The sequence below is a fragment of the Elephas maximus genome, chromosome 6 (genome assembly GCF_024166365.1).
Source record: "Elephas maximus indicus isolate mEleMax1 chromosome 6, mEleMax1 primary haplotype, whole genome shotgun sequence".
Lineage (NCBI taxonomy): Eukaryota > Metazoa > Chordata > Mammalia > Proboscidea > Elephantidae > Elephas > Elephas maximus.
Genome location: NC_064824.1, coordinates 48,375,896 through 48,520,074, shown reverse-complemented (window position 1 = coordinate 48,520,074; position 144,179 = coordinate 48,375,896). Strand labels below are relative to the sequence as shown.

General features: G+C 39.8%; 2 protein-coding genes across 2 annotated transcripts; both read left to right on the top strand.

Annotated features, from left to right (window-relative positions):
- The first annotated feature begins 44,943 nt into the window (after positions 1 to 44,943).
- On the top strand, positions 44,944 to 87,767 carry NMI (N-myc and STAT interactor). The gene is made up of 10 exons (XM_049888522.1): positions 44,944 to 45,122; positions 52,438 to 52,565; positions 68,647 to 68,894; positions 74,900 to 74,980; positions 75,747 to 75,851; positions 79,032 to 79,194; positions 82,215 to 82,321; positions 82,823 to 83,015; positions 86,059 to 86,165; positions 86,886 to 87,767. Exons 1-10 carry the CDS (start codon positions 44,944 to 44,946, stop codon positions 87,072 to 87,074), a joined length of 1,500 nt encoding a protein of 499 aa, XP_049744479.1. The 3' UTR covers positions 87,075 to 87,767.
- A 2,152-nt stretch (positions 87,768 to 89,919) lies between these two features.
- On the top strand, positions 89,920 to 104,500 carry RBM43 (RNA binding motif protein 43). The gene is made up of 7 exons (XM_049888521.1): positions 89,920 to 90,031; positions 90,088 to 90,360; positions 90,556 to 90,618; positions 94,496 to 94,566; positions 95,931 to 96,141; positions 98,600 to 98,688; positions 99,526 to 104,500. Exons 1-7 carry the CDS (start codon positions 89,920 to 89,922, stop codon positions 100,270 to 100,272), a joined length of 1,566 nt encoding a protein of 521 aa, XP_049744478.1. The 3' UTR covers positions 100,273 to 104,500.
- Positions 104,501 to 144,179: the final 39,679 nt, after the last annotated feature.

The following is a 144,179-nucleotide window of genomic DNA, read 5'->3' as shown; positions in this document are numbered from 1 at the left end:
CAAAAAAAGAAAATAACAGACCTATATCCCTCATGAACATAGATGCAAAAATCCTCAACAAAATTCTAGCCAATAGAATTCAACAACATATCAAAAAAAGAATCCACCACGACCAAGTGGGATTTATACCAGGTATGCAAGGCTGGTTTAATATCAGAAAAACCATCAATGTAATCCACCACATAAATAAAACAAAAAACAAAAACCACATGATCTCATCAATTGATGCAGAAAAGGCATTTGACAAAGTCCAACACCCATTCATGATAAAAACTCTCAGCAAAATAGGAATTGAAGGAAAATTCTTCAACATAATAAAGGGCATCTATACAAAGCCAACAGCCAACATCATTCTAAATGCAGAGAGCCTGAAAGCATTTCCCTTGAGAACGGGAACCAGACAAGGATGCCCTTTATTACCGCTCTTACTCAACATTGTGCTAGAGGTCCTAGCCAGAGCAATTAGGCTAGACAAAGAAATAAATGGCATCCGGAATGGCAAGGAGGAAGTAAATCATCTTTGTTTGCAGACGACATGATCTTATACATAGAAAACCCTAAGCAATCCTCCAGAAAACTACTGAAACTAATAGAAAAGTTTGGCAGAGTCTCAGGTTATAAGATAAACCTACAAAAATCACTTGGATTCCTCTACATCAACAAAAAGAACATCGAAGAGGAAATCACCAAATCAACACCATTCACAGTAGCCCCCAAGAAGATAAAATACTTAGGAATAAATCTTACCAAAGATGTAAAAGACCTATACAAAGAAAACTACAAAGTACTAGTGCAAGAAATTAAAAAGGACCTACATAAGTGGAAAAACATACCTTGTTCATGGATAGGAAGATTTAACATAGTAAAAATGTCTATTCTACCAAAAGCCGTCTATACATACAGTGCACTTCTGATCCAAATTCCAATGACATTTTTTAATGTGATGGAGAAACAAATCACCAACTTCATATGGAAGGGAAAGAAGCCTCGGATAAATAAGTAAAGCATTACAGAAAAAGAAAGTGGGAGGCCTCACTCTACCTGATTTTAGAACCTATTATACAGCCACAGTAGTCAAAACAGCCTGGTACTGGTACAACAACAGGCACATAGACCAATGGAACAGAATTGAGAACCCAGATATAAATCCATCCACATATGAGCAGCTGATATTTGACAAAGGCCCAGTATCAGTTAATTGGGGAAATGATAGTCTTTTTAACAAATGGTGCTGGCATAACTGGATATCCATTTGTCAAAAAATGAAACAGGACCCATACCTCACACCATGCACAAAAACTAACTCCGAGTGTATCAAAGACCTAAACATAAAGACTAAAACGATAAAGATCATGGAAGAAAAAATAGGGACAACGTTAGGAGCGCTAATACGAGGCATAAACAGAATACAAAACATTACCAAAAATGACAAAGAGAAACCAGATAACTGGGAGTTCCTAAAAATAAAACACCTATGCTCATCTAAAGACTTCATCAAAAGAGTAAAAAGACCACCTACAGACTGGGAAAGAATTTTCAGCTATGACATCTCCGACCAGCGCCTGATCTCTAAAATCTATATGATTCTGTTAAAACTCAACTACAAAAATACAAACAACCCAATCAAAAAGTGGGCAAAGGGTATGAACACGCACTTCACTAAAGAAGATATTCAGGCAGCTAACAGATACATGAGAAAATGCTCTTGATCATTAGCCATTAGAGAAATGCAAATTAAAACTACGATGAGATTCCATCTCACTCCAATAAGGCTGGCATTAATCCAAAAAACACAAAATAATAAATGTTGGAGAGGCTGTGGAGAGATTGGAACTCTTATACACTGCTGGTGGGAATGTAAAATGGTACAACCACTTTGGAAATCTGTCTGGCGTTTTCTTAAAAAGTTAGAACTACCATACAACACAGAAATCCCACTCCTCGGAATATACCCTAGAGAAATAAGAGCCTTTACACGAACAGATATATGCACACCCATGTTTGTTGCAGCTCTGTTTACAATAGCAAAAAGCTGGAAGCAACCAAGGTGTCCATCAATGGATGAATGGTTAAATAAATTGTGGTATATTCACACAATGGAATACTACGCATCCATAAAGAACAGTAACGAATCTGTGAAGCATTTCATAACATGGAGGAACCTGGAAGGCATTATGCTGAGTGAAATTAGTCAGAGGCAAAAGGACAAATATTGTATAAGACCACTATTACAAGATCTTGAGAATAGTATAAACTGAGAAGAACACATACTTTTGTGGTTACGAGGAGGGGAGGGAGGGAGGGTGGGAGAGGGTTATTTACTGATTAGTTAGTAGATAAGAACTACTTTAGGTGAAGGGAAGGACAATACTCAATACACAGAAGGTCAGCTCAACTGGACTGGACCAAAAGCAAAGAAGTTTCCGGGATAAAATGAATGCTTCAAAGGTCAGCGGAGCAAGGGCAGGGGTTTGGGGACTATGGCTTAAGGGCACTTCTAAGGCAATTGGCAAAATAATTCTATTATGAAAACATTCTGCATCCCACTTTGAAATGTGGCATCTGGGGTCTTAAATGCTAACAAGTGGCCATCTAAGATGCATCAATTTGTCTCAACCCACCTGGAGCAAAGGAGAATGAAGAACACCAAGGTCACACGATAACTATGAGCCCAAGAGACAGAAAGGGTCACATGAACCAGAGATTTACATCATCCTGAGACCAGAAGAACTAGATGGTGCCCGGCCACAACCGATGACTGCCCTGACAGGGAGCACAACAGAGAACCCCTGAGGGAGCAGGAGATCAGTGGGATGCAGACCCCAAATTCTCATAAAAAGACCATACTTAATGGTCTGACTGTGACTAGAGGAATCCCAGTGGTCATGGTCCCCAAACCTTCTGTTGGCCCAGGACAGGAACCATTCTGGAAGACTGCTCATCAGACACGAAAAGGACTGGACAGTGGGTAGGAGAGAGATGCTGATGAAGAGTGAGCTACTTGTATCAGGTGGACACTTGAGACTGTGTTGGCATCTCCTGTCTGGAGGGGAGATAGGAGGGTAGAGAGGGTTAGAAACTGGCAAAATTGTCATGAAAGGAGAGACTGAAAGGAGGGAGGGGGCTGACTCATTAGGGGGAGAGTAAGTGGGAGTACGGAGTAAGGTGTATATAAGTTTATATGTGACAGACTGACTTGATTTGTAAACTTTCACTTAAAGCTCAATAAAAATTATTAAAAAAAAAAGAAAAAAAAATTTAGACAAAAATCCTGTTGCTGTCTAGTCAATTCCAACTTGCAGTGACCGTATATGACAGAATAGAACTGCCAAATAATGTTTCTATGGAGCAGCTGGTGGATCTGAACTCCCAACCTTTTGGTTACCAGCCATAGCTCTTAACCACTGCCCTACCAGGGCTCCAAAAAATACCTTGAATTGTAGTGATCAATCTTATTTTCAAAGAGCTTCAGATACAGTGTATAATAATCTTGAGATATAAGATCATATAGTCAGTGTCATGGATTGAATTTTGTCCCCCTCAAAATATCTGTCAACTTCACTTGTCCATTGTCTTAGTTATCTAGTGCTGGTATAACAGAAATTCCGCAAGTGAATGGCTTTAACAAAGAGAAACCTATTTTTTCACAGTCTAGTAGACTAAAAATCCAAATTCAGGGCACCAGCTCCAGGGGAAGTCTTTCTCTTTCTCCTCTGGAGGAAGGTCCTTTTCATCATTCTTCCCCTGGACTAGGAGCATCTTCATGCAGGAACCCTGAGCCCAAAGGATGCTCTCTGCTCCCGGTGCTGCTTTTTTGCTGGTATCGTGTCCCCCCTCTCTGCTTGCTTCGTTTTCCTTTTATCTCTTGTAAGATAAAATGTGGTGCAGGCCACACCCCAGGGAAACTCCCTTTACATTGGATCAGGGATGTGACCTTAGTAAGGGTGTTACAATCTCACTGTAATCCCCTTTAACATAATCTTATCTTGCCTCATTAACCATGGGCAAAGATTAAGATTTAAAACACATAGGAAATTACACCCACAAAATGGAGGACAACCACACAATACTGGGAATTGTGGCCTAATCAACTTGACACATATTTTGGGGGAGCACAATTCAATCCATGACAGCCATGATTCCCAGTATTGTGTGATTGTCTACCTTTTTGTCATCTGATGTGATTTTCGTACGTGTTATAAATCCAACCTCAATGATGTTAATGAGGTGGAATTATCATTATCAGCAGTCATGTTAATGAGGCAGGACTCAGTATACAAGATTAGGTTGTGTCTTAAGTCAAACTCTTTTGAGATATAAAAGAGAGAAGTGAACAGTGAGACATGGGAAACTCATACCATCAAGAAACGAGAGCCAAGAGAATAGTGCATCATTTGGACCCAGGCTCCCTGGGCTAAGAATTTCCTGGATTAGGGGAAGATTGATAACAAGATTTCCCCTATAGCCTACAGAAAGGGAGAGCCTTCTCTTGGTGCTGGTACCCTGAATGCAAACTTCTAGCCTTCTAGACTGTGAGAGAATACATTTCTCTTTGTTAAAGCCATCCGCTTGTGGTATTTCTGTTGTAACAGCACTAGATGACTAAAACAGTCAGGATATACCAAGAAAATACCACGACTATCAAATCTCTAAATACTTAAACAGTAATTAAGAAAAAAAAAAAACCTTATTGAATAAATGGTATGAACTCCCTAGTCAAACCATTGTCTTTGATGATGCTAGATTCAAACAAATAAAGTTAGCAACTAAAAAGTAATAAAATTATGACACAATATCAGGTGTTTGTTGTCTAGCATTAGGCAAAAAACATAAGAGAAAATACTAACATATAAAATTTAACCCAGAGATAATCAGGCACTTCTCTTGATTTTGACAACGCGTTCTATGTCATTTTTTAAAAAAATTTTATTGTGCTTTAAGTGAAAGTTTACAAGTCAGTCTCTCATACAAAAATTTATATACACCTTGCTATATACTCCTAATTGCCCTCCCCCTAATGAGACAGCCCGCTCCTTCCCTCCACTATCTCTTTTCGTGTCCATTCCACCAGCTTCTAACCCCTTCTACCCTCTCATCTCTCCTCCAGATAGGAGATGCCAACATAGTCTCAAGTGTCTACTTGATCTAAGAAACTCATTCTTCACCAGCATCTTTTTCTATCCCATTGTCCAGTCCAATCCCTGTCTGAAGAGTTGGCTTTGGGAATGGTTCCTGTCCTGGGTTAACAGAAGGTCTGGGGGCCCTGACTGCAGGGGTCCTTCTAGTCTCAGTCAGACCATTAAGTCTGGTCTTTTTAGGAGAATTTGAGGTCTGCATCCCACTGCCCTCCTACATTCCATGTAATTTAAGACACATTAAATAGGTCTTTTCAGCATTTTTCCTTTATAAAAATTTTGTGTGTGCTTTTCATGGAGTTTCAGAGTTGTCAGGAATTTATTATAGGTCACTAAGAAACAATATTTAAGTTATTTAGCCAAAGATCTTAAAGATAAAAACCTTTTTTTTTTTTAAGCCATGTGGTTTTATTCTAATGAGAATCTTATTCAAATGAGAGGCTGAACCTTTGTCTTTTAGGTGGATTGCACAAAGAATAAACTAACCCTTCAACCCAGTAATCAAAGAACATGTGTTATTTTAACAGCAAGAAACTCAATTCTTTGTTTTATAAGATATTTAATAAGGCTCTAAAAATCTCATAAATTAAACTACTAAATTTTAGCCAGACAGATAAATCTTTTTACCACATCAAAAAAATTCTTTTTAATAAACCTTTTAAATGTTGTCTTTGTTGCACATCTGTTACAGTAAACGTGTTCCTGTCGAGTTGATTCTGACTCACAGCGACTCTGTATACATATCCTTTCTCTGTGGCATAAAAAGCAAAGGTAAATAAACTTAAATTATGATGAATATCTATTAACTCAATTTAATATAGTAAGTTACCTAAAAGGCTTTGGAAATTACCATTGAAATAAAGTTTATTTAAATACTCTGAGGTTTCATTCAACTTCTACTATTTTCCATATTTTCCCCAATCTAATTTTAGCCCTTAAAGATTTTATCACCTGGCTTTGGAAATCACAAAGTCTCTGCTCAGCTGACCAATTCATTGACATGGCTATAACCTTAAGTCTCTGGCTAAGGGGGGAAATATTTCCCCATGTCATCTCCAGTGTGTCTTACTGTGATTTCTATTTTTTGGCTTCTTAGAATTCCTTTACAATAAAGAGAACTTGTTTACAGTTCTTTTATGAACAGGATCCAACCAATTTCTGAAAACTATAGTAAAACGGTATTTTTTCCTTTTTTTTGTCTAGAAAGTTCACCACTTAGTTGGAAAGAGTCTTTGAAAACCTTCCCTGGGACTATATGACTTCAGAGGATGTGGGCCCGGGAGGCCTGATCCTGCCCTGCCTTCCTTCTCTTTTGACTCATGGTATTTATTTACATATGTATAAAACTGGGTTTTTACTGGGAAGTGGGCCTAGGCATTTTGAAAGGCAAAGATAAACTAATTTCTTTCCCTTTTACTGTTCTCTTGGTGAGCAGTTTTACTTTCTCTTTACCATAACTCTTTGGTTACTGCTCTTTAGCAATTTTGTAAATGAATCCATCAACTCTTTTCTAGCCTTTTTTTTTTTTTTCCTCTCTCTAGGCTTGTCCTGTGCCTCCCTTTCCCCATTCTGGAACTGCCAGTTTTACTTTAAGACAAAATTACCCCTTTTCCTTAAATAGAGCACATTTCATAATATCTAGCTTAAGTTACTTAGAAAGTTCTGCTTTTAAGATTGACATAGTACAGAACATAAAAATCTTAGTGCACTTTTCAAATAGACAAATTTATATTAAAATTTTTCAAAGTAGCTACTAAAACCCTATATCATAAGATGGACACAAGACACAGTTTTTCTCAAATAAGAAAAGAACTGAGGTTTTAAGACAGTCTTACAAAAACAAAACAAAACAGAAAACTCCAGCAACTGTCAGTCATAGCCTCCAACCTGATAAAGAAAACAAGACAGAAATTCAGACACAACCAGAAACAAGTTCTCAGAACAAATCAAGACAGAAAGACCACATAAAGTCACATCGTGTGTGTGGCCAGCTCAAAGAACAGGCTCATACAATACAACACAAAACCATAATACAGTGAACTTAGTTACTTAAAGCATATATAGCAATTTTTGGTATGATCAGCTTAATTCAATGGAAAAAACAGGTTCTAGAAAAAACTTACTAACTTGACAGAGCCTCAGATTAACTTGCTAGGCACTCTGGCAAACTTGAGCATCAAACAAATGTTCCCCAAAGAGGTAAGCAAAGGCAACCCAAATGGGAGCTCATTTATTCAAAGTGGAAGGAAAGGAAAATAAATAAAACAGAGCAAGTTGGAACTCGTTTTCCCAAAGTGATCACTGAAATTCCAAATCACTTCTAGTATAGTTAGCTTATAATGTTTTTAAATATGAGCCCCAAGCCAGCGTCCTGGTGAGGGGAGCTGGTAATTCAGACTCATTTATCAAAGATGTTAAGCTCTAAAGTTCAAGCTTTTGGTTTTCTTTCTTTTTTTAACTTAATTCATTCTGTTTGTTAGAGACTTAGTCTTTTATTTTAGAACTAAATATACTAGATCCTCCAAATGGAAAGTACTTTGAAGTAGCTACTGATGATTTTAATTTTAACATTGTGATTCTTTATTGAGACCTGTATCATAAAACAGGTCTAGAGCTACCACATCCCCCTGCAAATTTCATAAAACTGGTCTTGGTCAACATAAAAAGGCAAACAGTAAAATTACAGGGCCATTAAAAAAAAAAAAAAAAACTAAAGGGCTAAAAAGGCATTTCAGCAAGAGTGTAAGGAGAATACTTCCCACTGATTTTAATTCATTTTAGATGCCTTTGCTTCTAATTTACATCTTAAAAAGAATGATCTGGCCAATTCAAAAGTCCCCTGTTTAGGCCATTGTAAAAAATTCTTTCCTTTCCTTAAATCATGTCATTTTCCTAAATGCCAAGCCAAATTAGACCCAAAATTTCTTTACCATACAGGGAAAAAAAAAAAAAAAAATTTTTTTTTATAGGAAGTGAGTGTGCCGGATGGTGGGCCATCAAATTTACATTCTCTTGGTTATTTCCCATTTTAAATTTGGGAAGCAGAAAAGAAAGAAGTTTTAAAACAGAACACTATTTTCCAGATTTTCTCTGAGCCACAAAAAGAAACCTAATGCGGAATGCTACCAGGTTTGGACAATGTTTTGCTTGGACCAGTGTGTGCCTTCATTGTGTGAAAGTTTGCTTCTTGATGGCAGGCAGTCTAGTTTGTCTCATGACCACCTTATCCTATCATGAGAGTCCTTACCATTCTCGATGAGCACTGGTGACCACCCCAATGGCTTTTACTGGTTGACTTCTGCCCCAAATTTGCGGTTTATACTGACCCAGAGCTCTTTAAAAATTGAATTTCCCATTTGATGTTTCAAATGCCTGAATCCAGGCACCAAACTACTAGTTTACCAAAAGAATTACTAGATGTTAGTCTTAACCAAAGAATCAAGCAAAAATCTAAGAAGGATTCTCCTTAATCAAAGAATCGATTTTCAAACGAAATGCCAAACAAGCTTAAAGAAACGTGAGAAAGAATAAAAAAGAATAAGCAAAAGTTTGTTTTCTGAGAGCAATTACTCTGTCCGTGTCAAAGGGATGTGGAGTGAGAAAGCCTGGGGCCCAGAAGATAGGACTTCTCTTTGTTGGCTTCTGCTCTGGAGTCCAGGTCTCCTCAAGGCTGACTGGCTTCGAAAAATACTACCAGACTATACCATTAATTGTTCTAGGGTAAAATCACCAGAAAGTTATGGTAAAGCAAGAAGAAAGATTTTATTTGGCATGTGTTCCAAGGGGCAAAAATGGGAAATGGACAAGCATGCTGTCAGAGCCATGTCTGCCTGAGTCTGAGGAATGTTACAGAATCATTAGTACATATTAACACTACAAACAGATAAAATCATTAAAAGTTTCACCTTTTCACAGATTGGCCCAAAACTGCTAAAGCACCTGGATTCTACACTTTGAATGGTCTTTCTTAACAATCATTGGTACAAGTTTCAGTAATGACAGCCAGGAGGGTCTTCACTGGTCCAACAAATCTTACTATTTAATAAAAGAAAAAGATAAGAGTGTAAAATATGTGGGTCTTTTGTGTGTTATTTAAGTATTTATACCAAGGTTCTCTTAAAGATGTTCCAAGATTGTCCTAGCTATTGTTTTTTTACACCTCAGGGGTCAGTTGATGTGTCCTTGTGAATTCTTTTGAGTCCAGCTCCAGCTGGGTCAGATTCTTTATACTCAAGGACAGGGAATAATGGCTCCAATTTTAACTCCTAAGTCAGGACAAATTATTTCTTAGCTTCCTAAATATTTGCCTCTATTTCAGAGCTGTTGTTTTACTTTCTTTTTTGCCAAATTGATTTTTTTTTATTTAGATGTTGAAAATACACACAGCAAAACATGTGCCAATAGTAAGTTTCTACATGTACATTTCAGTGACATCGACCACATTCTTCAAATTGCACAACCATTCTCATCCTCTTTCTTTGAGTTGTTCCTGCCCCATTAACATAAACTCACTGGCCTCTAAGGTTCCTATCTAATTACAGTATGATGTTTTTGAACGCAACATTCATCTAAATAAAAAAACTAAGAACAAACCAAACCTGTTGCCGTTGAGTCGATTCTGCCTCACAGTGACCCTATAGGGAAGAATAGAACTGTCCCATGGGGTTTCCAAGGAGCAGCTGGTGGATTTGAACAGCCAACCTTCTGGTGAGCAGCTGAACTGTTAACCACTGGCCACCAGGGCTCCATCTAACTAAAATGCAGATGTTTTTTTCTTCTTCACTGCCCATTGCAATGATGACATATAGTCTCTAAACATTATCTCCCACCCACCTCTCTAGCCACATCAAATGTCTCATTATTGCATGCAAATGCCTTACCTTTCCATTCCTCTATGTTTTTGTGTTAGTTATTGTAGAGTCAACTTCGATTCATGGTGACACCATGTGTATCAGAGTAGAACTGTGTTCCGCAGGAGTTTCGAGAACTGATTTTTGTAATAGATTACCAGGCCTTTCTTCTGAGGTGCCTCTTGCATGGACTTGAACTTCCAAACTTTCAGGTATCAGCCAAGCTAACTGAAAAGCAGCTGATTCCTGCTTTTGGTTAGTAATGTGTACTTCAAGAGTAATGTGACTATGTCTGAAGGTCTTACGGCTGCCCGGTGAACTTTCATTACTTCTTCAAAATTCTACCCAAATGCCATCTACTTTGTGAAGTTTTCTTTGCTTTTCTTGAGCAATTAATCCCTTGATTATTTCTTCTTCTGTGTTTCCACAGGATAGAACAGCTATAGAGATAACTCTCGACTATGTGCAACAATGAAAATTACATTTTTACATATCTGTCTCCCCCATCACGTGGGCTGTGATGCCTGTGAGTGTTTTAAAGACTTTTAACACATGATGCCAACTGGCCTTCTAGAAATATTTGTACTAATTTACAAGCTACCATTATTATGAGTACCATTTTGCCTTCAGTCTAACCAAAATGGATAACATAGCTTTTTAAATATTTGCTAATTCAGTAGTCCAAATTTGCTATCTCATTGTCATTTTAATTTATATTCCATTGACTACTTATGAGATGAAACATTTAACAACATACTTTGCATAGTAACTGCTATTTGTGTTTTGAACTAATCATATTTGGAGGCTGATCCAATTCTATTATTTTAGTACAATGTGCTCCACCCACCCCAACCTCTTACTTCTATCCTATTCAGAACTTCTGGGGATTATGATACTTATTTTGCAAAAGACTGCACTGTGGTCATTTATAAGTTATTTTGTGGGAAGACAAAATTAACGTTTCCTGGAAAATATAAGTGTTGAGTCAGTTCTCAATAGTTATCTCTGCCGTCACACTGCTCCTGAATTACACATCACTACTAGTAAGTCCAACAAAAATTTATTCCAAATGACGTGTACTAATAAATCTTGAGAAGGTTTGAAAAGCCCCTGAGAGTCAGTGGAAAGTTGTTTTTTACGCTAATAAAATTTTAAAGTACATTTTATATTTGTGTTGAAGGATCTTAGTAGGAAAAGAGGAGAGGGATTTAGAAAATGGTTAGAAAGCTTGCCAATGTTTGATTTCACGTGACTGATACAATTCCCTGTTAATTACTATAATGGTGATAAACCCATAATAATAATAGCAAAAAATACTGTTTACAAGATGACAGGCATTGTTTCTAATGCTTTACCCATTTTAACAAATTTATTCTTTATAACTTTCTCTACCCTTCCCCACCCTACTTGACTTCCCAAGAGGCTGAGGTTTATGGACAGCATCATTGGGGTCACTTGTCATCTGGCCTTTAGGGATGTACGGCCAATGTGAGGGGGGCAGGAGGAGGGTGAAGTCGAGGTATTTATTTCCTGGCCTCCTTTCTGCCAGGTTGAGGCAGTTGGCTGCATCCTCTACTAAAGGAAATGGCTCCTTTCTTGAGGCCCTCTGAGTACAGTTAACCTCTGGGTGCTGGCATCTCCTTTCCGCCTGAAGGTGATAATAGTGCTCTGCCCAAACCTTTATAGCCAGTCCCTTTATTAAGCCTCCTTGATTACCCCAATGAGGTATACCATCTGTCTCCTGCCAGGATCCTGGCCAATGAACTTGATTGATCGGCTGAGGAGGGAATTCAGTTAAAAAATTATCTTTCACAGCATTTTAATGATGTTGCTTCTTGCTTCTAGTGTTGCACTTGAGAAGTCTGATGATATTTCAATCCTGAATTTTTGTAAGGAATCTGTCTCCCCAGCATCTTGTAAAATCTTCATTTTGTCCTTCATATTGTGAAATTTCACAAAGTTGTGTCTTTTTCAGAGTTTTTTTTTTCATCATTGTTTTGGACTTTTAATCTAAAAGTCATGCCCTTGAATACTGGAGATTTTTCTTGATTACCTTACTAGTGATTTCTTCTCTGTTTTCTAATTTCCCTCTAGCATTCATATTCCTGTATCTTAGGTGTTGGAACTTCTTCTCTTATCCTCTAGTTTTCCTGACCTTTTTCCTGCCTTTTATACTTTTTTTTTTTCATTCACTGATTTACCTAACTTTATCTTCCAAGGTATCTATTTAGTTTTTCAATTCTGCGATCATATTTAATTTTCGAGATCTCTTTTCTGCTCCTTGATGAACCTTTTTAAAAGTAGATATTTATACTAATCATTACTGTCCAGTTGACTCTGATTCACGGCAACCCAACGTGTGCCAGAGTAGGACTGTGCTCCATAAGGTCTTCAGTGGTTGATTTTTCAGAAGTAGAACAGCAGGCCTTTCTTCTGAGGTGCCTCTGAATGGACTTGGACTGCCAACCTTGTGGTCAGCAGCTGATTGAGTTAACATTTGAAGTAACCAGGTACTCCAATATTTATATTTCCTGGATGTAATATTGTTAGTTTTTGAACTTTTGTTCTCTATGCTTAGTCTCTGTTTTCTTCAAGTTTCTTTTGTTCATTTGTTTTCATCACTGTCTTTCATACGAGATGCTTCCTCAATATCTGGCAACCCTTAGGTGTTCGTACATATTTAAGAATTAGAAGTAAAAAAGTGAATGGAAGCCCTGAGTGCATGGGTGAGTCCTATTGGTCTCAATTTTCATTCTAGGGTGACCCGGCTGGGCTGTATTGCTGGGAAACTTTCAGTGTTAGTATTGTTAGGTCTGAACTCTTCAACGGGTCCTATTCCCCAGACAAAAATCCTTTACTGACCAGCTTGAAAGAAATAGCCTGATCACCAAGTTCTGGGGGCTGAGTGGGGCAGGTAGGCTGTCACCACATCATTCACCGCAAGTATTCACTTAATCCTCCGGTTTTTAGTATATCACATCCATTATCTATTGTAACTGATTTTTCTTGGCCCAGAGACCTTCTATTTTACCCTCTTCAAAGGAAAAGGGCCTCCAGGGGAAGAGCAGTGGCCAAGCTGATCAGAATTGGGGAATGAGTCTTGGGGTTATGATGATTCTTCAAGAACTTTCAACCAATCCTCATGTTTTACCACTTCTACAAGTATATGGCACTATGAACATTTTTTCTTCTTCTCTGCATCATAAGCCAGTTCTCAGATTTCTTCACTTCTAGCACTTTTTAACATAGGATTTCACTTCTTGTTCTGCTAAGATAGTTGCTACTCTCACGTCTGCTTTTTAGCTTCCAAAATTTTGTTGCCCTTAAAATGTATCAATATAACATCATTTTGGGGAGATTTCAGGAGAGAAAGGATATTAATCGTTTCTTAAACCTGCCCTTTACACACTTAAATCTGATTATACCTTCCGTGGCTTGAAAGAGTGATTCATAATAGCCAGTTCTTTACCTTCTATGGAGTTCTGGGTGATGTAAAAGGTTAATGCACTCAGTTGCTAATCTATAGGTTGAGTCCATCCAGAGGCACTTTGGGAGAAAGACCTGGTGATCTACTTCCAAAAAATCAGCCATTGAAAACTCTGGAAATACCATATGATCCAGCAATCCCACTCCTAGGAATATAGCCTAGAGAAATAAAAGCCATCACAAGAATAGATATATGTACACCCACATTCATTGTAGCATTGTTCACAACAGCAAAAAGATAGAAACAACCTAGATGCCCATCAACAGATGAATGGATAAACAAACTGTGGTATATATATACACAATGGAGTATTGCTCAACGGTAAATTTAAACAAAGATGAATCTGTGAAACATCTTGTAACATGGATGCATCTGGAGGACATTATGTTGAGTGAAATAAGTCAATCACAAAAGGACAAATATTGTATGAGACCACTACCGTAAAAACTCATGAAAAGGTTTACATACAAAAAGAAACAATGTTTAATGGTTACGAGGGAGGGGAGGGGTGAGGATGGAAAAACACTTAATTGATGATAGATAAGTGATGAACTTGGTAAGGGGTAAGACAGTACACAATACTGGGCAAGCCAGCACAACCTGTATGAGGCAAGGCATCGGTAGCTCTATGGACACCTCCAAACTCCCTGGGGGACTGAATTGCCGGGCTGAGGGCTGTGGGGACCATGGTCTCAGGGAACATCTAGCTCAGCTGGCGTAACAGAGTTTATAAACAAGATGTTCTACGTGCTACTTTGGTGAATAGCGCCCGGGGCCTTAAAAGCCTGTGAGTGGCCACCTAGGATACTCTACCAGTCTCACCCCTTCCGGAGCAAGGAAGAATGAAGAAAACTAAAGACACAAGGGAAAGATTAGTCCAAAGGACTAATGGACCGCATCTACCATGGCCTCCACCAGACTGAGTCTAGTACAATGAGATGGTGCCTGGCTACCACCACTGAATGCTCTGACAGGGATCATAATAGAGGGTCTTGGACAGAGCTGGAGAAAAATGCAGAACAAAATTCTAACTCAAAAAGAAAGACCAGACCTGCTGGCCTGACAAAGACTGCAGAAACCCTGAGAGTATGGCCCTTGGACACCCTTTCAGCTCAATAATGAAGTCACTCCTGAGGTTCACCCTTTAGCCAAAGATTGAACAGGCTGCTAGAACAAAACAAGACTAAAGGGGTACACCAGCCCTGGGTCAGGGACTGGAAGGCAGGAGGGAACAGGAAAGCTGGTAATAGGTAACCCAGGGTTGAGAAAGGAGAGTGTTGACATGTTGTGGGGTTGTTAACCAATGTCATACAACAATGTGTGTAGTAACTGTTTGATGAGAAACTAGTTTGTTCTGTAAACCTTCATCTAAAGTTCAATTAAAAAAAAAAGAAAACTCTATGGAGCACAGTTCTACTCTGACACACATGGAGTCACCATAAATTGGAATGGACTTGAAGGCAACTAGTTTTTTGCCTTTTGTGTGCTCTAAACTGCTCCCTTTGCTAGTATTTGGCTGTTTATTATTTGCTAATGAAAGAAGACCACTACATGATTTGAGTCTGGTAAGATATATTATTCTTGTGTGGAAATGAGTGACCTTGTGATGAAAAGAAAGATCATTCAAGAACTGTGCTCTGAGTATCATGGTTAGAGCACCATACTATCAAGTTAACAATAAGTCCCAATTTGGCCCAGATAATTTTGCCCTCTACCCTGGCCACCATGCAAACTGTGGCATTTCGTTTTAGCACTCTCATCTATCTTTCAAGGAATCCACCAATATAGGTACCCTAGTGGGAAGTACTTACCTTGCCCTTGGCTGATTCAGGGGGCATATGATCTTGGGGGATCCTACTGAACACTCTGTCCTGCATTTTATTGTGCAAACAATGAAAGACAGTGGGAACAGATGGAGGTCAGATTTATCACAGGGCAGCGTCCTTTTCTTCCTATTGGAGCATCATTGTCGGGGTTTCTGCTGCTCGATCAGGTCACACAGCCATCTGTGAAAGTAGTTGTCAAATCTGGCCATTTGGTCTCTCATCAATTTGGTCTGCCCTGATCACCTTCTAATAAATTTCCTTTTTGCTTAGGTAGCCAATGATGTTTCAGTTGTTTGCAAACAAGAGCTCTGTCATGGATTGAATTGTGTCCCCTAAAAATATCTGTCAACTTGGCTAGATCATGATTGCCTTGTACGATTGTCTACCATTTTATCTTCTCACGTGATTTCGCTATATGTTGTAAATCCTATCACTACGATGTAATAAGATGGATTAGTGGCAATTATACTGATGAGGTCCACAAGATTAGGTGGTGTCTTAAGCCAATCTCTTTTGAGATATAAAGAAGAGAAGTGAGCAGAGAGACATGGGGGAACTCACACCACCAAGAAGCAGTGCCAAGAGCAGAGCAGGTCCTTTGGATCTGAGGTTCCTGCTCTGAGGTGCTCGCAGACGAAGAGAAGACTGATGACAAGGACCCTCCTCTACAGCTGACAGGGAGAGAAAGCCTTCCCCTGGAGCTGGCACCCTGAATTTGGACTTCTAGCCTACTGGACTGTGAGAGAATAAACTTCTCTTTGTTAGAGCCATCCACTTGTGGTATTTCTGTTATAGCAGCTGGATCACTAAGACAAGCTCTGACTGATACACATGGCAACCATGGGAAGCCGCTTTGCAAGTGCCATAGGAGAACGTGAGACTAGGATGAGTAGACACAAATCCAACAGGTCTTAAGAAAATAAATTTAAAATGTTGCCTTGTAGGAATGGATTAGCAGCATCCTCTGCCTATGAAAACAATGGCGTGCTTTTACAATTTCTCTTGCTTATAGTCTAAGGGTAGGTCACAGTTCATTTCTGAGCCTCTGAAATCCCGTGTTGTCTTAACAGAGCCAAAGGGAATGAGTCACTAATGAGCAGCAGATTTGCCTTTGTCTAAAGGCCAATGGGATTTATTTAGTAATGTTTGGGAGCAATTCTTAAAAACCAAGACAAATCTAAATAAGTTTGATGAATTAGGTGAAAAATTAAACTGGTTTTCAATCTACCAATATTTTATCATTCCTATGTTGTTGCTGTTTTTTTTTTTTTTTTATGTTGTCGCTGTTGTTGTTGTTAGCCAATATAGAGTCAGCCCCTAACTCACGGCGACCCTATCTGCTGTAGAGTAGAACTGCTCCATAGGGTTTCTCTGGCTGTAATATTTAAGGAAGCACTTCACCAGGTCTTTCTTCCTCAGAGCCACAGGGTGAGTTCAAAATACCAACTTTCTGGTTAGCAGCCCACTGCAAACCGCTTGTGCCATTGAGGCTCCTAACACTCCTATACACTCAGTTCAATTAAATGGGTTCATTTGATTTTTGGCCTTTGTTAATTGAGCTTGACAGCAATCTAATCTACCACACACACACACATGCAAAACATACCTTAAAAATATTAATAGTACTAAAGAAATATATGAAACATGCTTATTGTATAAATAATTCCTAACAATACAGAAACAACATATGAAGTGAAACCTGAAAGGCCTCTCTTGCTATCTTCATCCTTCCCAATCTACCCTCAATTCCATACCCACCCCATATATAACCTCTGTTAACAGTTATATGTGTATGTTCTTCCAGACCTGGACATTCCTTTCTATTCCTAATTATCTGTACACACATTTACAGATTTACATGTTTACTTATGTAAATGTGATTGTGAGATGGCGCAGGACCAGGCAGTATTTTCTTCTGTTGTATATAGGGTCGCTATGTGTCAGATACAACCCAAAGACACCTAACAATGACAATAGCAACAGCAATCTTATTATTATCCACCACCCATCTGTTCAGTTTGTCATACTGTAGTGATTGGTGTGTTGCTGGGATGCTGAAAGCTATGTCACCAGTACTTCAAATACCAGCAGGGTCACCTGTTGTGGACAGGTTTCAGTGGAGCTTCTAGACTAAGACTAGGAAGAAAAGCTTGGTGATATACTTCCAAAACTTAGCCATCGAAAACCTTATGGATCACAACAGAACATTGTTCAATTTGTTTGCTTTTGGGAGGAGGGATCAATCACTACAGGAAGACATCATGTTTGGTGAATTAGAGGGCCAATAAGGATGACTGACCGTCAGTGAGATGAATTGGCACAATAGCACAACAATGGACTCAAACATACTGATGATTAGGATGGCGATGCAGGACCAGGTAACATTTTGTTCTGTTGTACGTAAGGTTGCTGCCAGTAGGAGTCAACTCGACAGCAATGATCTATTTTGTCTTATTATACATGTTACTCTGTGACCTGCTTTTTTCATTTCTCCAATATGTCTTGAAGATATTTTCATGTCAATACATATAGATTTCCTTCATTCTTTTTAAAGACTTCAGAATATTATGTAATATGACTAAATATAATTAATTTGATGAGTCACATATTTATGAACTTAGGTTGTTTGTATTTTTTTACTATTACAAGCAATGCTAACATGGGTATTCTCTGGTATATATTTCTGTATGCACGTAAGTATTCTTGTATGATAAATTATTCCAAAAGTTGAACTTTTAGGTTAAATGGCATACATGTTTAAAGATAGTTTCCTATGGTTTTAATTTGCATTTCCCTGCTTACTGAAGAGTTTGAGAGTCTCTCTTCATATCTTTACTGTGAAATTGCCTGTTCATGTTACTTTCCCACTTGTTTTGGTTATCTAGTGCTGCTAGAACAGGAACACCACAAGCGAATTATTTTAACAAAGAGAAATTTATTTCCTCACAGTCTAGTAGGCTAGAAGTCCAAATTCAGGGTGTCAAATCCAGGGGAAGGTTTTCTCTCTCTGTCGGCTCTGGAGGATAGTGCTTCTCATCAATCTTCGCCTGGACTAGGAGCTTCTCCACACAGGAACCCAAGTCCAAAAGGTGCACTCTGCTCCCAGCTCTGCTTTTTTGATAGTATGAGGCCTCCCGTCTCTCTGCTTGCTTCTGTCTTTTATATCTCAAAAGAGATTGGCTTAAGACAGAATCTAACCTTGTAGATCTCATCAACAAAACTGCTGCTAATCCATCTCATTAATATCATAATAATAGGATTTACAAAGCATAGGAAAAATCACATTAGATGACAAAACGCTGGACAATCACACAATACTGGGAATCATGGCCTAGCCAAATTGGTATATGTTTTGGGGACACAATTCAATCCATGATACAACTTATCTACTGGGTTGATTATCTCTTATTTATTTAATTAATGTATTCATAGTAAAACACTTTCATGATACCCAGTAGGAGTATGTAAATGAATAGCAATTTTCACCTCCTTATCCCCATATCTTAGGCTGAGTTCTCTAGAAAAGCAAAACCAGTAAGTGAATAAATACATAGACGGAGAGATTTATATCAAGGAAACATCCCATGCAATTGTAGAGGCTGGAACATTCCAAGTCTGTGAATCAGGATAGAGGCCTCTCCCAGTTCACACGGCCGCAGAGGCTGGTGAACCCAAGATCGACAGGTTGGAGTTCAGGGCTCCCACTGACAACTGTGAAGGTCAATGAATCCCAAGATCGCCAAGCAAGACTGCAGAACTTCTCCTGATTCATGTAGCTGCAGGGGCTGGTGAACCCAAGATCGGCAGGTCAGGGAGCAGGACTCTTGCTCACAGGCTGTGAAGATTGATGAATCCCAGGATCATCAAGTCCCAAGAACCAGAGGTCAGACAACAAGAGGCAGCTGCACCATCCAGAACAAGCCAAAAACCTTGGCAAGGTGAGCAGGAAGGAAGTAGGTGGCTGAGGGCTGAGACATGAAGGCTGAGGGGGTGGTGAGCCACCACAGGCCCTGCCTGGGCCAGTACCATTCAGCAGATTCCATCATGGGGATGATCATGTATCAAATTTCAACAGGGAATTGATCACAACATTATACAACTGCCAAAACACTGAGAGCCATAGTCCAGCCAAATTGACGCGCAATCTTAACCATCGCAGTCCGCCCCTTGTCAACCTGGCACCTGTACACAACTCCCCAAATCATACATAATCTCTAAATAAAGACAATTACAAAGTCATACTTGGGCCTAAGATGATAAACTAACCCACACAAGTGAAAATGCACTAGCCCCGTTTACATCTTATATTTTATAAGTGAAGAAAACAAAAATATTTGGTGCACACATACAAAGCAGAAATACTCATAATGATTATAGTCCTTGTTTCTGCAACTGGTCATGTGGTCGTAATTGGTGTTTAGAACTACCTTCCAACACCTCAGCTGGTCATAGCTCTTTGCCTGGTGGGGTGACCTAAACCTTCATTCCTGAGGAGTCTGGGCCATTAGTAGTCATGTCATAGTTGGGTTGCTGTAGTTCTCCATTGACTTTAATAACAGGGTGTGGTAGTACTAAGAGATTCCCTACAGGATCCCCTGCATTCCAGATATACTTTTCTTTACCTCCATTATGTAATATCAACCTGATTTCCTCTTGGTACTCAGGATCAATCACACCAGCCAGTATGGTAACTCTCTTCTTTGCCTGTTGATCCAGAAGCATAAGGAGCCCAAAGTGGCCAGGTGGCATTCTTAGATTCCAGTTCAATGTGTCTCCAGGTGGGAGCATTCCTCCCTTTGGAACTAAGACCCCTAGACCTGCAGAGCATAAGGTTGCAGGGACAGGAAGCAAAAAATCTTGTGAGGGCCACTAGGGATAATAGCGAGTGGTGTCACTCCCACTTCCACCCCTTGATTCCTGGACTGATGAATCCTGGCCATGGGAGAAACAGCACCATATATTGGATGCTGGTTTAGAGCATATGCAGGCTCTTGGAGAATGTTGCCCCAACCCTGTAAGGCATTCCACCTAGCTGGCACTGTAATCGTGTCTTTAGGAGGCCATTCCATTGTTCTGTCAGGCCGGCTGCTTCGAGATGATGGGAAACAAGGTAAGACCAGCGAATTCCATGAGCATGGGCCCACTGCCACACTTTATTTGCTGTGAAGTGAATCCCTTGATCAGACACAATGCTGTGTGGAGTACCATGATAGTGGATAAGACATTCAGTAAGTCCACGGATGGTAGTTTTGGCAGAAGTATTGTGTGTAGGGAAGGCAAATCCATACCTAGGGTAAGTGTCTATTCCAGTAAGGAGAAAATGCATTCCTTTCCATGATGGAAGTGGCCCAATGTAATGATTTGTCACCAGGTTGCTGGCTGATCACCTGGAGAGATGGTGCCATTTTGGGGATTCAGCGTTGGTCTCTGCTGCTGGCAGATTGCGCAGTGGCTGTAGCTAAGTCAGCCTTGGTGAGTGGAAGTCCATGTTGCTGGGCCCATGCATAACCTCCATCCCTGCCCCCATGGCCACTTTGTTCATGAGCCCATTGATCAATGACAGGAGTAGCTGGGGAAATAGGATGACCAGTTTCGAAAGAATGCATCATCTTATCCACTTGATTGTTAAAATCATCCTCTGCTGAGGTCACCCTTTGGTGAGCATTCACATGAGACACAAATATCTTCACTTCTTTGGCCCATTCTGAGAGGTCTATCAACATACCTCTTCCCTATAAACCCTGTCACAGGTTTTCCAACCATGTTCCTTCCAAGTCCCTGACAATCCAGCCAAACCATTGGTCACAGCCCATGGATCAGTATACAATTGCACATCTAGCCATTTCTCCTTCCGAACAAAGTGAACAACCAGGTGCACTGCTAGAAGTTCTTCCTATTGGAAGGATTTCCTTCACCACTGTCCTTCAGGGAGGTCTCAGAAAGGAGCTGTAGTGCTGTCGCTGTCCACTTTTTAGTGGTGCCTGCATATTGTGCAGAACCATCTGTAAACTAGGCACAAATTTTCTCTTCTTCAGTCAACTGATCATAAGGAACTCCCCATGAGGCAATAGGTGCAGACTGGAGATGGAAGGTAATGTGACAGGAGTGGAGACCATGGGCATTTATTTGGGCCACTTCCCCATGCAAATTACTTGTACCTTCAGGTCCTGCTCAGGCCTGATCTCAAATATGCCACTTCCATTTAACAATAGAGTGCTGCTGTGCACATCCAAATTTATGACTCTGTGGGCCAGACAACACTCAGTTCTTAACAAGCAGCTCAGGCCACATGGTGACTTAGTGTCCCATGGTTAAGTGTTCAGTCTCTACGGAGGCCCAGTAACAAGCTAAAAGCTGTTTCTCAAAAGGAGGGTAGTTCTCTGCAGAGGATGGCAGGGTTTTGCTCCAAAATCCTAAGGGTCTGCACTGTGATTCATCAATGCGGGCCTGCCAAAGGCTCCAAACAGTATCTCTATCCTCCATGGATGCTTCAAGCACCATTGGATCAGCTGGATCATATGACCCAAGTGGCAGAGCAGCTTGCACAGCATGCTGAACCTGTTGCCGGCCCTTCTCTTGTTCTGGGTCCCACTCAAAACTAGTAACTTTTTGAGTCACTTGATAAATGGGCCAGAGTAGCACACTCAAATGAGGAATATGTTTCCTTCAAAATCCAAAGTAGCCCACTAGGCGTTGTGCCTCCTTTTTAGTTGTGGGAGCAGCCAGATGTAATAACTTATCCTTCACTTTAGAAGGACTATGTCGACATTCCCACACCACTGGACCACTAGAAATTTCACTGAGGTGGAAGGTGCTTGCATTTTTGTGGGATTAATTTCTCTCCCTCTGCCACACAAAGTTTTACCAATAAGTCCAGAGTCATTGATATTGCTTCCTTACTAGGTGCAATCAGTAGAACGTCACCAATGTAATGGACCAGAGTGATGTCTTGTGGAAGAGAAAGGTGATCAAGGTCCCTGGGAACTAAATTATGACATAGGGCTAGACAGTTGATGTAGCCCTGAGACAGGCAAGTGAAGGTGTATTGCTGGCCTTGCCAGCTGAAGGCAAACTGCTTCTGGTGCTCCTTTGAAACAGGTATGGAGAAAAAGGCTTTAGCCAGATCAATAGTTGCATACCAGGTACCAGGAGATGTATTAATTTGCTCAAGTAATGAAACTACATCTGGAACAGCAGCTGCAATTGCAGTCACCACCTGGTTAAGTTTTCAATAATCTGCTTTCATTCTCCAAGATCCATCTGTTTTTTTGCACAGGCCAAATAGACCAGTTGAATGGGGATGTGGTGGGACTAACCACCCCTGCATCTTTCAAGTCCTTGATGGTGGCAGTAATCTCTGCAATTCCTCCAGGAATGTGGTATTGCTTTGGGTTTACTGTTTTCCTAGGTAGGAGCAGTTCTAATGACTTCTGCTTGGCTTTTCCTACCATAATAGCCCTTACTCCACTTGTCAGGAATCCAGTGTGGGGGTTCTGCCAGTTGCTGAGTATAACTATGCATTCTGCAATTGGGGAAACCACTACAGGATGGGTTTGGGGACTCATTGGACCAACTGTAAGATGGACATGAGCCATGATTCCATTAATTGCCTGACCTCCATATGCCCCCACTCTGACTGGTGGGCCACAATGACATTTTGGGTTTCCTGGAATTAGTGTCCGTTCACAGCCAATATCTAGTAATTCCTGAAAAGTCCGATTATTTCCTTTTCCCCAACAAACAGCCACTCTTGTAAAAGGCTGTAGATCCTTTTGGGGAAGGCTGGGAAAGAATTAACAGTATAAATTTTTGGCAGTGTATTGGAGTCCTTCTTCTAGGGGGCCCAGCGTCCCCTTCTTTCAAGGGGTTGTGAGTCTTTAAACTCACTGAAGTCTGGGAATTGACTGAGGGACCACGATTCTCTATTCTGGTGATTCAGGTTAGACTGCTGTTCATCTGACCTACTATTCATCTGTTTGTACAGATCAAGTAAATATTTAGCAGATTTTCTATCTATTTTGCTCCTAGGTTTCAAAGGCAGAAGCCACAGCCTCTGGTGGTTTCTAAGAGTGGAGTTGCCACTCAAATGGACTAGGAGAATGATGAGCCTAAAGCAGAGTTGCTCTTCCAATGGGCCTGGGAGGCGGAGCTTAAGCCAGGGGCCAGGGGCCTCCACTCAGAATCTGGAGAGTGTGGCCAATACCTAGAGTCTGGAGGGCAGGGCCATTGTGGAAATTTTCTCAGAGAACAGAAGATTATTTTCAAGCCTTAAAGGGTAATATAATGTATTCTGCTGACTTGCTTGGTGCCTGTTACCTCTTCTTTTCCTCCAGTTTCTCCCATTTGTAATGGAAATATCTGTTCTGCCATTGTGCCTTTGGAAGCAGATAAATTGTTTTCTAGATTTCACAGATCAAGAGGAATTTTTGGACCTGGAGTTAAAACTTTTGCTATGATATGATGAGGTGAATATGTTTTGCATGTTGCAAGGATGTGACTTTTTGGGGGCCAAAGGGTGGAACGTCATGGATTTAATTACATCTCCCCAAAAATGTGTGAATCAATTTGGCTGGGCCATGATTCCTGGTATTGTATGATTGTCCTCAATTTTGTCACCTGTTGTGATTTTCCTATATGTTGTAAATCCTTCCTCTATGATGTTATTGAGGCGAGATGGGTGGCAGTTGTATTAATGAGGTAGAGTTCAATCTTCCAGATTGGATTGTGCCTTGAGGCGATCTGTTTTGAGATATAAATGAGAGAAGCGAGAAGAAAGACAGATGGACCCACACCACCAGGGAAGCAGTGCCAGGAGCAGAGCATGTCTTTCCACTAGGGATCCCCGCACGGAGAAGTTCCTAGCCTGGGGGAAGATTGATTAGAAGGTTGACAGAGAGAAAAAGCCTTCCCCTGGAGCTGAGGCCCTGAATTTGGCCTTTTAACCTAGTTTTCTGTGAGGAAATAAACTTCTCTTTGTTAAAGCCATCCACTTGTGGTTTCCTGTTACAGCAGCACTAGATGACTAAGACACCTCATTTGTCATAGTTGAAACAATATAAAAGCCTAATAGCTTGCTCAATTTTTAAAATTACAGTGCCAACAAGTCCATCAGTGCTAACCACATGCATTAATCCAACCTGCACTATATATCTCAAATAATTGAAGAAGACAAATAAGTTCTAGTTTAAAAGCATTCTATTCTTCTTTCTTATATGCAGAGCACATTCTCTTATCCTTCTGAGAACACTAACTATAAGTTTAAAAAAAGTATCCTTCTTTTTCTTGCTTTATCCTATGTGTGTGTGTGCGTCCACACACACACGATAAGGCGAGAAACAGATGGATAAAGATTTTTTAATTATTTTACTTTAGAAAATTTGAATAATAGTCATATTAACTGGTCTTCGTTTTAGGTGTGTGGATATTATCCTATCACTGACAGCATTGTAATACAAGATAGATCTTGAAACGTTCTTTTTGATGATGAATACAAGACCTTTCCTCTTCAAGGTGTCATTCCCTGCACAGTGGACTACATGATTATCTGATTCAAAATGGCAAATACCAGTCCATTTCAGCTCACTAATGCCCAGGATATTGATGTTTATGCATTCCATTTCATTTTTGATGATTTCCAATTATCCTAGATTCATACTTCGTACATTTCAGATTCCGATTATTAACGGATGTTTGCAGCTGTTTCTTCTCATTTTGAGTTGCGCCACATCAGTAAATTAAGGTCCTGAAAGCTTTATCCCATCCACGTCATTAAGGTTGACTCTACTTGGAGGAGGCAGCTCTTCCCCAGTTGTCTTCTGAGTGCCTTCCAACCTGGGGGGCTCATCTTCTGGCACTATGTCAGACAGTGTTCTGCTGCTATTCACAAGGTTTTCACTGGCTAATTGTTGTCAGAAGCAGACTGCTGGGCCCTTCTTCCTAGTCTGTCTTAGTTGGAATCTCAGCTGAAACCTGTCCTCCATGGGAGACCCTGCTGGTATCTGAATACCAGTGGCATAGCTTCCAGCATCACAGCAACACCCAAGTCCCCACAGTGTGACAAACTGAGAGACAGCCCTTGAACATTGAGCAGCTAAAGCAAAAGGAAGAGATGATAAAGTAAAAGAACTGAACAGAAGATTTCAAGTGGCAGCTCGAGAAGACAAAGTATTGTATTGACATGTGCAAAGAGCAGGAAATAGAAAACCAAAAGGGAAGAACACGCTTGGTGTTTCTCAAACTGAAAGAACTGAAGAAAGAATTCAAGCCTCGAGTTGCAATAGTGAAGGATTCTATGGGGAAAATATTAAATGACTCAGGAAGCATCAAAAAAAGATGGAAGGAAAACAGAGTCATTATACCAAAAAGAATTAGTCAATATTCAACCATTTGAAGAGGTAGCATATGATCAGGAACTGATGGTATTGAAGGAAGAAGTCCACGATGCATTGAAAGCATTGGTGAAAAACAAGGACCCAGAAATTGATGGAATATCTACTGAGACGTGTCATGGATTGAATTATGTGCCCCCAAAAATGTGTGCATCAACTTGGTTAGGCCATGATTCCCAGTATTGTGTGGTTGTCCTCCATTGTAATTTTACGTTGAGAGGATTAGGGTGGGATTATAACACCACCTTTACTCAGGTCACCTCCCTGATCTCAAGAGATAAAAAGAAAGGGAAGCAAGCAGTCAGTTGGGGACCTCATACTACCAGGAAAACAGCACCAGGAACAGAGCGCATCCTTTGGACACGGGGTCCCTGCGCCTGAGAAACTCCTCCACCAGGGGAAGATTGAGGACAAGGACCTTCTTCCAGAGCCAACAGAGAGAGAGTCTTCCTCTGGACCCGGTGCCCTGAATTTGGACTAGTAATCTACTAGACTGTGAAAAAATAAATTTCTCCTTGTTAAAGCCATCCACTTGTGGTATTTCTGTTATGGTTAAGACAAGATGTTTCAACAAATGGACGCAGGGCTGGAAGTGCTCACTCATCTATGCCAAGAAATGTGACAGACAGCTTCCTGGCCAACTGACTGGAAGAGATCCATATTTATGCCATGCCCAAGAAAGGTGATCTAACCGAATGTGGAAATTATAGAACAAAATCATTAATATCACACGCAAGCAACATTTTGCTGAAGATCATTCAAAAGGAGCTGCAACAGTATATTGACAGGGAACTGCCAGAAATTCAGGCCAGATTCAGAAGAGGATGTGGAACCAGCGATATCATTGCTGATGTCAGATGGATCCTGGCTGAAAGCAGAGAATACCAGAAGGATGTTTACGTGTGTTTAATTGACTATGCAAAGGCATTCGACTGTGTGGGTCACAACAAATTATGGATGACATTACAAAGGATGGGAATTCCAGAACACTTAACTGTGCTCATGAGGAATCTATATGTAGATTCAGACAGAACAAGGGGATACTGAGTGGTTTAAAGTCAGAAAAGGTATGCGTCAGGGTTGTATCCTTTCACTATACCTATTCGATCTATATGCTGAGCAAATAGTCCAAGAAGCTGGACTATATGAAGAACAGGGCATCAGTATCAGAGGAAAACTCATTAACAACCTACGTTATGAAAATGACCCAACCGTACTTGCTGAAAGTGAAGAAGACTTGATCAAAGACCACAGCCTTCGGTATGGATTACACCTCAACATAAAGAAAACAAAAATCATCACCACTGGACCAGTAAGCAACATCAGGATAAACGGGGAAAAGATTGAAGTTGTCAGGGATTTCATTTTACTTGGATCCACAATCAACACCCATGGAAGCAGCAGTCAAGAAATCAAAAGACGCATTGCACTGGGCAAATCTGCTGCAAAGGGCCTCTTCAAAGTGTTGAAGAGCAAAGATGTCACCCTGAAGACTAAGGTGCGCCTGACCCAAGCCATGGTATTTTCAATTGCATCATATGTATGCTAAAGCTGGAAAATGAATAAGGAAGACTGAAGAAGAATTGATGCCTTTGAATTGTGGTGTTGGCAAAGAATATTGAATATACCATGGACTGCTAAAAGAATGGACAAAACTGTCTTGGTAGATACCACAATGCTTCTTAGAAGCAAGGATGGCGAGACTGGGTCTTACATACTTCAGGCATTTTGTCAAGAGGGATCAGTCCCTGGAGAAAGAAATCATGCTTGTTAAAGTACAGGGTCAGAGGAAGAGGAAGACCCTCAATGAAATGGATTGACACAGTGGCTGCAACAATGGGGTCAAGCATAACAACGATTGTAAGGATGGCGCAGGACCAGGCAGTGTTTTGTTCTGTTGTGCATAGGGTTGCTATGAGTCAGAACTGATTCGATGGCACCTAACAACAAGAACTTTAGATAACGGTTTACAGAACAAACTAGCTTCTCATTAACAATTAGTGTATACATTGTTTTGTGACATTGATTACCAACCCCACAACATGTCAACATTCTCCCCTTCTCTATCTTGAGCTCCCTATTACCAGCCTTCTTGTGCTTTCCTACCTTCTAGTACTTGTCCCTGGGCTGGTGTGCCCTTTTAGTCTCATTTTGTTTTATGCGCCTGTATAATCTTTGGCTGAAGGGTGAACCTCAGGAATGACTTCATTACTGAGCTAACAGGGTGTCTGGGAGCCACACTCTCAGGGTTTCTCCAGTCTCTATCAGGTCAGTAAGTCTGATTTTTTTTTTTTGTGAGTTAGAATTTTGTCCTACAATTTTCTCCAGCTCTGTCCAGGACCCTCTATTGTGATTCCTGTCAGAGCAGTCAGTGGTGGTAGCAGGGCACCATCTAGTTGTGTTGGACTCAGTCTGGTGGATGCTGTGGTACTTGTGGTCCATTAGTCCTTTGGACTAAACTTTCTCTTGTGTCTTTAGTTTTCTTCATTCTCTCTTGCTCCAGAGGAAGTGAGACCAGTAGAGTATCTTAGACAGCTGCTCACAAGCTTTTAAGACCCAAGATGCTAGTCAACACAGTAGAATGAAGAGCATTTTCTTTATAAACTCTGTTATGCCAGTTGAGCTAGATGTTCCCCGAGACCGTGGTCTCCACAGCACTCATTGCAATAATTTGGTCCCTCAGGGAGTTTGGATGTGTCAGCGGAGCTTCCATGGCCTTGCCTTGAACAAGCTGTGCTGGCTTCACCAAAGTTACCACTTATCTATTGTCTATTTATTTCTTATGCATCCCAACCCTCCCTCCCTCGTAACCATCAAAAATTGTTTGTTTTTGTGTGTAGACCTTTTCATGAGTTTTTATAGTCATAGTGTCATACAATATTTGTCCTTTTGTGAATTACTTATTTCACTCAGCATAATGCCATACAGATTCATCCATGCTGTGAGATAATTCCCAGACTTATCATTGTTCTTTACCATTGTGTAGTACTCCATCACACATGTATATTTTTGTCTTGTCTTTCATGTAAAAGCCTTTCTAAAATATTGGGTGATCCTTGTGCACATACGCACATGATAAATAAATACAAATAAATTACTGAGATAGCTTTCTCTAGATGGTTTCTTTTTTTTTTTTTTCAGGATTTAAAAATTTCTCAATCCAAAGTTCTATCATCTGATGAATGAATAAACAAAATATGACATATACATAAAAAAAAGTATGAAGTTATTTAACCATAAAAAAGAATAAAGTTTCGATACATGCTACAATATGGATAAACTTTGAAAACATTATGCTAAGTGAAATAAACCAGACACAAAAGATCGCTTATTGTATGATTCCATTTACATGGGAAATCAATTTGAAAGTGAATGGGCCTGTATAGAGTGACAGAAAGTAGGTAAGTAAATGGCTGCTTAGAACTGAGGGGGATGGAGGGATTGGGGATGATAATTGAGTGCTGGTATCTGTTTGAGGTAATGAAAATGTTTTAGAATTGATATGGTGATGCTTGCTCAACTCTGCGAACATACTAAAAACCATTGAATTGTATGTATGTGGGCTGTCAAGCGGTAGCTTTTACAGCAGAAACATTGGTCAAGGATGCGACTGTTTCTATGCAGTATCTTTTGGCCTTTTCTCTTAGGTCAGTTACTTTCTCCAGAAAGGAGTCCTTCAGTTTTTCCCGGGGTACTGGTGGTGGTGATATAAGCCTGGCATTCTGTGATCTGGCAACTGTGGATTGGTGGGTCTCATTGTTCAGAATGCAAACTTTTACTTCATCTCCTTGTCATCAGTGAAGTACCTTAATTCTGTCTATTACACGCCTGGTATCCCTGACTTCAGAAAGCTTCTAGTTCAACCTCCTGGAAGTAATTTGCAGTCCAGTGGGGGGTGGGGGGGGTGGGGGGGGATGGTCAGCTACTTGACTGTGCAGGGGTTGGGCAGGAGATCTAATGGTTGAACTGTTTTTATACAAGCCATCATCAGCCTCATCAGCATCCCACATTCAAAGAGAGCTGGTGGCTCTTCTGTCTGGGCCTTTTCAGAGTTTGGCAGAGTCCTAATCACTACGTTTCCTGGCACCTCCCATCCCCACCCCCAATGCAAACATTTAGTTTCAGCTTCATAAGTTCATTTTATTAAAATCAATTGGCTGCTATTATCTCCTCTCACATTTTCTTTGTGTTTATGAGTTTTTTAGTTAAAAAAAGTCTTTTCCATAATTTCAGAGAGGTTTTTGGGTGACAATGAAAGCAAGCACGTGTTTCATTTAGCCGTGTTTTAACGGAAGCCCTTACTTCTTGTGTTTTAATATAAATATAAACGGTGGGACATTCTGGGAAGAGTGCAGTGTAAACACGCCATCATTCCTACCCTTCCCCACAAATACAGTAAGGAAATGGCACTCAGCTTTGAGGGACTCTGAATCAGGAAGCAGAGGAAAGCAATGGGGAACTGCAGAAAGGGAAAAATCAACAAATCAATAATGAGTTGCACACAGTAGGAAAACTTCTTCTCCCACCATCCTTGCCCCACCCCTCAGTCAGCTGGCTACCGTGAACTGGAGAAGTGGTCCCAGAAAGAGTCTGTTTTTCTGCTCACCACACCCTTGCCTGGACAAAGAGACAGGACTCCAAGCTTCTGCTCTAAAATCAACAAGACAGACCTCCCTGGGGTCCGTTTGGAGTGTGCCAGCACCTCCCACACCCAGAGTCTGTTGGCTTAAGCCTCCTGTGAATTGCTACGGAAGGTCCCCTGCAGTGGAGCCTGCTCTCACAGTCAGTACTCTACCTGACTCTCTGTGTACCCCATAGCTCAGGCCTCTGAAACCAACAGGACAAACCTCTCTGGGGGTCAATTTGGGTTAGTCTGTCCCCACTTCCAGTTGGCCCTGACTGAGGCTGCTGCATGCTAGGAAGAAGGCATCCTGAGTGGAGGCTTCAGCCACAGCAGACATACTACAGGAGGGACCTGAGAGCAATAAGACAGACCTTTCTGGGGGTTCATTCAGAGAGTGACAACCCCTCCCCACCCAGACACTGTAACCTACAAGCCTGCAGTGAATGGCTACTGAAGGCCCCTGGAGAGGAGTCTGCTCCCATAGTCAGTACTCTACCTGCTTCTCTGGGCATCCCATTGCTCAGGCCTCTGAAACCACTAGGATAGACCTCCCTGTGTAGATCAGCTTGTGTCTTTCTGCTTCCTCTCCTGGTCAGTGCTAAGGACTGCTGACTAAGGCTGCTGTTGCTTGGAAGCAGGCATCTTGAGTGGAGGCTACATTCCAGAGCCAACATACTATGGATAGGTTCTGGCAGCAACAAAACAGACCTCCCTGAGGATCCATTCAGAGTGTGACGACTCCTCCCTCAAGAGATAACTGTCAGCTGCTGGACTGGTACAAACTGCTACAGAAGGTTCCTTATGGTGGAGTCAAGAGGTGGGTCACCTAAGTGGAAACTGCTCCTTCAACCACTACAGGGCCACTGGGACTCTGAAACCTACAAGACAGATCTCTTGGAGGTCCTTCTGGGGAGTGCCAACCCCTCCTCACCCCCCGGAAATAGAGGAAAGTCTACCTTTGCTTCCCCTGAATGCCAGTTCACATATAAGCAGCACTCACAGAGCAGGGAAGGAAACCTCGGACAAAACTTGAGGGCAACACTTAGCCCCAAAAGGGGCTAACTGGGTTTGGGTTTTCCAACTAAAGATGTGGTTGCAGAAACAGAAGAGAAAGGAGTAATAACCTGAAAGAGGGGACTGTGCCCTCTGGTCGACAGATTTATTAGTACACAATATCTAATCTGAGTGGCAATACCAGCTGGTGGACAGACAGACCAGTGTGTTCTTTGGTGTGATTGGGAGACACTGAAAGTTGAAAAATGAGATCTGGAATTTTCAAATCCCAATTAAACCAGAGATGGAGAAGGAACTGTCACAGAGAGGGAGTGGAAATGGTAAGCAAAGGTTGAAGGCTCTGCCCACCTAAGAGTTTCTTGCAGAAATTAGTGTGGGCAAAAACGTCAAATATTGGGGAAAACTGAGAAAGTTAACACTCTTGAAAATTCCAATGCCCCAACAAAAAAATCACAGGACACACAAAGAACAGGGAAACAATGGCCCATTCAAATCAGCATTATAAGGGAGCAAAGGTGCATCTAGGAATGACCAGATAATAAAAAAAATGGAAGACTATAATACAACAACATGAAACAAAATTAAAGAATGAAAGGAAAAAGTAGACAGCTAAAAGAAATAATGCAAGAGCAAAGTGAGGATCTAAAAAAAAAAAAAGAGAGATATTGCAACTGAAAGGGACAGTAATAGAAATGAGAAACATAATGGAAGGATTTACTAGCAGATTTAATCAGGCAGAAGAAAGAACCAGCAAATTAGAGGATAAGACAGTTAAAATTGCAGATGCTGAAGAGCAAAAAGAATGAAGGTTCAGGAAAGCTGAGCACAGTTTAATGGAATTATGAGACAAGAGATCTAATATACACATCATGGGAATTCCATAAAGAGATGAGAGAGAGAAAGGGACAGAAAGAATATTTGAAGAAATAATGGCAGAAAATTCCCCCAATCCAACAAAGGACCTGAATCTACAAACTCGAGGAGCTCAAAGAAGCCCAATCATGATAAACCCAAAGAGATCTACACTAAGACACATCATAGTTAAGCTCTCAAAAATTAAACATAAAGAGAGAATCTGGAAAGTAGTGAGAGAGAAGCAAACAGTCACATACAAATGATTCCCAATGCGATTAAGTGCCAATTTCTCCTAAGAAACATTAGAGGCCAGAAGGTAGTGGAATGATATATTTAAAGTGCTGAAAGAAAAAAAACAAAAACAAACAAACAAACAACCTGTCAACCAAGAATTCTATACCCAGTGAAACTATCCTTCAAGAACAAGGGTGAGATTAAAACATCCCCAGACAAACAGAAGCTGAGAGAGTTCATATCCACCAGACTGGACCTATAAAAAATACAAATAGGAGCTCTGCAGGTGGAAAGGAAAAGACATTAGAAAGTAATTCAACATAAAGAGAAAGATCCCTAATAAAGGAAAGGTATGCATCCCTGATAATTCTAAATGTTTTGTCCTTCATGTTTTCAATAAATATATAAAAGGCAAGGATAAAATTATGTTACAAGGAACATAAAATACAAAGACATAATTAGTGGTAACAACAACAAAAGGGGGGGAGAGAAATGGTATAGATATAGAATTTCATTTTTTTTTTTTTTTTTACTAAAGTTTAGTTGGTACCAACTTACCCTAGAACGTTATAAGTACAAGCTCTTAAATGTAATATTCAAGGTAACCACTAAAAGAATGTATATAAAAATACACAAAAGGATAGAAGGGAATCAAAAAGGCTCAGTACAATAAACCAACAAAACACGAAAGCAAGCAGTACTAAAGGACAAAGACAAAGAAGGTGTAAGACACACACACACAAAAAAAGACAGAAGTAAGTCAGAGAAATCAGAATTAGGATGCATGTAAATGGACTAAATGCTCCAATCAAAAGTCAGAGAGTGGCAGAATGGATTAAAAAAACGATCAAACTATATGCTGTTTACAAGAGACACACCTTAAACCCAAGGACACAAATAGGTTGAAAGTGAAAGATGGAAAAAAAATATTCCATGCAAATAACTGAAAGAGAGCTGGGGTGGCAATCTTTTTTTTTTTTCTTTCTTTTTTTTATTGTACTTTAGATGAAGGTTTACAGAACAAGCTAGTTTCTCATTAAACAGTTAATACACATATTGTTTTACGATATTGGTTAACGACCTTATGACTTGTCAACACTTTCCATTCTCAACCTTCGGTTCCCTATTGCCAGCTTTCCTGTCCCCTCCTGCCTCCTAGCACTTGCCCCAGGGCTTGTATGCCCTTTTAGTCTCATTTTGTTTTATGGGCCTGTCCACTCTTTGGCTGAAGGGTGAACCTCAGGAGTGACTTCATTACTGAGGTGAAAGAGTGTCTGGGGGCCATACTCTCAGGGCTTCTCCAGTCTCTGTCAGGCCAGCAAGCCTGGTCTTTCTTTTTGAGTTAGAATTTTCTTCTACATTTTTCTCCAGCTCTGTCTCAGACCCTTTATTTATTTATTTTTAAAAATAATTTTTAGTGTGCTTTAAGTGAAAGTTTACAAATCAAGTCAGTCTGTCACGTATAAGCTTATATACACCTTACTACATACTCCCATTTACTCTCCCCCTAATGAGTCAGCCCGCTCCCTTCTTCCAGTCTCTCCTTTCATGACCGTTTTGCCAGTTTCTAACCCTCTCTACCCTCCTATCTCCCCTCCAGACAGGAGATGCCAATACAGTCTCAAGTGTCCACCTGATACAAGTAGCTCACTCTTCATCAGCATCTCTCTCCAACCCATTGTCCAGTCCCTTCCATGTCTGATGAATAGTCTTTGGGAATGGCTCCTGTCCTGGGCCAACAGAGGGTTTGGAGACCATGACCGCCGGGATTCTTCTAGTCTCAGTCAGACCATTAGGTCTGGTCTTTTTATGAGAATTTGGGGTCTGCATCCCACTGTTCTCCTGCTGCCTCAGGAGTTCTCTGTTGTATTCCCTGTCAGGGCAGTCATCAGTTGTGGCCGGGCACCATCCAGTTCTTCTGGTCTCAGAATGATGTAAGTCTCTAGTTCATGTGGCCCTTTCTGTCTCGGGCTCTCAAAGTGGGATGTAGAATGTTTTCATAATAGAATTATTTTGCCAATTGACTTAGAAGTGCCCTTAAGCCATAGTCCCCAAAACCCCGCCCTTGCTCCACTGACCTTTGAAGCATTCAGTTTATCCCAGAAGCTTCTTTGCTTTTGGTCCAGTCCAGTTGAGCTGACCTTCCATGTATTGAGTATTGTCCTTCCCTTCACCTAAAGTAGTTCTTATCTACTAACTAATCAGTAAATAACCCTCTCCCACCCTCCATCCCTCTCCCCCTCATAACCACAAAAGTATGTGTTCTTCTCAGTTTATACTATTTCTCAAGAACTTATAATAGTGGACTTATACAGTGTTTGTCCTTTTGCCTCTGACAAATTTCACTCAGCATAATGCCTTCCAGGTTCCTCCATGTTATGAAATGTTTCACAGATTCCTCACTGTTCTTTATCGATGCATCGTATTCCATTGTGTGAATATACCACAATTTATTTAACCGTTCATCCGTTGATGGACACCTTGGTTGCTTCCAGCTTTTTGCTATTGTAAAGAGAGCTGCAATAAATATGGGTGTGCATATATCTGTTCGTGTAAAGGCTCTTATTTCTCTAGGGTATATTCCGAGGAATGGGATTTCTGGGTTGTATGGTAGTTCTATTTCTAACTTTTTAAGAAAATGCCAGATAGATTTCCAAAGTGGTTGTACCATTTTACATTCCCACCAGCAGTGTGTAAGAGCTCCAGTCTCCCCACAGCCCCTCCAACATTTATTATTTTGTGTGTTTTGGATTAATGCCAGCCTTGTTGGAGTGAGATGGAATCTCATCGTACTTTTAATTTGCATTTTTCTTATGGCTAATGATCGAGAGCATTTTCTCATGTGTCTGTTAGCCACCTGAATATCTTCTTTAGTGAAGTGCATGTTCATATCCTTTCCCCACTTTTTGATTGGGTTGTTTGTCTTTCTGTGGTTGAGTTTTCACAGAATCATATAGATTTTAGAGATCAGGCGCTGGTCAGAGATGTCATAGCTGAAAATTTTTTCCCAATCTGTAGGTGGTCTTTTTACTCTTTTGGTGAAGTCTTTAGATGAGCATAGGTGTTTGATTTTTAGGAACTCCCAGTTATCTGGTTTCTCTTCGTCATTCTCAGTAATGTTCTGTATTCTGTTTATGCCTTGTATTAGGGCTCCTAACGTTGTCCCTATTTTTTCTTCCATGATCTTTATCATTTTAGTCTTTATGTTTAGGTCTTTGATCCACTTGGAGTTAGTCTTTGTGCATGGTGTGAGGTATGGGCCCTGTTTCATTTTTTTTTGCAAATGGATATCCAGTTATGCCAGCACCATTTGTTAAAAAGACTATCTTTTCCCCAGTTAACTGACACTGGGCCTTTGTCAAATATCAGCTGCTCATATGTGGATGGATTTATATCTGGGTTCTCAATTCTGTTCCATTGGTCTATGTGCCTGTTGTTGTACCAGTACCAGGCTGTTTTGACTACTGTGGCTGTATAATATGTTCTAAAATCAGGTAGAGTGAGGCCTCCCACTTTCTTTTTCTTTTTCAGTAATGCTTATCTGGGGCTTCTTTCCCTTCCATATGAAGTTGGTGATTTGTTTCTCCATCACATTAAAAAATGTCATTGGAATTTGGATCAGAAGTGCATGGTATGTATAGATGGCTTTTGGCAGAATCGACATTTTTACTATGTTAAGTCTTCCTATCCATGAGCAAGGTATGTTTTTCCACTTATGTAGGTCCTTTTCAGTGTCTTGCACTAGTACTTTGTAGTTTTCTTTGTATAGGTCTTTTACATCTTTGGTAAGATTTATTCCTAAGTATTTTATCTTCTTGGGGACTACTGTGAATGGTGTTGATTTGGTGATTTCCTCTTCGATGTTCTTCTTCTTGGTGTAGAGGAATCCAAGTGATTTTTGTAGGTTTATCTTATAACCTGAGACTCTGCCAAACTCTTCTATTAGTTTCAGTAGTTTTCTGGAGGATTCCTTAGGGTTTTCTGTGTATAAGATCATGTCATCTGCAAATAGAGATAATTTTACTTCTTCCTTGCCAATCTGGATGCGCTTTATTTCTTTCTCTAGCCTGATTGCTCTGACTAGGACCTCTAGCACAATGTTGAATAAGAGCGACGATAAAGGGCATCCTTGTCTGGTTCCCGTTCTCAAGGGAAATGCTTTCAGGTTCTCTCCATTTAGAATGATGTTGGCTGTTGGCTTTGTATAGATGCCCTTTATTATGCTGAGGAATTTTCCTTCAATTCCTATTTTGCTGAGAGTTTTTATCATGAATGGGTGTTGGACTTTGTCAAATGCCTTTTCTGCATCAATTGATAAGATCATGTGGTTTTTGTCTTTTGTTTTATTTATATGGTGGATTACATTAATGGTTTTTCTAATATTAAAGAAACCTTGCATACCTGGTATAAATCCCACTTGGTCGTGGTGGATTATTTTTTTGATATGTTGTTGAATTCTGTTGGGTAGAATTTTGTCGAGGAGTTTTGCACATATGGTCATGAGGGATATAGGTCTGTAATTTTCTTTTTTTGTGATGTCTTTACCTGGTTTTGGTATCAGGGATATGGTGGCTTCATAGAATGAGTTAGGTAGTAGTCCATCATTTTCTATGCTTTGAAATAGCTTTAGTAGTAGTGGTGTTAACTCTTCTCTGAAAGTTTGATAGAACTCTGCAGTAAAGCCATCCAGGCCAGGGCTTTTTTTTGTTGGGAGTTTTTGGATTACCTTTTCAATCTCTTTTTTTGTTATGGGTCTATTTAGTTGTTCTACTTCTGTTTGTGTTAATTTAGGTAGGTAGTGTTTTTCTAGGAATTCATCTGTTTCTTCTGGGTTTGCAAATTTGTTAGAGTACAATTTTTTTGTAATAATCTGATTTGATTCTTTTAATTTCAGTTGGGTCTGTTGTGATATGGCCCATCTTGTCTCTTATTCAGGTTATATGTTTCCTTTCCTGTATTTCTTTAGTCAGTCTGGCCAATGGTTTATCAATTTTGTTAATTTTTTCAAAAGAACCAGCTTTTGACTTTGTTAATTCTTTCAATTGTTTTTCTGTTCTCTATTTCATTTAGTTCAGCTCTAATTTTTATTATTTGTTTTCTTCTGGTGCCTGATGGATTCTTTTGTTGCTCACTTTCTATTTGTTCAAGTTGTAGGGACAGTTCTCTGATTCTGGCTCTTTCTTCTTTATGTATGTGTGCATTTATCAATATAAATTGACCTCTGAGCACTGCTTTTGCTGTGTCCCAGAGGTTTTGATAGGAAGTGTTTTCATTCTCGTTGCATTCTATGAATTTCTTTATTCCCTCCTTAATGTCTTCTCTAACCCAGTCTTTTTTTCAGCGGGGTATTGTTCAGTTTCCAAGTATTTGATTTCTTTTCCCTAATTTTTCTGTTACTGATTTCCACTTTTATGGCCTTGTGGTCTGAGAAGATGCTTTGTAACATTTTGATGTTTTGGATTCTGCAAAGGTTTGTTTTATGACCTAATATGTGATCTTTTCTAGAGAATGATCCATGTGCACTAGAAAAAAAAGTATGACTTGCAGGTGTTGGGTGGGGTGTTCTGTATAGGTCTATGAGGTCAAGTTGGTTGATTGTAGCAATTAGGTCTTCTACGTCTCTATTGAGCTTCTTACTGGAAGACCTATCCTTCTCCAAAAGTGGTGTGCTGAAGTCTCCTACTGTAATTGTGGAGGTTTCAGACCCCTTATTTTGATCCCTTTCAGAGCAGTCAGTGGTGGTAGCTGGGCACTATCTAGTTGTACTGGGCTGTGTAGTGGAGACCATGGTAGATGTGGTCCATTAGTTCTTTGGACTAATCTTTCTCTTGTGTCTAGTTTCTTCATTCTGTCTTGCTCCTGAAGGGTTGGGACAAGTGGAGTATCCTAGGTGGGCACTCACAGGCTTTTAAGACCCTAGACGCTACTCACCAAAGTAGAATGTAGAACATTTTCTTTATAGACTATGTTATTGGGTAAAAAAAAAATAAATGTTATTGGGTAGGCAATCTTAATATCTGACAAAGTAGACTTTAAGAAAAAAAATCTGTCAGAAGAGGTAAAGGTAAATATTATGTAATGATAAAGGGTCAATTAGTCAAGGAGATTTAACAATCATAAGTATATATGCACCCAACATCAGGGCACCTAAATATAGAAAGCAAAACCAAACAAACCCATTGCCTTTGAGCAGACCCTGACTCTTAGAGACCCTATAGGACAGAGTAGAACTGCTCCATAGGGTTTCCAAGGAGTGGCTGGTGGCTTCAAACTGCTGACCTTTTGGTTAGCAGCTCTAGCTCTCAACCACTGCACTACCAAGGCTTCATAGAAAACATACACTGATAGAATTGAAGGGAGATAGTACTATGAAAATAGTTGTAGACTTTAATACACCACTTTCAATATTGGACAGAACAGATATAAAGAAGATCAACAAAGAAACAGAGGGCCTGAATGACACTATAAACCAACTAGACTTAACAGGCATGTATAGAACACTCCACCCCAAATCAGCACAATCAGATTTTACTCCAGTGCACATGGATTATTCTCCAGGATAGACCACATTTTAGGTCACAAAGCAAGCCCTGATAAATTTAAAAAGATTGAAATTATACAAAGTATTTTTTTCTGACTACAGTGAAGTAAAGCTAGAAATTAATAACTGAAAAAAAAAAAAACCTGGAAAATACACAAACATATGGAAATTAGACAACACACTATTAAACTACCAATAGGCCAAAGAAGAAATCAAAAGAGAAGTCATAAATTTCTTAGAGTCAAATGAAAGCACAACATATCAAAACTTACGGGATGCAGTGAAGGCAGTACTCAGAGGGAAACTTATAGCAATAAATGCCTACATAAAAAAATAAGAAAGATATCAGATTAACAGCCTTACTTGACAACTCCAGTAACTAGAAAGAGAAGAGCAAACTAAGCCTAAATCTATCAGAAGAAAGGAAATAACAAAAATCAGAGCAGAAATAAATAAAATTGAAAACAATAGAATCAATAAAACTAGAAGTAGGTTCTTTTAAAAGATCAATAAAACTGACAAACTTTTATCTACAAAAGAAGAGAAATGGTGCAAATAACCAAAATAAAAAAACTAAAGAGGTGAAATTGTAACCGGCCAATAGAAATAAGGAAACTCTGGTGGCATAGTGGTTAAGTGCTACGGCTGCTAACCAAAATGTCGGCAGTTTGAATCCACCAGACGCTCCCTGGAAACTCTATGGGTCAGTTCTACTCTGTCCTCTAGGGTCGCTGTGAGTCGGAATCGACTCGATGGCAGTGGGTTTTTTTTTAATAGAAACAAAGAGAATTATGGCAGAATATTATGAACAACTGTATGGCAACAAAGTGGATAATCTAAATGAAATGGACAAATTGTTAGAAGGAAGCAACCTACCCAAACTGACTCAAGAAGAAATAGAAAGTCTCAACAGATCCATAACATGTGAAAGGATGGAGTCAGTGATCAAAAGCCTTTCAACAAAAAAAAAGCCCTGGACCAGATAGCTTCACTGGTGAATTCCACCAAACATATAGACAAGAAGTGACACCAATGCTGTTTAAACTCTTCCAAAAGATAGAGAAGGAATTAATATTCCCTAATTCATTCTATGAAGCAAACGTAGCCCTGATGCCCAAACCAGACAAAGACACCACAAGAAAACTACAGGCCAATATCTCTTATGAATATAGATGCAAAAATCCTCAACAAAATTCTAGTGAACAGAATATAAATGGTGTTTTCTTTCGAATGATCCACCTTATGAAGTACCATCTGAAGTACACCTATGTTTTTAGGGAATCAGAGGCAACTGAGGCACTGTCTGCTAATTGTTCTCCAGTATCTGTTCTCCCAAGGATCCCAGATAGAGCAAAGGTTAAGCACTTGGCTGTTAACTGAAAGGTCAGCAGTTTGAACCACCCAGTGGCTCCACAGGAAAAAAGACCTGGCGATCTGCTCCTGTAAAAATTATAGGCTAGGAAATCCCATGGAACAGTTTTACTGTGTTCTGTGGAGTAGCTAGGAGTCAGAATTGACTCATAGGAACAAGACAAAAACATCTGTTCTCCTGGATCCCTGGGTGGCACAAATGGTTTGCATTTGGCTGGTAACTGAAAAGTTGGAAGTTCAAACCCATCCAACAGCACTGCAGAATAAAAGGTTTCTGCAGAATAATTAGCTTCTGTAAAGATTACTGCCAAGAAAAGTCTGTGGAGCAGTTCTACTCTGTAATACGTGAGGTTGCCATGAGTCAGAATCGACAACAACACAAGATAACACATCTGTTCTCCTGTTATTTTTACTTATTTAGAACACAACATTATGCTTTAGGTGAACGTTTACATAGAAAACTAGTTTTCCAATCAAAGATTCTTATACAAATTTTTCCCTTACATTAATTACAGTCCCTGCAATGTGTCAGTACAATTCCCATTTCCTCCCTGGGATCCCCATTTCCCTCTCCCTCCCAGCCTTCTCATCTTTGACTTTGGTCAAATGTTGCCCTTTTGGTCTCATATAGTTGATTGTTCTAAGAGGCACATTCTTTACTGGTGTCTATATGAAGAAGAATGTGGTATCAAGGTTGGAGGAAGACCCATTAGCAACCTGCAATATGTAGATGACAAAACCTTGGTTGCTGAAAGTGAAGAGGACATGAGCACTTACTGATGAAGATTGAAGACTACAACCTTCAGTACGGATTACACCTCAACATAAAGAAAACAAAAAATCCTCACAACTGGACCAATAAACAACATCATGATGAACAGAAAAAATATTGAAGTTGTCAAAGATTTCACTTTACTTGACTCCATAATCAACGCCCATGGAAGCAGCAGTCAGGAAATCAAACGATGCATTGCATTGGGCAAATCTGCTGCAAAAAATATCTTTAAAATGTTAAAAAGCAAAGACGTCACCTTGAAGACTAAGGTGAACCTGACCCAAGCCATAGTATTTTTTAATCACCTCATATATCATGCAAAAAATGGACATTGAGTAAGGAAGACCAAAGAAAAACTGATGCCTTTGAATTATGGTAGTGGTGAAGAATATTGAATATACCATGGACTGCCAGAAGAATGAACAAATTTGTCTTGAAAGAAGTACAGCCAGAATGCTCCTTAGAAGGGAGGATGGTGAGAATCTGTCTCATGTACTTTTGTTAACAGGAGGGATCAGTCCCTGGAGAAGGACATCATGCTTGGTAAAGTAGGGGGGTCAGCAAAAAAGAGAAAGACCCCCAACGAGATGGATTGACACAATGACTGCAACCATGGGCTGGAACATAGCAATGATTGTGAGATGGCGCAGGACCAGGCAATGATTTGCTCTGTTCTACATAGGGTCGCTATGAGTAGGAACTGACTCATAGCACCTAATAACACCTAATGACAGTACCTAACAACAACATTATTTGGCTGAAAGGTGGCTTCTGGGAGTATCTTCAGTTCCAAGCTGGAAGGTGTTTTAAGGCAAAAGTCTCTTGGGTTCCTCCAGTCTGTTCTAGACCAATAAGTCTGGTCTTTTTTTCTTTTTTTTTTTAAATTTTGTTCTACATTTTTTACGCATTCTAACTGGGACATTCTATGTGATCCAGGTCAGAGTGGTTGTTGGTGGTAGCCAGTCATCATCTAGTTCTCCTGGTCTCAGGTCAGAGGAGGCTGTGGTTCCTGTGGGCCATTAGACCTTTGGACTAATTGCTTCCTTGAGTCTTCAGTGTTCTTTGTTCTCCTTTGCTCCAGGGAAATCTCCCACTCTTCTTAATGATGAAATGTTTGGGTGGGCATGAGGCTTGCCAAGTGATAGATTTCACTCCTACATCTAGGGATGGCTGTGACTAATTTCTGGCTGATAGAACGTAAGGAATAAAAGAAGGAATAGGTGAATGCAAATTCTGGAACGTAGAGATGAAAATGTGGGTGAAAGAGGCACCACAGAGATTGCAGAGCAATGTGATAGGAAGTCAGGATCCTTGACACTGTGGAGTTGCCACACCCTTATGCTTTTTTTATGCTTAGAATGTAATGTGGGAGAGAAGTTAACTTTAACTGCTATTTTGTTCAATTCACTCTTAGTACTTTTTGTTGTTGTTGTTTGATTACTTTGTTTTGTTTTACTGCCACCAAAGCTATACCTTAAATAATAGACAACAATATCTTATGTTGAGGAAGTCAAGAATTATGAGGACAGTGATAAAGAGGAAGGGTGAAAATGAAAGGAAGAAAGAAAAGAAATTGTTAAGTTTTTTCGCGTGAGTCATTTTTAACTTTCACTAATATAAAACATCATTCCTTGAAGATATTAAAAAAAAAATTTTTTTTATTCTCATTTTATTTTTAGAACCTTTTAAAGACCTTCTGCGTGCTATGTAACTTTGAATTTTGTTTTAATATAAAAAGGTTTGAGAAAAATAGTGTTATGTTCTATCCGGCAGTTGACAAATCTTAGGTTTATTTTGTTGTTAGTGAGAAAATGGAACTCCTTCCTTCTATCCCTGCATTTGAGTCAGAGATGATTTTATGCAAACTGATTACATTTTTTTAAAAAAATAGCTTTTCTCTGGTGATTCATCATCTTTTTCATTTATTCCTGCACCACGTGTAGGTTCTTGGGTTGGGAGAAGATGATGTTAGGATGATAATGTTTTATTTAACATTGACTGAAAGAGTTCAGAATGCTGATACTACAACTATTGCTTTTAAGAAATAAGAACAGAATACTCTTTAGAGGTTTATTTTTTTCTTTGTTCTTTATTATTTAATAGATGTCTAATTTACAAACAACAAAATATACAAATCTTAAGTGCTCAGTTCAATGAAATTTGATAATTGTATCCACCCATATGGCTACCAACCTAAAACAAGACATAGGAGACTTCCAGCACTTGAGAAAGTTCCCTCATGCTCCATTAAGTCAATATCCTTCATACCTCCAAAGGCAAGCACTGTGGATTTCTTTCATTGCAGATTACTTTTGCCTGTTTTTGGGTACAGATTATCTTTCTTTAGTCTGGAGCTTGCATTCTCTTAGCTGCTTCAGTTGTACATAGACCCACCATTCAATTTTTTTCCTTCTAAATGTTATTTTGTTGTTGTTGTTGAGAATATACACAGTAAAACATAAACCAATTCAACAGTTTCTACATGTACAATTTAGTGACACTGATTACATTCTTCGAGTTGTACAATCATTGACCTACCACTCATTTTGCTGGTAGTCTTCTTGGGCACAGGCTTTAAATAGCATGTAATTTCCTCTGCTTGGGCACCAGTAGATTGATAAACTTCACTTTTATTTAGTGCCCTATTCCTTCATTCTCTGCAACACCACCACTTAAGGTTAAAATATGTTTTTAAACTTTACTAAAGGGTTTGGTAGGTGACATACATTTGTCATTTGTGTACTCTGAATCTTTTGAACACTTTCTCTGTATCTTGATAGTCGTCCATGGTATAAATCCTTGCATCTCAGTGAAGAATCAGACAGAGCTTCCAGCTTCCCTGTTGTTATGGGCATATATGTGTTCATTTATCTGACTTGAATCTCAGCAGAGCCAGTGTTGTTTTCAGGCTGGGAGCTGTGTGGCCAACTTCTCAATAATGGCAGGTGCAGCAGCAGCCTATTTAGCATAGGGCTGAAGGGGTGTCTTAGTCATCTAGTGCTGCTATAACAGAAATATCACAAGTGGATGGCTTCAACAAAGGGAAGCCTACTCTCTCACAGTCCAGTAGACTAGAAGTCCAAATCCAGGGCGTCAGCTCCAGGGGAAGGCCCTCTCTCTCTGTCAGCTCTGGAGGCAGGTCCTTGTCATCAGTCCTCCCCTGGTCCGGGAGCATCCCAGCGCAAAAACCTCAGGTCCAAAGGATGCGCTCTGCTCCTGGCACTGCCCTCTTGGTGGCGTGAGGTTCCCACATCTTTCTGCTCACTTCTCTCTTTTATATCTCAAAAGAGATTGACTTAAAGACACCACCTAATCTTGTAGACTTCATCAGCATAACTGCCACTGATCCATCTTATTACATCATAGTGACAGGATTTACAACACATAAGGAAATTACATCAGAAGATAAAATGGTAGACAATCATACAACGGAATCATGACCTAGTCAAGTTGACAGATATTTTTGGGGGACACAATTCAATACATGACAAGGTTACCCATTTCTGTTAAGTTAATTCCGACTCACAGTAACACCACAGGACACAGTAGAACCGCCCCATGGGGCTTCCAAGGCTGTAAATCTTTACGGAAGTAGCCTGCCACACCTTCTCTTGTGGAGTGGCTAGTGGCTTCAAGCTGTTGACCTTTTCAGTTATCAGCTGAGCACTTAACCACTGTGCCACTAGGGCTCCTTGAATAAATCATGCTTCTCTGTGTCCTATCCCTATGTACTATGTCCTTGCCGCTCACTTCAAGAAATGAGTCTCCACTGTCTGGAATCTGGGTCAGCCTTGACCATGATGCTGTGATGACACCCTGACACACAGGCTAGCCTACTGAAGAATGACAGACCACATGGAAGACCAATGTTCCCCAGGCAACAGCCGGCACTATGGTCTCAGATATGCGAGCAAGACCATCTTGGATCTTCGAGTCCAGCCTGGCTTCGACTTGAATGCAGCTACAAGATCAGCAGCCCAGAGCCCAGATGGGGCCCACAGAACCATTCAGAATGCCAACCTGTAGAATCAGGAGAAAAAAAAATTATTATTTGAAGTTCCTAAACAATAATAGGCTGGTTTGTTACGCAGCAATAGATAACTGAAACAGAAATGTGGGTGCTGTTGCCACACAAATTTAAAGCATTGGGTTTGGATCAGGCAGCAGACTCAGGCTAGAAAGGAAGCAAGAAGACTACTAATGGAGGCTGGAAGAATAGTGAGGAAAATTGCTATGAAGGCTGGGAAAAGGGCAAAAGGTGCCACCATATAGTAGTGAAAACATGAGTGAAAATGTCACCTGCTATAACTTGGAATAAAACTGGAACTGGCTAATGAGAATATTGAAGGTGCCAAATGGCTTCTTTTAGCTGAATATGAAAAGGTATTGTAAAAGAGAGATGACCTAAAGAAGGAGCTATTCTCCTTGCAAGCAGAATAAAGAGGAAGTATGGACTACCCAGGGCTTGCTGGGTTGAAAAATACCACACTTTCTCACTCCTAGATTTTCTATAAGGCAAAAAAATTTCAAGGTAAGAAAGTGTAAAGACCAAATCAGGGGTGCCTACAAGATCCCTTGTTTAGAAAAAAAAAGCTGCAGTCCAGTCATTCCCACTCACGGCGACCCTTTGTGTGTCAGAGTAGAACTGTGCTCCATATGGTTTTCAATGCTGTTTTTTTTTTGGAATCAGATCACCAGGCCTCTCTTCTGAGGCACTTCTGGATGGACTTGAACCTTCAACCTTTTGTACCAGCTGAGCAGTTTAACCCCTTGTACCACCGAGGGACTCTTAAGACTCCTTGTTAAGATCTATGAAAAGTTTAAGATAATGTCTAGTAGAACCTCAGCTAGACAAATGGGCTTCTAAGACCCTTAAGGGTGTTGTCTCATTGTAGCTTCACATGAGGTCATAAGGAAGGAAAAAAGCATTTTCCTAAGTGGAGCCTATAATAAGTAGAGTCACTTCTTTCGTAATGCACATTATGTCCCAGGTCAATGTTAGTCCATTTTGTGTGTCTCTCCCCTCTGTCCCCTCCCCCCATCTCAGTCTACAATTTTTGGAGTAAGAAACAGCGTTGCCCCCTTTTTTTTTCTTTTGCCATTTTGAGTCACACATATCATTCCTAAACCAGTTGCGGTTGAGTTGATTCTGACTCATGGTGATCCCACAAGTGTCAGAGTAGAGCTGTACTCCATAGGGTTTTCAAAGCTGTGATTTTTTGGAAGTAGATAGCAAGGCAACTCTGGGTGAGTTCAAACTGCCAGCCTTTCAGTTAGTAATCAAGCACTTAAGTATCTGTGCCACCCAGGGACTCCTACACCATTCCGAGTTCTATGAAAATTCAATCAAAGCTTCGAAACTCAGGCTTGTAATATTTTTAGGCAAGGGACTTCCTTTCCCCCAGTCCGCAGTTTCCATGTTTATATTAGCCATCTATTGCTATTAAAAAAAAAAAAAAAATTACCATAAATTTAGCAGCTTCTGTGGGTCAAGAATTTGGAAATGCATATTTGTTAGGTGGTTCTGTCTCAGGTTCTCTCAAGAGGTCACAGTCAAGCTGATGGCCAGGACTGTAGTCATCTCAAAGCCTGACTAGGGCTGGGGAATCTGCTTCCAAGCTCACTCATGTGGTTTTGGCAGGCCTCAGTTTTTCACTGGTTGTTGAGTAGAGGCCTCCATTTCTTGCCAGGTGAGCTTTTTCATAGGCTGCCTGAGTATCATTACAACATGGCAGGTGGCTTCCTCTAGAGTGAAAGATCCAAGACAGAGAGCAAGCAAGGGAGGGAGCGCCCAAGTTGTATGCCACTATCTTTTATAACAATCTCAGAAGAAACAACCATTACTTCTGCTGTATGCTATTGGCCACACAGATCAATCCTGGTACAATGTGAGGGGGGCTCAATACAGGAGGGAATACCAAGGGGGAGGGGTCACTGAGCACCATATTAGAGGCTGGCTACCACAGTTATGTGTGTGATTTTTTTTCTCTAGTTACATTTATCTATCTTCATTATTGACCATCGAAGATTAGTTGTGGACTCTTGGGTTCTTATTCTTCTTCATTCCTACACCTGAAACTCCCTAATCCAACATAAATGCAGATCACTGTTTTCTGTGACACTGGGCACTGCTAAAACGGGAGAACAATCATGACGTTTGGTGCCACTAGAAATTTCTGATCTCCATTTTTTTTTTTTTTTATGTTAAGTTGGCCCCCATTGTTCTTCAATAAAACTTTTATACTCGTAAAAATCCGTTGCTGTTGAGTTGATTCCAATTCATAGCAACCCTATAGGACAGAGTAGAAACGCCCCATAGGGTTTCCAAGGAGCAGCCGGTGGATTCCAACTGCTGAACTTTTTTTTGTTTAGCAGCCATAGCTCTTAACCATTGCACCACCAGGGCTTCAACTTTTACACAGCTCTGTTAAGTTTCTTTTATTAATTTCTGTCCTACAAGTATTCTAAACTTTTTTTTTTTCCTCATTACTGTGGGGTGTTACTGCATCTAGGCCGTCTCAGCGGACAGAGCTAGGATCTAAGCTTTTTCTATTTTTCTTTTTCTACCCTGGTCCCTGCGTGAGGACTTTCTTCTAAAAAATTATGAACGAACGTCCTTGCTAATGATTTCTGTAGCAATTATTACGTATCTGAATGCATCAGTGAGTTTAATATATGACTCAGTGCTCCCAGTGAACAAAATTTTGTTACAAGCTGCATCATTGAATCTCAGTAATTATAAAATTAACATTTTTCGAGTGGAGAAACCTGATTTGCCAAACATCACCACGTTTAACATAAACAGCATATTTCATTAAGTCAGGCTTGTAAACGTGGCCCAAGGCAGCAGCTGAATCTGGCTTTCACATATGTCTTGTCTGGCCACCACAATGATTTAAAATTTTTGGAATGTGAATGTCTTTAGGCAATGTATAGTCTAGCTTGCCCCAGAACCTATGGCCTAATGCAAGGCTGCCAATCCAGATGTTTTTCTATCTACCTGGCTAGTGACACTATAGGAGTTTAGAGCCTTTTGCTTTAAATGGATCTCAGCTTGCCTTTTACTTTTAAAAAGGAGTTTAATTTATTTCGATATTCCTCATTTTAGAGAAAAGGTGCCCCTCCTCTGTCCCAAGCTAATCCTTTTTCCTCTGTCCCGGAGAGATCTCATCCCTTGTTACTTTGTCCAAAACTCTGCTCTGTCAATTTCTTCTCCACGTCTGCATACTACCAGTTGTCTTTGACTTGATTCTGACTCAGGGCGACCCATGTGTTCAAAGTAGAACTGTGCTCCACAGGGTTTTCTGGGGATGGTTTTTCAGAAGTAGATCACCAGGATTTTCTTTCAAGGTGCCTCTGAGTAGACTCAAACCACCAATCTTTCAGTTTGCAGCTTCAGCTGAGAGCCTTTATTGTTCACACTACTCGGGATAACATGATCTAAGTTATGTTTTTAAAAGATCTTTTTGAACTCTGTACAGAGAATAATTGTAGTGGGGAAAGAGGAGTAGCAGAACCATCTGTAAGGAGGCCGTTGCCATTGTCCAGGGAGAATTGATAGTGGCAGGGATGGGGGTGGTGGCAATGGAGAAAGGGAAGGCGTGCTAATTTGAGATTGTTTTGGAGGTTTGCTGTGGGATGGGATGAACTGAATGAGGGAATAAGGGCTTTAATGGATAAGGTGATGAATCCAAGTCCTTCATTTACCTTTGTTATCTGGAATTTAGTGCTAAGTATTAATGGAGCCCTGGTGGTGCAGTGGTTAAGAGCTCAGCTGATAATCAAAAGGTTGGTGGCTCAAAGCCTCCAGGCACTCTGTGGGAGAGAGGTGTGGCAGTCTGCTTCCATAAAGATTTATAGCCTTGGAAACTCTACGAGGCAGTTCTACTCTGTCCTATAGGGTCACTATGAGTAGGAATCAACTCGAGGATAATAGGTTTGGTTTATTAATCAAGGGAGAAAAGGGTATGGAAGGAAATTCAAAATCTTGCCTATGGCTATCGAACTATATGTAAAGCTGAAGAGTGTTATCTTTGGACCAAGGCTGTCCTTGGGTATATTGAGCATTTCCTTGAGAAGGGGAGTATATAGGCTACCAATATATAATAATCAGTAATACTCAGTGTCATCATTAGGGGAACGCAGGGGAGGGGGTAGGGGTGCAGACCATACGAAGTGACATTGTCAGAGGGGTGACATCAAAATGACTGCCTATAAAAATATCCTTGTAGCTAGATATAACAACAAAGACATTTTTCATAAGCCCAGCTTACATGTATCAATATAATACCTACAAGGCTAAAACTCTATGCTAATTTACTTTTGAACTTTCTAATGCATTCCAGGGGAGCTCTGCTGGCACAGTGGTTAAGAGCTCAGCTGCTAACCGAAAGGTTGGTGGTTCGAATCTACCAGCTGCTTCTTGGAAACCTTTTGGGGGAATTCTACTCTGTCCTTTAGGGTCACTATGAGTCAGAATAAACTTGACAGTAGTGAGTTTTTTTGGTTTTCATTGAGTAGTTTTCAGTAGGAATTTATTAGATAAAATACACTACACCCAGTTTTTACATTGAAAGTACATTCCGTTTTTTTCCTGTTGCAAAATTTTATAACTAACTGTCTTAGGCTGGGTTCTCTAGAGAAGCAAAACCAGTAAAGCGTATAAATATATGTATTTAGAGAAAGAGATTTATAACAAGGAAATGGCTAACGAGATTATAGAAGCTTCTCCTGATTCTAATAGCCCCAGGGGCTGGTGAACCCAAGATCGGCAGGTCAGTGAGCAGGGCTCTTGGTCACAGGCTATGAAGGTCAATGAAGATCAGCAGGCAAGATCGAAAGGCTTCTCCTGATTCACGTAGCTGCAGGGGCTGGTGAACCCAATACCAGCAGGTTGGAGAGCAGATTGTTGCTCACAGGCTGTGAAGAGTGACCAAACCCAGGATCAGCAGGTAAACTGCTAGCTCCAGTCTCAAGGACGGGTGGTCAGATGAACAGGAGGCAGCTGCAGGACTCAGACAGGTAAAAAGCCAGAATGTCTACTTATATTTGGATCCAGGCTAGACACCCAAGGAAACTCCCTTTCAACTGGCACAGTAGTTAAGAGCTCAGCTGCTAACCTAAAGGTTGGCAGTTAAAATCTACCAGCCACTCCTTGGAAACCTTTTGGGGCAGTTCTCCTCTGTCCTATAGGGTCAGCAGATTCTATCATGGGGGTGATCACATATAAACACAGAATCATGGCCCAGCCAAGTTGACACAATCTTAACCATCACAGTTCATCCGTTGTCAACTTGGCACCTGTACACACCTCCCCAAACCATACATAATCTCTGAATAAAGACAATTACAAAGTCATACCTGCTCCTAACATGATACAACTAACACACTTATAACTGAAAATGTACTAGCCCCATTGACATCCTATATTTTATAAGTGAAGAAAACAAAAATATCTGATGCACACATATGAAACAGAAATACTCATAACAGCTGCAGTCTTCATTTCTGCAACCAACCACGTGGCCATAACTGATATTTAGAACTCCCTTCTTCCACCACCCATTCGTATTCCATCTGACCTCAGCAAGCACCACAGCTGGTGGTGGCTCTTTGCTTGGTGGGGTGACCCAAACCGTCACTCCTGAAGGGTCTGGGCCGTTAGTAGTCATGTCAGAATTGGGTTGCCATGGTTTTCCACTAACTTTAATAACAGGGTATGGTAGTGCTAAGAGATACCCTAAGGGATCTCCTGCATTCTAGACATACTCTTCTTTACCTCCGTTACGTAATATCAATTCATTTCCTCTGGTAATCAGGATCAATCACGCCAGCCAGTATGGTAACTCTCTTCTTTGCTTGTTGATCCAGAGGCATAAGGAGCCCAAAGTGGCCAGGTGGCATTTTTAGCTCTCAGTTCAATGGAATCGGTGATGTGCCTCCAGGTGGGAGCATTCGTCCCTTTGGAACTAAGACCTCTAGACATGCAGAGCATAAGGTCACGAGGACAGGAAGCAAAAATCTTGGAGTGGGTCACTAGGGATAATAGTGAGTGGTGCCACTCCCATTTCCACCCCTTGGTTCCTGGACCCATGAATCTTGGCTATGGGAGAAACAGTACCATATATTGAATGCTGGTTTAGAGCATATACAACCTCCTGGAGAACATTGCCCCAACCTTGTAGGATATTGCCACCTAGCTGGTGCCATAATTGTGTCTTTAGGGGGCCATTCCAACATTATATGAAGTTAGCTGCTTCAGGATGATAAGGAACATGGTAAGAGCAGTGAATTCCATGAACATGGGCCCATTGCAGCACTTCGTTTGCTGTAAAGTGAGTCCTTTGATCAGAGGCAGTGCTGTGTGGGATACCATGACGGTGGATAAGGCATTCTGTAAGTCCACAGATGGTAGTTTTGGCAGAAGCATTGCATGCAGGGAAGGCAAGTCCATATCCAGAGTAAGTGTCCATTCCAGTAAGGACAAAACACTGCCCTTTCTATGATGGAAGTGGCCCAAGAAATCAACTTGCCACAAGGTTGCTGGCTGATCACCTCAAGAGATGGTGCCATATCAGGGATTCAGTGTTGGTCTCTGCTGCTGCCAGATTGGGCACTCAGCTGTGGCTGTAGCCAAGCCAGCCTTGGTGAGTGGAAGTCCACGTTGCTGGGCCCATGTATAACCTCCATCCCTGCCCCCATGGCCATTTTGCTCATGAGCCCATTGAGCAATGACAGGAGTAGCTGGGGAAATAGGATGACTGGTTTCCACAGAACGTGTCATCCTATCCACTTGATTGTTAAAATCATCCCCTGCTGAGGCCACCCTATGGTGAGCATTCACATGAGACACAAATATTTTCACTTATTTGGCCCGTTCTGAGAGGTCGTCCCCATAAATCCTTGTCCCCATAAATCTCTTCTCCATAAATCCTTGTCTCTGATTTTCCAATCATGTTCCTTCCAAGTCCCTGACCATCCTGCCAAACTGTTAGCCACAGCCCATGAATCCATAAACAATCGCACATCTGGCCATTTCTCCTTCCAAACAAAGTGAACACCCAGATAAACTGCTCAAAGTTCTGCCCATTGGGAGGAATTCCCTTCACCACTGTCCTTCAGGGAGGACTTAGAAAGAGGCTGTAGTGCTGCCACTGCTCACTTTTGAGTGGTACCTGCATATCGTTCAGAACCATCTATAAACTAGGCACAAGTTTTCTCTTCCTCAGACAACTGTTCATAAGGAACTCCCCAGCTGGGAGATGGAAGGTTATGTGACAGGAGTGGGGACCACTGGCATTTGGGCCACTTCCTAATGCAACGTACTTGTGCCTTCAGATCCTGCTTGGGCCCAATCTTGTATATTCCACTTCCATTTGATGATCAAGCGCGGCTGTCCACGTCCAAATTTATGACTCTGTGGGTCAGACAACACCCACTTCATGATGGGCAACTCAGGTTGCATGGTGAGTTGGTGTCTCTACTAAGGCCCAGTAACAAGCCAAAAGCTGTTTCTCAAAAGGAGAGTAGTTCTCTGCAGAGGATGGCAGGGCTTTACTCCAAAATTCTAAGGGTCTGCACTGCGATTCACCAATGCGGGCCTGCCAAAGCCTTCAAACAGCATCTCTATCTGCCACGGACACTTCAAGCACCATTGGATCAGCCAGGTCATATGGCCCAAGAGGCAGAGCAGCTTCCATGGCAGCCTGAACCTGTTGCAAAGCCTTCTCTTGTTTTGGGCTCCATGCACAACTAGCAGCTATTTGAGTCACTTTATAAATAGGCTGGAGTAGCACACCCCAATGACAAATATGTTGCCTCCAAAATCCAAAGCAACCCACTAGGTGCTGTGCCTCCTTTTTAGTTGTGGGAGCAGCCAGATGCAATAACTTACCTTTCACTTTAGAAGGAATACCTCAACATGCTCCACACCACTGGACCCCTAGAAATTTCACTGCAGTGGTTGCTGTTGTTAGGTGCCATCCAGTTGGTTCCAACTCATAGTAACCCTATATAAAACGGAACAAAACACTGCCCAGTCCTGCGCCATTCTCACAATTGTCGCTATGCTTGAGCCCATTGTTGCAGCCACTGTGTCAATTCATCTGGTTGAAGGTCTTTTTCGCTGACCCTCCATTTTACTAAGCATTATGTCCTTCTCCAGGGACTGATCCTTTCTAATAACATGTCCAAAGTATGTGAGACTGTCTTGGCTATCTAGTGCTGCTATAACAGAAATACCACAAGTGGATGGCTTTAACAAAGAGAAATTTATTTCCTCACAGTAAAGTAGTCTACAAGTCCAAATTCAAGCTGTCGGCTCCAGGGGAAGTCTTTCTCTCTCTGTTGTCTCTGGAAGAAGGCCCTTATCCTCAATCTTCCCGTCGTCAAGGAACTTGTCAAGTGCAGGGACCCCGGGTCCAAAGGATGCACTCTGCTCCTGGTTCTGCTTTCTTGGTGGTATGAAGTCCCCATCTCTCTGCTTGTTTCCTTTTCCTTTTATCTCTTGAGAGATAAAAGGTGGTGCAGGCCTCACCCCAGGGAGACTCCATGTACGTTGGATCAGGGAGGTGACCTGAGCAAGAGTGGTGTTACAATCCCACTCTAATTCTCTTAACATAAAATTATAATCACAAAATGGAGGACAACACAGAATACTGGGAATCATGGCCTAACCAAGTTAATAAACATATTTTTTGGCGGAGATAACTCAATCCACGACAGAGACGCTGTCTCACCATCCTTGTTTCTGAGGAGCATTCTGGTTGTACTTCTTCCAAGACAGATTTGTTTGTTCTTTGTTTGTTTTTTTTTTCTTTTTGGCAGTCGATAGCACATTCAATATTCTTTGCCAACACAATTCGAGGACATCAATTCTTATTCATTCTTCCTTATTCATTGTTCAGCTTTCGTGTGCATATGAAGCGATTGAAAACACCATGTCTTGGGTCAGGCACACCTTAGTCCTCAAGGTCACATCTTTGCTTTTCAACACTTTAAAGAGGTCTTTTGTAGCTGATCTGCCCAATGCAATGCGTCTTTTGATTTTTTTGACTGCTGCTTCCATGGGTGTTGATTGTGGATTGAAGTAAAATGAAATCCCTGAGAAACTCAGTCGTTTCTGTTTATCATGATGTTGGTTATTGGTCCAGTTGTGAGAATTTCTGTTTTCTTTATGTTGGGGTGCAATCCATACTGAAGGCTGTGGTCTTTGATCTTCATCAGTAAGTGTTTGAATTCCCCTTCATTTTCAGCAAGCAAGGTTGTGTCATGTGCATATTACAAGTTGTTAATGACTCTTCCTCCAGTCCTGATGTCCCATTCTTCTTCATATAGTTCAGCTTCTTGGATTATTTGCTCAGCATACAGATTGAATAGGTATGGTGAAAGGATACAATTCTGACACATACCTTTCCTGACTTTAAGCCATGTAGCATCCCTTTGTTCTGTTCAAACGATTGCCTCTTGGACTATGTACAGATTCCTCCTGAGCACTATTAAGTGTTCTGGAATTTCCATTCTCTACGAAGTTAAAGTGAGGTGGGAGGTGCCTGAATTTTTGTGGGATTAATTTCCCACCCTCTAGCACGCAAATGTTTTACTAATAAGTCTAGTGTTATTGACACTTCTTCCTTCCTATGTCAAACAAGCATAATGTCATCAAGGTAATGGGCCAGTGTGAAGTCTTGTAGAAAGGAAAGGTTATCAAGGTCCCTGGGAACTAAATTATGACATAGGGCTAGACAGTTGATGTAGCCCTGAGATAGGCAAGTGAAGGTGTATTGCTGGCCTTGTCAGCTGAAGGCACAGTGCTTCTGGTGCTCCTTTGAAACAAGTATGGTGAAAAGGCATTAGCCAGATCAATAGCAGCATACCAAGTACCAGGAGATGTATTAATTTGCTCAAGCAATGAAACTACATCTGGAACAGCAACTGTGATTGGCGTCACCACCTGGTTAAGTTTTCGATAATCTGCTCTCATTCTCCAAGATCCATCTGTTTTTTTGCACAGGCCAAAAAGGCAAGTTGAATGGGGATGTGGGAATCACATGGGAATCACTGTCCCTGCATCCTTCAAGCCCTTGATGGTCGCGGTAATCTCTGTAGTCCCTCAAGGAATGCAGTGTTACTTTTGACTTACTATTTTCCTAGGTAGGAGCAGTTCTAATGGCTTCCACTTGGCTTTTCCTACCATAATAGCCCTTACTCCATTTGCCAGGAATCCAGTGTGGGGGTTCTGCCAGTTGCTGAGTGCATCTGTTACAATTATGCATTCTGGAACAGGGAAAATCACTGCAGGATGGGTTTGGCAGCCCACTGGGCCTACTGTGAGATGGACATAAGCCAAGACCCCATTAATAACCTGACCTCCATATACCCCCACTCTGACTGGTGGGCCACAGTGACATTTTGGGTCTCCTGGAATTATTGTCAGTTCACAGCCATTATCCAGAAATCCCTGAAAAGTCTGATTACATCCTTTGCCCCAATGAACAGCCACTCTTGTAAAAGTCTGTAAATCCCTTTGAGAAGGCTGGGAAAGAGATTAACGGTATAAATTGTTGGCAGAGTTTTGGAGTCCTTCTTCAAGGGGACTTGGCCTCCCTTTCATTCAAGGGATTGTAGGTCTTTAACCTCGCTTAAGTATGGGAATTGATTGAGGCACCATGACTCTCTATTCTGGCGATTTGAGTTAGACTGCTGCTCACCTGACCTAGAATTCATCCATTTGTACAGAGCAAATAAATATTTAGTAGATTTCGTATCTATTTCACTCTTAGGGACACCATGACTAAGTAGCTCAAGCCATAAGTCTGTATGAGTCAGACTATTCTGATTACTGCTTTGACTCCGCTGTTCATTACTGTAACCACACCCACCTTGATTTTGTCGATTGAATACTGCCACTTGGTCCCTATCATCATGGGGTCCAGTCAGCCACATCATAGTTAAAAAAAAAACAAAACCTAACCCAGTGCCATCAAGTCGATTCCAACTCATAGCAAACCTATAGGACAGAGTAGAACTGCCCCGTAGAGTTTCCGAGGAGCACCTGGTGGATTCGAACTGCTGACCCTTTGGTTAGCAGCTGTAGCACTTAACCACTATGCCACCAGGGTTTCCACATGGTAGTTAGGTGTCTTAATTCAGCTACAGCAGTTCCCACTGTCAAATCTGATTTACATAAGATAGCAATCACAGCAATCCTCAAGGATGCTGACGTTCCTTTCACAAATTTGTTCCTCACTGTTGGTGCAAAAGATGTGTTCTCTGGGCATTCCATGTGTGGCTCTGTGGGTCTAACCTGATAAATCCACTCTAGCATGTCAATTTCCCTAAGCCTTTGGATACCTTCTTCTACAGTATATACAAAGACAGGCCTGGTACTTCAGCTTGATTTAGTGTAGGCCACTGAGAAATCCATGCTTCAGCAACCCAACCAAATAAACTATTAGATCCTTTCCTAACTTCTTGAGCTGAAACATTGAATGAAGAATCTGTTCTTAGTGGAGCCATATCGATAAATTCAGACTGATCCATCTTTTTGTTCCTTGCACCATTATCTCACACCTTTAATAGCCATTCGCACACATATTTCCCAGGTTTCTATTTATACATATTAGAAAAGTTAAACAGTTCTTTTGGAGTGTAGCATTCTTACTCCTGGGTCACACTTTGTACTTCACTTTTTGGAGATCTCTGGGACTTAAGCCTAATTATAGTTCTAGAAGCCAGAATTGGTAGGGTGGAATTATTTTGAAAACATTCAGTATTGTCTTGTAAAGCATCTGCCTCTGGCAATGACTCAGGCAAGGGCTCTTTAGAGGCAGCTGGGCTAGGGCTAATCTTATGAGATGGGAGTGGAGGGGTTAATGGTTTTTCTGGGCAGGGTGGTGTAGCAGACAAACATGAAGTAATCTCTTCAGATGGGAGTGGTTTTTTTGGCAGGAGTGACTTAATGGGAATTTGGAGCCTCAGTGTCTCCAGCTTCCTGATTATCTGTCAATATGTTCCCTTCCCAAGTTTCATGCTCCCATATCTTCCCAATCAATGCCCTCACTTTAACTTCAGACACATCTTGAGGTTGGCAATTGAGTTGGTGTTGTAATTCAGCCACTCTTACAATGAAACTCTTGATTTGGTTTTTGGCAATATCAGTTCTGTTACTACAAGAAACAAAGCCTTCTTTCAAAGCACAAGTGAAAACTTTAAGGTGGTTTATGTGGCACTTGAGCTTTGAGTCTGAAGCCCTGAACACATCTCTTTCTTTTACCAGTTGTCTAGCGAAAGTAGAGCCAACCAACCATTTTTTATACTTCTCACTATAACAAAATTGAAGAAAATTATCATATATACCATCACTCACAGCCTCACCTTTCACCAATACCTGGTGATATTTTGCATATTTGAATTGCCACCTCACTCCATGGATTAACAGAGCCCTCTTTACTACTAGAAGCAGAATCATCAACATCTTTAACACTATTCAGACTTCAGAACCAATTTAGAAAAGTCATCCTCACAATTTTGTTTCTCTAGAACCACTCTCGGTACCAAATGTCTTAGGCTGGGTTCTCTAGAGAAGCAAAACCAGTAAAGTGTATAAATATACAGGGAGAGTTAGGGATTTATATCAAGGAAACAGCTCATGTGATTATAGAGGCTGGAATGTCCCAAGTCCCTGGATCACGATAGAGGCTTCTCCCGATTCCTGTAGCTTCAGGGGCTGGTGAACCCAAGATTGGCAGGTCGGAGAGCAGGGGTCTTGGTCACAGGCTGTGAAGGATGATGAAGATCAGCAGGCAAGACTGAAAGCCTTCTCCTGTTTCACGTAGCTGCAGGGGCTGGTAAACCCAAGATCAGCAGGTCAGAGCGGAGGGTTCTTATTCGCAGGCTGTGAAGATCAATGAATCCCAGGATCAGCAGGTAAGCTGTTAGCTCAAGTCCCAAGAACCGGTGGTCAGACGAACTGGAGGCAGCTGCAGGATCCAGAGAGGACAAAAGCCAGAATGTCCACTTATACTTGGATGCAGGCTACATGCCCAAGGAAGCTCCTTTTCAACTTTTTGGCTACTCACAGCAGATCCCATCATGGGGATGGTCACATATAAACACCGAGAATCATGGCCCAGCCAAGTTGACACATAATCCTAAGCATCACAGTAACTGTCACCTCAGTTCTGTTAGCATGTATATAAACATTCCAAGGAACCTGGTGGCACAATGGTTAAGCACTTGACTGCTAACTAAAAGGTTGTCTGTTCAAACCCACCCAGTGGCTCTGTAGGAGAAAGGCACAGCGATCTACTCCTGTAAAGATTACTGCCAAGAGGGCTGGGGACCATGGTCTCAGGGGACATCTAACTCAATTGGCATAACATACGAATAAGCCCCCCCAGTGCCAAACAAAGGTACAAAATAAAAAGTACTCATAACCTTACTTATAGAGACACTTTACATATATTTTTGGGTAGGGACTAAATCAATATAGTATAGACAGATGGACGGATGGACAGAACAAAAGTGAGATAACTCTAGACTTAATGTTTTGTAATCAGGTTTAAATATTTCAAAATATATAATTAATAAGTGAGAAGAAGTTAACTTTGAGTTTAAACTAGAGTGTGCTTATTTCTTCTTTCTGACTTTTCCCTCAGAGCAGTTTTGTGTAAGGGGTTTATGGGAAAAATTAGCAACAGTTCAATCAAGTAAGATTTCAGCCCAATATCTTATTCTTCATTCAGCAAACGAAGATATGTCAAGAGAATTCAGGCATCTGGTGGACAAGTTGGACTCTATGACCTGAATTCTCCAGCTCTGAGAGTCTGTGAATAAAGGCAGAAGATAGGAATTTGTTGGGTTAATTAGACTGAAAGGACTGAAGTGATTAATGTAAGGGAGCTCTGGGAAATTAAATCAGAAAGAGATTGTAGCCAGATTGCACTTAGTATCATGAATCCAAAACTGGACTTGGAAGTGTGCATATTGGGGGAAATTTATTGTGCGAGTGAACTTTTGTAAAAGAACGGTACCAAGCTCAGTAATATAGTTTTTCTTCCTCTTCCTTCCTGTTCTCTCTTTTCCTCTTCTCCCTCTTTCTCTTCCTGTTTCTTTAACTTTTATACAGAATGGTCATCGAGTTCTCTCAACTATCTGAGATGCTTCTTTCTTGAATTCTCAAATAAAATAACCTGAGCTCACTTTCCACATAATGAGGGGAAATTCAGTACGAGATCCATAAATCTGTTTTGCCAGGGAATTGAAAACAGCAAATCTTCATAAAGACAGTGACTAATTTCACCTGCGTTACTTGACTGTGCTTTGTGAAGACACATACAAATAGGATTCATGAAATTTTTTTGATGATAACCTGTGTAATGGTTTCCTAGGGCTGATGAAACAAAGTACCACAAATTGGGTGGCTTATAGAACAGAAATTTACTGCCTCACAGTTTTGGGGGCTAGTAGATGGAATTCAGGGCATTAGCAGTGCTATGTTCTCTCTGAAGGCCCAAGGGAAAGACCCTTTCTTCTTTCTTCCTCTAGCTTCAGATAGCCTGCCTCAGCCTTCTGTTGGCTTGTACCTGCAGCATAACTCCATGGTCACATGGCTGTCTTCTCTCTGTTTCTGAATCCCTGTGTCTTTTTATAGCACACCATTCGGATTGAATTAGGACCCACTCTAACTCTGGTACAACCTCGTATTAACTGATAACATTTTCAAACACCCTATCTCAAACAAGGTCATGGTCTCAGGTACCAGGGGTTAGGGGTTCAGCGTATCTTCTGGGGGGACACAATGCAATCAATACCAACCTGTAACCCATAGTTCTATTAAGGCCTTATTTTGTTTTTTGAGTCTGGAAAAGTTACCACAGTTCCACTTGAAAGCTTCCCAATATTTCCAGATTTTATTTGATAGTCTATAATTCTTTGAGCTGTCTTTTTTTTTTTTTCCCTTCAGACACAGCTATGGTTCTCCCAGGGAGCAGGGCATCTTAGGGCTAAGACTGTGGGGATAAGTAGAAAAAGAGTGAAGTCAAGCCTGTAAGTAGGTTCATATTACTTTATTCAACGAATAATCACAGGTCACTCCTGTATGGAATTCACCACTTTGGTTGCTATGGTAGCCACTCTATCCACAAAGGCCAGATGTCCTTTGGTGAAGAGAATGGACGTAAGCACTAAAACAGTGTGCTTGATATTGATTAGATTCAGTGTCCGATAACAAAGGCAGGCTTTCGGAGAGAAATTTTGCCTCTCACTCACACACACAGACTGTCACAAATCAAGAAGGAGGAAAAGGTAGCCAAGTCGCCCTTTGCTCCACCTCTCCCTCCAACTCCCGATCTCACCCTCCTTATCCTAAGTCTTTGCTTCCGGTAGCTTGGTTTTGAGGGTATGTTGTAAATTAGACGCAAAATAGGACTAGGGAAGATGCTTCTCCTGATGTGATTTCCCTGTACTATGTAAGCTCCGCTGTAACTCATATTACCATCATTGTGTTTTCAGGAAGTATCTATCCACACGAGGTACAAATAGGGCACAGTGCTATACAGAATGTCTTAAAGAGAATTCTACCCTTTAGACACTTCAGTATGTTATCACAGTCGTCAAAACAGAGGGAAAAATAGGGTTACGCTGAATCAATTGCACACCCTCTCTCCTACATATGTCCAGAGAACTGATGTAATTTCTCTAGCCATTTCTTGGAAAAGAGTGACTTTTTGCATCTCAGTAATATTACTCTGATTTTTTGGCCAGAAAAGCACACTTTGGCTTTAATCTTAATTAGCAGGTGTGAACTATTTTTTTTCCATATTACTTTCTTCTGGTGTCTTCTTCACTATTCATGTCTAATGTGTTTGTAGTGGTAGTGTGCTTCAAGACGTTTTAGACAATATAGACCAGATAAACAGTATATAAAAGATTTTCTACTTTTTTTCCCAAGAAGTAAAGCAAATCCATATGAAATACGAGAAAACGCAATTTTTCTAGACTTTCACGTCTGTGCCATAGCAGGGAACTTCCCTTGTGAATAAGTTCTCTCTTTTCTTCCAGAAAGATTATTACAAGGAGGCTTGCTAACTACCTCAGGGAGTTAATGGAATTCCCATCTCTTTGAGTCATGATGCGTAAGTCAGTGGGAGTCGATTCCACACAGAGTTTTAGTGACAATGATGTCGTTATTATTTTATACATCAAGTCTACACTTTATGTACCAAGGTTGGTTTTGTTGACAAAAAAAGTCTTAAGACAAAATTGTTCTCGAATTTTCATATGTCGTCTTTTCCTCCTAGTTAGACATGAATCACACTCTTCACAGTTTGGCACATGGTGCTTATTAATCACTTCACCTAGTCAAAGATAACCCCTTTCCAAATTGTTACCTGGTGTTTGTTATTTCATATCCATGAATATTACTGGTAATGAGTGTGCTTTAGCTGAAACCCTCAGTCGATAGTACAATATTCCAGAAGAAGACTGGATGGCCACAGTGAGCATGTAGGCTCTGCTGCTCCTCTGCCTCCCAGATAGATGCAATGATATAGCCACTTAGATATTATGATCTAAGGAGTAAAAAGGATGAATTCTCCTGAAGTATCTCCCTCACTGAACTCCCAAGGTCACATTAAAGTTAATTCTTTAGGTTCATGTTTTAGCTCCATAAAATTCCATTTAAGCCAAGGTCTTTAACTTAGGTTCCACGGTCTCCCAGGAGTCTATGAATAGCTTACAGAATAAGTGAAATACCTGAAATTTTACAAATAATTTTCTGTGTACGTGCAGATGTATATGAATATTTTAGGGAAGAGAGTCCATAGCTCTTATCAGAGTCTCAAAGATGGCTGCTACTCTCAAAGTGACTGGCATAATTATGATGACAATAGTTCTTAATGATTCAATCAATCAGTCCTTATTAATAAGTATTGGACAAGTTTTTGGGAGAGACAAAAGATACAGTACAACTCTTATTTCAGAAAAGATCACCATCTTGAGGGGATGACTTATATAATAGTCCTCAAAAGACAGTTAACAATGCAAGGCTGTAAATGTGCCTTGTGGATAGTATGAGCACAAAGTACTAAAAGAACTTATAGGAAGGAGAAACTACTGCTTCTAAGGTTGTTGGAAAAGACTTCATTTGAATCTGGAGCAAGGCCTGGCACTGATATTCAATTGGTATGATCTTTAAATGCTCATAATTAGTCCAGTTGGCATCAAATCATTTCCAACTCATGACAACCCCAAATGTGTCAGAGTAGAACTGTGCTCCATAGGTTTCAATGGCTGATTTTTCAGAAGTAAATCACCAGGCCTTTCTTCCAAGGCACCTCTGGGTAGACTGGAACCTCCAAACTTTCAGTTAGCAGCCAAGTGGATTAACTGTTTGTACCACCCAAGGATGTTGGATGGCCAGATGAGTTGTTAGATATTGAAATATTTTTGTGACAATTGGCGAATAGTTGCAGTCTTCCCCCATCTCCACCTCAGTGCCTCTGCTATTCCAGCCAGTTCTGCCTCTCCACCAGGAATTCCTAGCCTCCTCCCTGGACCTTCTTTGGATCCAGCAACTGAAAGATTAATGACTGGCAAAGCAGGAATGCTCTATAACCCAGTTCTAGCACTATGGCTAGAACCATCCTGATGGTTCAGTGTCCGTGCTGATGAGTTGTTAGTATTTTTATTATAACCTACTGCGTTTAAACTTGTCAATATGTTTGTAGAAATTTCATTGAGGAACTGTACAACTGAGATATTAGAAAGGAGAGGGAAAAATGTCTCAGAAAAGGGAAATGGTGAGAGGCAAAAGAAGCCCAGTTTGTTGATATGACTGTTCTGGAGTTGGACAGCTGACAATTTAGGTGGATACAGAAAAGGGGAATAAGGGATGATAAAGTTAGAAAGACAAGCTGCACCCAGCCCGTTGAGGAAACAGCCTGTGACTGAGATTGAGGGAGAAAGTTTGAACTTTATATATAAGATGTCTTCTGCAAGTGCCTAAGGTGTGGAATGACTTGATGAGCATACCACTTTCGAGAAGAATAATTTGGCAGGGGGATGCAAGATAAAAAAAAAAAAAAAAAAAAAGTGAATCATTAGCTGGGTAAATTCAGGATGTAAATTGTCCAACGTTAAAAACTCTGTAGGAACAAAACAATCAACTCTGAATTTCAATTAAGAGGGTGTGGAAGAAAAGAGAAACAGGTTGTAGCACACGGACTGAAATTGGGCAGAGTATTTTTGGAAACTGAGCCTTAAAAAACCTGGGCCCTTTGGCCACATTGTCCCTAGGAGGAGGGCAGATCAAATCAGAGACCACAGAAGAAGGCTTGCAAAAACTGGATGCTTGTGGTATCTTCAGGATAGCGGGAAGGAGATGAGGCCACAAAAATGCCACTCAGCAACTACCTGTCTCTCTTATGTGCAGTTCAGAAAATAATATAACCAAAATAAGTGAGAGAGAGACTTAGACTTATTTGATTTACTTGTTCTTACTTTTTCTATCCTGTTACAAACCAACAACCAACCAAGCCACGGCAGCCCAGATCCCTCCTTATCACACTTTGCACGATTCCGGGGGAAACAAGAAGCATAGTATAGTGCACATCAAAGGTGGTTGCATGCAATTGCCGGGGCTTCATCCAGCTTCTAGATTTTTTTAAGTTATCTAGTTATATTCTCCTCTCCCACCATCACCCCTGATAATCGACTCTTCTAATTAGAGCTTAAAAATCAGAAGGCAATATTAATACTAATAATATTATTATTTTACTTCACATTTACTGTTCAAAAGCATTTATATATATGTGTGTGTGTATTAGCTCATTTAACTGCTACAAAACATTCTATAATTTTTTGGTTAATATTATTACCTTCATTTTTACATTTGCGGAAATGGAGAAATAGAGTCTCAGAAAGCTAAAGGGAAATATGATTAGAACTAACATTTTGAGTGCCTTGTGTGTGTCAGACCCATTACAAATGCCCAAGCTCACAGAGCTAGTAAGAGTCAAGGCAAAAACTCAGTCCTGCTTCTCCTGATAACTTTAAGATGGTTCACTTTCCATGACAAGCTAACCTGCCTGCTGCTGTTCATATACCTGAGAAAGTGTTATTTTGAATATGGGCACCAAATTTAGAGGTTTTATTTTTCAGATGGTTGAAAAACAGCTGAGGTCAGCCTCCCAAAAGGCAATCATATTTTCATTCCAATTCGTTAAAGGACCAAGCGATATAAGATCTGAACAAACATTTTTTTGTTTGTTTTATTTTTATTGGAGATGAAGCTTGTTTTTATTTATCATTCATCTGGTGAAGTTTAAGCCCCAAGAGGAATGAATTAACCCTGGCTTTGTATACCCAACATCATCAAACTACCCTGTGTAGATATTATATTATTAAAATGAGCCTTGTGTGTGAGATCATTCTATCTTGTTACATTGTACACAAGGGCAAACTATTTAGAATAAATTGAAATGAATATTGATGAAAGAGAAAAGAATATCCCTTTCAAGGTTTTCAGATACACTGTTCTTGTTTTTTTTTCCTGGCTTCTCCTTTCTTCCTCTTTCCACGCTTATGCATCATTTTGACCAGTCCACCATCCTGCTTTATTCCTTTCTTTCCATCTAAGAGAGCTGTAATGGAAGCCTGGCTGCAGTCCCGGAGCCATTGCTCTCTGAAAGAGACGTAGGCAGACAGGAACAGCTGTTGCTTTTCTTTCCTCAAGAAAAGAGCACCATGGACCCCTAAAAACACTTTGATTTCCGTCCACTGTGTTTAATACTTGATGTACAGTAGTAAATCTTTCACAGCAGCTCCATTTTACAGATGAGAAAATGGAGATCAGAAAGCTTTAGCAACTTGAATTTGGGATTCAAACTCACATCTGATATCAAATCCATGCTCTTAAATATGTAGTACTACCTGAGCAAGGGATGGGGTATTTGTTTTCCTTTAGCGTTTATATGTTACAATTGCAAACCAGTTGAAAACTAGAATCAAGTTACAGAATTCCTTTGTATTCCCCAGAATCTTGCACAATGCTGGGCGTGTTATAAGTGTTCCAATATCCGAAGAAAGAACTGCAAACCAGATTACCAAATTCTTAGCAAGAGGCGTGTAACCTTGGTGTAGGGGACCTTTTCCAAAAGGAGGAGTATAATAGAACGGATGTCTGGTATTTTTCTCATCTTTTCATAGGTCCTTTACTGTTGTTAGCTCTCAAATTTTTTCATGCCTGTGGGCTTTTCCACCCAACCTTTTGCCTCAGTCCACCTCCTCTTTCTGAGTCAACTCAATCTTCAGCTCTTCTGTGAAAGAAGCAGCCACTAATCTCTTGAGGTAGAGGAGACTACTCAGTATCCTACAGTTTTGTGGTCTAATTACTCCTGGTATCCCACCTCTCCATAGCACTTAATGGAGGATGTGTGTGTGTATGGGGAGGCCTGGGAGGAGTTTATTATCATCTAGTGAAGGAGATAAATACGTAAAATATATCTCTTATCATTGCTGTGTAGATTTACATGAAGTGTCCAAGGCACAGAGTGCCGCATCTCACGTGCGACAAATACTTGAGTGCATGATAAACACTCAATAAATAATAACTTTTACATTAAACAAACTAACCAGTTGCTGTTAAGTCAATTTTGGCTCATGGCGACTCCATGTGTGTCTGGATACAACTGAGATCCACAGGATTTTCAATGACTGTGATTTTTTGGGAAGTAGATCAGCAGGCTTTCTCCTGAGGCACCTCTGGGTGGACCAGCATTTATGTTATTAGCCAAATACTTAAGTGTTTGCGCCAAGGATATAGTATAATTTAACAAAGCATTACTCAAATTGTCCCCTTAGAATCAACTCAAGGTTTCATAGCTGTTCCATAAAAAAATGATTTAATGGTCAAGTTAGTTTGATAAAATCCACGTTGAATAAAATTTGTTTTTTTTTTTTTTTAAAGTGTCCTTCAATCTTCCCTTCAAGATTTATCAGAACTCTTAATATACTGATGGGATTGTGAATCTCCAAAAGGGAATCCAGTGTTCGGCATTTCTCAATCCAGTTTGGGCATCGACCTCCCTCCTCGCCATGTGCCATAGAACACAATTTGAAGACTTTAGTTTCGTGGTTGAAAGTAGAGCATAACAGCAACCTTACCACATGTTACAAGCTTGATTTTCTGTTACTTCTTTAAGTCTTAGACTCCTCATTGGCAAAATGGGGATAATACTTATGTTTCATATGGTTGTTGGCAAAATGAAAAAGGTTTATAAAATGCCCAGAAGTTCTCAGTAGATGTTAGCAATTATTATTATCAATAATGACATGACCATCTTTAAAACCCTAGCACTTTGCACAGTACCTGATTTGAAGCTGAGTCGAATTCAGGCTATTGGCATATGGATCTGCTTTAAGATGTATGTGTCTTAAAAAGGCTTCCCCGCTACTTGTAACACTTTGCCCTTTGCTCAGTTTCTACCTAAAAGATCTGAGTCAATATTAGATCAGCCTTGGATTGCATCTCAACATAAAGAAAACTAAAACCCTCACAACTGGACCAATGAGCAACATCATGATAAACGGAGAAAAGATTGAAGTTGTCAAGGATTTCATTTTCCTTGGATCCACAATCAACAGCCATGGAAGCAGCAGTCAAGAAATCAAAAGATGCATTGCATTGGGTAAACCTGCTGCAAAGGACCTCTTCAAAGTGTTGAAGAGCAAAGATGTCACCTTGAAGACTAAGGTTCACCCGACTCAAGCCATGGTATTTTCAGTCGCATCGTATGGGTGTGAAAGCTGGACAATGAATAAGGAAGACCGAAGAAGAATTGACGCCTTTGAATTGTGGTGTTGGCAAAGAATATTGAATATACCATGGACTGCCAAAAGAAGGAACAAATCTGTCTTAGAAGAAGTACAACCAGAATGCTCCTTAGAAGCAAGGATGGTGAGATTGCGTCTTACATACTTTGGACATGTTGTCAGGAGGGATCAGTCCCTGGAGAAGGACATCATGTTTGGAAAAGTACAGGATCAGCAGAAAAGAGGAAGACCCTCAACGAGGTGTATTGACACAGTGGCTGCAACAATGAACTCAAGCGTAACAACGATTGTAAGGGTGGCTCAGGACTGGGCAGTGTTTCGTTCTGTTGTGCATAGGGTCACTATGAGTTGGGATTGACTCACTGGCACCTAACAACAACAACAACAACAACAACAACAACAACCTGTTCTGGCCAAGGCCCTGCCCCTTATATCATTGTATAAAAAGTAATGAAAGAAGGTCCTGCCCCTTATATCTTTGTATGAAACATAATAAAAAAGAATTGAGATTGAACTAAATAACCTCTAGAGTTCATGCTCCCTCTGAAATCCCAAGGTAGAGCAGAAATAATTCTTTCTCAATTTGCAATAGATGGAGTTTTTGTATTTTCTAAGTGGGCCGAGGAGTACAAAGAAGTCCTTATCACCTACCGCAGTGGGCAGTCCTTTTTCCTATTTATTTTTTTTCTGCTTAGACATGTTATTCTAAGAAAAGAACAAATGGAAACTGATTCTATCAACTTTCTTGATTTATGAATTTTACTTCTTTTAATCTGTTCTTCAGGACCACTATATCGGTGGAGCCCTGGTGGCTCAGTGGTTAAGAGCTCGGCTGCTAACCAAAAGGTTGGCAGTTGTAATTCACCAGCCACTCCTTAGAAACCGTACTGAGCAGTTCTCTCTCCGATGGGGTTACTCTGAGTCAGAATTGACTTGACGGCAACGGGTTTGTCTTGTTTTTTTTTGTTTTTGTTATTATATACTACAAACTAGAACTCTATGTGATTTTGATATACCTCTGCCATCTCTATTAATGAGCAAGTGCAGCTGTGGGGTGGGTCTTTGTGCAGGGTTAAGAAACACTCAGATCTTGAGCTATGCCAGATGTTTTATCTTCAAAGGAAACGTTCACACCTAATGAAGCATTTATTTACAAGGTTCACAACAAAACAAAAGATTATAAGAAAACTTTCAAGGGACATGGGTCATAGAAACTACGTGAGCACTGCAGTTTTCCCAACTTTCGCCCAGGGGACTTTGCAAAAGACACACAGAAACGTTGGTGCTGTGCTGGCTATTAAAAAAAAAACTGTAGTTTAAGTTTATTAAGATCGATAAATTACAATGAGACAATCTGGAAGGCACGGTCCAAGGGAGATTCCTGCTTTATGTAATCTCATTGAGTTTATTTGGTTTCTATCCACTTTGCCATCAATACACTCCCATAAAACACACACACACACACACACACGGTTTTAAAAACATGTCCTAATTATTAGTGTTAATAGAAACTTCAGGACTACTTTTGGGATAGACTCTCACAAAACGAACACACAAACCACCTTTTAAAAACAGAAAATAAAACTGATTAGAGCTTTGTGTTGCTAGTGATACACCTTAAAATCACTGGAGGTACCAGGTTTGGTGTTAGTAGTGATTAGTTTAAAAGAAAACAGCATTTGAGGAGAGTTTGTTTTATTTTTATTTTTTAAGAAACCAAACTATTAATCCGAGTGACACCTAGGCCGGAATGGCCCCTCAGATCTCCAGGGACGCGTTTGCATAAGGCAGCATCAGCATCGGGAAGCCCAGGGCGGTTCCTGCGCAGCGCCTTTGGCCTTTGGCCGGAGGAAGGCGCGCTCCCCCGCGCGCAGCCTCACGTGGTTTCCCGGAAGGGCTGGCGCGCTGGGCCCAGGGCGAGGCCGGGGCGCAGAGTCCCTGCACTGTGCTGGCCGACGTGGGTGAGTGGGGCGTCCTGTTCCCGGCTGCTGTTTGGCTGCCATCTGTGCTACTAGTAGCCCCGGGCTAGACGGGCCTCGGGTGGGTAGGGAGGAGATTTCCGCTAAGCTGGGGATGGTGGGGGAAGCGCCCAGAAGAGAGGGCGCGGGAGGAGGCTCTGCGACCCCCGCAGATCGGACCCCGCGCGCTCTGCTGTCAGCAGCCGGGTTCTCCTTAGCTACAGATACGCCGAGGGGGCGCATGGCCCCTGGCACAAGTTGGCTTCTCTATCGTGTCCTGCGTCTGTTCCTGTCCCTTTAGTTTGCTTTAGTGCATTCCGGAAATGGAAACTTAAAATGATTTGTGTTTCCCTGGCATTTTATAGTCTCTTGAGATAGTTCTTAGGAAAATGGATTCCTTAAAAAACAGACAAAGCTCTCTTCACTTAAGCCTCGCTTTTCACAATATGCAGGGTTTTTTTATTTTTATTTTTATTGTGCTTTAAGTGAAAGTTTACAAGTCAAGTCAGTCTCTCATACAAAAATTTATATGTACCTTGCTATATACTCCTAATTGCTCTCCCTCTAATGAGACAGCACACTCCCTCTCTCCACCCTGTATTCCTGTGTCCATTCAGCCAGCTTCTGCCCTCCTCATCTCCCCTCCAGACATGAGCTGCCCAACATGCAGGGTTTTTCTTGAAGGAGCCATCCAAAGGAGAATACTGTGTTTCCCAGTCTAGGCAAGGTGCTTAAATTCTTTTAAGATTATATGTATTTCATTATCCATAGCATGGTACTTTATTAATCCCCATGCCCTTCCTTCCTTCCTTCCTTCCCCTAATTTCATTCTTTGGGCTTTTCTTTTTTTGCTGACAGGTGTGCATATAGGAAGGTTAGATTGTATCAGGTCTGGCACCACAGTAATCTATTAGGGAAATAGGTAGTAAATGGGTGGTGGTGATGTGTATCGGTTTATTTGCTGCCATAACAAATTGTTTTAAATTTAGTGGCTTAAAACAACACAAATTTCTTTTCTTACAGTTCTGTAGGTTAGAAGCCTGACATGAGTCGCACTGTGCTAAACTCAAGGTGTTGGCAGAACTAAGTTCCTTTCTGGAGGCTCTTGGGATCAATCAGTTCTCTTACCTTTTCCAGTAGCTAACACATGGGGTCACCATGAGTCAGAATCAACTCCAGGGAAGCTAACAACAAAAGGCTGCCGTTTTCCTTGGCTTATGGCCCTTTTTTCCATCTTGAAAGCCAGCAACATTGCATCTGTTTGATCATTCTTCTGTAGTCACATCTCTGACTTTCCCTTCTGCTTCCCATTTTCACTTTCGAGGGTCCTTGTGATTATAATGAGGAGCCCTGGTGGCACAGTGGGGCGTGGTGGTTAAAGGGATCAACTGCTAACGAAAAGGTCCCCAGTTTGAAACCACCAGTGTTTATATCCTTTTACAAAAAGCATTCTACATAACTACAATTAAAAAAAAAAAACAACAACCTACCACCGTTGAGTCGAAGCTATAAATGTCTATGGAGCAGAGTGCCAGATCTTTCTCCTGCGGAGCTGCTGGTAGTTTTGAACTGCTGACTTTTCAGTTAGCCGTCGATCACTTTAACTGCTGCATCACCAGGGCTCTTGTAACTACAATATAATTGTAAAAATCAAAAATTAATATTGATACATGCCATCTAATTTCTCATCCAGAAATTTATACACATATTGTTTTGTGACATTGGTTGCAATTCTCACAGTGTGATAGTATGTTTCCCTTTCCATTCTGGTTTCCCTGTGTCCATTTGTCCAGTTCCTGTCCCTTCCTGTCTTAATCTTGCTTTTGGGCAAGAGTTGCCCATTTGGTCTCATATATTTGATTGAACTAAGAAGCATGTTCGTCACATGTGTTATTATTACTATTTTTTTGTATAGGCCTGTCTAATCTTTGTCTGAAAAGTGGGCTTCAGGAGTGGTTTCAGTTCTGAGTTAGCAGAGTATCCAGGGCCTGTAGCGTTGGGGGTTCCTCCAGTCTCTGTCAGACCAATAAGTGTGGTCTTTTTTTGTGAATTTGAATTGTGTTCTATATTTTTCTCGCATTCTGTCTGGAGCTCTCTGTTACGATCCCTGTCAGAGCAGTCAGTGGCGGTAGCCGGGCACCATCTGGTTCTTCTGGGCTCTGCCTGGTGGAGTTTCTGGTTCATGTGGTCCTTTAGTTCTTTGGGCTAATATTTTCCTTGTGTCTTTGATTTTCTTCATTCTCCTTTGCTCTGGATAGAATGGAACCAATAGATGGATCTTAAATGGCCACTCACAAGCTTTTAAGATCCCAGATGGTACTCACCAAAGTGGGATGTAGGACATTTTATTTATGAACTATGTTGTGCCAGTTGTCCTAGATGTCCCTCGAGACTATGGTCACTAGCCCCAGCCCCAGCTCCTTGGTCCCTTGGAGTATTTGGATATGTCTGGGAAACTCCTGTGCTTTTGCTTTGGTCCAGTTGTGCTGATTTTCTGCATATTGCATGTTGTCTTTCCCTTCACCAGAGTTGACTCTTGTCTACTATCTAGTTAGTGATTTCACCTGCCGCTCCCTCTGCACCCTCGTAACCATCAAAGAATATTTTTTTCTGTGTGTAAACCTTCTCTTGAGTTCTTTCTATAGTGGCCTCATACAACATTTGTCCTTTCGTGACTGACTTATTTCACTCAGCATAATGCCCTCTAGATTCACCCACGCTGTGAGATGTTTCACAGATTCATCTTTGTTCTTTATCTTTGCGTAGTATTCTGTTGTGTGTATGTACCGTAATTTGTTTATGCATTCATCTGTTGTTGGGGACTTAGGTTGTTTCCATCTTTTTGCTATTGTGAATAGTGCTGCAGTGAACATGGGTGTGCATGTGTCTGTTCATGTGATGGCTCTTACTTCTCTACGGTATATTCATTGGAGTAGGATTGCTGGAGCATATGGTGTTTCTAGATCTAGATTTTTAAGGAAGCACCATATAGTTTTCCAAAGTGGTTGTTCCATTTTACATTCCCACCAGGAAAGCATGAGTTCCAATCTCCCCGAAACCTCTCCAGCGTTTGTTATTTTGTGTTTTTTGGATTAGTGCCAGTATTGTTGGGTTGAGATGGTATCTCCTTGTAGTTTTGATTTGCATTTTTCTAATGGCTGATGATTGCGAGCTTTTACTCACATGTCTATTGGCCGCCTGAATGTCTTCTTTGGTAAGGTGTCAGTTTACATCCTTTCCTCATTTTTTAATTGGATTATTTGTCTTTTTGTTATTGAGGTGTTGAAGTATTTTGTAGATTTTAGATATTAGACTCTTGTCGGATATGTCGTAGCCAAAAATTTCTTCCCAGTCTGAAGGTTCTCTTTTTACTCTTTTGGTGAAGTCTTTTGATGAACATAAGTATTTAATTTTTAGGTGCTTCCAGTCATCTAATTTATCTTTCTGGTGCATTGTTAGTTATGGTATGTATACTATTTATGCCGTGTATTAAGGCCCCTAGCATTGTCCCTATTTTTTCTTACATGATCTTTATCATTTTAGATTTTATGTTTAGGTCTTTGATCCATTTTGAGTTAGTTTTTGTGTATGGTGTAAGGTATGGGCCTTGTTTCATTTTTTTAGACAGACATCTAGTTATGCCAGCACTATTGGTTAGACTATCTTTTCCCCGTTTAGAGGACTTTGGCCCCTTGTCAAATATCTACTGCTCATAGGTGGATGGAGTTATGTCTAGGTTCTCAAATATGTTCTGTTGTTTTATGTATCCGTTGTTGTACCAGTACCAGACTGTTTTGACTACTATGGCTGTATAATAGATTCTAAAATCAGGTAGTGTGAGTCCTCCCACTTGTTGTTGTTCTTCTTCAGTAATGCTTTACTTATCCAGGGCCTCTGGACTAGGCAGTGAGTTCCCTTCTTAGGGACACGCCACTGTTGAATGCTGCTGGACTAGTGTTGGAGTGGGTAGGGAGATGGATGAGGAGAAGGGAGTACTCCTTGGCCATAGAGCTCTCATGGGGGGAGGATTATAGTGCATGTGATGGGTTTCGAGCTTGTACTCATCTTTCGCAGGTCTGGTGTTGCTCCTGTTTGGTTCTGAAACTGCGTGTAGATTCACTGCAGTTCAGCCACAACAGATGGAGTGAGTTTCAGCTTGGGATGTTGCTACTTGCCTCTATCTGTGTGTGCTGTGCAGATCCACCTAGCAGGATGGCAGTGATCCGTGTTTCTGCTGTCACTGAATTAACTGTCCTTCCGCCTGTTCTCAGTCCTATTCTTCAGCTTTGTCTTTGATGCTTAGGGTTCCTAGATTGTCACATATATCTGATTCACTTGCCTTTTCTGATCTTTGTTGTAAGAGGGACAACACAAAGCATCTGACCAAAATTAAAAAAAAAAAACAAAAAGTTGCCATCGAGTCAACTCTTGACTCATGGTGACCCCATGTGTGTCAGAGTACAACTACTGTACTGCATAGGGTTATCAATGAGAGAATTTTTTGAAGTAGATCACTAGGTCTTTCTTCCAAGGTGCCTCTGGTAGACTTAAACCTCCAGCCTTTTGGTTAGTAGCCAAGTGCATGAACCACTTGTGCTATTCATGTGTGGATCCTAACAAACTATAGATAACATTGCGAAGAATGGGAATTCCAGAACACTTAATTTTGCTCATGAGGAACCTTTACATAGATCAAGAGGCAGTTGTTCGGACAGAACAAGGGGATACTGATTGGTTTAAAGTCAGGAAAGGTGTGCGTCAGGGTTGTATTCTTTCACCATACCTGTTCAATCTGTATGCTGAGCAAATAATCGAGAAGCTGGACTATATGAAGAAGAATGGGGCATCAGGATTGGAGGAAGACTCATTAACAACCTGCATTATGTAGATGACACAACCTTGCTTGCTGAAAGTGAAGAGGACCTGAAGCACTTACTAATGAAGATCAAAGACCACAGCCTTCAGAATGGATTGCACCTCAACATAAAGGAAACAAAAATCCTCACAATTGGACCAATGAGCGACATCATGATAAATGGAGAAAAGACTGAAGTTGTCAAGGATTTCATTTTCCTTGGATCCACAATCAACGGCCATGGAAGCAGCAGTCAAGAAATCAAAAGATGCATTGCATTGGGCAAATCTGCTGCAAAGGACCTCTTCAAAGTGTTGAAGAGCAAAGATGTCACCCTGAAGACTAAGGTGTGCCTGACCCAAGCCATGGTATTTTCAATCACATCATATGTATGTAAAAGCTGGACAATGAATAAGGAAGACCGAAGAAGAGTTGACGCCTTTGAATTGGGGTGTTGGTGAAGAATATTGAATATACCATGGACTGCCAAAAGAACAAACAAATCTGTCTTGGAAGAAGTGTGGCCAGAATGCTCCTTAGAGGCAAGGATGGCGAGACTGTGTCTTACATACTTTGGACATGTTGTCAGGAGGGATCCATCCCTGGAGAAGGACATCATGCTTGGCAAAGTACAGGGTCAGTGGAAAAGAGGAAGACCCTCAACGAGGTGGATTGACACAGTGGCTGCAACAATGAGCTCAAGCATAACAACGATTGTAAGGATGGCACAGGACCGGGTAGTGTTTCGTTCTGTTGTGCATAGGGTCGCTATGAGTCAGAACCGACTCGACGGCACCTAACAACAACAACACTATTCGTGGACCCAAAAATAGTAGTCTTTTAAAATGGAGCATAATATGGTGACTGGGATGTGAACTACAAAGGAATGTTAATACTCATTATTTTCTGTATATTATTATGTTGAAATGCAAAGGATTTTTAGAATCCTTTTATATATTTAAAAGTGTGAAGGTTATCTGAAATAAATGCTTTGTTCAGGTATAAGCCAGGTGGTAATAAAGACTTTCAGGACAGGAAAAAAGACATAGCAAAGAGAAGATGTTTCTTCCATAAGAGGGTAAAAGTTATTTCTTTCTTTTTGAATGTGTACATATATTTCTTTTTAAAGATATTTATTTTTTATAATAACTAGGGAATCATGGCAGCCAATAAAGACAAGATACAGTATATGTTGGATTTCTGTGAAGCATTAAAGAAAGATGGAGAATATAAGGTAAAAAGGAAAATTACTAAGTATTATTTAAAATGAATTTTATCTGTTTAACAGTTTTTTTTTTTTTTTGTGCAGCACTACCTTGAATTTGGGAGGACATAGGCTTTTCCAACTTTTTTCCCTTCTATTATTTTATTAAGTCTTACAATAGAATCATCTTTCTAGTCTTTCTCTTACAGTGTTTGTAACTTAGCTACTTTCTAACTCCCTCCCTCATTTCTTTGATTTGGACCTAGAAATGAAGAGCTTATTTATATGATCATTATATGATCAGGCCCCAGGTAGCTTAAACCACTTACCCAAGGCTATATGTCTGGTGTGTCAAGGAAGCTGTGTACTACAGGAATCACAGCTATTTTTTTTTTAATTGTCTCAAAGTAACATATAGCCACAATTAAAGTATGTTTTAAAAGTCAGTTCATGATCACAAATAACTAGGAAAAGAGTTAATACAACCCTGAAGATTCAGAAGGTCTCGGTCTCAACACTTGCTCTGTTACTAAAACTTCTTTGATTTTGTCTAGTGCAAGAGATCGCTTCCTTGTTTCTATAATGGTGATGATAATGTATGGCAGTATTATGAGAATTGACAGGCGACAGTGTAAGACATTCAACAAATATATTATTTATGTGATATTTATTCTGTGACAATGTCTGATACCTTTCTTTCCCTTGCTCAGGTTGAGAGAAATTTTGCTTCTTTAATTCATTTAGAAAAATGAATTCAGGGGTGGTTTAATTTTTGGTATTGTTTGATATTTTTTAGAACCTAACTGATGAAATTATGAAGCAAAATATTAGGCTGCAGGAAGAGATCCAAAAACTTGAAACTGAGTTAAAAGTGAACACTAGAAACATCAGAAACTTCCAGGTAACTCCTTTTAAGTATCACATTTTTAATGGACACCTACTTTTCAGAAAAAACAATTTAATGACACAGAATGCCCTTTTGAAACTTTATGGCCATTCATAGTACCTCTATTTGTAATAGCCCCAAACTGAAAACAACCAAAGTTCACGCACAGTAGAACGAAAAAATTAACTAGCGTATATTCGTACAATGGAATATTACACAGCAATGAGAATGAACAAACTACAACTACATGCAACAATATGGATGAATCTCACAAACAGCATTGTATTAGTTTCCTGGAGTTGCCATAACAAAGTACCACAAACTGAGTGGCTCAAAAAGCAGAAATTTATCCTCACTTTCTGGAGAGTACAAGTCTGAAATCAAGACGTCAGAAGGCTGGTTTCTTCTGGAGGGCTCTGAGGGAGAGTATGCTCCGTGACTCTCTGCTAGCTTTCCATGGTTTCCTGTAATCTTTGGCATTCCGTGGCTTGTAGGTGCATCACTCTAATCTTTGCCTTTGTCTTCACATGGCTGTCGTCCCTCTGGGTCTCTCTCCGTGTGTTCACATGGCATTCTCTTATAAGGACACCAGTCATATTGAATGAGGACTCACTATCCTCCAATATGACCGACCTCATATTAGCTACATCTACAAAGATACTATTTTCAAATAAGATTTCATTCATGGGTATCAGGGGGCAGGACTGGAACATACCTTTATGGGGACATGGATCAACCTATAACGATGTTGAGCCAAAAGAGACAAAAGAGGGCATGCCATATGCTTCTGTTTAAATAAAACACAAAGGCAGGATATTAGAAGTTAGGATAGTAGGTTTCTGCCTGCTTGGAGGCAGGTAGAAACTGAAAGGGAACATGAGGCAGCTTCTGAGGGGTTGGTCATTTTCCATTTCTTGATCTGGATCCTGTTCATATGTGTGTATTTGCTTTGCAGGTTTTCATCTTGCTGTACACGTATGATACACTCATTTTTCTATACTTATATATACTCCAGTTAAATTTACAACAAAAGAAACCCATTCTCAATCACTTTTGCTTTAAATTCTTGATCTTCTCACTAAGTCCTTTATTTTTCTCCTCTTCCAAGGAGATAAGTAGTTTAAATGAGTTTTATAGTTTAAAAAATTAGACATATGTTAACCCTTACCATTTAAATTCTCGTAAATTTGCCTATATTTGAAGTAGATATAACTTTCACCACCCCCTTTTTTTTTTCTTCTCCACAACTCATATTGTTAAGTACTTTCTTTAAACAGTTTTAATGCTTATAGCATGTCTTGGTCATCTAGTGCTGCTGTAACAGAAATACCACAAGTGGATGGCTTTAGCAAAGAGAAATTTATTTTCTCACAGTCTAATAGGCTAGAAATCCAAATTCAGGGCTCCAGCTCTAGCGGAAGGCTTTCTCTCTTTGTTGGCTCTGGAGGAAGGTCCTTGTCATCAATCTTCCCCTGAACTAGGAGCTTCTCTGTGCAGGTCCAAAGGATGCACTTTGCTCCTGGCACTGCTTTCTTGGTGATACAGGTCCCCAACTCTCTGCTTACTTCCCTTTCCTTTTATTTTTTGTAAGATAAAAGGTGGTGCAGACCACACCCCAGGGAAACTCCCTTTGCATTGGATCGTGATGTGACCTTAACAAGAGTGTTACAGTCCCATCCTAATCCTCTTTAACATAAAATTACAATCACAGAATGGAGGACAACGATACTGGGAATCATGGCCCAGCCAAATTGATATATTTTTGGGGGGGACATAATTCAGTCCATGACAAAGCATTATCACTTTTTGTTTCTCAAATGGGGGGGGGGGCGGATATTGAATACCAAAAATTGAGGCTCATGTGCTGTGTTTATGAGTTGGGGTGGCATCTAGCAGAAAATTGCCAAGATTCTGGTTACCTCTTAGGCTGGAGCCAGGATCATTTAGTCTTACAACTTTCAGGGCCTTTAGAGAGCAGACAGCCCAGCTAGCCCACTTTACAGAGAACAGAAACTGTGATCCAGGGGGTGTAAGTGAATTGCTATCTGACACTGGTCTGGACTAGAATTCAGGCTTTCTTATACCAGCTTCAGAAGGTGCCTGACTGAATATTTCCACATTACTGGGAAATACTCTGCTTTTTTTCCTAAACATTACATACTGTTTTGGTAAAGTTGGCCTTATGGTACTCAGAAGTTCTACTGAAGTTATATATCAAGGTATATAGAATAAATGTAAGATTAGATCAGATGACTCATGGAGTATTGCTAGTCCCTTTGGGATAACACATTTATTAGGCATGTAAAACAACCATGGGAAGTAGAAATGCAAACACCTGGCTCATTTGTGTGTACTTCTATATATCTCTTAATCCCAGTGATTTTAAGCAGGTAAATATGGGAAACCCTGGTGGCGTAGTGGTTAAGTGCTACGGCTGCTAACCAAAGGGTCGGCAGTTCGAATCCACCAGGCGCTCCTTGGAAACTCTATGGGGCAGTTCTACTCCGTCCTATAGGGTCGCTATGAGTCGGAATTGACTCGAGGGCACTGGGTTTGCTGGGTTAAATATAACCATGTAACTTTATCTTCTAGGTTGCAGTTCTTGTTGATAGTGTCTCTTCAGTTTTCCAAAACCCAAGTTTGGTTAAGAAGTTGATGGACAAGTATTGAGGAAAGGAGAATTTAAACTTGACAAATATTAAACTGTAAAATTCAGGAATCCTTCTTTTTTGGATTAAACTTTGTGAATTTGCTATCAAATTAACCTTAGTATACACATGACTATATTTCATACCTCTTTACAGTGAGATTAAACATAACTGTCTAATGACTCCTTTGCAAAATAGCCTGTTCTTGACACAGCTATTTAAAAGGTACTTGTCTGCATGAACGATGTAGGCTTCAGAATCAAATACCTTGCAATATTGATCAGTATAAACACTGATTAGAAAAAGTGAAAGAATTATATACTTATAATTTCATCTCTGCAGTAATATTAAAGGATGAGTGTTTGATTACATTAAGCAGTCTTACCTGGTAAGAAGCAACTGTTAAAAGATACTAAGTAAGACCACACTCAGTATTCTCTGGGGTTCTATAATCAGTGGATTATTGGATAATCAAATCACATTATCCTTGGAAGGACTTAAGTTATTTCTTGTCTTGATTTTAATCAAATATTTCTGTTTGAATTAGATTAAAGAGGATGTCCCTGAAACAAAGATAAAATTCATATCCATGGAGAATCCTGAGAATGACAGCCAGTTTTTAAATGTCTCCTGTTCGTTTCAAGTGAACTTACAAGTACCTTATGAACTACAAAAAGGACAAGCACTCATCACTTTTGAAAAAGAAGAAGGTATGATGAATGTTCAAAAATATGACTGCATTACATTTGGGAAACAATTGGGCTTTCAGAGTATTTTCATAGATATTTGCTATTGCTTTATAGTTTTTACATCCATCATTTCATTTCATTCTCATAGCAATACCCAGAGGGAGGTATGATTATCCCCATTTTACAGATGAGGAAAGTGACTGAGATGTGAAATGACTTGAGTGTGGTCCCTCATTCAGAAGGTGATGGCTCTGGGACTCAAACCCAGGTGGTGTGGTGGTGAATACCAGCGTCTTTCTGCTTTACATCCTGCCTCTTTAATAATGATAGTAATAATATCCTAGGATAATAGAGCTGTACATAGTTCTCAGAATGCTTTCACAGACATCATCTCATTTTATTCTTGCATGACTATATGACAGCAATAGGATAAGGTAGTAGTTATGTAGATTTTGTAGCCAAGGAAACAAATTCTCAGGAAGTTCAAGAGATTTCCCTATGGGCATGTAACCGGTGAACAGAAAGAGCTTGAGGGTCAGATTTGGGATGGGACCTAATATTCACTAAGTTTGCTATGGGTATAAGGCCCTGCTCAGAACTGGGGACACCTTAATGAGGAGGATCTGACTTTGGGTACTAGCACTACTGCTTTCTAGAAGTGTGATTTCGGGTGAGTTCTTTAACTACATACATAAGGAGCTGAAAGGTTGATAGTTTAAACCCACCAGTTGCCCCATAGGGTCCATAAGGATTTACAGCCTTGGAAATCCAGTGGGGCCATTCTAGTTTGTCCTTTAGGGTCACTATGAGTCAGAATTGACTTGATGGCAATGAGTTTGGTTTGGTTTGGGTCTCTAACCACACTCGAAATCGCAGATTTGTGCAAAAGACTTTGTGGTAGTACTTGCTTCATAGCGCTGCCTTGAGAATTAAACAAAAATGTTTATAAACTACTTAGCACAGTGTCCGACACATAATAACACTTAAAATAGCTATTGTTATTGCTACCTGTTAGGAATTTCCAGATAAGGAAACGGAACCTTAAAGAAGATACATAACTGGCTCAAGGTCTACGCAGTTAACAAGTTGCCGAGCTGAAAGCCACATCCTGATTGCTCCTCTACTTTTCACTGAGTCAGCATCCCTCGAGGCAGGCCGCCATATGGGGCCTTCTTCCTGGATTTTTCAAGTTATGAGATGGGACCAGGTAGTCCTCATAAACCCTTGCCATGCGCAGATTCTGAGAATATGTGATTGTAGCCCACTTCTCCTGACACCTAGTCCACCACTATAGCCTGAAAGTAAACATGAAAAAGAAAGACGTTCCAGCGGATCCATTGATGCACATCTAAGCATATAAACCCAGTTTGCTTGTTGTCAACCTGGTCCCTCCCCTGCCACTGAGGGTGGAGGGAGGAGGCTGAAAGCCACATTGACTGTTGGCAGTGGTAATGGCGATATTACTAAAATGATGTAATGGAGGATTCAGGAGGAAGGAATTCTGCACAGGAATTGCCTGGGATTGCTGGAGATAGAATTGGGATTTTCTTTAGAAATAGCGACGTCACTGGTTCCACCCTTGGTATGGCTCCAAGATTCTGTTCTCCTGGGGCAACTAGTTTCTAACACAATTGAACAGCAGTTGGCTTCTGACAGAGTGAGTCATAAAAGTTGAAACACAAGTGGTCCCTCTCAGCTGTGTCTGATCACCAGATGTTGGGGGTTTTCGGGAAGTGGGAGAAAAAGAGCATCATTTGAGTATTACTTCATTGCTATCTTCTGTTATTGTTGCCTGTTTTCATTAGCACACACACACACAAAATTCCAAGTTACAAAGTCATATTGTGGTGCCCGTTAATCCATTGACATCGAGTTGATTCCCACTCATCGGGACATTATGGGACAGAGTAGAGCTGCCCCATAAGGTTTCCAAGGCTGTAATCTTTTTGGAAGCAGACAGCTATATCTTTTTACCACAGAGCCGCTGGTGGGTTCAAACCTCTGACCTCTTGGCTAGCAGCTGAGCACTTCACCACTGCACCACCAGGGCTCGTTCTCATATGGTGATACCCTGCTTTCTAGCCCAGTTTTTTCTTCCTCCAGCTATGGTATACTGTCTGGTTGTCATAAGCACATGTGAGGTTTATAAGACAGGGAATGAACATCTCTTATCTTTATGGTAAATTAGAATAAGCAGCCCCGGATATTAACAACCGAAGTGTTATGAACTCTCATGTCACACAATTAAAAATAATCACACACCTACGTGCATTTGAAACTGACACATAGTTGGCTGTTTGATGTTCTAATGATTTTTGGAATAATTGTATCACTGAGCCTCTTCCATTTGCAGTCATAAATTAGCCTTGATAGCTTTGTGATTGGTCTATCAGGGCTCCCAGCTTTTGAAAGAATGGCCTCAAGAGCATTTTATCAAAAGTAGAAATCCTTATTAAATGTGGGGGAAAAAAAGACTCACTCTTTTAATACTCTCAAGGCTGTGTAGCCTTTAATATGTAATCCCTGGGAAGACAGACACAAAGAAATATGTATTTCTATGGGGCTTATACTAAGGAGGAGTGACAAATGATAAAGTTAAATAAAATTAATTGTAAAAATAACCTGGGCCAGAAAAGTTTTTCCAGCTTACTCAACATGGAAGAATTTCTGATTGTACTTTTTTATAGTAGGAGAAGGCTCTGGTAATGCTGTCGACTGTGGAAAGCAAAAGGACGTGGCTGGACTGAAATAATGTTAGAATTTCTGAGGCATTATTGGGCTTAAGAGATGTGTCTGTAACTTGATAAGAATTTCTACATTGTCATTTTTTGCTAATGTCAATTATTTTGATATTAACAGATCCTACTCTGGCAGCATGAGTATTATCATTTGGAAATTCTAAGAAAAATTAAAAAATGATACCCTTTAAAATTAAACCCAGTAATGGAAACTTAAACGACACAGCATAATTTACTCTCAAATCAAAAGCAGAAAATCTCTGTGAAATATCCAACATTAATCCTTTCCAAACTGATTTTCAGTTGCCCAAAATGTGATAAGAATGAGAAAACATCATGTACAGATAGAGGATAAAGATGTGGAGGTTACGGCCCAACCGGTTCCATTGAACTCGGGAGTCAGATTCCAGGTAACACTGTGTTATGGATTGAATTGTGTCCCCCAGAAATATGTGTTGTAAATATTGACCTCTATGCCTGTGGTTATAATCTCATTTGAGAATGGGGTGTTTTTGTTATGTTAATGAGGTAGGATTAGTGTAGGGTGTGTTTTAAGTCGATCTTTTACAAGATATAAAAGGAGCAGATTAAACAAGTGGAGATGGGGGAAGATAGATGCCTAGCCACATGAAGATCTCCAGGGAACCAGGAAACAAGCTGAAGAGACAAGAACCTTCCCCCAGAGTCGACAGAGAGAGAAAGCCTTCCCCTAGACCTGGTGCGCTGAATATGGACTTAGCCTCCTAAACTGTGAGAAAACAAATTTCTGTTTGTTAAAGCCACCCCCTTGTGGTATGTCTTTTATAGTAGCATTAGATAACTAAGACACACAGTGATGAAAACTTTTTAGAATTCGCTTAAACACAGCCACTTTTCTCATCCATATTTCCAAATACAAAATTACTTTCTAGGTTCACGTACAAGTTTCTAAAGTGAAGATCAATGTTACTGGAATTCCTGCTGATGGCAGATTGCCTGCAGATCAGATGAAAGACAAGTTAGAACTGAGCTTTTCTAAGTCCCAAAACGGAGGTGGAGAGGTGGAGTGTGTGGAGTATGACAACCAGTCCCAAAGTGCTGTCATCACGTTTGTGGAAATTGGAGGTACTTGCACATAGAAAGTTAACAAATACTCTACAATTCAATTATGTTCTGCCATTTTTAAAAGTATCCCTGTCCTACACATTATGTCGTCCAGTCGTCTGATCCTTAGCACAGCTGTGGAGGTAGGTGTTATATCCGTTTTATTGGCCAGGAAGCTGAGGTTTAGGGAGGTTAAATAGCTTACCCAAGATTATACAGTGGTATCGACTCACTGTGCAAGTCTGTGCTCCCTCTAACCGTGTTCTGGCTCTGACTGTGTTCCATATCCACCTTATTCCTAAGAGTGGCACATCAGTAATTGTGCCCAATCTGTGACATTTTGTTTTTCCAAATAGAAACATTTGTGTTTTTAAATAAATAGCTAATGCCTATTACCCATCCTGGGGATTTAGTTTATTGAGTGTAGATTTTAAATTCTACCTAGATTTTTAAAATGTCAGGTTATTTAGTTTGTTAGAGTGGAATTATTTGGAGGCTCATGCACTTTTATTTGATAGAAACAATATAAATCGAGTTACATAAAAGGTATATATTATTTGCTGAGAATATCATTGTTAGCTGCTGTCCAGTTGGCCCCCAACTCATGGCAACCTCATGTGCAACGAGATTGGACTACTGGGATTCATAGGGTTTTAATTGGCTGATTTTTCAGAAGTAGCTTACCAGACCTTTCTTCCTAGTCCATCTTAGTCTGGAAGCTCTCCTGGAACCCATTCAGCATCATAGCAACATGCAACCCTCCACTGATAGATGGCTGGTGGCTGCACTTGAGGTGTGCTGGCTGTGAATTGAACCGGGGTCTCCCATGTGGAAGGCAAGAATTCTACCACTGCTCCCTTAGCACAGAATAGGCAATTAAAAAAAATTATATATATAAAGTCTTCTCTCTCCTTTCTCCTACTCTTACTGACCAGTATCTCTGAGAGAATTGATGTTAGAGAAGACTGTAAGGGTGACTGAAAAAAAAAAGACATCTGTTTCCTTTTCAGGTAGAAGTAGACTTTGACTAAATCATTTTAGAGAGGTTTACATTCTTATGATTAAAAATAGAAGGTTCTACAGCTACTTTTATTAATATATTCAAGTGATTCTCAGTGTAAAAATCTCATATTAATATAATTATAATTCTTAAGGCTTCTCCTGGATTTATACATATATATATTTGAAATCCAACTATCTAATTAAAAAATATTGATCAGATTTTTTTCAAAACAAAGTAATACATGCTTTTTTTTAAAGAAGTTGAACTACACAAGAACAAGTGAGACCTTTCCTCAAATCTCTTCCTTCTACTCTGTAGTTAGTTATGGTTAGTTGGGTGTCTTTCCAGATGTTTCTCTGGGCACATACAAACATAGCAGAATGTATTTGTGACCTGGCCTTCGGATGATGTTTAAGGCATGTTGGTAGGGTGTGTTACAGTTAGGGAGAATCACAAAAAGAAGAACCCTTGAGGGCCACCTTATTAGTACCTCAGAAATGGATAATAACTTAGTGGAAATTTCCACAGATGAGGATCCAGGTTTTAATCTTTCAAGTTCGTATGTTCGATTTATCTGTGTGATGTTAGTTGATCCATTTCTTGTATAGAAAAAAAAAAAAATCTGTAAGTTATTTATAAACTAGAATACAATTTAAAACTCTACAGTGAGAGATAATACTGAATTGAAAACCTATGGTGTTTTCCCATATGGGGAATACCTTCCTAGAAGTTATGTGCTACCACACCAAACCAAACCCATTGCTCTCAAGTCGATTCATACTTATGGAAATGCCATTTGTTACAGAGTAGAACTGCTCCATAGGTTTTCTTGGCTGTAATCTTCATGGAAGCACAGAGCTAGCTAGGCCTTTTCCTTCACAGCACCACTGGGTGGGTTCGAACTGCCAATTTTTAAGTTAGTAGTTGAGAGCAAACCATTCGCCAACTTATCGGAAACCCTGGTGGTATAGTGGTTAAGAGCTACAGCTGCTAACCAAAAGGTCAGTGGTTCGAATCCACCAGGTGTTCCTTGGAAACCCTATGGGGTAGTTCTACTCAGTCCCATAGGGACGCTATGAGTCGGGATCAATTCGATGGCAGTGGTCTTGGTTTTTTTTGGTTTAGTGACCTTATGTCCCACCAGAGGAAAAAAAAAGTAGTATTAAGGTTATGATAGGTTAACGCTTAACTAGGTTCTATGCCAAATAGTTTGCAAGGCATGTCTTACTGACCCATCACAACAGCTTTTGAGGTAAATGCTGTTATTTGCTCATTTTGCCAAAAGGTCTCTGAAGCTTCAAAGTCACACAACATACCCAAGGCACATAGCTCATAAGTAGGAGAGCCGGGATTGAAGGCAGGTATGTTTGACTCAGGGATGGCCTGCTGAGAGGAATTAAAAATAAAAGTGGTTGGATATTCTCGACAACTGTGCCTATTAAACTTTGTGTAATCTAGACATGTTGCCTTTCTCCATCCTAGGGATATTTCTGTTAAAAAATAAATCTTCTTTGTCCTGGATATATATTGACATGCTTGTGGGTTTTTATTATTTGCTTTCACGTGTTCTAGATGCCATTCAAACCCTCTGTCCTTTGGCTAACAAACATCGTTACTTCAGATGTTTTAGTTACAGTACAACTGAATAATTTATAACCTCTTTACATCTTGATATACCAGGCGTTGTTTTCATTTGTATTTCTTGGGAAATTGGGAAATGCCCCAGTCTTTGTTGGATAGGTGGGTTACTTTCTACAGGTGGCTATTTTATTTCGTGTAGGTTGTTTCTAATCTGTCTGAGGATGTTGCACCCTTTTGTGCGTTTGACTGCAGAGAACAGCTCAGGGCAGAAGGGACTATTTTAACCTTATTATTGTTTGATCTTATATTTGTCAAAATTATGTGCTGTGACTTTTTTTTTTTTAAAATACCTGGTAATATTTCAAAAAAATTAATCACTCAGTTCAATGTTTGTGATATTATTCTGTTAGAAAGAAGTTGAACTTTGGTTAAAAAATGATATTAAAAAAGAAAAAAATATTTTTTGAATTTCCTTTGTAGTTGCTGACAGGATTTTGAAAAAGAAAGACTACCCTCTTTATGTAAATCAAAACTGCCATAGAGTTACTGTTTCTCCATATGTAGTAACACATTTGGAAAAGCTTCAGGTAAAGTCGTCTCTTTAATTTCATTTTGGGAACTCACTGCCGAACCTCACCCCACCAAAAAATTAAGAAAGAAAAAATTGTGAGTCTGTCACTATTTGAATCTTCTCAGTGAGAGATATCAAAATTTCATGTCTACTTGATACAGAATGAGTCTGTTTTTTAAAAAGAATATTTTAATGGAAAACTGTACCTTATTTATTATATACTTTTTTTAACTGAAGTTATTCAAATACTAGTACAATCTTTGTTTTTCTATGTGGAGACATACCTACATTTTTTTTTTTTTCATGTGTCTACTGTGATTGGATATTAGAAATAATTCTTCCTCTGCATGTTTTCTGAACTCATCTCTATCCCAAACTGGCTGCTTTTTTCTGAACCTTCTTAGTAATTAACGCTACCACCACCTACCTAGTCGACCAGCCTGAGAGACAGAACACATACTTGACCCTTCATTTTCCCTTACCACCAGCATTCATTTGGTCACTGAATCTGTGCCCAGTGCTGCTGGCCTTTCCTCTGGTCTCCATAATCCCACTAGAGTTACCTTTCTAAAACTCATATCTGAGTCTTACATTCCCCTGCTTGAAATCTTCCTGAGGTTCCCTGTCTCTGTCAAGATAGAGTCTAAAATATTTAATAGAGCTTGTAAATTGTAAAGTGTTGTAATTCAAAGTTCTTGACAGTTTTTCTATTTATCTTTTCTTTTTTCCTCCTTAGGTATTTTCAGGAATCTCTACCAGGACGGTGCTTCTGACTGGAATGGAAGACATTCAGATGGATGAAGAAACTGTAACAGATTTAGTTAACATTCACTTCCAGCGGAAGAAGAATGGCGGTGGGGAAGTAGATGTGGTCACATGTTCTCTAAGCCAACCTCAAATAGCATATTTTGAAGAAGAGACTTAGGGAATCATATGAAAATTATAACTTCTGGCCCAAATCATTGGAAATGTTTGACAAAAATGGGTGTCCTTCTCTTAAAAAAAAAGAAACGTTTCATTCTTTAGTCTTTATTTTTAGATACAAAATGTATTTCCATGATTTTGATTTTCTTCTTTGTTTCAAACTGTGCTGCGTGTTTAGAAATGCAATAATTGCACTGTATTAAAAACAGTTTCACTCATAAATTATGTAGACTGGTGCCACGTCTGCTGAAATCAACCTTAAGTGACCCAGATGTCCCCCAGCCCATGCTGGCCCATTCTGTTATGGCCATGAGGGCCAATTCTGTTTTGGCCCCATACCCACCAACATGCAACTTGACTCTTCTAACATTTTACAAAAGGAGTGCACTTGCACTCAGCATTTTGGGATTTCTGTAGACTTTACCAAAGATTAGAGGACTTTGAGAGGAATCATTTCCCACTTTGGATAGCATTTCACTTCTACCTCCAAAGGTATTTCTCAGAGCAGGTTGCAGTCTTTTTTTTGAAACTTCCTTCCATCCAGAGGACTTAGTGACCCCTGATTCCTTTCAAGCCATCTCCTCTCCATGTAGAACTTGTAAAGACTGGCATTTTCTTTCTTTTATACTTATAATGAGAATCAGTTTAAGGGACTAGAAAACTTGGAATAAAGAAAAAGATAAATTCAAAGTTAGTAAGTGGCTCATGACTCTTCATGTTTGATGTTGTGGGATGCTTGAAGGTAAACACAGTCCTGCCCTCCAGAGGTTTAAAAGTTTGTTGAAGTGAGACCTGGTTTGTTAGCATCTTGGTAGAAACCTGAGGAGATAAAGGTTTCTATCAGAGAAGGTGGAATCCCTGGGTGGTGCAAACGTTAATGTGCTTGGCTGCTAACCAGAAGATTGGTGGTTTGAGTCCACCCAGAGGTGCCTTGGAGGAAAGACCTGGTGATCTGTTTCTGAAAAATTAGCCATTGAAAACACTATGGAGCAGTTCTAGTCTGACGTACATAGGGTTATCATAAGTCAGAATTAACTCAATGGCAACTGGGAAATTTCAGAGAAGGTAACGTTCTCTTTGGTAAAGAACATTTGTACAGCTTTTATTCTAGTTAGCATGTTTCATGAAGAGCCAGCTAGCAGAATTAAATTCATATTAAAATGCTGGCAGAAATGAAATGGTTTTAGATTCTAAACCTAAACTTATCCAATGTGTTCTGCAAGGTTTTGTACTTGCTTGGTGCACTTCTTTTCCTCCAATCTCTCCCTTTTGTAATGGAAATGTCTGCCTTGTGCCTGTTCTACCATTGCACTTTGGAAGCAGATAACTTGTAGATTTCACAGGTTCATAGATGAAGAGGAATTTTGCCCCAGGATGGAATACACCTGGGTCTCACCCATATTTGATTTGGATGTTTCAGAAGACGAGATTTTGGACTTGCAATTGATTTAAGACTTTTGCTATGATGTGATGGAGTCAATGTGTTTTGCATGTGGCAAGAACATGAATTTTGGGGGGGCAGAGGGTGGAATGTTATGTATTGAATTATATCCCCCTAAAATACATTTGTAAATCCTAACCTCTATGCCTGTGGTTATAATCCCACTTGGGAATGGAGTGTCTCTGTTACTTAACGTTAATGAGGCAGAATTAGTGTAGGGTGTATCTTGAGTCAATTTCTTTTGAGATATAGAAGAGATTAAACAATCAAGCGGAGTAGAGATGGGGTAAGAGAGATGCCAAGCCACATGAAGACTGCCCAGGAGCAGAAGCTCAGAAGACATAAGGACCTTCCTCTAGAGCTGACAGAGAAAGAGTTCCCCTAGAGCTGGCACCCTGAATTCAGACTTCTAGCTTAAAGCCACCCACTTGTGATATTTCTGTTTTAGCAGCACTAGATAACTAAGATAGCAGCCAAGTGTCTTAACGTTCGCATCACCCAGGGACCCCCTTGGGTGGTAGTGTTGTCCTTTACTGAGGGGGAGATAAGGAGAGAAGAAGAGTTGTGCTTGGTCTTGTTGAATTTCAGATGCTTTTAGACATTTAAATGGGCATTTAGATGTATGAATCTGGAGATGAGAATATAAATTTGGGAACCACATATAGATCTACCTCATTTCTTTTTAAAAGCTTCATAGTCTTAAGGATATACCATCAACCATATAATAGCTCTACAGCTCCATTCATTTGTAAACTAGGTGGTTCCCAGTTTTGTTTTTTAATTATCGTTACCTGTGCAACGAGCATCACATAACTAACATTTTTGTACATTATCTTAGTGCCACTTGTGCCCTGTATCTTCAGTTTTAAAATGCAATTGCTAAATGAAAGCGTTTGTGCATTTTAACATTATTTTTCATTTTTATAGATAAGGGAAAAAATATGGTTCACTAATAGCAACATTGGTGTGTTCTCATACTCTGGCTAACCCTGGGTTTTTGTTTTTTCTAATTTTTGCCAATCGTGGAAAAATGGTAACTCCAGCATTTCAATATGTATTTCTTATGAGTTGGGTACAGCTTCATATTTGCCAACCATTTACCTTTCTTTATGCTCTTCTGACTTTGAAGCTAAGGGTATCTCTGTTCCTCTTAGATGCCAGACTCAGGTGTCTGAGCGTGGCGTGGACAAAGTGGAGAGGTTTTTATGGCAAGAATCTTGCACTTTTCATTTGGTGACCCTCGCTTGGGCTGGGCTGAGAAGTCGACGAGCTGGGAGAGAAGGCCCAGGCGCCAGGTCGGGAAGGACTCAGGGGAGATAATGAGGGTGTAGGAAATTGGATCCAGATTACAACTGAGCACAGGACAGACTCAGCACCCGCAGAAACCCCAAGTCCCTGGCCGGGAATGCTCCGGGCCCTCGACTGTAGTTTCAAAAGTTGGGGAACTACTAAGGGTGTCCCGACAGGCACTGGCAGCGGCAGTCGTGAATCCAAACTCCCACCCAGCGGCCGCGAAGGTGAAGAACATCAGGGTGGAGTTAAGGGGCCGCTCTTCTTACGTGTTGTCTCCAAGGGAGCGGGAACCAAAACCGAAACCAAAACCTACTGATTCGACCCGGCCCCACCGTCTTAGGTTCGGGCTTCCTGGCGGCAGCGGTGCGCGCGTCTGTCCTCTGCCATGGCAAGTTGCTTTTGCTCCGGGTTTCGTGGTTGCATGGCGTCCCCATCCTGTCCCCTCGATCCCCCAGAAGGGTGCGGAGCCGGGTGGGCAGAGGCGGCGCGCAGAGTGTCCCCAGGCTGGCGGAGAACCGCCCGCCCCAGCGAGCAAGCCTCGGTTTACCTTTCGGTACCTGCTCGTTACAATTCTGGGCTCTCCTACAATTCCGATCAGGCTCTGCGAGGGAGGAGCAGCTCCGAAGGGACAGAGCGCAAACTGCCATCTCTTGCACCTCGTAGCCATTTGTCCAGGGGACAGAGCTGTTTCGTCAAAGATTCTGCTTCGCAGGCTGCATTAGGGCTTAACTGTTCTTTTCACCCTTAGGGGAACTAGAAGGAAGAGAATTATCGAGAAATCGAGGCCACAGCTTCCGCTTGAACAGGGCCAGTAAGAAGGGATTCGCGCCAAGGACGCGTTAGGAAGCAATCTTGATGTCTTCTGTCAGCCCCAGTGTGAATTCTTCTCTTGTGACCTTAATTCTTTCTCTGTAGACACAAAGGATTCTTTGTGTTTTCACCATCTGTGCTAGCTAGGGAGAACGGTTAGCAAATTCAAGATCTAGTCTTCTTTGTTCTTCCATTAGGCTCTTGAAAGCAGTGGCAGGGCCTTTAATCGCTGGTATGAAATAGAAAACAGAAAACAAAACCGTTGCAGTTTAGTTGATTCCGACTCATAGCGGCCCTATAGGACAGAGTAGAACTGCCCCATAGAATTTCCAGGGAGCGCTAGGGCCCTGAAAACGCAAAAGGCATTTGTGAAATGCAAGTGCGTTTTTTATCAAGTGGCAATAAAGGCATCATCAATGAAAATAAACTGATTTTGGGAAAAGAAATATAAACAAATGCAGTGACTGTATCTTCTAATTATTTCTCCCTATTGCTGCTTTTTTTTTTTTTTGCTGGGGGTTAGCCTTGCTTACAAAACACTCAGATTATTTCTTCCTATGAGTTGGAATCAACTCGACGGCAGTGGGTTTGGTTTTGGTTTTATATATATATATATATTTACTTTCTGATATACAATGGCCAAAATCTTTTAAAGTATATCATTGATACGGGGAAAATACCATCGCCTTACTACCTGTTGGCTGAAATGCTGCTCTTGTTTCAAAATCTGTATGTTGTAACTCTTTAAAGGATTATGTTCCTCCAAGACATCTTTTTCTTCGTTAGGTAGATAGAAGAGATTAATAACCATCGTTGCTCATGATTGACTTCAGTAAATTTGTGTATGTTTACTACGCTGTCTCAAGACAGGAAAGAATATTGGCAGGACATTGAAATAATTCTTTAGGTGCTTCTTAAACATTAGTTAGTTCTTACAAAACTAGACCATATCTTTACCGCTCTCTTAAAAATATTGACTCATGTCGAAATTTTTTTGAATTTAAAGATAAATTACATTTAGACACTTGAACAAAGAAATATGGCATAGTATCCATGAAGGCATCGAGGTGGAGTAATATTTTCTGAATTTAAGTTGATTGAAAGTTTTTCTTTGATGTTGATTAAGATCAAAAAAGGAATTGAATTCACTAGCCTTTTACCCATTTTGGTTGATATGGGCTGTTAGAGCAAAAAGTTGTGCAGTAAATCAGGACAAATCCCATGAAAGTAAGATTTCCTGGAAGCTGAACAGTCTTTTTTGTTATTTTTTTGCCTCTTCTGAGAGGGAACCAGCTTGGGAAAAATTACATAATACCACTACCACTTGGGGTTAGGATGGAAGGACACTTTAATATATTTTCACTATTTCACTTACATAGTTTGAATTGTTTATGAATAATTTTTTTAAAAAAATTCAGTTTTCTTCCATTTAAAGCATCTCTTGTAACAAATAGTCAATAGATTGTGATGAGTTTTATTTTCAGGAGACACTACTTTTGTTTTGTAATGTCCAACATGAGCCATTTTCGTACCTGCCTCTGTCCCTTTGTCTATGCTGTGGGCTCATTCATTCCTGGACAGCATTCCCTTTGTTGCATCATTAATTTAAATTTGACCTCAGCTGTTAAAGCCTCTCTTTCATGAAGCCTTCTTTGAAACTGCTTTAGCCAGAAGTAATCTTGCTTCCTACTCTTGGATGATGTTTGTTGTACAGTTTAGCATTTTGTTGTGAAAGGTCTTATATCTTTTTTAAATTGCCGAGTCTGTTTTCTCCCTCTTCTGTGCCTACCAAACTCTGTTGAAAATGATTTGCCTTTGTCTGCCTCCCGCTCTTCCTTAAGGCAGAGGCCTCTGTTTGTTATGTTGGTAATCCTAGGCCTAGCCAAGTGCCCCACGTGTGATAACGCTCGTGAGATTTTTGTGGTGGAACTGAATTTCAGGGCAAGGGGTATGCTTTACTTCTTGGTATGAGTCGTTTATGGCATCCAGCGTATTTGTCGGCTTAGGACATGTGCTTAATTAATGCTGCATTTGTTCATTAATTAACTAATTGAGAAGATACTGGATATTGGATTTCAGAGATTGCTTCTCTTAATTTCATACATTCCAGACATAAGAAATTCAGTTGCACACTGTGACCTAAAAACGCTGTGTTGCCACTTTGAGATTGAAATCAGAATGGTGAATAAGTCTCCACTGCCTTTTATTTATTTATTTTAAAACCAGCTGCCATTGCATCCAGTCCAACTCATGGTGACCCCATGTGTGTCAGAGTAGAACTCTGCTTCAAAGGGTTTTCAATAGCTTACTAACTGACCTTTCTCCTGGCACCTCTGGATGGACTTGAACCTCCAATCTCTCCTTTGTACCACTGAGGAACTGTTTTTTTTAAAGCATCTCCTAATTTTGTCAGCTTCTATCTGAAATACCAAATATGAGAGAGAGTTCATATCCTGGGGGTTATCATCATTGACTTTCTTCATTATCTGTTGAATTATTACTATGAAAAAGGAGGATTTCACTCATGTAACCACCTTCCAAGCTTGGAAGTTGTAATATTATTTTTAATTCTTCTATGAGTTATTTTTGTAATTTCAATAAAATACTTAAAATTTTGATGTTGTTGTTCGGTGCCATTGAGTCAGTTCCAACTCATGGTGACCCTATGTACAACAGAATGAAACCCTGCCTGATCCTGTGCTATCCTTACAGTTGTTGTTATGCTCGAGCCCATTGTTGCAGCCTGTGTCAATCTATCTCATTGAGGGCCTTCCTCTTTTTCACTGACCCCCTACTTTACCAAGCGTGGTATCTTTCTCGAGGAACAGGTCCCTCCTGATAGCATGTCCAAAGTTATTGTGCATCTTCACTTCTACGGAGCATTCTGGCTGTACTTCTTCCAAGACAGACTTGTTTGTTCCTCTGGCAGTCCATAATATATTCAGTATTCTCCAACACCATAATTCAAAGGCATCAATTCTTCTTTGGCCTTCTTTATTCATTGTCCAGCTTTCACATGGATACAAGAAAATTGAAAATATGACTTGGGTCAGGGGCACATTAGTCCTTAAAGTGACAACTTTGCTTTTCAACACTTTAAAGAGGTCTTTTGCAGCAGATTTGTCCAGTGCAATACATTGTTTGATTTCTTGACTGCTGCTTCCATGGGTGTTGATTGTGGATCCAAGTAAAATGAAATCCTTGACAGCTTCAGTATTTTCTCCGTTTGTCATGATGTTGCTTATTGGTCCAGTTGTGAGGGTTTTTGTTTTCTCCGTGTTGAGGTGTAATCCATACTGAACGCTGTGTAGTCTTTGATCTTCATCAGTTAAGTGCTTCAGTTCCTCTTCATTTTCAGCAAACAAGTTTGTGTCATCTGCATAACCTAGGTTGTTAATGAGGCTTCCACCAATCCTGATGCCTCGTTCTTCTTCATATAGCCCAGCTTCTCAGATTATTTGCTCAGCATACAGATTGAATAAGTATGGTGAAAGGATACAACCCTGACGTACACCTTTCCCAACTTTAAATCACATAGTACCCCCTTGTCCTGTTCAAACGACTGCCTCTTGGTCGGTGTATAGGTTCCTCATGAGCACAATTAAATGTTCTAGAATTCCCATTCTTTGCAGTGTTATCCATAATTTGTTATGATCCACAAAGCTGAATGCCTTTGCATAGTAAATAAAACAAAAGTAAACATCTTTCTGTTATTCTGTGCTTTCAGCCAAGGTCCATCTGACATCAGCAATGATATCCCAGGTTCCACGACCACTTCTGATTCTGGCAGCTCCTTGTTCATGTACTGCTGCAACGGCTTTTGAATGATCTTCAACAAAATTTTACTTGTGTGTGGTATTAATGATACTGTTTGATAATTTTCACATTCTGTTGGATCACCTTTCTTTGGAATGCACACATATATGGATCTCTTCCAGTTGGTTGGCAGGTAGCTGTTTTCCAGATTTCTTGGCATAGATGAGTGGGCACCTCCAGTGGTGCATCTGTTTGTTAAAATGTCTCAACTGGTATTTCGTCAATTCCTGGGGCCTTGTTTTTCGCCACTGAGTTCAGTGTAGCTTGGACTTCTTCCTTTAATACCATTGGTTCTTGATCATATGCTAACTCCTGAAATTGTTGAGTGTCAACCAATTCTTTTTGGTGCAGTGACTGTGTATTTCTTCCACCTTGGTTTTGTTGCTTCCTGGGTTGTTCAGCATTTTCCCTGTAGGCTCCTTCAATATTGCAACTAGGGGCTTGACTTTTTATTTAGTTCTTTCAGCTTGAGAAATACCAAGCATGTTCTTCCCTTTTGGTTTTCTAACTCCAGGTTGTTGCTCTTTTCATTATAATACTTGGCTTTGTCTTCTTGAGCCTCCCTCTGAAACCTTCTGTTCAGCTCTTTTATTTTATCATTTCTTCCTTTTGCTTTAGTGGCTCGATGTTCAAGAGCAAGTTAGGGAGTCTCTTCTGACATCCATTCTGGTCATTTTTTTCTATCCTATCTCCTTAATGATCTTTTGCTTTCTTTATGTGTGATGTCCTTGTCATTTTACAACTTGTCTGGCCTTCAGCCATTAGTGTTCAATGTATAAAATTCATTCTTGAGATGGTCTCTAAATTCAGGTGGGGTATACTCAAGCTTGTATTTAGCTCTTGTGGACTTGTTCTAATTTTCTTCACCTTCAGCTTGAACTTGCATATGAGTTATTGATAGTGTGTTTCTTAATCAGCCCTGGCCTTGTTCTGACTGATGGTGTTGAGCTTCTGCATCGTCTCTTTCCATAAATGTTGTCAACTTGATTCCTGTGTATTTTGTCTGGTGAGGTCTACGTGTACGGTCACCATTTATGTTGTTGAAAAAAAAGTATTGGCAATGAAAAAGTTGTTGGTCTTGCAAAATTCTATCATGGGATCTCCATTGTCATTTCTATCACTAAGGCCATATTTTCCAGTTATGGATCCTTCTTTGTTTCCAACTTTCACATTCCAATTTAATTATCAATGTATCTTAATTGCATATTTGATTAATTTCAGACTGCCAAAGTGGTAAAAATCTTCAATTTCCTCATCTTCAGCTTTAGTGGTTGGTGTGTAAATTTGAATAAATAGCCTCCTTAACTGGTCTTCCTTGTAGTGTCCATACATAGAGGGGGTAGGGAGTTTGGGGAGTCAACTGGAACAGTTATTGTGCCAGTAGCCTTTCAACAAACCTCAGTGTTTTTGATCCCTTTTTTGCCACTGGCATATGATGTTACCTTTATTTGGTAGAGTCTTACATTTTTAAAGAGTATTCTACTATTTTCAATACAGGCATCAGTTTCGAATGTCAAGGAATCTGAAGCTTCTGAAAGAACGGTTGTAGTTGCTGGTCTTCCAGTTGGTCGTTTTAGTGATCAGTCACTGGCCACATCAGTGAAACTTCACTTCCAGGATATTAAGAATGAGGGTGGAGATGTTGAAGATGTGATATATCCAACAAGAACCAAGGGAGTAGCATATGTAATATTCAAGGAAAGAAAAGGTATTTCCAAATCGAATATTTGTAATCAAAAAATAATTCTTCAGTGAAATTTTAAAAATGCATTCCATTAAAATGATCCCTGGGTTTGGTAAAATTATAAGTAGTTTTTTTAAAAAAAGTATTGTATTCTGAATATAAAAGTGGACAATATTAGCAAGAATGTATGTCCAACTGGTTCATGATGAAGGTGCTAGTAACTGTAAAACTCTCAGACTTCTTTTTTTCCCTATATTTTGAATCCTTCCATATCTTGGGATAAAAGTGATGTATTTTATCATATAAAACTTGTAAAACACAGGAAAAAAAAAACCCACAAATTTATCTATACTGTCACAACAAACAGATAACTATTTTGGGAGTTTTGAAGTAACTTTAGCAATATAATTATACTGTCTACTTTGATTTATTCAAACTGATGATAATGAGGTACAGCACTGAAATGGATGTTCTAATATAGTGTCTTCTTTGTTACTGGTAAAGTTGGTTTGGAGAAATAGGGCTTGGCTCTGAGAACAGATTGAGCCGTCTGTTTCCTACCTTCCAACCTGAAATAGGTGAGGAGAGTTGGCCTGCTGGGCACACTTGCCCCTCCAGCCTCATGGAGGCAGCAGCCTTCTTTTCTGTGTAGTGGCTGGCAGAATGGAGTGCCAGAGAAAGATGAGCTTCCAGGCCAGCCTCTTGGAGGAAGACAGGTTCTAGAGAGAGATCCAAAAAACCGGATTATCAGTACCTTTGTCTTCCACCATTAGTTAGTTCATTCCTTCTCAATGTGGCTGTACAGGTAAGAGATGGTGGGAAGGGTGGGAGCTTCCTCCTTATTTCTCTAAGGGAATGTTGGTGTTGTTGGAAGTTAATATTTGATATGTTGAATTGGTAACTCAGAGAGCGGACTTATTCATTCATATACTCACAATGTTTATTGAGCATCTATTTGCAAGGCACCGTTCTAGGCCTTGAAAAGACAGCAGTGAATGAAACAGGCAAAATTTTTTCTTTCATGAAACATACATATGATGGGGATAAACCCATTGCCATCAAGTCGATTCCGACTCATAGTGACCCTATAGGACAGAGAATTGCCCCATAGGGTTTCCAAGGCTGTAATCTTTATGGAAGAATACTGCTACATCTTTCTGCAATGGAGTGGCTGGTGAGTTCAAACCATCGACCTTTTGGTTAGCAGCTGAGTGCTTCACCACTGTGCCACCAGGGCTCCTTATGGTGGGGATAGATAGCTAATAAATAAATGTATATATACCACATGTTGGATGGTGATAAGTGCTATGAAAAAAATATAAAGAGGAGTAAGGGATTTAGAGTTTTTCAGAGGATGCAATTTTTTTTTTTTTTTTAGAAAAGATGGTTAGGGAAGTACTCTGTTTAGGTGACTTTTGAGCAGAATGAAGTAAGGAAATAATTCATACAGACACAAGTAGGATAACATTCTAGGCCAAGAGAAGAGCTTGTAGAAATGCCCTGAGGTGGGAGCATGCTGGACACCTTGAAGAACAGACAGGAGGTCTGTGTGGCTCGAGTGTAATGAATGGGGGAGAGAGGGATACGAGATGTGGTTAGACATGGAGCTGGGGCCCAGTTTATGGGAAATAACTTACAGGTCAATGCCAAGTCTCTGGATTTTATTCTGAGTGAAATAGAGGGTTTTGAAGAGAGGATTGACAAGACTTGACTGCCTTTTCTTAGACAGTCATTCTGGCTGCTGCATGGAGAATTGGAGACTATCATAATCATTGCTGGCTTTGACTAGAGTGGTAGCAGGGCAGGTGGTGAGAACTCGTGGATATTCAGGATTTGCTCATGGATCAGAGGTCATTTTCTGAGATGGCGAAGACTGGGGGAGGGGTCCACTTGGGAGGGGTATAGTTTTCATGTGTTGAGTTTTGGGCAATGACCTATTAGGGCAATGAAATAGAGATTTCTACCAGGCAGAAAGGAGAAAGGTCAAGACTGAAAATAGAATTTTGGAAGATACGTGTGTAATGATGTTATCTAAAGTAATAGGAATTATTGGGGTCCCCCAGGGGGTGGGTGAAGGTTAGCAAAGAGGTGTGAGGCCTGAGACTTGGGGAATGCCAATACCTAGGGAATGGGAAGAGAAGGAGGATTGGCAAAAGGGACTGAGAAGGTCAGCCAGTGAGTTAGGAGGAAAACCAAGACAGTGTAGTATATTCTGGATTCAAGAAGGTGAAATCTCCTTACGGCAGTAATTAACAGATTTAGTTTTCTGTTCGTATATATAGACTATGTGTGTTTTTAAAAGTATGATTAAGGTCATATGTATACATAAAATGAATTTCAGTGTGTTAAGGTGGGAGGAAACAAACCATTTGAATGTACTGGAATAATGCGGGGGGGGAAATCTCTTCAATATTCTAGATAATAGAGTTGAGCTGTATATTTTGTCATGAACACTTCTAATGGCAGAAATGTGTCCACTTAGTTGCAGAGAATGTCATCAGAAAAAAGAAACACCATCTAGGAAAGAAGACTGTACAGGCTCAACTCACAGTCTCTCATTTTAGTGAAAAGGTAAGATGTTATCCAGAAGGCGTGCTGACCCTTCACAATCCCCTTTCTTCGGCAACGTCTTCCTTACTTAAGGAGACATGGAACACTCACTCTATTCTTCTAGAAAAGACAAGGCAAACTTCCTGACTTAAGTCAGTGTAATATAGGCCAAACCTATTTCTTGAAACTTTTCGGTTATTGCCTGGCCTATTTTTATGTTTCTGTGTGTTCAGTTAATGCTTTAAAGTGACAGTGAGCTTTTATGCTGTCCTGGATGATGTCCAGTACCTACCTCAAGACTTTATTTTGGGGAAAAAAGCAATTAGGGTAAGCGTTTAAATAAAAAAAAAAAAAAAAAGCAGAGTCAGGGAAGAAATAATAAGGAATAAGAGAAAAAAGTTAAAGTTCAAAGCATTGGTTTACGAATTACATTGTGTAAGAAACTTAGGCCTCTGTGGAGCCATGTGATGAGCTTCAAAGCTAGGGTTTGCTTTAGGTGGACAGGACTGAAAGGGAAGGGTCCTCATCCCTTATGCTCAGAGCAGAACCAGAACAATTTTCTAGCTATGGCTCTACATAAGATTTTGTTTCAAAAGAACATTCTGCAACTAAAAAACTTCTGATTGTCTCTTTTTTGGGGTATGTGGTGAGGGACTGTCAACACCACATTAAGCAACGTGGCCTTGATGGCGTTGTGAGATCCCTTTGGTGGGCTGCTGTTGTGCAAGAAGCCAGGAAGTCTGGGCTGGGCAGTTGGGTCTGGCTTAGGGCAACCTCTGTAGAGGCAGAGAAAGAATGTGTTTATGTAGTCTGCTTCACTAGGCAGTGCAATTTCAATTTCTCTCTTTTTAATTTTAGGTCTTCTGCTCTGTAAATGCTATCCTTGATCTTTCTGTCTTTTGGAAACAAGTTATTCTAGAAAATCTGATAAGGGACCTGGAAAAGAAAATCCCAACTTTATGCTTCGGTACTTTGGAACCCAATGGAAGAATCTCCGTTCAAGGATCATTTCTGGCTATCCAGAGGCTCAGAGAATCTTTGTGGTTGAAAGCTAGCTCTCTTTTAGAAAAAAACAGGAATTTTATTAGTGAAGGAAAAGAGTTGAGTAGGCAGAGACCCAAAAGGAGCCTACAGAGAAGTCATGCCTCATTGGAGTCATTCAGGCCCTTACCACCTGAGATGACTGGAAGTGGAGAAACACTTGTTCTCGACACAGATGTGTTCCTTTACTTGAAAGAGAAGTGCAAATGTTACGAAAGCACATTGAAAAAATTTAACATTTTAAGTCAGGAGAGAGTGGATGGTGATATCACCACAGTTTGTCTGACAAGTGATCGAGGTGGGTGTCAGCGAAACACCGTAAAGCATGTAAAACAGCTCATTGAGGAATATGCACATTCTCTTCAGTGTGAGCTTAGAAAAGAGACATTTGTTTTAGAAGGAAAAGAGAAGAGAGAGCAAAGAACCATTAAACTGGCATGTGAGCAACTCAAGTTGAGGTACCTTCAAGTGCTGGTAAAGTTTTGTAGGACACACATTGATATTATAGGATCTTCTTCTGACACTTACCTATTTCGAAAACAGGTAATGAAATTGTTAGGGTGAAAAGTTAGTTACCAAAATCTCAGCAATAGTAATGTTAATGGCTGCGTCCTCAATAGAGCAATGACTATGCTGTGCATATGTTAGCTTTCCAGGCATTATCTCATTTAATCCTTACAACTAACTTTCATTGTAGGAATAACTATGTTCACGTTATAGGCGAGGAAACTAAGATTTGGAGATGTTAAAACACTTTTCCAAAGTTATATAGCTGGCAAGGGATGAGGCTGGAGTTAGCCCAGGCTGTCTGATTATAAAGATAATATCTGAGATATAAAACTTTGGGCGGGGGAAACTTACTAAACTTTGAGGAGATCAAATTTTCTCTGCAGCCCAAATTATTAGAAAAAGAAGTAGCCTTAATTCTAACATATGAGAAGTTTGAATACTTACTTTTATGCTGTTGTAATTTCTTAGCATTTACAAAGTTTGTGTTCACTCTAAATAGACTTAGAATGCTGACAAACACCACTCGAGATGCTTCTTAAATGGAAAGTATTTTTGAGGCAGATTATCATAACTTGACTGAATCCCATCGTTACAAGACTGCTGGGCACGTGGAGTACTTTTACTGCTGCTTATTTAACTAAAGGCTTATAAAATGTTCATGCTCCTGTTATAAAGAATTTTGAAAGAAATTGTAGTGTCTTTTTTCCCTTTTTATTTAGTAGTTATAGTGCTAAAGTAATAGCATTTGAGGATAAAATTGTGAATGATAATGTTTGTTAGTTGCCATCAAGTTGATTCTGACTTGTGGCAACCATACGTGTGCAGAGTACACCTGCCCCACGGGGTTTTCAAGGATGTGACCTTTTGAAAGCGGATCGCTAGGCACGTCTTCCCAGGATCCTCTGTGTGGATTCATACCGCCAACCTTCTGGCTAGTAGTCAAGGGCTTAACCGTTTGCGCCACCCAGAGACTCCCGTGGATAACAATAGCCAACATTTAATTTGCCAGACACAATTCCAAGTGCTGTTCATACCTTCGTTCGTGCAACCCTGCACTCATTCCGTCCTCACAACATCCCTAGGAGGTAGGTGATGTTTTTATCCCCATTTCGCAGATGAAGAAACTGAAGCACAGAGACATAACTTGCCCATGCTCTGAACTACTGTACTGTTCTCCCTTTTATAAAACTAATTTCAATTCTACGTAGACAGTTAAAATATTTCCTTAAAGATGACCCATAAAAACCTGTTGCTGTTGAGTTGATTCTGACACATAGCGACCCTATAGGACAGAGTAGAACTGCTCCATAGGGTTTGCAAGGCTGTCATCTTTATGGAGGCAGACTGCCACATCTTTCTCCTGTGGAGCGGCTGGTGGGTTTGAACCACTGACCTTTTGGTTAGCAGCTGAATGCTTAACCATCGCACCACTGGTGCTCTTTTCAACAGATGACAGCAGGTTTTAAGAACTTATTTACTAAAGAGGGTAAGGGAGCTTGTAAACTGTTTTGTTGTTGTCTCTGACTCCCCTGAATTTACCAATTTTAAGTATTTAACCAATTTTAAGTACGTCATGGCAGCGACCCTCCTAGTTTAATAGATAATAATATGTATTCACTTTGTACATCTCAAAATAAGCAATTCTAATTATGATTATTTGAACAGTTCATATCAGTAGGAAAGCATAAGAAAATACATGTTTTCACTTTTTTTGCCATCTAAATCCCAAAGTGTAAATAATTTCCGGTTCTGTAAATATAGTTTCATTTCTGTGTGAGTAAAAGAGACGTATCATGGGAAACTGCTGCCTTTATAAAGTGCCTGATAGTTTCTTCAAGTTAAAAAAGTGTTTTGTCTTTATTTCTTTCCTAGGAGTTTGTATCAGTGTGGGTCCAATCAGGAGAGAGATGCCACATAGTAATTTGGACAGGGAACATTTAAAGAATTATTAACTACAGTATAATGGTATTGGAGTAACCAGAGATTGGCTAGTAAGAAATAGAGAAAACTGTAAAGAATATAGGAATAGTCGTGGATCTTATAAATCCCCCCAAATGATTCACTGGGTCACATCTTGTAAGGGATTGGTCAGTTTACTATGCAAATTGAGTGACTTGCAGTCCGTCTAGGGGATTGGTCAGTTTGTGGTCCGGGTGGAAGGACCATGCCCTGAAATTGACAAGGGGTTTGAATATATAAGGGCGAATTCCACAGGGGTAGGGATTGGGGAGGGCCTCTCTACCATCATAAAGAGCCTGGAGCAGAGCACGTCCTTTGGACCAAGGACTCCGGGCCCCTGCTCTGAGAACCTCCTAGATCTAGAAGGAAGAGCTGTAACACTGAAGAAGGCGCCACACGGCAAGAGACAGTGCTGGTGGGTTTGCTGGTCCATGGAGCAAGGCAGCTTTGGTGTGCTTGCTGACCCACGGGGTGATGGCTGAGCACCTTTAGGCAAGAAGCTTGCCAGCCAAGCCAAAAGAGTCCTAACACCTGCCTGTGCAGGGCAGAGACCTGAGTGTGCCCTGTGTGGAAGTTGCCTCAGAGGATCCTGTGTAGGGGTTTTCCTATAGCAGGATGGAACTGGATCCTCTGGACAAGAGGCTTGCCAGCTGAGTTAAAAGAGCTATAGCACCTGTTTGAGAAACACCACAATTTCTTTCCTTCATTCTATAAATTGCCAAGTGTTTTGGATTCTGTCTCCATACCATCTCTTGTATTTGTTCTTTTCCATTCTTTTTGTCACTTCTCTAATTAGCTTGTACCTGGGTCAGTATTGACCCGATGGCAACCGGTTTGGTTGATGTTTTTTTGGGGGGGTTATTACAATGTTCTAACTGGCCTTCCTGGATTTGCTTTACCATCCCCATGCCCTCAATTCATCCTACATACTAAAAACCAGATTAACCCACAACCATTAGTGTTTCTAAAATGCTTAGTGGTATTTGTTATTGGGCGGGGCAAGAGAGACCTGAGTGTGCTTTGTGCAGGGGTTGCACGCCTCCCTCCCTGGGCAGTGGGGGCCGGGTTGTGTGGTGGCAAGAGAGCCCCGCAGGCCCAGGTAGCATGGCAGGAGCCAGCTGCAGAGGCTTAGAAGGGCCCAGTGGCAGAGGCTCAGGAGATTTTGTGTAGGAGGTCTTCCTGCTGTTGAGGCAAAGCCCAGCGAGGACCAGCGACAGAGCAGAAGCCTCAGTGTGTGGTAGCAGGAGCCAGACACATAAGAATGGACGTAGATAATTTGGGAAAGGGTAAGCGGTTCTCCTTTTGAGAATCTGTTGTTATTGTTTACTGTTTGCTTTCTATAAGTAATAATGGCTTTCACTTTGCCAACACTGTGTAGTGTCTGCTGTGTCCAGCTGGATTACAGATGGACGTGGCACCCATGGAATGGTTGATGCCTGTGGGTGTACATGCCTTATACCTAGCAGTCTTATGGCTGCTTGGAAATTTAAGGCACAGCCTGTCTGCAAGTGCAGTACAGATAGACAGAGCATACATTCCTGATGAAGATGAATGTTTATGGTTAACTGTCTAAAGTTTATTAAAAAATACCAACCAAACAACTTCCCTCTCCCCTGGAAGCTCCCTCCCAGACGAGAAAACCCACAATTTTTTCCTTCATTCTATAAATTGCCAAGTGTTTTGGATTCTGTCTCCATAACATCTCTTGTATTTGTTTCTTCTTTTCCATTCTTTTTGCCAGTTCTCTAATTAGCTTGGACCTGGATTATAATATTTTAACTGGCCTCCCTGGCTCTGCTCTACCCATCCCCATGCCCTCAATTTGTCCTATAGGCCACTACCAGATTAGTGTTTCTAAAATGCTTAGTGGGATTTGTTATTGTCATTGTTAGCTGCTGTCAAGTAGGCCCCTGACTCATGGCGACCCCACCCACGATGGAATGAAATGCTGGCTGATCCTGCTCCATCCCCTTAATTGTTTGCAGGTTGAACTGTTGTGATTTATAAGATTTTCACTGGCTGGTTTTTGGAGATAGATCTCTAGGCCTTCCTTCCTAGTTTGTCTTAGTCTGGAAGCTCCGCTGAAACCTGTTAAGCATCATGGCAACATGCAAGTCTCCAGTGATACATGGAGGATGGCAGCATATGAGGTGCATTGGCCTGTAACCAAACCTAGGTCTCCCTCCTAGAAGGCTAGAATCCTACCACTAAACCACTAATGATATCTTAAGGGTATTTACTAGGTTTAAACTGGTTGGCTGGTAGTAATTGCCCTACCCTGAAATTTCATTGCAACATTTAATAGGTTTCTTTTCTTCTCCATTCACAGCATTTGTTTTCTGTAGGATGCAGCCTAACCATACACATAAAAGATCTATGACTTCATTACACATTAACATATTTTTTTTTAATGTCTAATTTTCAGACATTAAAATGTGAATTTCTTTTTTCTTTTAATGCTAGTAAGCCTCACCTCCACCACTTGTCTGTCAGTTTGTTGTACTGTGGTGGCTTCTGTGTTCCTGTGATGCTGAAAGCTATGTCACTGGTATTTCAAATACCAGCAGGGTCACCCACGGTGGACAGGTTTAAGCAGAGCTTCCAGACTAAGACAGAGTAGGAAGAAGGACCTGGTGATCTACTTCTGAAAAAGGTTAACCAGTGAAAACCTCATGGATAGCAGTGGAACACTGTCTGGTATAGTGCTGGAAGATGAGCCCCTCAGGTTGGAAGGCACTCAATATTCTACTGGGGAAGAGCTGCCTCCTCAAAGTAGAGTCAACCTTAATGATGTGGATGTTGTAAAGCTTTTGAGACCTTCATATGCTGATGTGGCTCAGCTCGAAATAAGAAGAAACAGCTGCAAATATCCACTAAAAAAAAAAAAAAAAAATCCACTAGCAGTCATAATGTGGAGTGTACAAAGTATGAATCAAGGAAAACTAGAAGTTGTCAAAAATGAGTGGAACGCTTGAAGATTGATATTCTAGGCATTAGTGAGCTGAAATTCATGGGTATTGGCCACTTTGAATTAGACAAGTATATGGTCTACTATGCTGGCAATGATAAATTGAAGAGGAACGGTGTTGCATTCATCATCAAAAAGGACATTTCAAGATCTATCTGGAAGTACAACACTGTCAGTGACAGGGTAATACCCATATGCTTACAAGGCAGACCAGTTAATACAGGTATTCAACTTTACACACCAACCACTAATGCCAAAGATGAAGAAACTGAAGATTTTTTACCAGCTTCTGCAGCCTGAAATTGATCAAACATGCAATCAAGATGCATTGATGATTACCGGTGATTGAAATGCTAAAGTTGAAAACAAAGAAGGAGGATCAGTAGTTGGAAAACATGGCCTGGATGATAGAAACGATGATCAATGACTTCTTCATTGAAAATGCCTTTTATCAACGACATAAACAGTGACTAGACACATGGACCTTCCCAGATGGAGTACGCAGGAATCAAATCGACTACATCTATGGAAAGAGACAGTGAAGAAGCTCAATATCGTCCGTCAGAATAAGGCCAGGGGCAGATTACAGAAAAGACCATCAATTGCTCATATGCAAGTTCAAATTGAAGCTAAAGAAAATGAAAACAAGCCTGTGAAGGCCAAAGTATGACCTTGAGTATATTCCACCTGTATTGAGAGATTATCTCAAGAATAGATTTGACACATTGAACACTAATGACCGAAGACCAGACGAGTTGTAGAATGACATAGAGGACATCATACACGAAGAAGGCAAAAGGTCATTAAAAAGACAAGAAAGAAAGAAAAGACCAAAATGGATGTCAAAAGAGACTCTGAAACTTGCTTTTGAACATACCAAAAAAACCAAACCCACTGCCGTCGAGTTGATTCCGACTCATAGCGACCCTATAGGACAGAGTAGAACTGCCCCATAGGGTTTCCAAGGAGCGCCTGGCGGATTTGAACTGCTGACCTCTGGGTTAGCACCCGTAGCACTTAACCACTACGCCACCAGGGTTTCCGCTTTTGAACATAGAGTAGCTAAATTGAATGGAAGAAACGATGAAGTAAAAGAGCTGAATGGAAGGTTTCAAGGGCAGCTAGAGAAGACAAAGCGAAGCATTATAGTAAAATGTGCAAAGACCTAGAGTTAGAAAACCAAAGGGAAGAACACGCTCAGCATTTCTCAAAGTGAAAGAATTGGAGAAAAAATTCAAGCCTTGAGTTGCAGTACTGAAAGATTCTATGGAAAAAAAACTGAATGACACAGGAAGCATCAAGAGATGATGCAAGGAATACACAGAGTCACTATACCAAAAAGAATTAGTCGATGTTCAAGCATTTCAGGAGGTAGCATATGATCAAGAACCGATGGTACTAAAGGGAGAAGTCCAAGTTGCACTGAAGGCATTGGTGAAAAACAAGGTTCCAGGAATTGATGGAATACCAACTGAGATGTTTCAAAAAATGGTTGCAATGCTGGAAGCACTCACTCATCTATGCCAAGAAATTTGAAAGACAGCCATTTGTTCAACTGGCTGGAACAGATCCGTATTTGTGCCCATTCCAAAGAACGGTGATCCAACGGAATGCGGACGTTATTGAAAACATGTTAGTATTGCACACAAGCAAAATTTCACCAAAGATAATTAAAAAAAAAAAAAAAAAAACAATGCTTGCAACAGTACATCAACAGGGAACTGCCAGAAATTCAAGCCAGATTTAGAAGAGGAGCTGGAATGAAAAATATCATTGCTGCTGTCAGATGGATCCTGGCTGAAAGCAGAGAATACCAGAGAGATGTTTACTTGTGTTTTATTGACTATGCAAAGGCATTCAAATGTGTGGCTCATAACAAATTATGGATAACATTACAAAGATTGGGAATTCCAGGACACTAAATTGTGCTCATGCTAAACCTGTACATAGACCAAGAGGCAGTCGTTTAAACAGAACAAGGGGATACTATATGGTATAAAATCAGGAAAGGTGTGCATCAGGGTTGTATCCTTTCACCATACTTTTTCAATCGGTATGCTGAGAAAGTAATCCGAGAAGATGGATTATATGAATTGAAGAAAGACTCATTAACATCCTGTGGTATACAGATGACACAACCTTGCCTACTGAGGGTGAAGATGACTTGAAACACTTACCGATGGAGATCAAAGACTATACAGCCTTCAGTATGGATTATACCTCAACATAAAGAAAACAAAAATCCTCACAACTGGGCCAATAAACAACATCATGTTAAGCGGAGAAAAGATTGACGTTATCAAGGATTTCATTTTACTTGGATCGACAATCAATGCCCATGGAAGCAGTAGTCGAGAAATATGTATCGCATTGTGCAAATCTGCTGTAAGAGACCTCTTTAAAGTGTTGAAAAGCAAAGATGTCACTTTGAGGACTAAAGCATGCCTGACCCAAGCCAGGATATTTTCAGTTACCTCACATGCATGAAGCTGGACAATGAGTAAAGAAGACTGAAGAATTGATGCCTTTGAATTATGGTATTTTCAAAGCGTATTGAATATACTATGGGCTGCCAGAAGTACGAACAAGTCTGTCTTGGAAGAAGTACAGCTGGAATGCTCCTTAGAAGTGAAGATGAAGAGACTTCATCTAATGTACTTTGGAGAAGTTATCAGAAGGGACCAGCCCCTGGAGAAAGATAATATGATTGGTAAAGTAGAGGGCCAGCTAAAGAGAGAAAGACCCTCAATGAGATGGATTGACACAGTGGCTGCAACAATGGGCTGGAACATAGCAACGGTTGTGAGGATGGTGCAGGACACGGCAGTGTTTCGTTCTGTTGTACATAGGATTGCTATGAGTAGGAACCAACTCAAAGGCATTTGACAACAAACCTCACCTAGCCGACTAAGCAAGCAGTCCTGTGTGTCAGAGAACCATTGCCTGTGTGCCAGTCCATAACACAGTGAATAAGAGCATGGGTTATGTAGCTGGACAAATGTGAGATTGATTTTTTAGCAGTGCTAACAACTTACTGGCCTTGTGATTTTGGGCCTTCAGCTTCCTCATCTATAAGATGTAAATAAACAATGAGTTGGTAAGGTTTTTTGGCAATGAATCAAGTTCTGTCTATGGAGTTAGCTCATGGAAGTAAATGTCATGCCTTTTTGTCATCCTTGTCAGTCAGGGTTGTGCTAACTAATTTGTACAGGAGAAAGTGGGAATCAATTCATAGAAAATATAATAAGGTGATTTGAGAATTATTCCTTACATTTGCTTCAGCCTCAGACCTTTTTCTATATGAGGAAAACATGATAGGGAGGTGTTACAGATTGAATTGTGCCCCCCAAAATATTTATTGTAAATCCTGACCCCTATACCTGTGGTTATAATCCTATTTGGGAATAAGTTTTCTTTGTTGTGTTAGTGAGGTAGCATTAGTGTAGGCATGTCTTAAATCAATCTTTTTTTGAGATATAAAAACAGACCAAGCAAGCAAGCAACAGAGATGGGGGAAGATAGATGCCATGCAACGTGAAGATCGCCAAGGAGCCAAGAAACAGAAGCTGAAAAAGAGACAAGGCCTTCCCTCAGAGCTGACAAGAGAGGTAAAGCCTTTCCCTATAAAAAAATAGCTGGTGCTTAAAGCATCCTAAACTGTTGGAAAATTAATTTCTGTTTGTTAAAGCCACCCACTTCGGTATTTTTGTTATAGCAGCACTAGATAACTAACACAGGAAGGTAATGAATGCTTGATACTACAAAACATGTCTTATACAGGAGAAAGCCCTCCAAAGTGGTCTCTCCATGTCTGGAGAGGTAAAATTGAGGCAGTGTTCAATGTTCAGTGTTCAAACAATGGTTTCACAACATGATTTTGTCTTGCTGTTTTTCCATGCCTGGGGGAAGTCAGAGTGGTTTCTATCCACGCTGAAGACAATAGGTGACTTTACCTTTTTGCTCTGGCTTTATTATATTAAGGGACACTTGACTCTTTTCTAGGTCCTATTTTTTTTTTTTTTTATTATCTAAAGGAACCACAGTTAGGACTTTCTGACTATATAACGCTTTGCCTCCAGGAGGCATTGGTCCTTCTTAGATTAGATTCCTTTAGTTTTCAGATTTCCCCAGTGGAATGTGGTATGCAGAGGGGTGTACCCCTGTAGTTAGCTGTATGTCATAAACCATGCCACGTGGTCAGAAAATGGCTTTAACCCTTTTAACGCCTCTCAGTATATAGACATGTAGAAGAATTTTCAAGTGAAAATTTCATGCGAAAATTCTTCTGTATGTGTCTTTAATAGATAAGGAATGTTTTAGCATTACTGTATTCCCTTTCACCACGTTGGGGTACAAGAGAAGGTCACATTTTTAAAATATTTGAATCAATGACTCCAAGCCCTGTTTTGTCCATCGTGAGAAGGTTTTTCTTTCTTTCCTGGGGCTCTCTTTCTCTAACTCCAAAATCCCAGGTCTGAATATTACCTGAAAAAAAAAAAAAAAACAAACTAGAGAGCAAGAAACCTGTCAACCTTGTCCGGTTAGCCGTGGAAATCCATTCTTTTCAACATGGGTATATCTAGTGGTCTGTCATTTCAGTGCAGTTCTTATCATTAAGGTACCAAGTCCTGTGACCATCGCTGGTCTGGTAGTAATTTCTATAAGTGGATTAAGAAGACTTTCTGCCCAGTGTTATACTCAGTAGTAGTCATGACGTGCCAGCCTAGGCTAGCTCCCAGTGCTATACATCTTTGGGGCAGAGCTCCTCCTCCTACACATACATATAACCATGGCATGCCCATGGTGCCAGCAGGAGGGTCAAAAATAGTCCTATGTGGCAGGACCAGACTCTTCTAGTTGCCAAAGGGCCAGCCCTGTGCCTCTTGCTATTCTCCAATGAGCTAGTACTTACATGTATTCTCTTGACAAGAGGATTCCGTCTTCCTTGTCACTGTCACTGTCACTACTACTATCTTAGGTGAGGTAGTAGAGGTTGTGACACAGGGTGGAAGGGTTATCCAGAAATGTGATGGTGCAACTCACCCTCACCTATCACCAGGCAGTCTTCTCCTACCAGTCGCATGCCTCTGGTCTTTCTTTCGGGCCCAGATATGGAGAAAATTCTTCATTCCTGCGTCAGAATGATTTGTAGTGGGAATATCTACTGTCTTGCTCTCCTGCCCCCAATATTTAATTACAAAAATAAAACAATCTGACACTGGTACATTTCCCAAAATCTGAGCTGTCCAGTTGTAGCCAAGGTCACCCTGATAGATAGTGATGCAGACACTAAACACAATTATCTGTGAGTCCTGTTTATGTCATTCCTAGAATAAAACTTATGGGTTCACCGGAGAGTGAAGGGTAAATCAACACTGCGCATGAGTCAAGTCAGGTTTGAGCTGGGCTGGAGGTTGAATTCAGGATTAATCAAAGCTATGTTGGATTTTGTTGCTTTAGCTTTTGGTGAAGAATTCAAAGGTGGTAATGATCTCCTAAATTTGGCATTCTCTTGGTACACTTGAAAAAAGATTTCTTATGTGCAAGAGGCCAGCCTTAGCTGTTATTGCTACCCTGAGAATTTCTACCTGAGGAGATTTGGAGGTGTTTATTCTGTGTTTAAGAGATGTGCCCCTCTTTTGATTTTAATTCAACTTTATATCTTTTCTGCAATACAATTTTTTTAAAAGTAGCTTGTGTTATAGCAATGATAGCTTTTAAACAGAAATATACATCTTAATCTTTTAAACAGAAATAAGTATCTTTAAAGCAAAACATTTTGGCAGAAAATGCACGCATTTCTATATGCTGAGAGGTGTGAAGTTATTCAAGGCAAGCAAGTCTTCCTTGAGTAGGTATGTTTTTTATTGTCTGTTCTCTCTCTTTTTTAATAAAAATTATGATGCTTTATATAATCGATTATTATTTAAAAATATTAATTGAGTATATGTTGATCATATGTCATATGCCTCCCTCTTCACCACCTGGTGTTACAGCCGGGTCTTGGGATTTTTGTACCCTGAGTGTATGTTTTTCCTGCTCTTTCTTTCATCATTTCATGCAATAACAGAAGCAACTATAAGACATCTAATTGCTTTTAGAGAAACACCTGTCTATTCCTTACTCCTAACCTAAACACAGTAATGAATAAAATGAAAGAAGAGCATTGGAAATAAAGGAGCTATTAGAACAATTGGTATATCTTGCCAACAGCACTGAGACCTTCCGGTGTAAATGATGGTAATGTTACTTTCAATGATGGAATGATATCCTCCATGATAGAATAAAGAATTGGGTGAGAAAATAAAGATTTAGCTTGGAACTCTGCTTGACATTCAATAACTTCCTGTTATCTTTCATTATTAAAAAGACGAAAAGAATTCCTTTCTCCTTGTTGAATGGTGTGATATAAGAAATACACAGCTAAGAGGTCATGCAGCATGGAACTATTTCCATTGGGATTATTTTTCTGTTTCTGAATTTGAGAATTAGGGAAGGTTAAAATCTGAAACAGCACTAGAGGGAGCCAGACCCCTTCATGATGAACTCTTCTTTGTGCTGGCTCTGGGACACAACTGTAGCCCACAATCAGATCAGCTTGCAGACTTGCGAATTTAGCGCTGAGCCTGAATCCACAGAGGCGATTACAAGTGCATTTAAAACATAAAAATCACAGATTTTAGGGGTAAACTGTTACAGTCTAAAAGGGACTTAAGAGATACATTGTCTAAACGCAATCTGTGGACCTTGTTTAGATCCTGATTCAAACAAAGCAACCAGAAAAAGATGTTTGTGAGACAACTGGGAAGATTAGAATGGAGACTACATATTACATTACATGAAGAAATTATTGTTAATTTTATTAAGAGTGATAATGGCATCTTGGTAATGCTAAAACATTCCTTATCTATTAAAGATACACACAGAAGAATTTTCGCATGAAATTATACGATGTCTGTGATTTGGTATAAAATATCCCAGTAGGGAAAAAAATGTGTGTAGAGAGAATACATGAAACAAGATTAACAACATCTTGATAGTTTTTGGAACTGGGGCTTATTATATTTGTTCTACTTTTGTAGGCATTTGAATTTTTCCATTAAAAAAACTTAGAAAATAAAAAAAGCCTAGACATTATATTCTTACAGTTTGCCGTGAGATGGATTGCTTTTATATGGCCTTTCTCACCATGGTCTTGTAACTCCCACTGAAGTGATTGGGTGGGACTGTGCAAATAAGGCAACTGTGGCCCACCAAAGGGACTGGTCTGTTTTGCCATCCTGCTAAGCTTAAAAGAGAGCCAATTCCAGAGCAGGAATAGGATCTCACCACCACCAAAGAAGTAGGGCCAAGAGCGCAGTGTGTCCTTTGGACCTGGGATTCCTGCACTGAGAAGCTCCTGGAAACAGGGGACTAAGAGAGGGAAAGTTGTAACATTGAAGATGGCAAGAAGTGGTGGTAGAGAAACAATGGCAGGAGAGACCAGCAGGAGACAGCGTAGTGGGCTACCAGGCCCGCAGAGCAAGAAAGTAGAGTGCCTTTAGGCAAGAGGCTTGCTGGAGGAGTAGGGTGCCTTCAGACACTTGGTGGAGCTAGGTTTGGTAACCCACAGAGTCAGAGCTGAACACCTTTGGACCAATGCCCACTGGTGGAGTAGGATGCCTCGGGGCACTTATTGGTAGAGCTAAAAGATCTTTGGAACACTTGCCCCTGCAAGGCAGAGGCCAAGGGACCAGAGAGAGGCCTGCCTTTGAGCATGGCTGTCCTGATGGAAGAAATGTATTCTGAGGGTTTGTGAACCTGAAATGTAACCTGTTACTTCCCTAATAAGCCCCATAATTGTGAGTATTGTCTGTGAGTTCTGTGTGGTCATTGTAATGAATTATTGAACCCAACAGAGAAGTAGAGAGTGCTGTGGGAGGGACAGTTGGTGTCAGGATTGGTAAAGATGGTGGAGAGAGGAAACATACCTGACCTCTGTCTCACAGGAATCAGGCTCAGGCTGTTGATCTTGATTCTTCTTCCCCCTTGTGAAGTTAGAGGAGGTTAGACACCATCCTCATGCATTTTTACACAATTTATATTGATATCTAGTTCATTGTCATTTATGATTGATGTGTATTTCTTAGGTCAGAAACTTAGGTGTGGAAAAAATATACCATCTTTATTTTACCTCATAATTGAGCTTTATTTTTATGTTCATCTCCATTTACTTGTTGTTGTTAGGTGCCATTGACTCGGTTCCAACTCATAGCAACCCTATGTACAACAGAATGAAACATTGCCTGGTCATGCACCATCCTCACAATCATTGTTATGTTTGAGCCCATTGTGTCAATCCATCTCATTGAGGGTCTTCTTTTTTGCTGACCTTCTACTTTACAAAGCATGATGTCCTTCTCTAGGGACTGGTCCCTCCTGATAACATGTCCAAAGTATGTGAAATGTAGTCTTGCCATCCTTTCTTCTAAGGAACATTCCGGTTGTACTTCTTCCAAGACAGATTTGTTCATTCTTTTGGCAGTCCATGGTATATTCAATATTCTTTGACAACACTACTTCAAAGGCATCAATTCTTCTTCAATCTTCCTTATCTACTAGATGGTAGAAATAAAATATCCTTTAATTCAGAGTAATCTCACATTACACTGAGTTAAAAAGTTAATTCAGGATAAAAATGGTTGCTGTCGAGTCGATTCTGACTCATGCGGACACCATGTGCGTCAGAGTAGAACTATGCTTCATAGGGTTTCAATGGCTGATTTTTCGGAAGTAGATTGCCAGGCCTTTTTTTCTGAGGAGCCTCTGGGTGGACTTGAACCTCCAACTTTTTGGTTACCAGCCAAGCATATTAGCCATTTGCACCCCCTTCCCGCCCAAACAACGACAAAACAAACTAGTTTATTGAGTCAATTCTGATTCACGATGACACCATATGTGTCCCAGTAAAACTGTACTCCATAAGGTTTTCATGACTGTGACCTTTCGGAAGCAGCTCACCAAGACTTTCTTCCAAGGAGCCTTTTGGTGGAATCGAACCTCCAATCTTTCTTCTGGTAAGTGGCTAAGCACTTAACCATTTGCACCACCCAGGCACTCCTAGTTCAAGATAATCTCAGTCAATTCCAGATTTTCCCATCTCCAGCCCCAGGGTGTCTAAATGCAGCAGTAGGATTGGTGAGAGAAAGCCAGTGAGTGGGAGGTGGAGGCAATGGTGTTGGTGGGGACTTTCTTGGTTTTCACCTTTCTAGTCAGACATCTAGTAAGATAGTCTTGATCTCTCCTGTCAGTTGTCTTTGCAGATCATGGTAAGGCCTCTCTTGATTTGACTCTTCTCAGAGTTGCCAAACCCTTCGTGGAATACTAGAATCATTCAGAGGTTTTCCCACCCATCTCTGGCTTTGTCAGCCCCTACCTACATAGCCATCTAGGTGACTACTTGACTTCTCCTGTACCAAATTTTTCGTGGAGAGGCCTGGAGGACTTCTCCATGATGTTTGCCACTTCCAAAGCCTCTCTGTCTCGAGACAGAGGCACAAGTACTCTCTGCTTTCAGATCTTGAACAAATCTGGGAGTTTAGAGGTTCATTCCTCAAGGGAGAGCAACATAAATAGGCACTCTTCTGAATGAAGTATTTTGATGTCTAATATCTTCCCGGCAACCTGTGGTTAACATTATCTTGCTTGGTGGGTGGCCTAACACATAGTTTTCTGTACCTATTGCTTATGGCATAAACAGGCCCAAAGTCTTTCAGAACTCTGTATATAGAAAAGGGTTATGGGTTTATAGGAATTACCAAGAAATGTAATATAATATACTGTTTTCCTATCAAATGATTTTAATTAAAAAATCACCACTTGCTTCTCATATACAATAAGCTAGGGAAGCATTAGTAAATAGTAGTAAGGAATGTGGGTTCTGAGCTTAGATAGACCAAAGTTCTAATCTTGCCTCTGTCTTTTTAGTAGGGACCAGGCACAACTTTGTTAAGGTTTTTGAACCCCAATTTTCTTACTTATTAATCAGCGATAGTTACATCTACCACGTTGTGTTTTGGGGAAGATTAAAATGCACAAGTAGAGCTTGGCTCTTTGTGTAAACTCAATAAATGGCAACCGTGAATATTATTAAAAATAATAAAACAGGCAGGATAAGCCAGTTATGCAACTTTTGTATCTGGTTATTGGACCTTTTTCCTAGAACTTCCTAAGTTATTAGTCGGGTCTTCTAGGACTACATGGCAATTTGGGTGCAGCCCCAGCCCTGGGAATACCACAATTTAGAAAAATTCTCTTTCCATAGGTATATGGAGCCTAACTTCCTTTAATATTTAAAAAATAACTGCTAAGTGCTCATTCCCACTGTGGCCCATCTTTTATGAACTGTCAGTAGAAAGGAAGCAGATGAAAAGAGGAATTCCAAAAGTATAATATGACTGTGGCCTCATGAAATGGGAAAAAGAAACAAAACACTTTATAGTGGACAAGCTTCCAGACATTTATAGCCAGAGCCTTCTATGTAGAATGAAAAGAAAATCCAAACAAAACCCCTGTCCATCTCCTGTACTAAAAGAGAAATACAAGTTAGTAATTTTACTCAGCCCCCTACACACCCCATTCGATTGTTTTGGTTTTCTGGATAAGAGAGGAAGAGAAATCGCTGCTTTGCTTTTAAGAGAGGCCCTTGACAGTGATTCCCTGCTGAACTGGCTTCTGCTTCCTCTTTGGTCTTGGACATTGGATTCTAGCTTCCTGGGTAGAGATGTCTGGCTGTATAATTGGCCTCCTTCTAGAGATGGTGTGGTTCTGGTATGTACCTAGAATTGGTTTGGAGTAAGAAACCCCAGTCTCAGATATACACAAGGTCTCTGTTTGGATGCAGTTTATTAATTAAACTTATGAATCCAGAGTGTTACATTCCGTTTTAACGCTTTGCTTTATAAAGTAGATTCTGTGAAAAAATGTGACTCATATTCAGAAATCAATTGATTACACATGCCTATGTAACATAAAGCTTTCAGATCTGGGTTTTTTTTGTTTTTTTTTTTAAATAATTTTTATTGTGCTTTAAGTGAAAGTTTACAAATCAAGTCAGTCTGTCACATACAAGCTTATATACACCTTACTCCATACTCCCACTTACTCTCGCCCTGAGTCAGCCCGCTCCCTCCTTCCAGTCTCTCCTTTTGTGACCGTTTTGCCAGTTTCTAACCCTCTCTACCCTCCTATCTCCCTTCCAGACAGGAGATGCCATCACAGTCTCAAGTGTCCACCTGATACAAGTAGCTTACTCTTCATCAGCTTCTCTCTTCAACCCATTGTCCAGTCCCTTCCATGTCTGATGAGTTGTCTTCGGGAATGGTTCCTGTCCTGGGCCAACAGAAGGTTTGGGGACCATGGCCGCCAGGATTCTTCTAGTCTCAGTCAGACCATTAAGTCTGGTCTTTTTATGAGAATTTGGGGTCTGCATCCCACTGATCTCCTGCTCCCTCAGGCGTTCTCTGTTGTGCTCCCTGTCAGGGCAGTCATCGATTGTGGCCGGGCACCAACTAGTTCTTCTGGTCTCAGGATGATGTAAGTCTCTGGTTCATGTGGCCCTTTCTGTCTCTTGGGCTCATAGTTATCGTGTGACCTTGGTGTTCTTCATTTGCCTTTGATCCAGGTGGGTTGAGACCAATTGATGCATCTTAGATGGCAAAGTGGGATGCAGAATGTTTTCATAATAGAATTATTTTGCCAGTTGACTTAGAAGTCCCCTTAAGCCATAGTCCCCAAACCCCTGCCCTTGCTCCGCTGACCTTTGAAGCATTCAGTTTATCCCAGAAACTTCTTTGCTTTTGGTCCAGTCCAGCTGAGCTGACCTTCCGTGTATCGAGTATTGTTCTTCCCTTCACCTAAAGTAGTTCTCATCTACTAACTAATCAGTAAATAACCCTCTCCCACCCTCCCTCCCTCCCCCCTTCATAACCACTAAAGTATGTGTTCTTCTCCGTTTGTACTATTTCTCAAGATCTTATAATAGTGGTCTTATACAATATTTATCCTTTTGCCTCTGACTAATTTCACTCGGCATAACACCTTCCAGGTTCCTCCATGTTATGAAATGTTTCACAGATTCGTCACTGTTCTTTATCGACACGTAGTATTCCATTTTGTGAATATACCATAATTTATTTAACCATTCATCCATTGATGGACACCTTGGTTGCTTCCAGCTTTTTGCTATTGTAAACAGAGCTGCAATAAACATGGGTGTGCATATATCTGTTCGTGTAAAGGCTCTTATTTCTCTAGGGTATATTCCGAGGAGTGGGATTTCTGGGTTGTATGGTAGTTCTATTTCTAACTTTTTAAGAAAACGCCAGACAGATTTCCAAAGTGGTTGTACCATTTTACATTCCCACCAGCAGTGTATAAGAGTTCCAATCTCTCCACAGCCTCTCCAACATTTATTATTTTGTGTTTTTTGGATTAATGCCAGCCTTGTTGGAGTGAGATGGAATCTCATTGTGGTTTTAATTTGCATTTCTCTAATGGCTAATGATCGAGAGCATTTTCTCGTGTATCTGTTAGCTGCCTGAATATCTTCTTTAGTGAAGTGCATGTTCATATCCTTTCCCCACTTTTTGATTGGGTTGTTTGTCTTTTTGTGGTTGAGTTTTAACAGAATCATATAGATTTTAGAGATCAGACGCTGGTCGGAGATGTCATAGCTGAAATTTTTTCCCAATCTGTAGGTGGTCTTTTTACTCTTTTGATGAAGTCTTTAGATGAGCATAGGTGTTTGATTTTTAGGAAAACCAGTTATCTGGTTTCTCTTCGTCATTTTTGGTAATGTTTTGTATTCTGTTTATGCCTTGTATTAGGGCTTCTAAAGTTGTCCCTATTTTTTCTTCTATGATCTTTACCGTTTTAGTCTTTATGTTTAGGTCTTTGATCCACTTGGAGTTAGTCTTTGTGCATGGTGTGAAGTATGGGTCCTGTTTCATTTTTTTTGCAAATGGATATCCAGTTATGCCAGCACCATTTGTTAAAAAGACTATCTTTTCCCCAATTAACTGACACTGGGCCTTTGTCAAATATCAGCTGCTCATATGTGGATGGATTTATATCTGGGTTCTCAATTCTGTTCCATTGGTCTATGTGCCTGTTGTTGTACCAGTACCAGGCTGTTTTGACTACTGTGGCTGTATAATAGGTTCTAGAATCAGGTAGAGTGAGGCTTCCCGCTTTCTTCTTCTTTTTCAGTAATGCTTTACTTATTTTTCCGGGGCTTCTTTCCCTTCCATATAAAGTTGGTGATTTGTTTCTCCACCACATTAAAAAATGTCATTGGAATTTGGATCAGAAGTGCATTGTATGTATAGATGGCTTTTGGTAGAATAGACGTTTTTACTATGTTAAGTCTTCCTATTCATGAGCAAGGTATGTTTTTCCACTTATGTAGGTCCTTTTCAGTTTCTTGCACTAGTACTTTGTAGTTTTCTTTGTATAGGTCTTTTACATCTCTGGTAAGATTTATTCCTAAGTATTTTATCTTGTTGGGGGCCACTGTGAATGGTATTGATTTGGTGATTTCCTCTTCGATGTTCTTTTTGTTGGTGTAGAGGAATCCAAGTGATTTTTGTATGTTTATCTTGTAACCTGAGACTCTGCCGAAGTCTTCTATTAGTTTCAGTAGTTTTCTGGAGGATTCCTTAGGGTTTTCTGTGTATAAGATCATGTCATCTGCAAATAGAGATAATTTGACTTCCTCCTTGCCAATCCGGATGCCCTTTATTTCTTTGTCTAGCTAATTGCTCTGGTTAGGACCTCTAGCACAATGTTGAGTAAGAGCGGTGATAAAGGGCATCCTTGTCTGGTTCCCGTTCTCAAAGGAAATGCTTTCAAGCTCTCTCCATTTAGGGTAATGTTGGCTGTTGGCTTTGTATAGATGCCCTTATTATGTTGAGGCATTTTCCTTCAATTCCTATTTTGCTGAGAGTTTTTATCATGAATGGGTGTTGGACTTTGTCAAATGCCTTTTCTGCATCCATTGATAAGATCATGTGGTTTTTGTCTTTTGTTTTATTTATATGGTGGATTACATTAATGGTTTTTCTAATATTAAAGAAACCTTACATACCTGGTATAAATCCCACCTGGTCATGGTGGATTGTTTTTTTTTGATATGTTGTTGAATTCTATTGGCTAGAAGTTTGTTGAGGATTTTTGCATCTATCTTCATGAGGGATATAAGTCTCTAATTTTCTTTTTTTGTGATGTCTTTACCTGGTTTTTGTATCAGGGATATGGTGGCTTCATAGAATGAATTAGGTGGTATTCCATCATTTTCTATGCTTTGAAATACCTTTAGTAGTAGTGGTGTTAACTCTTCTCTGAAAGTTTGGTAGAACTCTGCAGTAAAGCCCTCCGGGCCAGGGCTTTTTTTTGTTGGGAGTTTTTGGATTACCTTTTCAATCTCTTTTTTTGTTATGGGTCTATTTAGTTGTTCTACGTCTGATTGTATTATTTTAGGTAGGTAGTGTTTTTCTAGGAATTCATCCATTTCTTCTAGGTTTGCAAATTTGTCAGAGTACAATTTTTTGTAATAATCTGATTTTTTTTTTTTTTCTGATATGATTCTTTTAATTTCTGTTGGGTCTGTTGTGATGTGGCCCATCCTGTTTCTTATTTGGGTTATTTGTTTTCTTACCTGTATTTCTTTAGTCAGTCTGGCCAATGGTTTATCAATTTTGTTAATTTTTTCAAAGAACCAGCTTTTGGCTTTGTTAATTCTTTCAATTGTTTTTATGTTCTCTAATTCATTTAGTTCAGCTCTAATTTTTATTATTGGTTTTCTTCTGGTGCCTGATGGATTCTTTTGTTGCTTGCTTTCTATTTGTTCAAGTTGTAGGGACAGTTCTCTGATTTTGGCTCTTTCTTCTTTATGTATATGTGCATTATCGATATAAATTGACCTCTGAGCACTGCTTTTGCTGTGTCCCAGAGGTTTTGATAGGAAATGTTTTCATTCTCATTGCATTCTATGAATTTCTTTATTCCCTCCTTAATGTCTTCTATAACCCAGTCTTTTTTCAGCAAGGTATTGTTCAGTTTCCAAGTATTTGATTTCTTTTCCCTAATTTTTCTGTTATTGATTTCCACTTTTATGGCCTTGTGGTCTGAGAAGATGCTTTGTAATATTTCGATGTTTTGGATTCTGCAAAGGTTTGTTTTTTGACTTAGTATGTGGTCTATTCTAGAGAATGTTCCATGTACGCTAGAAAGAAAAAAGTACGCTTTGTAGCTGTTGGGTGGAGTGTTCTGTATTGGTCTGTGAGGTCAAGTTGGTTGATTGTAGCAGTTAGGTCTTCTGTGTCTCCATTGAGCTTCTTAATGGAAGTCCTGTCCTTCTCCGAAAGTGGTGTGTTGAAGTCTCCTAGTATAATTGTGGAGGTGTCTATCTAACTTTTCAGTTCTGTTAAAGTTTGTTTTATGTATCTTGCAGCCCTGTCATTGGGTACATAAATATTTAATATGGTTATATCTTCCTGGTCAATTGTCCCTTTAATCATTATGTAGTGTCCTTCTTTATCCTCTGTGGTGGATTTAACTTTAAAGTCTATTTTGTCAGAAGTTAATATTGGTACTCCTGCTCTTTTTTGCTTGTTGTTTGCTTGATATATTTTTTTCCATCCTTCGAGTTTTGGTCTGTTTGTGTCTCTAAGTCTAAGGTGTGTCTCTTGTAGGCAGCATATAGACGGATCGTGTTTCTTTATCCAGTCTGAGACTCTCTGTCTCTTTATTGGTTCATTTAGTCCATTTACATTCAGCATAATTACAGGTAAGTATGTGTTTAGTGCTGTCATTTTGATGCCTTTTTGTGTGTGTTGTTGACAATTTCATTTTTCCACTTACTTTTTGTGCTGAGATGTTTTTCTTTGTAAATTGTGTGTTCCTCGTTTTCATAGTAGTTGACTTTATGTTTGCTGAGTCGTTATGTTTTTCTTGGTTTTTATTTTGAGTTATGGAGTTGTTATACCTCTTTGTGGTTACCTTAATATTTACCCCTATTTTTCTAAGTAAAAACCTAACTTGTATTATCCTATATCGTCTTGTTTTGCTCTCTATATGGCAGTTCTATGCCTCCTGTATTTAGTCCCTCTTTTTGATTATTGTGATCTTTTACATATTGACTTCAATGATTCCCTGGTTTGAGCATTTTTTTCTTTTTAAAATTAATCTTAATTTGTTTTTGTGATTTCTCTGGGGTATTTTTAGAAAATGTCCTTGGAGGTTACCTTTATTAGTTTTCTATTGCTTCTGTACGGTTTTGAGCATAACACAGGACCAGGCAGTGTTTCGCTCTGTCACTATGAGTCGGAACTGACTTGATGGCACCTAACTTCAGCAACAACATTGCTTCTGTAACCACTGTGATTACGTGGGTCCCAATGGGATAATTGAAGATAATCTCCCCATTTCAAAACCATTAATTTAGTCACATAACAAATTCACAGATTTAAGGGGTTAGGACATGGACATCTTTGGGGATCTGTTATTTTTCCTGCCACAGTCTGCCCTCTGTATCCCAAAGATTCACCTCTATCCCACATGCAAAAGGCATTCACCACTTCCCAACATCTTCAAAATCTTAACTCATTAGAGCTTCAATTCCAAGTCCAAAATCTCATCTTAATTGCATGAGCTCAAAAGTCTCACATCTCATCATCTAAATAATCTAAATTAGGAATGGGTGAGGATCTGGATATAACCCATAGTGAGGCACAATTCCTCTCCCTGCTCCGAAAATACAGCAGTGGAACAGGCATAGGATAACAGTTACAGACATTCCAACTCAAAAGAGGATAATCCCAGCCCACCCAGTGCCGTCCAGTATAAAATGGTAGGAAAAAAGAAGCTACTGGTACCAATTAACTTTGAAATCCATCCAGGCAAGCAACATTAGGTTTCATGATGTGGGAATAATCCTTTGTGGTTTTCAGCTCCACCCTCTTGGTCATAAGCTCTTTTCTTGAAGTCATTCTTCCTTTTTCATGAAGGATAGGATGTATTTGCAGCTAAGCAGTTTTATCATGCTGTTTTCTGTCTCTAGAATTTTGAGAGTCAGCCTCTTTTCATTTCATCCTGTCTCTGTCCCCTTTAGCCCAAGATGGCAGGGTTTGTAACGGTGTAACATTCTTAAGAACCTTGTAGATCTTCTGCATATGTCATGGGGATTCACTCCATTAGACAAGGGGCTCTTCCCAACATCTTTGCTACGCAAAATACCATCTCTATTCCTGGTTTCTGCTGAGATGGTTGATAGGATCTGTGAGCCACACACCTAATCTTTTCAAAGAGTCCTTTGTGTGATTGAATACTTTGACCTTTTAATCCTTCTGACGGCAATGGGTAGTGGGTAAGGCACCAGCAAAAGGTTTTTCAGCCTTACCCTTGGCTTTCTCTCCAGAGCACACTGACAGTAAATGTCCTGATTTTAGCATCTTTTGCAATCTGGGTAGGCTGAGAATTTCCCAAATCATCAGGCCTGATTTTCTTTTTGCATAACAGTTTTTGCCTCAATCTATCTCTTTTTACCCACTTCTTACCATAAACAGCAAGAAGAAAACTCGGAAATCTTCTCAGCTAAATTACCAAATTCATCATTTACAAGTTTGCTTTCTACATAACTGCAGGACACAATTCATTATAATACACTATCGAGAAGAAATTGTGGAGAACAGGACAGATGCCCCCACCTACTTGTTACTGTGGAAGCTATCAAGGAGATTTTCAATATTTGCCAGAAGAATCTGATGATTGCTGAATGGTCAATTTGGATAAGGTCAGTTTGCAATAATGAATCAAGGAGAAAAGTATTATTATTATTACCTTCATTTTATGGATGAAAACACAAAGGCATATAAAATTAAGTAACTGATCAGTGATGGAGCTAGGATTTGAATCCAGGCAGTCTATCTTGAACATATTTGCTTTTTATCTTTGTGTTAAACAACTGGAGTATGTTTATATTCACCCTGGATAATTGGCGAAAACCTGATGTATGAAGAATATAACCTAGCACATAAACCAAACCAAACAAATTGCCATCAAATTGATTCTGACTCATAGCAACCCTAAAGGACAGAGTAGAACTTCCCCATAGGGTTTCTAGGGAGCACCGGGTGGATCCAAACTGCCAACCTTTTGGTTAGCAGCCGTAGCTCTGAACCACTACACCACCAAGGTTTCCAACCTACCACATAGACCAGGGCAAAAATAAATAAATAAATAAATAAAAAGATTTGAAAGTGCCAAAACAAAAGAGACTGCTCTTCTAGATGAGTAGGATTTTTTTTTTTTTTCCCTAGTTTCTGTGGAATCAATTCTGACTGATGGCCACTCTATGTGTGTCAGAGTAGAACTGTGTTCTCTATATAGGCTTTTCAACAGCTGGCTTTTCACCATTTCTATCACCCAGGGACTCCATTTAAAGGTAAGGTACATCTTTTGCACATTAAGTAGGCCTATTTTGTTCCTTGCTTCTGTTGCTATGGGAGAAGATAAGCAGGAAGGAACTTACTGATTTCATCCAGGGCAAACTTACTAATGGCATTTTGCCTGGAAGGGATTTTACTGCCCAAATTTCCTAAGGCGAGAAGTTGTTATTGACCACAAGATCACAATGCCATGAGGAGCCCTTGCCTGTGTAGATGCTGTAGTTACTTACATAGTACTTGATTCCTGAGTATATATGGGTATATATATATATATATAAATAAAGCTGTTTTGATTCATTTCAACCAATTCATTTTTCTCTATCCTGAAGTCTCAAGTTATGAAGCTTTTTCACATATTTTTTAGGCCAGAAATAACTAAGCATTGGAAGAATATAAAGAACGTAATGAAATGCCAGTAGGTTGCTTCTACATTTGTATTAAATGTGACAGACATTAAATGATAATTGATTTTAACCAAAGCCATTTATATTGAGTTATCATCTTCAGTAAAATATATGAAACATTTAACATAGCAACATAAAGAATTTGGCTCTTTAGGGTAACTACTGATGTCTGATTTATGAACTGTGAGCAAAATATAATATAGCCATCTGTACCAGTATAGATTATGGAAGATCCGAGTAATAGAAAACTACATTTTAGAAAAAGTGCAACAATGCAAAGTGTTCATCTTTTAAATTTTTCTTAACTGGTAGACTCATCTCAGCTAGGGCCCATTCTTTTATTATCAAATAAATAAATCCCTGCTATTACTCACCTTAGAGCACAATACAGAGTTGCTCACGTGAAAAGTAGTTTCAGTAACTATCAATGCCTATATCATTTATACTGTTTGCCTTTATGATTTTTTAATTGGTGGTTCCTGTTTGAAACCATTGTTTTTCTTTTCTGTTCAAAGAACCCTAACATATATGATATATATGTATTTTTTCAGACGGTTAATCAACTTAGCATCTGTGGTGGTTAAGATTGTGTGTCAACTTGGCTGGGCCATGATTCTCAGAGGTTTGGCAGTTATGATGTAGTTTGGCAGTCATATGACATTGTGATCACTTCCATGATGAGATTTGATATAATGTGATCACCCCCGTGATGGGATCTGCTGTGAGTAACCAATCGGTTGAAAGGGAGTTTCCTTGCATGTGTGGCCTGCATTGAATTTAAGTGGACTTTCTGGCAAGGCTTGTGGGTTTTTGTTTGCTCTGGATCCTGCAGGTAGCTCCTGTTCTTCAGACCTCTGGTTCTTGAGACTTGGACTAGCAGCTTACCTGTGGTCTTGCCTGCCAATCTTGGAATTCATTGATCAGGCTACGTGAATCAGGAGAAGCATCTATCCTGACCCACGGACTTGAGACATTCCAGCCTCTACAACTGCATGAGCCATTTCCTTGATATGAATTTCTCTCTATATATATTTATATATTTTACTGGTTTTGCATCTCTAGAGAACCCAGGCTTAGACAGTGTCTTATGCCTCAGTTTCAGCAGTTTTAAGAGTGATAGTCTGTATTTTTGATGTGCTCCCTAGCTTCTCCCAAAGCAAATTTAAAGAACACTATGCTTTATGTCCAGGCCCAAAGACAATCCCAAATTTGATAAGAGTATGATCAGGTCTTTTGTTTGATATAGTAATAGAAAACCAGGGGGAAATTTAATTATCTATATCGACTAGAAAATGACCAATAGCACTGGCATTCAAAGTCAAAGCAAAAGTGATAATTAATCCTCAAGTCTGCTTGAGGATTGACCAATCTAATTTGATGAAATTTAAGAGAAATAAATGTAAAACCCTACATTTGGGTTTAAAGAGCAATCTGGGTAGGTAAAGGTTGAGGGATATACAATTTAAATGGAGTAAACTGTATATTATAGTTGTTGCTCTAACGTTCAATGGACTCTTCTCACCTTGTGTAGCTCCCTTACGGCTTGGGCGAACCCCAGAAGTGGTCTGCAAGCTGATCAAGGTAACACTATGTGATTTGCCTCAGTGACGGATCTGGTTATTCAAGCCAATCAGTGCTTGCATTTCATTGATTGCAGAGATTGGTTCTGAGATGGTCCACACATCAAGAACGCAGTACTTTTAATCAATGGTTGTGGGATTTCTCTGTATGCAATAGAGAACAAAGATGCATATTCTTGTTGCTGCTGGCAGCCATTTCGCCTTCATGAGAGATTAGCTGGAGAACAAAGAAAATCACAGAGAAACAGAAATAGAGGAGAATAGTGATTGGGCTACATCAGAAGCTCGCTTTACCTCAGGGCTTTTCAGTTACGATGCACCTCCTGTACAGCTACCATCTGTCTGTCAGTGGAAGCTTGCGTGTTGTTCTGATGCTGAGGAGGTTTCAGCAGAGTTTCTAGACTAAATACAGGCTAAGAAGGAAGGCCTGGTGATCTACTTCCACCAATCAGCCAATGGAAACCCTGTGGATCACGACAGCGGGCAGCATTTCAGTCTGTCGTACATAGGGTTACCATGAACAATTTTCTTCCAGTGCATTTGAAACTTTATATGAAAGGAACAATTTTTTTTTTATTAACTTTTTTTGAGCTTCAAGTGAACGTTTACAAATTAAGTCAGTCTGTCACATATAAGTTTACATACATCTTACTCCTTACTCCCACTTGCTCTCCCCCTAATGAGTCAGCCCTTCCAGTCTCTCCTTTCGTGACAGTTTTGCCAGCTTCCAACTCTCTCTATCCTCCCATCCCCCCTCCAGACAGGAGATGTGAACACAGTCTCAAGTGTCCACCTGATATAATTAGCTCACTCTTCATCAGCATCTCTCACCTACCCACTGTCCAGTCCCTTTCATGTCTGATGAGTTGTCTTCGGGGATGGTTCCTGTCCTGTGCCAACAGAAGGTTTGGGGACCATGACCGCCGGGATTCCTCTAGTCTCAGTCAGACCGTTAAGTATGGTCTTTTTATGAGAATTTGGGGTCTGCATCCCACTGTTCTCCTGCTCCCTCAGGGGTTCTCTGTTGTGCTCCCTGTCAGGGCAGTCATCGGTTGTGGCCGGGAACCAACTAGTTCTTCTGGTCTCAGGATGATGTAGGTCTCTGGTTCATGTGGCCCTTTCTGTCTCTTGGGCTCTTAGTTGTCGTGTGACCTTGGTGGAAAGGAACAATTTTCTAAAAAAAAAAAAAGTTTTCAAAATGAATTAAAGAAGAATACTGGAACAGATCAGTATTTGTTAAAAACATTGAGTAAAAATTGTTTTTCCCAATAAGAAAACCCACAATAAAGTCCCAGATGGTTTACAGGTGAATTCTAGCAATCTTCAAGAAAACAGATTGTTGGTATATGAATTGTTGCAATGAATAATAAAAAAATCTATTCTCATGCATTTTTCATGAGAGTTGAATAATCTTGATAAAAATTAATGTACAAGGACAATATAAAAAATTACAAACATAGATATAAAAATACTTAATAAATTTGCAACTGATTATCATGGTCAAATGCATCATGTCCAAGCTGATTTTATTCTAGGAATAAAAGACATTAACATTAAAACCAAATAAATAAATAAAAATAACCAAACCCATTGTCGTAAAGCTGATTCTGACCCATAGTCACCCTAGGGCAACAGAATAGAACTGCCCCATAGGGTTTCCAAGGAGCGGCTGGTGGATTTTAACTGCAAACCTTTTTGTTAGTAGCCATATCGCTTAACCACTGGGCCACCAGGACTCAATCTGTAAATGTAATTGCAATCCAAGAACTCTTCCTTAATCTGAAAAAGGATCTGTCAGACCCACAGCAAACATCTCATTTAGTAGTGATACATTTGAAAAGAAAATAGACTGCATTCGGATTTGCAGTCATGTTGTTTATTTGGGGTTTATTTAGGATAATTAGGGAATGTCCTCTTTATTCCAAATAACTATATTTTTCAAAATTTTATACTAAATAATAAACTTCAATTTATGTCAGAAGAACTGTGATCTACAAATAGTTTACTTTTAGGCATCAAAGTGTCCATTCAAACCCTTCCAGATATCAGTGCTAGATATTTACTTTTGACGTTTAGACAGAGACAGAATGCTTGTATTTTAGAACATTCTAATGTAAACTTATCCTTAAATCTGATAACTATATTTTATACAAGCTCTTATCCATATATAAACAAAATTCAAAGTCATTGAAAAAAATAGATGTCATTAAATCAATTAATGAGATAAGAATGACTGCTATATAAACATTATACTGAGACTCCTAGCTAAGGCATGCCATAAAAATGAAATAAGAGGTATAAGGATTGAAGAGAAAGAAACAAAACTGTTGTATTCACAGATTATATAATTGTCTGTAAAGGCAACCCAAGAGAATTAGGGCCAATAAGAAAATTCAGTAAGTTACTAGATATAATATAATTATTAAAGAGCAAATAACATTTTATTCAGAGACAAAAAAACAATTAGAAAATGTAATTAAACTAGAGATCTATACAATATAATTATTAAAGAGCAAATAACATTTTATTCAGAGACAAAAAAAAAACAATTAGAAAATGTAATTAGACTAGAGATCCTACATATAATGGCAACAAAAATTATAAGGAAACTTGGAATAAATTTAACAAGATATGAAACACCTTATTTCTAAAATTGTAAAATTTTATTGAAAAGTGAAGGCATTCTCTTCATGGGTGGGTAATCTGATAACATAAATATAGCAATTGTCCCAAAATTAATTTATAGACAACTAATTCAAACAAAAATATAAGTAGAGGTTTTTTCATGAGACATGGAATCCTGACCTTAAAACTCATGTGTAAGAGTAGGCAAAACCAAGAAAATTTTGAAGAAGAATAAGAATGGCGTTTCTACTGCCATGTGTAAAGAGTTACCCCTTGCACTGAGTTGATTCTGACTCATAGTGACCCTATAGAACAGAACAAAACTTCCTCAAAGGGTTTCCAAGGGGCAGCTGGTGGATTTGAACTTTTGGTTAACATCCGAGCTCTTAACCACTGAGCCACCAGGCCTCCATAAAAGGGTTAAAATCCTCCCCAAAAATAAAAGGGTTAATTACTGTAAATCTTATCATTAAGCATAGTAATTAAAATAAGGTACTACTGGTGCCATAACAGATAATTAAAAACCCAGAAACAGATCCATATAAATATGGAAAATCAGTGCATCTATTTACTTAATATTCCTTCGGAACTGTCTTTTTTTGTCAGTGAGGGCCTGTTCAAATTGCCTTCCAGATTCTTTTGACATGATCTTAGAAGTCATTAATAGCTTCCTTACCTTCTGGTATAAGAAAAATTTCCAGACTTACCTGCTACATTTTCTACTCCTAATGTTGAAGAATATTGAATATACCATGGATTGCCAGAAGAATGGACAAGCCTATCTTGGAAGAAGTACAGTCAGAATGTTCCTTAGAAGTGAGGATGGTGAGACTTCATCTCACATACTTAGGACGTGTTATCAGGAGGGACCAGCTCCTGGAGAAGGACATCATGCTTGATAAAGTAAAGGGTCAGCAAAAAAGAGAAAGACCTTCAATAAGATGGATTGATACAGTGGCTGCAACAATGGACTCAAACATAGCAATGATCATGAGGATGGAGCAGGACCGGGCAGTGTTTCTTCTGTTGTACACAGGGTCGCTATGAGTTAGAACTGACCAGACAGCACTTAACAGCAACAACAACCTGGAATCAGCCATTTTCCCAAGAAACATTGATTTTTTATGGGAAACAGAACTTCAAGATCACAACCTGGGTGCTAGGGATGCTCACTGCTACTGGTTTGATCATTGCTTCTAGGCCTTTTTAGTAAACTGAACAAAAAGTATAGCTATATGTATGCATATATTTAATATATATCTTTAAGTATATCTGTATTTATTATATATCTACGTATGTATTAAATACATGAGCTCAGCTGCTAACCAAAATGTCAGCAGTTTGAATCCACCAGCTGCTCCTTGGAAACCCTATGGGGTAGGTCTACTTTATCCTACAAGTTTGGTAAGACTTGGAATCAACTTGATGGCAATGGGTTTGGTTTGTTTTTTTTGGGGATACATGTTTTTAAGGAGCCCTGATGGTTCAGAGGTTAAGTACTCAGCTGCTTACCTGATGGTCAGTGGATTCAAACCTTCCAGCTGCTCAGTGGGTGAAAGAAGTGGCAGTCTGTTTCCGTAAAGATTATGGCCTTGGAAACCCTATGGGTAGTTCTCCTGCCTCTATAAGTTGGAATCGACTAGATGGCACACAACAACAACAATGCATACATGTATTTAAAGATAAAAACCTCATAAATTCATACTAATAGTTACACTTCAAATTCAGAAATACAAGATTTTTACTTATGTTCTCATATATTGAATCTGTACCTCCTTTTACAGTGGGAATCATGGCTATCAAGGGCATGAATATTCTATCATTACTAATTTTCTTTACCCTGTATTACATACAGAATCATCTCAGAATAATAATACTAGTACAATCTCTGTCAATATGATCACTGAAAACACTTAGTTTTATAGTAAATATTCTATGACTTTTTGGTTTTGTTGTAGAATTATTTTGTCTGTTTTTATGTGGAGATTTGTGGGAGTTGGGGGGGGGAGTTAAAATCTATGCTTCTGCTGTCATCATTTCAGAATCCCCCTTTGAAAGTTCCGAAATCTTCTTTAGATAATTAAAAGCATTCAAAGAGCAATCCAGTTGGCTGATGATCGTTTATCCAGCCTAGGATGTGCTTTGAGGTTCACTATTAAAGACTCATAGTGAAATGAGTCCGTGTGGCAGCCTCTGCAGGCTAATCCTACTGGGAATTCTAAAATAAGGTAGAACAAACTGCAATAACAATCAGGGAGTGTGTTTGGAGTTGTGGTCAGTAGAGGGTCTAGGTAAGACTTGGAGAGGTTTAATACAGCCAATAATCTTCAGCAACCCTTCAAATCTACCCAAAGAAATGTACAATCTAAGTCAAAACAGTGTGATTGCTATTGAAATGCAGCTTTAAGAAAAATGCCCTATTGCCTCCTTTCAATCAGATCGCTACTTCTAACCCCTTTCTCTGTAGAAATTCTGGAACTAGCACTCATGGTAGCGGACATGTACTGTGTTTTTGTTGCTCATCACTCATTTCCCTTTCTTTTACACAGGTATACTAGTTTTCTTTTGGAGAATTATCTCTTCTGGAAATACTCTACTTTTGGGGGATTGTCTACTTTCTAAGAGTAGGCATGCGGCACTAGCTATATTAATCAGACTCTCATGGAGCTCCTAGCCTTGTGCGAAGTAATGCAGGAAGGGTAAAAGTTGATAGGAATGCGTTCATTTCAGTGGTGGTATTGTGATGAGAATGTTCATTAATTCTAATTGCCTTGGAGTTTCGCTGATTTTTGACTTTGTTTTAGTTTGTTTCTCCAACTTACTGAAGAAATTTTGAGCATTCCCTGATAACCACCTAATACAGTCTTCTGTAGAGTTAAAAAGTAAATACAGTCTTCTGTATAGAGTTAGCTTCTGGTTTTTGTAACCAACCATTTCTAACTGATTCAGTTGTGATCTCTAGAGTACATTAGAAATGTTGACATGATTTAAATTGCAACCCTTCGTTCAACAGTTCTCCTGATCCTCCTTTCCCTACTCTATTAAAAAAAAAAAAAAAGTCAAAATACACCTTATAATTTATTTATTGATTATGCATATTTTCTATCTCCTCCACTTGAATATAAGCTCTATGAGGGCAGATATCTTTTTAATTTATATCTGTTTCATTGACTGATGTATCCCAAGAGCCTAGAACAATGCCTGGAACACAGTAGGTGCTAGAAACACTTGTTGAATGTAATGAATAGGTTTCTAAGCCACTGTTTTTTGAATCTCCTTCTTATCTATATGAAGCAATGCTTAGTGCCCAGTTCGTTGCAAAACCTTGGCATGTCTTTGCTGCAGACAGTTTTGCATGTTATCGCTGTGTGGGTTGGAAGAGAAGTGTAATTACACGGAGGACAGTAACCAGCTGCTCTCCACCTCCAAGGAAAAGAACAGAACTCTTGGATCAGATGGCTAAAGTTCTATACAATCTTCCAGATCTTTATGTCTAACAAAATCTCACTTTACTTTTAAGGGAAATTTTCAACATTTCGGTTTCATAATAAGGTAAAAGCAGATTTGATCAAAGGACTCAAAAAAGAGCGCATTCATTTTTGTAAAGAAAAAAATTTAAAAATGTGCACTTATTCAGTCATCCAAGGGAGACTGATCTCGTAACCAGGGAGAGGACTTTTGCTTGGCAAGGACAGACAGAAGAGGATAGCTACGAAGTGATTAGAGGCATTATTATGGAAGTTGATCTCAGAAAGAGATTATTATTAGAATGTTACAGTTACTAATGGAAGGCAATCTGAACAACTAATCTTGGACAGGGAAGGGGAATTAATATTTATTGAGCAAGTAGTATATTTCACATGTTAGACCCGCCCCATAGAATTTTCTTGGCTGTAATCTTTATGGAAGCAGATTGCTGAGTTTTTCTCATGTGGAGCCAATGGGTGGGTTCGAACATCCAGCCTTGAAGTTAGTAATCAAGTGCTTGACACTTTGTACCACCAGGGCTCCTTTTATACTTCACATAGATTTACATAGATTACATATACTTTTCATATGTTTTTTTCAGATTATCCTCAAAATATGCCCATGAATTAGCACTTATATTTTACAAATGGAGAAAATGAGATTAAGGAAGGTTAATTAATTTATGGTTATATAATAAGAAAGTGTTAGACCCAGAGTCTGGCTCAGGTCAATGGATTTTAAAATGCCTACTTTTTTCACTATATCACTTCCAACACGGGAACTTAGACATCGAACCTGAAACTATAGAAAACAAGTAACTTTCTCTGGGCAAAGATGGTGGATTGAGTATATGCAATGCTACCACTCTTGCTAAGCCACCCTAATGCAGCAGTAATGAGCTTTTTTTACGGCATAAACACTGAGGGCAAGAGAACAGGAGAGGAAACAAACAACAAAATTTGGGAAATAGAGAAGTTGATGGGAAGGTGCTAATTGACTAACCAGGCTTGAGAAAACTAAATCCCAAACTGGCAATGAGGAAAATTGAGTAACAAATTGATTTACATTGCCAAATCCCTAAGGTTTAAGAATTAAAGCAGTTAGCTCTGTTAAGTATAGGGAAAGTAGTCTGATTTTGAAGCAGTTAGATTTCCCAGATCCACATTCAAGCTCTACAGAGCTCTAGAATGGTTTGATTCTCCCTCATCCTGGAGAAAGATTGGAGGTTTACTCTCTGAGGTTGATAATGCAGAAAGTCACTGGACTGGAAGATCCCAAACACAGATGAGAACAGGGGAACCATACTGAAAGTAGGGGGAATTAGTTATCGTTTACATACTTAATGCTGAAATGTTGACTTTCTTTCCCCACACATCTCATTGAAAGCTGGCAGCCAGGCCCATATCCTGTAAGAGAGGAGTTTGGAAGATCTTTCTTTGAAGACTCTAAACCATCCATGGCTTTGCAAGGGGAAATACCTCTGGAGAATCTGGAAAGCCCATATAGTTCCAAAAGTAAAGATCTAGTGACATTAACATCAGGGATTCTTTACTGAAATAGCTCACCTCAATACCTGGCACTGAAACCTTGGAAAGTCAGTCCCACATTTTCACTGAGAGCTTCTAATAAAGTTTTAACACTCCACTCTTAAACATGTACAATCTACAATTAGCAGGTGTCATTTGAGGAAAGCGTCTTGCCTGAAAGATAGACTAAAACAAACAAACATTAAACAACAGACTATGCAGGGCTAACTTTACCAAAACTGTCAATCAGAACTCAGAATAGAAGATAATCTATCCAGGAAACGAGAATGAGATACTTATTTAAAAAGGAACAATGAAAGAACATGAAACACAAAAAGTTCTTGTAAAAACTCAAAAGAATGGTGGAAATATGAAGCTGAAGAACTTTCTGAGAAAGTGCAGAAAAAAGAAAAAAAAAAACCCAAAACAAATGGAAAATGAGAGAAAAAAAGGTAAGAAAATTAGATGACCAGGTCAGGAAATACAAAATAATAAGAAGTGCTATGGCTGCTAACCAAGAGGTCCACAGTTTGAATCCACCAGGTGCTCCTTGGAAACTCTATGGTACAGTTCTACTCTGTCCTATAGGGTCACTATGAGTCGGAATCGACTTAAGGGCAGTGGGTTTGGTTTTATAGACAGAAGAGAGAAAATGGAGGGGAAGACATCATCAACAAAATAATTTTTAAAAATTACCTAGAACTAAAAAACATGAATTTCTAAATTGAAGGGCTGACCTAGTTTCCAGCACAATGGCACATCATCATGAACTCTCAGAATTCCAGAAAAAATCATAGCACCCTAAAAACGTTGAGAGAGAAGGGGGAGGGAAGAGAGAGAAGAATTGGAAATTAGAGTGTCATTGATATCTTAACAGCAATGCTAGAAGCTAAAAATAATGGAGAAATGTGTTCAAAGCTATGATGGGAAATGAGCTTCAATGTTAAATTCTATACCCAGCTAGTCTATCAATCAAGGTCTCTAATATTTAAATCCATGAGTGCCAAGGCTCTACTTTATTATTCCATTGTATGGGTGCCACAGGAGAAATAAAAAAGAGGGAAGGTCCCTTTTCTGTATTTTCTTTTTTTTAAAATAATTTTTTATTGTGCTTTAAGTGAAAGTTTACAAATCAAGGCAGTCACTCACACAAAAACCCATATACACCTTGCTACACACTTCCAATTACTCTCCCCCTAATGAGACAGCCTGCTCACTCCCTCCACTCTCTCTTTTTGTGTCCTTTTTGCCAGCTTCTAACCCCCTCCACCCTTTCATCTCCCCTCCAGGCAGGAGATGCCAGCATAGTCTCAATTGTTAACCTGATCCAAGAAGCTCACTCCTCACCAGCATCCCTCTCCAACCCATTGTCCAGTCCAATCCATGTCTGAAGAGTTGGCTTCGGGAATGGTTCCTGTCCTAGGCCAACAGAAGGTCTGGGGGCCATGACCACTGGGGTCCTTCCAGTCTCAGACCATTAAGTCTGGTCTTATGAGAATTTGAGGTCTGCATCCCACTGCTCTCCTGCTCCCTCAGGGGTTCTATGTTGTGTTCCCTGTCAGGGCAGTCATCAGTTGTAGCTGGGCACCATCTAGTTCTTCTTGTCTCAGGATGATGTCGTCGCTGGTTCATGTGGCCCTTTCTGTCTCTTGGGCTTGTAAATACCTTGTGTCCTTGGTGTTCTTCGTTCTCCTTTAATCCAGGTGGGTTGATGCATCTTAGATGGCTGCTTGCTAGCGTTTAAGACCCCAGACGACACTCTTCAAAGTAGGATGCAGAATGTTTTCTTAATAGATTTTATTATGCCAATTGACTTAGAAGTCCCCTGAAACCATGGTCCCCAGACCCTTGCCCCTGCTACGCTGGCCTTCGAAGCATTCAGTTTATTCAGGAAACTTCTTTGCTTTTGGTTTAGTCCAGTTGTGCTGACCTCCCCTGTATTGTGTGCTGTCTTTCTCTTCACCTAAAGTAGTTCTTATCTGCTATCTAATTAGTGACTGTTCCTCTCCCACCCTCCCTCCCTTCCCCCTCTTGTAACCACAAAAGAATGTTTTCTTCTCAATTTAAACTATTTCTCAAGTTCTTATAATAGTGGACTTATACAATATTTGTCCTTTTGCCTCTGACTAATTTCACTCAGCATAATGCCTTCCAGGTTCCTCTGCGTTATGAAATGTTTCACAGATTCCTCATTGTTCTTTATCGATACATAGTATTCCATTGTGTGAATATACCATAATTTATTTATCCATTCATCCGTTGATGGGCACTTTGGTTGCTTCCATCTTTTTGCTATTGTAAACAGTGCTGCAATGGGTATGCATATATCTGTTTGTGTAGAGGCTTTTATTTCTCTAGGATATATTCCAAGGAGAGGGATTGCTGATCGTATGGTAGTTCTATTTCTAGCTTTTTAAGGAAGTGCCAAATCGATTTCCAAAGTGGTTGTACCGTTTGACATTCCCACCAGCAGTGTAGAAGTGTTCCAATCTCTCCACAGCCTCTCCAACATTTATTATTTTGTGTTTTTTGGATTAATGCCAGCCTTGTTGGAATGAGATGAAATCTCATTGTAGTTTTGATCTGCATCTCTCTAATGGCTAACGATCGTGACCATTTCCTCATGTATCTGTTAGCTACCTGAATGCCTTCTTTAGTGAAGTGTCTATTCATATCTTTTGCCCATTTTTTAATTGGGTTATTTGTCTTTTTGCAGTTGAGTTTTTGCAGTATCATGTAGATTTTAGAGATCAGACACTGATCAGAAATGTCATAGCTAAAAACTTTTTCCCAGTCTGTAGGTAGTCTTTTTACTCTTTTGGTGAAGTCTTTGGATGAGCATAAGTGTTTGATTTTTAGGAGCTCCCAGTTATCTAGTTTTTTTCTACGATCTTTATAATGTTTTGTATACTGTTTATGCCATGTATTAGGGCTCCTAATGTTGTCCCTATTTTTTCTTTCATGATCTTTACCGTTTTAGATTTTATATTTAGGTCTTTGATCCATTTTGAGTTAGTTTTTGTGCATGGAGTGAGGCATGGGTCTTGTTTCATTTTTTTGCAAATGGATATCCAGTTATGCCAGCACCATTTGTTAAAAGACTGTCTTTTCCCCATTTAACTGTTTTGGGGCCTTTGTCAAATATCAACTACTCAGATGTGGATGGATTTATGTCTGGATTCTCAATTCTGTTCCATTGGTCTATGTATCTTTTGTTGTACCAGTACCAGGCTGTTTTGACTACTGTGGCAGTATAATAGGTTCTCAAATCAGGTAAAGTAAGGCCTCCCACTTTGTTCTTCTTTTTTCAGTAATGCCTTATTTATCTAGGGCCTCTTTCCCTTCCATATGAAATTGGTGATTTGTTTCTCCTTCTCATTAAAGAATGTCGTTGGGATTTGGATCGGAATTGCATTAAATGTATAGATCGCTTTTGGTAGAATACCCAAAACCCATAGACATTTTTATAATGTTAAGTCTTCCTATCCATGAGCAAGGTATATTCTTCCACTTATGTAGGTCTCTTTTGGTTTCTTGCAGGAGTGTACTGTAGTTTTCTTTGTATAAGTCTTTTACATCTCTGGTAAGATTTATTCCTAAGTATTTTATCTTTTGGGGGGCTACTGTAAATAGCATTGATTTGGTGATTTCCTCTTCGATGTTCTTTTTGTTGGTGTAGAGGAATCCAACTGATTTTTGTATGTTTATCTTGTATCTCAATACTCTGCTGAACTCTTCTATTAGTTTCAGTAGTTTTCTGGAGGATTCCTTAGGGTTTTCTCTGTATAAGATCATGTCATCTGCAAATAGAGATACTTTTACTTCTTCCTTGCCAATCTGGATGCCCTTTATTTCTTTATCTAGCCCAGTTGTTCTGGCTAGGGCTTCCAGCACAATGTTGAATAAGAGTGGTGATAAAGGGCATCCTTGTCTGGTTCCCGTTCTCAAGGGGAATGTTTTCAGGCTCTCTCCATTTAGGGTGATGTTGGCTGTTGGCTTTGTATAAATGCCCTTTATTATGCTGAGGGATTTTCCTTCAATTCGTATTTTGCTGAGAGTTTTTATCATGAACGAGTGTTGAACTTTGTCAAATGCCTTTTCTGCATTAATTGATAAAATCATGTGATTCTTGTCTTTTGTTTTATTTATGTGGTGGATTACATTAATTGTTTTTCTAGTGTTGAATCATCCCTGCATACCTGGTATGAATCCCACTTGGTCATGGTGAATTATTTTTTTGATATGTTGTTGAATTCTATTGGCTAGAATTTTGTTGAAGATTTTTACATCTACATTCATGAGGGATATAGGTCTATAATTTTCTTTTCTTGTGGTATCTTTACCTGGTTTTGGTATCAGGGATATGGTGGTTTCATAGAATGAGTTTGGTAGTATTCCGTCCTTTTCTATGCACTGAAATACCTTTAGTAGTAGTGGTGTTAACTCTTCTCTGAAAGTTTGGTAGAACTCTGCAGTGAAGCCATCCGGACCAGGGTTTTTTTTTTTAATTGGGAGTTTTTTGATTACCTTTTCAATCTCTTCTTTTGTTATGGGTCTATTCAGTTGTTCTACCTCTGTTTGTATTAGTTTAGGTAGGTAGTATGTTTCTAGGAATTCATCCATTTCTTCTAGGTTTTCAAGTTTGAGTATAGTTTTTCATAGTAATCTGATATGATTCTTTTAATTTCAGTTGGGTCTGTTGTAATATCACCCATCTCATTTCTTATACGGGTTATTTGCTTCCTGTCCTGTTTTTCTTTTGTCAGTTTGGCCAGTGGTTTATCAATTTTGTTGAGTTTTTCAAAGAACCAGCTTTTGGTCTTGTTAATTCTTTCAATTGTTTTTCTGTTTTCTATTTCATTTAGTTCAGCTCTAATTTTTATTATTTGTATTCTTCTGGTGACTGTGGGTTTCTTTTGTTGCTCTCTATTTGTTCAAGTTGTAGGGATAGTTCTTTGATTTTGACCGTTTCTTCTTTTTGGGTGTGTGCACTTATTGACATAAATTGGTCTCTGAGCACCACTTTTGCTGTGTCCCAAAGATTCTGATAGGAAGTGTTTTCATTCTCATTGGATTCTATGAATTTCTTTATTCCATTCTTAACGTCTTCTATAACCCAGTCTTTTTTGAGCAGGGTATTGTTCAGTTTCCAAGTGTTTGATTTCTTTTCCCTGCTTTTCCTGTTATTGATTTCCACTTTTAGGGCCTTGTGATCAGAGAAGATGCTTTGTAATATTTCAATGTTTTGGATTCTGCTAAGGCTTGCTTCATGACCTAATATGTGGTCTATTCTAGAGAATGTTCCATGTGCACCAGAAAAGAAAGTATAGTTGGTTGCTGTTGGGTGGAGTGTTCTGTATATGTCTACAAGATCAAGTTGGTTGATTGTGGCATTTAGATCTTCCGTGTCTGTATCGAGCTTCTTTCTGGATGTCCTGTCCTTCACCGAAAGTGGTGTGTTGAAGTCTCCTACTATTATTGTGGAGATGCTTATCTCATTTTTCAATGCTGACAGAGTTTGCTTTATGTATCTTGCAGCCCTGTCATTGGGTGCATAAATATTTAATATGCTTATATCCTCTTGGCTTATTGTCCCTTTAATCATTATATAGTGTCCTTCCTTATCCTTTCTGATGGATTTAATTTTAGTCTATTTTGTCAGAAATTAATTTTGCCACTCCTGCTCTTTTTTTGATTGTTATTTGCTTGATATATTTTTTCCATCCTTTGAGTTTTAGTTTGTGTCTCTAAGTCTAAGGTGTGTCTCTCATAGGCAGCATATAGATGGATCTTGGTTTTTAATCCATTCTGCCACTCTCTGTCTCTTTATTGGTACATTTAGTCCATTTACATTCAGGGTAATTATGGATAGGTATGAATTTACTGCTATCATTTTGATGTCTTTTTTTGTGTGTTGACAGCTTCTTTTTCCCATTTGATTTTATGTGCTGAGTAGATTTTCTTTGTATATTGTCCTTTCCTCATATTTGTTGTTGTAGATTTTGTTTCTGCTGAGTCTGTATTTTCCCCTTATATCCTATTTTGATGAGTAGGATAGTTTGTCTCCTTTGTGGTTACCAAAAAAAAAAAAAAAAATTTTTTTTATTATTTACCCCTATTTTTCTAAATTTATAACTAACTTTTATTTCTTTGTATCGCTGTATCTTCCTCTCCATATGGAAGGTGTATGATTACATTTCTTAGCCCCTCTTTATTATTTTAATGTTGTCTTCTTTTGTATAATAACATCGCCATTACCCTGTGTTGGGCTTTTTTTTTTTTTTTTTTTTTAATCTTGTTTTGTTATTATTATTATTTTTTTTGGATTTCCCTGTCTGGGTTGACTTCTGGTTGCTCTGTCCAGTGTTCTAGCCTTGGATCGATACCTGATATTATTGATTTTCTAACCAAAGAACTCCCTTTAGTATTTCTTGTAGGTTTGGCTTGGTTTTTACGAATTCCCTCAACTTGTGGTTATCTGGAAATGTCTTAATTTCACCTTCATATTTAAGAGACGGTTTTGATGGATATATGATTCTTGGCAGGCAATTTTTTTCCTTCAATTTTTTAAATATGTCATCCCATTGCCTTCTTGCCTGCATGGTTTCTGCTGAGTAGTCCGAGCTTATTCTTATTGGCTCTCCTTTGTAGGTGACTTTTCTTTTATCCCTTGCTGCTCTTATAATTGTCTCTTTATCTTTGGTTTTGGCAAGCTTGATTATAATATGTCTTGGTGACTTTCTTTTTTTTTTTTTTTTTTTTCGTTTCTGACTATTCTTTATATCTAAGAACAGTATTTCGTGTCCAAGTGGTAAATCTTCATGGTTTTTAAAATGTTTATATTGAAACAAATATATATTTCCAAATTACAAAAACCTAAGACTTTATACACAGTGAAAACCTTCCCTTCCACCACCTCCCCTCCACATTCCGCCTGCACTGGATTCTGCCTATCCAGGCAGCTCTATTAGTCTGGGGTTACCTGCAGCAAATATTATTTGCATAAGCAAGCCAGTACACAGTTGCCACGGAGTCAGCTCTGACTCATGGAGACTCCACTTGTATCAGAGTTGAACTGCGCTCCACAGAGTTTTCTTTTTCTTTTTTTACGGCGGTCTTTTCTTCGTAAGTTCTGTGCTTGGAATAGCTGGGTTGGAAGTTTCTAGTTTAAAACACCAGTGAATACAAAGTTCCACCTACTGCGAAGGTTTTAATTACACAGATCCTCTAAAAAAGACCCCCCCACCGCCCCCCATCCCAACGCCAAAATAAAGCAAGCAGGGCCTGTGGGCTGGGTTTCTGTTTCTCCTCCTTTTTGCTCCACCAGAAGCCTCTGGGGAAATGTGGCTCTGCTCCGTTAGCCTGGAGAACCAGTGGTGGTCCTTCTGCTCCGGCTTTCTTGCTTAATCTGAAGATGGAATCATGTGACATAACACTTCTTTTCAGAGTATAAGCCAATTGGTAAAAATCAAAGTCCGTCTCAATGCCAGATTCATTTCATTACCTAATGCTAAGTCAAATGAACAACTCGTCTCACTTTCCAATGCTGTGTATAGCAGAATCATTGGACATGGTGTTTGGAAGGGAGTATTCCATAGGGATTTTGATGGCTGAAGTAGATTACCAGGCTTTTCTTCTGAGGTGCCTATGGGTGGACTCCAACTTCCATTCTTCTGCTTAACAGCCCAGCCAATTAACAGTTTGCTCCACTCAGGGACAAATAAGCCAATAGAAATCTATTATTTTTTCCACATTTCACACTTTCCAAAGCTATTCTATTGCACAGTACATATTAAGGAAACCAATACTTTTCTATCGTGTAGTAGGGAAATTACAAATATTTTTTCCACAATTTACTCTATTTTCTTTTTTTCAGTCTTCTTGTGTGTTTTTTGTTTGGGTGTTTGGTTGTTGTTTAATTTTGTCTCAGCTTTTTTTTTTTTTTATAATAACTTTTATTAAGCTTCAAGTGAACGTTTACAAATCCAATCAGTCTGTCACATATAAGTTTACATACATCTCACTCCCTACTCCCACTTACTCTCCCCGTCTTGAGTCAGCCCTTTCAGTCTCTCCTTTCTTGACAATTTTGCCGGCTTCCCTCTCTCTCTATCCTCCCATCCCCCCTCCAGACAAGAGTTGCCAACACAATCTCAAGTGTCCCCCTGATATAATTAGCTCACTCTTCATCAGCGTCTCTCTCCCACCCGCTGACCAGTCCCTTTCATGTCTGATGAGTTTTCTTCAGGGATGGTTCCTGTCCTGTGTCAACAGAAGGTCTGGGGAGCATGGCCACCGGGATTCCTCCAGTCTCAGTCAGACCATTAAGTTTGGTCTTCTTATGAGAATTTGGGGTCTGCATCCCACTGCTCTCCTGCTCCCTCAGGGGTCCTCTGCTGAGCTCCCTGTCAGGGCAGTCATCGATTGTGGCCGGGCACCAACTAGTTCTTCTGGTCTCAGGATGATGTAGGTCTCTGGTTCATGTGGCCCTTTCTGTCTCTTGGGCTCTTAGTTGTCATGTGGGCTTGGTGTTCTTCATTTTCCTTTGCTCCAGGTGGGTTGAGACCAATTGCTGCATCTTAGATGGCTGCTTGTTAGCATTTAAGACCCCAGACGCCACATTTCAAAGTGGGATGCAGAATGATTTCATAGTAGAATTATTTTGCCAATTGACTTAGAAGTCCCCGCAAACCATGTTCCCCAGACCCCCGCGCTTGCTCCGCTGAGCTTTGAAGCATTCATTTTATCCCGGAAACTTCTTTGCTTTTGGTCCAGTCCAATTGAGCTGACCTTCCATGTATTGAGTGTTGTCTTTCCCTTCACCTAAAGCAGTTCTTATCTACTGATTAATCAATAAAAAACCCTCTCCCACCCTCCCTCCCTCCCCCCGTCGTAACCACGAAAGTATGTGTTCTTCTCAGGTTTACTATTTCTCAAGATCTTATAATAGTGGTCTTATACAATATTTGTCCTTTTGCCTCTGACTCATTTCGCTCAGCATAATGCCTTCCAGGTTCCTCCATGTTATGAAATGTTTCAGAGATTCGTCACTGTTCTTTATCGATGCGTAGTATTCCATTGTGTGAATATACCACAATTTATTTACCCATTCATCCGTTGATGGACACCTTGGTTGCTTCCAACTTTTTGCTATTGTAAACAGAGCTGCAATAAACATGGGTGTGCATATGTCTGTTTGTATGAAGGCTCTTGTATCTCTAGGGTATATTCCTAGGAGTGGGATTTCTGGGTTGTATGGTAGTTCTATTTCTAACTGTTTAAGATAACGCCAGATGGATTTCCAAAGTGGTTGTACCATTTTACATTCCCACCAGCAGTGTATGAGAGTTCCAATCTCTCCGCAGCCTCTCCAACATTTATTATTTTGTGTTTTTTGGATTAATGCCAGCCTTGCTGGTGTGAGATGGAATCTCATCGTAGTTTTAATTTGCATTTCTCTAATGGCTAATGATCGAGAGCATTTTCTCATGTATCTGTTGGCTGCCTGAATATCTTCTTTAGAGAAATGTGTGTTCATATCCTTTGCCCACTTCTTGATTGGGTTGTTTGTCTTTTTGTGGTTGAGTTTTGACAGAATCATGTTGATTTTAGAGATCAGGCGCTGGTCGGGGATGTCATAGCTGAAAATTCTTTCCCAATCTGTAGGTGGTCTTTTTACTCTTTTGGTGAAGTCTTTAGATGAGCATAGGTGTTTGATTTTTAGGAGCTCCCAGTTATCGGGTTTCTCTTCATCATTTTTGGTAATGTTTTGTATTCTGTTTATACCTTGTATTAGGGCTCCTAGGGTTGTCCCAATTTTTTCTTCCATGATCTTTATCGTTTTAGTCTTTATGTTTAGGTCTTTGATCCAATTGGAGTTAGTTTTTGTGCATGGTGTGAGGTATGGGTCCTGTTTCATTTTTTTGCAAATGGATATCCAGTTATGCCAGCACCATTTGTTAAAAAGGCTATCTTTTCCCCAGTTAATTGACACTGGTCCTTTGTCAAATATCAGCTGCTCATACGTGGATGGATCTATGTCTGGGTTCTCAATTCTGTTCCATTGGTCTATGTGTCTGTTGTTGTACCAATACCAGGCTGTTTTGACTACTGTGGCTGTATAGTAGGTTCTGAAGTCAGGTAAGGTGAGGCCTCCCACTTTCTTCTTCTTTTTCAGTAGTGCTTTGCTTATCCGGGGCTTCTTTCCCTTCCATATGAAATTGGTGATTTGTTTCTCTATCCCCTTAAAATATGACATTGGAATTTGGATCGGAAGTGCGTTAAATGTATAGATGGCTTTTGGTAGAATAGACATTTTTACTATGTTAAGTCTTCCTATCCATGAGCAAGGTATGTTTTTCCACTTAAGTATGTCCTTTTGAATTTCTTGTAGTAGAGCTTTGTAGTTTTCTTTGTATAGGTCTTTTACATCCTTGGTAAGATTTATTCCTAAGTATCTTATCTTCTTGGGGGCTACTGTGAATGGTATTGATTTGGTTATTTCCTCTTCGGTGTTCTTTTTGTTGATGTAGAGGAATCCAAGTGATTTTTGTATGTTTATTTTATAACCTGAGACTCTGCCAAACTCTTCTATTAGTTTCAGTAGTTTTCTGGAGGATTCCTTAGGGTTTTCTGTGTATATAATCATGTCATCTGCAAATAGTGATAACTTTACTTCTTCCTTGCCAATCCGGATACCTTTTATTTCTTTGTCTAGCCTGATTGCCCTGGCTAAGACTTCCAACACGATGTTGAATAAGAGCGGTGATAAAGGGCATCCTTGTCTGGTTCCCGTTCTCAAGGGAAATGCTTTCAGGTTCTCTCCATTTAGAGTGATATTGGCTGTTGGCTTTGCATAGATGCCCTTTATTATGTTGAGGAATTTTCCTTCAATTCCTATTTTGGTAAGAGTTTTTATCATGAATGGGTGTTGGACTTTGTCAAAT

Bases quoted from the DNA above. Each gene is read 5' to 3' on its own strand.
- NMI (XM_049888522.1), top strand. From the start codon at position 44,944: ATGACAGACCACATGGAAGACCAATGTTCCCCAGGCAACAGCCGGCAC. The intron at 52,566-68,646 runs GTGAGTTGGTGT...TTATTTTTTAAG, and splicing joins TGGGCAACTCAGGTTGCATG to AAACCAAACTATTAATCCGA. The intron at 68,895-74,899 runs GTGAGTGGGGCG...TATAATAACTAG, and splicing joins CACTGTGCTGGCCGACGTGG to GGAATCATGGCAGCCAATAA.
- RBM43 (XM_049888521.1), top strand. From the start codon at position 89,920: ATGCTCCGGGCCCTCGACTGTAGTTTCAAAAGTTGGGGAACTACTAAG. The intron at 90,619-94,495 runs GTAAGAAGGGAT...ACTGTTTGATAA, and splicing joins CTTCCGCTTGAACAGGGCCA to TTTTCACATTCTGTTGGATC. The intron at 98,689-99,525 runs GTAAGATGTTAT...TTTTAATTTTAG, and splicing joins TCTCTCATTTTAGTGAAAAG to GTCTTCTGCTCTGTAAATGC.